We start from the raw sequence: 121,896 nt of genomic DNA on the forward strand, positions 1-121,896 counted from the left end.
GTGGTGGGGGGATGGGAAAGTCCTGACCCTACTAGGTTTCCTCTGGCAACATCTCAGCACGGACAGAAAGAGAAGCCTTGTTTAGACTGGTGGGGGTGGAGGGCCAGGCGTCACATGGTCAGAGGGGCAAGGGTACTCAAATCAAAGTCCTAGCTTCCTATTCGACCTTCTCTGACAGCATCTTGCAGGGGAGCTAAAGCACAGGTTTTTAGCCTGTCTTTGGTGGTAAGTGGGGACAGGTCACACTTTTTCTGTGGTGTTTGGCTGAAATAGAGTGGTTATTGTCTTGAAGTTTTCTGTCTTGCTAGCTGCCCCTTTTCTGCTCTTTTGGCTAATGAGAGCTAGTTTTTCTTGTGGTGTTTTGTTCCTGTTCCCACCCCCCTTCCCCCCCTTCCCCCACCCTCCCCCTCCACTCTGTTCTGTTTCTGAGTTGCCATCTTCTTCAGCTCTGAGCATGGTATATGTAAGGCAGAAGAGAAACCCCAGGAACTGACCACTATGTCATTCATTGCTTAATTTCTAAGGTCACTCTTTCTTCTCTCTACTAGGGTCATCTTCTTAATTTTTTTCTCCTACATAACATTCTGGGATTTTAGTGGAACTTATTGGTAGAAACAGGAAATACTAAATGTATGTTTTCAGAAGTGGAAGTCTAGTGACACTTATTTATAATAATTTTTTTTGCTTCTTTATTTTTACTTATAATTTTCTGAAAAGCACAGAAAACAATCAGGAAATAAGTAAACATCTCTCTTGATTCTTTCATGTTTGACACCTGATATATTTTCTTCCAGCTTTTTTCCTACATACAACATCTTCTATATTTCTGAACTTAAATTATAAATGCCTTTTCACCTTGATACATTATAAATATTTCCTCATGCTATTAAAATGTATTGTAAACATAAATTTAATGATCGAACAGTATTCCGTTTTGTAGAAGTGCCATAATTCACTCAGTCTTTCTTCCAATTGAAAGTTCTCTGCAGTGTATTTGTGAGTCTTAAACTTGTATATAAAATATTTGGAGAATTACACCTTTTCATTTCAGATTATTTCTTTAAGATCGATTCCTATAAACAATGATTGCAATTCTACACAAAAAGTTATGAACATTTTGAAGGCTGTTGATAAATTTACTAACTGCTTTGCTCAAAGTTGTTGCCACCTCAAGAATGTTCCAAACACTTTTGTTCAAGAATGCCTGGAACTGCCCTCTGGCCAGCTTTCAGTGCTTGCCAAATATCATGGCCAATTTAAGAGGCAAAAATAACACCTTGCTCTTAGATTTCCCTCCAGTCTTTTTCAAAACTATCCAAAGTTTGGTGTAATTCAGTTTTCTAAGGACTTATCTTCTGTAAGTTCTTATTCTGGATGCTAAAGTGCCATGCTGAACATAGAGGTAAAAATGGCATGTTCTTCTCACTAAGGAACTCCAACTATAGGAACGGTCTTGGCTAATATGTGCCCAACACATGCCACCTACCCGGCCTCATGTTAGCACTTTTTAGAAATTGGATCCACATCAACTCTTTCACAAAAGAAATATCATCTGTCCAAATGAAAGAGTGTCCTTTCCTTTGCTGTATCCATCAGCAGCTCCCAGATACCATTGTGATAAGGATCAATTGAAGCACTGGGAAATGTTCTGGTCCTCTGGCCCTACCTCGAGAGACTGGGGGTAGCAACCCAGGCATCTTCATTTTAACATATGTCGATGTGATCCTGATGCACAGGGTTGGTGGTGCCATTTTTAATGTCTATCTGTCTAGATATTATGACTTAGAGGTAGCAGCTGTATGACATTAAGCAAAGGCTCATTTTCTCACAGTTAGCAGAGAATTTATTATCTAGTTGTGGAAAGAGCTGTTTCAGCAGTTTCTGGTGCCTGGTTTTGGTGGGAGATTTCAACCCTTTACACTCCTTTAGTGATAAAGAGGTTACCCCTGGGGAAGCTTTGGCTGCTCTAAAGGTAAACACATGGCAATCACAGTGAGTAAGGGGTCGGACTCCACACATTTAGACCACATCTACACATCCCTGTAATTCCTCTTGATATATCCTTCAGCAGAGACCTCCACATCAGCCATCTTTTCTCAACCTTAGACAATACCCAAACTATATAAATTGAACAAATGCAATAAGGCCCTGCATACTGGATGCTGTGCAGGTTTAAAATAGATAAAGCTCTGTCCCTGCCTCAAAGATCTAACTCTCTAAGGGGGACTAGTACATTTTATTCAACTAATTGAAACACAGGTTCTAATATAAATCAGTACTATGGAAGTTCCTCAAAATACTAATAACAGAACTATCCTATGATACAGTAATCCCTCTCCTAGGTATATATCAAAAGAAAATGAGATTAATATGTCACAGAGACATCTGCACTCCCATGTTAGACTGCAGCTCCATTCACTGTAGCCAAAGAAACCGAAGCCACCAAAGTGTCCATCAACTGATAAATGGATGAAGAAAATGTGATGCATATATGTAGTGGGACATGATTTATATTATTCATGCAAAAGAATAGAATCCTGTCATTTGCTACAGTGTGGATGGAACTGGAAATAAGTGGAAAAAAATAATAAGTGAAAAAAAGCCAAGAACGTAAAGATAAATACCATGTGTTCTCACTTGGGAAAAAAATTGTTGATCTCATAGAAACTGGAGAGTAGAATGATCATTTTAAGAGACTGGGAAGAGTGGGAGGGAGGGAGGGAGGGAGGACAAAGGAAGTGGGCTTTCAGGTACAAAAAGACAGGAGGATTAAGTTCTAGTGTCCTCTAGCACAGTAAGGTGACTATAGTTAATTATAATTTATTATATCTGTTGAAATAGCTAGGCTTTTGAATATTTCCAACACAAAGAAATGATCAATGTTTGAGGTGATGGATATGCTGATTGCCCTGATCTGATCATCACACATTGTGTACTGTGTTGTTTGTCACACTGTACCCCATGACTATGTACAATTATTACACATCAATTTAGAAAACCCCACAAATTCTTTACAGGAGGCAAAGTGATTGAGGTAAATACTGTCAGCATACTTATCTAGCCCCTCCCTTCCTTCTTCTTTTGTTTATTGAACACTTGTTCTGGGCAAGTCCCTGTTTCAGGCATTAGGCAGACAAAAGCCCATATCTCAATATGTGGCAGAGAATGTGGTGCAGCAGGTTTGTGCTGTGATAACAGCACACACAGGTGCTGTGAGAACCCAGAGGAAGCTATAGCCAGCCTCTGTGTGGCTTTGGTGGAAAAGTGCCATTTGAAAAGAATCTCAAAGGATGGACAGGAGTTTACCGGCAAGCCAAGATAAGGAAAAGGATGTTCCAGGTTAAGGAGACACAGTGTCCAGGGGTACTGAGATGTAAAGGAACAAAGCACATTCCATTAGGAGAATTGAATGCAGCTTGACGGAGCTGGTGTGCAGGGTGTATGTGGTGTGTGGTGGAGTGGGACAGGGAGAACAGAGAGTTAAAGTAAAAAAAAAAATAGAATGGGAAGTTTAGATAGAACTTTACATGCATCCTAAAGGGATTTAAGAGTTCTAAGTACAGGGTCAACTTCATTTGTTTGTCCAAACTTTCCAGGAATTAGTACCAAAAACCTCCCAACCCTCAGTCTTGGAGAAGTGAGGACAATTGGTCACTGTAGCAGGGAAGTGAAAAATCAGACCTTTATTTAGAAAGCTCACATTGTAGTGGAGTGGACAACCTCAGACAGAGGTGGAGCTGGACGCAGAGGCTCTTGTAGTGATTCCAGTGAGAGGCTGAACTAGTAAGGCAGTAGTATCAGAGCTGGAGCAAGGGAATGGAATGTCAGGGCTTGAGAAATATCTGGAAGATAATCAATAGGCCTTGGACTAATTAGATGTTTGAGAAACGAGGTGGAGAATATTAATGGAAATTCCTAGATTTCTGAGTCACACAACTGAACGCATAATGATGTAGTAGTGATCCAGAGAGAGAGGGGGAAGGGTGTAGGTAATGTTTGATTTGGAACTTGTGATTAATTCTGATAGAGGAGGTGTCATGGACAAAGCTTCATCTGAATAGTACACTTAAAGATTGCTAAGAGATCTCCCCCACCCCAGGAGACAGAGCAAAAAAGTGGGGCTTGACATTTGGAAAGCAAAAACAAAACAAAACAAAACAAAAAACATTTAAAAAAATCTGCTTGAATAAAAGCAGAGAGACAGCATAGAACATCTGGAGGAATGGTGAGTAGTTATGGTGACATATTCATTTTAAGTGTAGCTTTGCCCGATTTGATTCTGATTAGACACAAAGAAATGAGAGAAAGTTATTGTGTTGCTCTAAATGCAGGTGAGGCCTGGCTATGGAACTGCAGTATCACAGATGGCCCTGGGGAGTTTGCAGGAATGTTAAGATAGTGGTCTCCTCCAGCTTCAAACAACTGTATTCATTCACCTGATCTATGCTGTGCAAATATTATCATTTTTCTATGAGTGCCATTATATGAAAAAGATCTCAAGCACTATACTAAGGAAATTCCTTCTTTTGTTTGCTTTAGATTCAAACGTAAATTGACATAAAATCACATGTAAAATTTTTATCAGAATGTAAAATAATAAAACAAAAATTAAGTTCCTTATCAACAAAAACTTTGACGACTTTTTGCCATTCTCCTGTGGGATAAATATTCACTGATCTAGAAAAATAGAGGCCTTGGAATAAAAAAAACAGATTATAAAATAGCATTTACAGTGTGATTTAATTTTGATAAAAGAAAAGCAGAGTATGAACTAAGTTGTTAATTGGGGTGATCTCTAGGTGGTGGGAATGTCAAGTTTTTTAAAGAATATTTTTCTGATCTATAAAATCTACTTGTATTGCTTCTAGAATAATGAAAGTATAGGTAATCTCTGAGATAATTATAATTATCTGACCCAGCATTTAATGTCCTGAATTACCTTGGATCAGGTGAGTAGAGAATTTTTAAAAAGCAGAAATTCTGGTCTTCTTTATGCTCCACAATTCTCCCAAGCAATTTTCCAGTCTTTTGTTTTTTGAGTACCGAGCATTGAACTCAGGGGCACTTGACTACTGAGCCACATCCCCAGACCTATTTTGTATTTTATTTGGAGACAGGGTCTCACTGAGTTGCTTAGTGCCCCACTTTTGCTGAGGCTGGCTTTGAACTCCCCACCTCCTGCCTCAGCTTTCGGAGCCATTGGGATTACAGGCACGCACCACTGCACCAAGCCACAATTTTCCATTCTTATTTATTTATTTATTTTTAAATTTTTAATTTGTTATATATGACAGCAAGATGCATTACAATTCATATTATACATATAGAGAACAATTTTTCACATCTCTGGTTGTACACAAAGTAAAGTCACACCAATTCATGTCTTCATACATGTACTTAGGGTAATGATGTCCACTTCATTCCACCATCTTTCCTACCCCCATGCCCCCTCCCTTCCCCTCCCTCCCCTTTGCTCTATCTAGAGTTGCAATTTTCCATTATTGACAAGTCATTCACTTTCTCTTTACCCATTCCAATGTCACCAGTTTCCACTTTTGTCATTTAATTTAAATTCTCCAGAAGATAAGGGGGCTTCTTTTCTACCAGTTAAAACCAGAACCATGCCTCACTCAGCTTGATGGTGCCATCCGAAGGCTTTCAAGGATCCTTCTTCATGGCTATGCTCAAGTCCAAACACAGTTAGAAAAGTGACTCAGGTCCTCTTGGCACACTGGTTTATTTTGATGTCCAGTTGACTAATATGGCATAATGGCTAGGCAGTCAAGCAGTGGCAAGCTTCTTCCCATTCCTGGGGCCCGTGGGGCTTCCTGCATGTGACATGTTCTTGTCAGAGACTTTCTGACAGTTCTCAAGCAGGTGGTCTCCATAACATGGTGAGCACCTATTTGTACAAACAGTGCAGAAGAAACCATCCTTTATTTTCCCCTAAAAGAATGCCAGAGTTTGGGCTGGGTACAATTGCACAGGCTTGTGATCCCAGAGGCTTGGGAGGCTGAGGAAGGAGGATCACAAGTTCAAAGCCAGCCTCAGCAAAAGCAAGGCACTAAGAAACTCAGTGAGAATCTGTCTCTAAATAAAATACAAAATAGAGCTGGGGATGTGACTCACTGGTCAAGTGCCCCTGAGTTCAATCCCCAGTACATAAACAAAAAATTGGAGTTTGAATGTTGAAGATCACATGGGCAGCTTTAAAATGCAGGTAGGGATCTCCTTGGAAGAGTCTTTGACCTTGGATGTACACCTATGAGAGGATTGCGGTCTATCACAGGGATGATACACAGCACATTCCTATTGCTATAAGAGCTACAAGTATCACAAAATCATATAAATTCATCCCTTTCTATTGCAGCTGGAGAAATGGGCCCCAAGGGTGGGGAGGGGGTGTTTAAAAGGATGAAAATTCACATGAAACTCTAAGATTCCCAAATCTAAGCCAGGACAGTTTTTTTCCCTGATACTAGTCATTGCAAACTTATGGACCACAACTCTTTTTTTTTTAAATTATTGCTTAATTGTACCTTTATTTTATCTTTTTATTTTTATATGGTACTGAGGATCGAACCTAGTGCTTCGCAAGCTCTCTACCACTGAGCTACAGCCCCAGCCTTGGACCACAACTCTTGATAAGTCTTAGAGTTATTGCTGTGGATGCACGGACTCACATGCCCATCAAGCATTGATATGGGCCCCATGAGCAAACATAGATTCCAGTAATTTGAGAGTATGTGGCATTTTTAAAAAGGTTATATAAAGGTGTAAAAATATGCAAAACCAATTTAATTATAAATAAAACCCCATGTGATCACTGTCTAAGTCAGAGAACAACACCACTATCATTTCAGGCTCTCCTGGGATGCTAGTTAATAATTCATGCCCATTGCTCTTCTCCAATCTGGAGACACCCTTTCACATGACTTCTGTAATTATCATTTCCTTGCCTCTCAAATGTCTTTCCCATCTACATAGGCATCCCCAAACAATATTTTTCAACTGTATATAATTGAAACCGAGCTATATTCTTTCATGTTTTGCTACTTCTGCTTTTTAAATTCTTGTGATAGGTCCTTATTATTGCATAAAATTGACTTTTTAAAAATTTTAATTATGGCAGAATATATCTCAGTAAAACCATCCTTTAAAAATTGGTTTCTTTGTTGATGGACCTTTGAATTGTATCCAGCTTTGAACGTCTCTCGTGTGTGTATCCTGGTACAAACAAGGAGGTGTTTCTGTAGAGAATATGCCCGGAATGACATTGCTGAGTCACATGGTACCTATCACTTCACTCTTACTATATGATACCAAATTGCTTTCAAAAGTGACTTATTTGTTTATTTGTTTTGAGACAGATCTTGAACTCCTGTGCTCAAGTGATCCTCCCGCTTCAGCCCTCCCAGTGTGGGGACTGTGGGCGAGAACGGTGTGCCTGACCCAAAAATACCTTTAGTAAGTTATTACTCATCAGTAATGTTAGAAAGCTCCCCCTACGTACTAAAAAGGGTAGAAGTTGTGGTCTGTGGCATGCTTTCCATTCGCTTCTTTCACAATTTTCCTTCATTTGGAAAATATATCAGGCTATCTCATCAGGAGAGCTTGGTAATGTAGTGATTTTCAAAATGACCGTATCTACATGGATCCTTGTTTAATCACAAACTTCTAATGGAAAATCCATATATTAGACAGATAGGAGCGGAATTGTTTGGGTTGACAGAGAAATGTATGTAGAGAAGGGAGGGGGCTTGGAGTCCGCCTTCTGGGCTCTAGCCTCGTGTCTGGCCCACAGCACGGTGGGTTGCTAGCAGGACTATCTGAAGATGTAGCAGGTTTCCCAGTAAGGAGTTTGCTTCACTCCAGATGTGGAAGTCAGGACAGCGTTTGTTGAAGATGTCCTAAAAAGAATGTATCATTTGATCATCTCTGAGCCTTTTCTTTCTCAGAGATTATGAGACGTTCTTCATTTTCTAAAATCATATGTTAAATGACTAATGCTACCTGGGGATACAGACAGATAGTGATAGTGATACCAGGGGGTGAGATTCAATGTCCAGACACATCCCCCACTGGTGGAAGAGCAGAAGAGTGACTTTGGAAGAAGATCATTGTTCTTCCTGTGCTTTTTTTCCCTTTGCATCCTATTATGAGACTTCTCTTAGGATCTTGGCTTTCTTTGAAAAACAATGAGTTTCATTGATACTTGCTAAGCAATCATCAGGTGCTAACAATGTATGATGATCATATTTGGCCTCTCTACTCACCAGTCTACTAATAGTCCCATCTACGTCCTTACCTTGAGATCCTTACAGTGTCATCTAAGCTGTCCATTCATTCAAAAAATATCAGGGGGTTTACTGTGTGCCAGAAACAGCTCTGCTACCTGCCCCGACTCTGTCATCAACAAGACAGACCGAAGCTCTTCGGCTCTTTGGAAATGTACATTCTAGCCATCTCTCTCTCTCTCTCTCTCTCTCTCTCTCTCTCTCACACACACACACACACACACACACACACACACTCACAAACACACACACACACACTTAAATATAAGAGAGAGAAAAGCTCCATGGGGATTTAAAAGGAGGTGTGCTAGAGTGATTGGGTCATACTGCAGCTTGTGAGGTGAGGGGACCTAAGATCTGAACCACATGAAGGGCCAATGACTTTCCAGGGGTCCCTGAGCATTTATCAGGCAGCCTTCAGTCGATTTCCTGTCAAAATATCAACTCATGTTTGAATAAAACTTTCACAATTTTTTTTTATCCCATTTCACTCTTAGGATAGTTTTGGGAGGTAAGAGTTCTTATTCTTATTTCATAGAAGGGGTAGAAACTTCCAGATGGTAAGATTCACAAGTGGCAGCTCCAGGCCTTAAGCCTCGGTCTTTAATGAGCTGTCTTTTCTTTTGCTCACTCCCCGTCTTGGTTCTTTGCACCGTGTGGTGAGTAGGCTGCCTGGATGGGGTGGCTGCACCAGATCCATTTTGTACTCTTATTGTCTCTCAAATGTTGAGCTGTTTTTTTCCTCTGGATTGTCCTGCAATTCAACCCAAAGTTGGTGCCGACTCCAGAGGTTTACAGGCTCAGTCCCCAAGACTAACCCCACTTCAGATGCCAGGCACAGTGTCAGGCAGGTCCCCAGGTTACCCATATTTTTGTCTGATTTGGGTACAAAGTGGAGTGGTTTCCATACCTTTCACCCTTTCATATTTGATGATTTGCTAATGGTGCATGAGACGTTGGAAAACATTTTCCTTACTTATTATTGGCTTATTATGAAGGATACAATGAATAGCTAGAAGAGGAGGTACATAGGGTAAGGTCTGGAAGTGTCCCTTGCTTAGAAGTTTCTGTCTCCATGAATTTGGGTATGATTCTCTCCTGGTCTGGATGTCTTCATTAGCCCTGTGGCTCTTTGATCCTGTCATATGGGGGTTTTATTGAAGTTCGATTGCAAAAGTGAAGTTGATTTTGGCCTCTATCTGCCCCAGAGGTGAGGGTGGGTAGGGCTGAAGTTCCAGCCCTCTAAGCACATGGTTGGCACCTCTGGCCACCAGCCCACATCCTAAAGCTGTTGAGGAGTCCACCAAGTGTAACCAACCTCAGGGTTTCCTGACACATATGTGTATACCTTTGTGTAAACTCAGGTCTGGCTGAAACGGGCTCAGTCCGAATAACCAAATACACTCCTGTTATTCTGGAAATCCCAAGGGTTTTGGTTGCTTTGTGCCAGGCACTGGGCACAAAACCCAAACCTGTTTCTTACCTTGCCAAGGACATGTCCAGCAAGAGCAGTTTCAATTTCAGCATCACAGGAGAGCCTAGAAATGCCTCTTGCCCAAGATCACCAGAGCGAGAGATTAGAATGCTGTCTGCAGAAACTACTGTCTGGCTGTTGGGTGGAGTTCCTCCTGCCTCTTTCTTCTCACTCTGCAGTTTGAAGCTTGTGGAAACCTGTTTAAGGGGAACCTGAGAACTTGTCTGGGCAGCACATCCATTAGCTCAAATGTGAATAATCAGCAAGTGTTCAAGAGCTGTCCCCCTCTGACACCTGCAGATGAGAATATTAGGGAGCAAGGAGGAGGGAGTATCTTCATGAGAGGCAGTCCTGTGGGGTGGGAAGAGCTTGAATTAAGAAGGATGTGGCTTTGTTACCTACCAGCTGGGTGACTCTGGGTACATTCTTAACCTCCTTGAACCTGATCTTCCTTATTCTGATCTGCAGCTCATATTACCTACTTTATAAGCTTGAGAATTAAAACCACATATAGGAAAATGTTTATTTAAAGAGATGGGAGCATAATATGAAGTTATTATTTACAGGAACTGTGAGTTTTCATGACCTTCAATCCAAGTTTGGGTGAACATTTACAGGGAAGGGTGTTACCACTTTGTCTGGTGCCAGTGATTGGGATGGGTTGCTTTTCTGCCAGCTAACTATTATGATAAGAATGAGTTTATGCTGACAGCATCCTGGGCTAAGAGAAGGAAACTCTGATTAGTCATAAAAAACTAAAGCCCCAAGCTCATCTGTCCTGCCCACTTCCATAATCAGAGTTTACCTCTTGTGAAATGCCCATAGGCAGCAACCTCTGCCCTTGACTTTTCCTGGAAATACTAACTCAGGGCAATCAAGAGAGGTCCACTTGTGGTTGTGGTGGGGAAAGATGTGGGTGTTATTTTCCAGGGTTTAGTAAGCTTTCATTTGTCTAACCATAAGATAGAGCAGTTATACATTTTAGGACCCCAGAGTCCCTTGTAAAGTTGCATTATCAAACCACATGAGACTGGGTTAACTAATGCCGTGGTGCACTGACCTCCCGAAATGTGTTAAACTTGTCCTTAGATGTACTCTGTTTCCAGACTCAGCACCATTGCTGAGGACTAGCTCCTCCACTCCAAGGCTCCCTTTCCTCCCCTCCTTTTCCAACTATTGAAATTCTACCGATTCTCTCCAAGTCAATTTCAAGTAGCAATTCTCCTGGAAGGCTTTTCTTAATTATCATCTCACTATGATCTCTTCATCATTTAAAACTAATTTTTTCCTTTGTGCTTCTCATATGGCATTAATATTTTCTGGCCTGAATTATCGTTATTTTTTTAATTCATCATCTCCTCTGTTAGTCCTTCGAGGGTGAAAAATTTATCTTTGGCAGACATACTTTACTCATAGCCTGAGCTATAGTAGATAAATTTTAATTGAATGGAAGCACAGGCTTTGTGTTGGAGGTTGTTGTGCTGGAACATGTTTATGGTGGTTTCCTGGGCACTGGGGCCTGACAGGTGTCTTCCACTGAGTCTCACAGCAATCACATGAGGTAAGGCCATTGTGGCAAGAGAAACTGGGAGTCCAGTTTTTCCATGACGAGAGAAGTGACATGCCTCATTTAGGAATGAGAGAGAAATGACGTTCCAAATTGGGAAATGCAATTGGGTTAAGTGACATTGCCACCAGGCAGAGAATAGCAGCATGGCCACTTGGTTCCTAAGGATCTCCTCACAGCCTTCTTGTGTCACCTCTCAATAGCTGTGAGCATTGTTAATGGAAAATGAGACCTAGCTGTCAAGAGGTCCTTGGAGTTTCTTGCTTTTGTTAGTAATTGTATTTTGTAAAATAATGTATGAGACTGGAAAATCAGCCCAGTTCACACAATAATGACTGTGAACACACATTTTAGGCCTGAACAGCAGCCTAAAGCAGGTGTCCAACCATTGGTTCCTTCCAGCTCAGGTCCTTGGTTGGCTCTGTTGAAAGTAGTGGTTTTGTGAAACTCAGTCTTACCTTTACCATCTTTGTGTCTCATGGAGACAGACTATAAAGAGGAAGAAACAGCAAAAATGCAAGCACTCATTCAACAAAGATGGCCTTAGATATGAGCTTGAATGTCATGAAAATGACAGGGACAACTCAACATTTCCTAATGGTCCAAGGCACAGTGCAGTATCTGGGGGTTGCTTATGTTTTCTCCCTTCCCCACCAGGAGACTGATTTTATTATTCATTTCAAGAAGAAAATCCACTTGAATCTGTTGAGCTAGGAATAAGGAAAGAATTTAATTTTTGTTTCCTCTCTCCCTGTATCTCTCCCTACATCCTTCTTCTTTTTCCTTCCCTTCTTCCTTTAGTATAGTCACTTATTTTTTTTAATTAATTCATCAAGTATTTATTGAGTGCGCACTACATGCAGATAATATCCTCGGTGGAAACAAACTTGAGTGGCTCTAATTTGACAGAACTTAAAAGTCTAGTTGCTAGTGGAGGAAGAAAGGAAGAAACACAGAAAAGCAAGCAAAAATAAATATACAAATTGCTAATTGTGACATTGCTACAAAGTATTAAAAATGGTGTATGAGATCAGGGGCTTAATGACATAGGATGATTGGCTAAGAGATCTGAGAAGCAAACATTTAAAGGGTGCTTAAAGAGGTGAGAAGTAGCCAGGGAAGATGGTAAGGTGGGCGAGGGCATGCTGGATTCAAGGAAGTGTAAATAGTCCTATGGTTGGGGCAGAGTGAGATAGAAGGAGAGTGGCCCAAGATGAGGTCAGGAAGGGAGGCAGGAAGAAGAGACCAGGTAGGCAATTGCTTCCTCTTTCAGCCCCTCAATTTGCTGATGTGCAAAATGAACTGTCAGACTGCACTGGACCACTGCTGACCTTAATGGTTGTTATTAGTCACTTTTTGTTACCATAATGAAATGCCAGAGGCAGGCCATTTATGTATTTATTAAATACACGAAAACAGTGGAATGCATTACAATCATTATTACACATACAGAGCACAATTTTTCGTATCTATGTATATAAAGTATGTTCACGCCAGTTTATGCCATTATACGTGTACTCCTTTTTTCTTTTGCGTTACGATTCTTAATACACATACATACCACAATTTTTCATATCTCTGTATATAAAAGGTATGTTGGCACCAAATTCAAATCTTCATTCAAGTATTTTGTATAATGATGACCATCACATTCCACCATCCTTGCTAATCCCCTGCCCCCTCCCTTTCCCTCCCACCGCTCTTCCCTATCTAGAATTAATCTAAACCTCCCATGCTCTCCCTTCCTACCCCACAATGAGTCATCCCCCTTTATATCAGAGAAAACATTCGGCATTTGTTTTTTCTGGATTGGCTGACTTCACTTAGCATTATCTTCTCCACCGCCATCCATTTACCTCAGAGGCAGGCTATTTATGAAGAAAAAGAGGTTTATTTAACTCACAGTTTTGGAGGCTCAAAGTCCAAATAGCATGGCACAGACCCTGGTGAGGGCCCCATGGCAGATGGCAGGAGTGTGCAAGGAGAAAGGGCTCATGAACATCTAGATACAGGAAGCCAGAGAACAACTCCAGGGTCAGACTCAGGTGTTTATAAACAAACTCCAGAACTCACTCCAGAAGACCAGTCTTCTATTCTGTGGGTGTGCCCCATTCAAAGCCCTAAGCACCTTCCACTAGCCTCTCCTCTCAAAGATCCCACCACTCCCACCACTGCCTCCTGGGGGCTGTGCTCCCTATACATGAGCACTTGATGGTGTCAAACAACACCCAAACCATAGCAGTGGGTGTTAAGCATGAGTCCTTTTTCTTTGCAGATTTCAAAATCAAAACGTCCCGAGTTCTCTGGCACTGAGGAGGCTACGGTAGGCCGCAGGACTTAGAGGTCTGCTTAGGTTAGGTGGGGAAAACCAAAATGTTTGAAGCAAGGATTTTCAACCTGGGCATTCTTTGGGGCCAGATGAGTTTTTCTTATGAGGATTGGGAGGGGGCCCTTCCCCTGCTTTGTGGAATGTGTAGTGGCATTCTTGGCCTGTACCCAACAGATGCCAGAAGCAATTTTTACCTCATTGAGAGTGACACTTCCCCCCAAAATGTTCCAGATATTGCCAAGTGTCCCCTGGGAGACAAGCTCACCTCTGGAGGGGAACCGATACCCTCCAGGGAGAGGTTGTAACTCTAATGATTGGGCTGAATGGATGAGATGAGAGATGTGCAAAGTGAATTGTCAGACTGCACTGGACCACTGCTGACCTTAGTGGCAGGGGGAGGATAAAGTGTGGGAAGGACAACAAGAATCAGGAGAGCACCTGCTCCTTACCACAGGCACCTCTTCCTCACCCCAGCTGGTTATTTTTTTCTTTTCTTCCATGACTTCAGATATTCCCAATTAGATAATCCATAATCTTGGGTCTGTGACGCACTCTGGTTATCTGTCCAGGTTATGTGGCATTAGCTTAGTTATTCCATTAGTTCTTCAGAATAATGTGACGAACCCACCACCCAGATGAAAACTGGGACCCTGAAAATAACCTGCATGTAATTGTCCGACCTGTCACACCCTTGCCTGGCCCTAGTAGAGGTGGCCATTGTCTTCTGTTGTGTCTTCTTCATATCCATACCCTTTCTGTATGGTTTATTTTATCTAACTGTATCTTTAAAAAATACTTTAAATTGAATTTGCTTTTAACTTTATGAAGTGGTCGTGATGTTATTGCAATACTTGGCACCGTGTCCACCTGCCGTTCACAGAGTCATCCACGCCCCTGGGTGCTGCTGTGGTCCACGTGCATGAAGCATGGCGTTCAATCCCTTGTGTGGATATGGATTGTGACAGCATCCTCTCACTGGGTGGAGTTCAAACTCCTTCCTGGGTTATTTGGAAGGTGTCTTTTTGTCTTCTCTGCCTGATTCTTACAGTACAAGAACATGGGGGAAATATGGCCACAATTTCTGATTTGTTTGGAAGAAAAAAACAGAAATGGCTGTTTTTGTGTGAAAATAGCTAGGGGACCAATTTAAAAATTTAAGAAATACTTAGCAGGTCAATGAGAAACCTATCTGCAGGTTATTCTTTGTGTGCCTCCAGATTTGTGGATTAGGTTGTTCAGTATGAGAATCTCAAAGTCACATTAACTTAGAAGCTTGGGAAATTCTCCTTTGTACTAAAGAGTGGCAAACAAGAAACTACTGAAGCAGAAATTTTAATAGGTATCGGAGTGGAGGTAAGCAGCAAGGTAAATCGCATTCATTTGACAGGTTTGTGTTGTAATGCATGGAAATTACAGCAAAGTATTCTTTTCACACCTAACATTTCGAAATAAGGGAAAAGAAATTATATTCAGGGAGGTCAACTTTTAAAAATGGAATCTTTTAAAACCTTCAAATATTAAACAAAGCCTGTAGAGAAATGTAAAATGTCTTCAAGAGACTAAATGGCTCCCAGGCCAACAAAATTTGACTGTAATTTGATTGAACAAATCAATGTGTTTAAAGAGGGCGCCTATCAATCAGGATGTGAGATGGTCAGAGAAGATTCCAGAGCCCATTTTAAGCACTGTGCTGACATGTAGCTCCACTGTCAGGACAGCCATGACTGTGGATGGTGCTGTTGGGGAGGGAATGTGATCATAATACAACCCCCACGTTGATCTGGTTGGTGTGATGATTTCATCTGTTCCTCCCTCTGTGTGCCCTGGTCTCTGAAATCTGCGTCTTTCCTGTGGACAATGATTCTTTCAGCAGTTTCTGGGACTAGAAGGCTGAAAACCACTCTCAGCATTTGGTAGTCCCCATGTGATGACATCACATCACAGTGGAAAGACTTCTTTGGAGACAGCCACTGACCTGTGTCCTGTTTCATTTCCATGTTCTTATGTCTACACTTCTGTATCACCAAGTGCTTACCTCATGTCAAACCCTAAATTAAAGTGCTGAGGGTAAATTCTGAAAGATTAACTAGATTCAACCTCATGAGCCCTCCAGAGCAGGGCCTTATTGGAGAACTGGGGACACCCCTGAAAATCGATGGAGAGGTGTGCATATTTTTATAAAGAGAGAGTCTATAGGTTTGGCCTCTCTGTTGACCTACTCGCTGAAGAAGTTTCAACCATTGCTTTGGGACCAAAGTTTGGCTTCCTGTGAGGAGAAGGCCTGGATAGCTGGAAGCCAAAGTTTAAGCACTTATAGATGCAAAAGACCTGAATGTCTAGGGACTGAGGAAGGAGAAGAATGTGTGGGTAAGCAAATGATGAGGACAGGCACACTGTGCTGTTCTATAATGCACACAGCCTGCCTTGAGTTTAATTATTTGTGTAATATTCTTTTGAAAATTTCTTAATGTTCTTTTTTTTTTTGGCTCACTGATATCCCCCTTTTTTTGTGGGAGGTGAGAGTAGGTGGAATGCAGGGTGGCAGGGAGAGTTCCCTCAAGCATGTTCAGGGACATGGAAGGCACTCCATGAATATAGGAAGTACATTTCTATGAGATGGTAATAGCACCATGTCAATTTTTGTAATTTTAAACCCAATATCTGTTAATAATTCCTGGAATGCAATTCACTTTGGGTCGGTACAACTCAACTCACTTCAAGAAGCAATAATTGTCCATGCCTTGTCCACATTTTTTTTCATCGTTTCTACAGAAAATTTAGTAATTTTAGTATTATGGATTACAGAGACACTAAATGGAGTGATAGTGTCCAGCAGGCTGACAGTAGGGAAGCTTCTAGAGTAGCATTGTGGTATTAGAGGGGCCGATTTGCTGGGCTTGCCAGGGACATCTTTGTCTACTCCCATCATTCCAGTGTTATTAGTAGCACCTCATTCCTAGGACAATTTATATGGTCACCTTTCTGTAAAAACCCTTTTATTGCTCTGTGTTTAATCTTTCTATTTGTGTCTTCCCTCCCCTCTAAACTAATGAGCTCCTTGAGGCTAGAGACATTGTCTCATTTATCTCTGGGTCACGCACATGCCTGCTATTTGGCAGATCCAATAAACATCAGTTAAATTAAGCTGAAATTAAAGATAGAATGTAGAAGAGCTTGAGAGTAGAAATAGCCAGCCCACATTGTCTTCCATGTGCTTCAGAGGTCTACAGTGGAGGCCCAGTTTGGAGTTACTTAGGTGCTTTGTCTCTTGGGAAACTTATTTCCTCTTTCTTAAACAGAGGATGATGTGTAAAGTACTTAGTGAAGGACTTTTAAGTGCCCAATAAATCTTAGTTGCTAGCATCTCTATCAGTAATAATTAGTTACTAATAATAACTGTTATTATAGATAGTAACTTGGAACTTGAGTTTTTTAAACTGGAGAATGAAGACAGTGATTCCTGCCTGTATTATCTTAATAATGGGCATGAAGATATTTTGAAAAGTATTGAGGACTCTTGTTGCGCAGCCCATAAATAAATGCATGTTAACTGAGAGGTTTGTGCTACAGAACAGGGTAGCTCAGGTAGATGACATGGGGGCTCAACTAACTGGCAGTATAAAAGTTTTCATATATACATATGTGTGAGTTTGTGTGTGTGTGTGTGTGTGTGTGTGTGTGTATTTTAAAGGTGATAAAATGATGAGGCTGGGGCTACAAGTTTATCAAGGACAAAGTATACAATGGAACAGCACACTGGAGATGATGGTGGAAGGATTCAGGACAGGGAGGGAAACTATGATGGTAACTTACTCCATATGGGACAAAAAGATCATTGCCAGGGATGTGATGTGGGGAGACTTTCCAGTTTTGGTACCAGGAAAGCAAAAACTGGAGCTTGGGCCAGAGGAGCATTCATGTTAAGGTAGACAGTCTACTCTGCAAATAAGTCAAAGCTTTTATTTCTGAGTTAATGCAAACATTTTATAAGAGTCAGGCCAAATGTGGAGAATACCTAAGGATGTCATTCAGTGCCTGTCTGTGCTGCCAACAGTAGGAGGGAATCTAATAATTACACTTGAAAATAGCTTTCAGCTCGGATCACAGAACCTTTCCAGATAATGTATTCTTGATCAGGTGAGACAGGAAGCGGAGGTTGCAAATTTTATTTCAGCTCTCTGGTTCCCTAGATATTATCACTACCCACATTTTATTGATAAAAAACTGAGGAGGAAAGAGATTAAATAACTTAGTGAAGTTCACATAACCAATAAGAGGCAGCGCTAGTCTCCGAACCCAAAGTGTCTTGGTCCAGAGAATGTGCTTTTAACCAGAATATTCTACTCCTTCTCAGTTTTATAACCAGTAAAAAGAATACCTATGATTTTGTGAAAAGTAGTTGTGAGACTAAGGCCATAAACTTCAAAGGGTAGTTTTCTATTCTGCTCCAGACTTTTCTTGGAAAGAATTTTGTCTAGATTAGACATGTATTAGAGGTGAATCTCTTATCTTGTTCAAATTTGTATTGTCTAGGATCTAATAACATCCTCTCATGTCTCATAATAGGTGCTCAATAACACAAGTTGATGTGAACTACAGAATCTCTATGTATTATCCCTTCTGATGTCAAATTACTTTTGTTACTTAACATGGGAGGAACATGGGGACATATGTGACCAAACTCCCAAAAGCAAGTTGGCTGTTAACTCTCTTGTGATCAGATTCTTTCACTGAATCCTGGTTCCAGACCTCACAGCCTGATTCCCGTTTCCCCGGCCTGTGAGGTTTACTGATTCTAGCCAAGGGGATCCTTGGTTCACTGTCATGGCTAACTTTCCTGCCACAAGGCTTGTGGACCTGTCTGCTGTAGCTATGAATCAAACTCAAGGCTCGCCTGCTGACAAAATTGGGTTTGAATCTTAGCAGCGGAACTGGCTGTGAGGCCTTGGACACTTTGTCCCATTTAGCCATTCTGAGCTCAGACCCATAGTTTGTGAAATGAGGGTAATATTTCAGGGACCATAGGGATATATGGGAGACTTCAACAACCCATATATCTGAATGCCTGGCATAGTGGTATAGTGCTTGGCCCAGGGGAGCTGAGGGCCCAAATTATAGAAACTGATTTTTGCATTTAGATGGTTCTTCCTTGGAGGTCTGGGATCATGTCTGAAATTTCTTTGTCAGGAATCCTGCTCCTCTGTATCTCTCCCTCTCCTTGTCTTCCCCCCCCCCCCCCCCCCCGTCAACACTCCCTCTCTGCCCCCAGTTCATTGCTAAAATCAGTATTTGTTCATTTATTGTGCTCAACCAATATTGAGAGTCATTTTGATTCCATTTCAGGAAATATTTGGCTATCGGACTCAAAGCTGCAGGAAAGTCCTCTGCCTGGCTGGATCCATCGTCTCATTTGGAATCCTCCCCTTGGTGTTTTATTGGAGACCGGCTTGGCATGTCTGGGCAAGCTGTGTCCCATGTTCCTTGCAAGAAGCAGACATTGTGCTACTGAGGACAACAGTAAGTGTCTGCCTGGTTTTGTAATTAACTGTTGACCCCTGTTCCTAGATGTCATGCTGCAGGAGGGCTGTGGAGATGAGCATGAGGCAGGTGGCAGATGAACCCTCTCGGTATGATTAGGTCTGTTCATGGCTTGGCATCTACCGGGAATTCAATAATTTGTACACGATGGGATTTGTTTAAGAAGACCTATATTGTGATGTTCTTTTAAAAATGGTGACATTTGTGAATGTTAGAGAACAATCATATTAAGAGCTAAAGATATTAGGGGTGTGAAGTGGTTAAGTCAGGTTACAGGTTACAAAACCCACACTGACTCTTATTCCCAGCCTGATGTACCCATGCCTGTTCCCTCTGTGGAGTGACTTTAGAGGAAGGGAGAGAGGAGTTGGGGAGGAGGTAAAAAGCATCACTCTGTGGGCTCCACAGGGAAGTGACTTCCTAACTTGTTAATTGCTGCTTTCCCTGTTCCTGCACGTGGTAGTGATCCCACTAACACGAGGTGGCTGAGGGGCTGACCTGGATATTCCTACAGAAGGAGTGAAAGGACAGTCTCATGGAGCACTCCCCTCTGACTGACTCACTGATTCTAACAAGGCACCAACCTAAATGACACAGAATGACAATCAAATCCCTGATAAATCAACTTCTGTTGGGAGTGTAACTTCTTTTTATATATAGCAATCTTTCTAGATGAACATTTTATTTAATGCTGTAAGAAGGAAGGACAGCAGCAAGCTTTATAATTGGCCAAAAAAGAAAATGTTGTAATCTGAAATCTAACCAAGCTTGGGCTAACTTTCCATGACGCTGGGAATCGGATGAAGGATGTCTGCTGACTTGCTGTGCTGGGACCAGCCCCGCCCCTCATTCTGGATCCTGTTCCTTTTAAGAGCTACCTGTTCTAGGTCTCAGCTTAGCTGACATGTAACCCTGATTCAGGTGACAGCTAAGGGACTGACTTGCAGGTTGAACTATAATTTAACCAGAGGTTCTTGAAGAATAAGCTTCAAGACTTCAAGAGAGCAGGATATTATTGTGGAGTACGGATGACAACTCATGTTGATGATGCTGAGAGGGAGCGGTAGCCCACAGAAGCGTCAAAGCATACTTTTTGAAGGCTCATAGAATGTGCTTGTAAGGAAAGTGCCTGGCACTCATATACAAGACTTCTTCATTGGATGGATGGGAAAGTGGGGCCTGGGGAGGTGACACAATTTACCTGAGCTCATATGTGAGTGAGGAGCCTAAGACTAAATACCATGTGTACAGTTAGTCTAGGGCTAGCCTCCTAGTCTAGGGCTGTTCCCACTGGGTTATACTTAGGCCAATGGTTCCCAAGTCTCAGCTGGCATCAGGATATTCTAGGAGGCCCATTAACACAAATAGCTGGGGCTCACTCCCTGAAGTTTCTAGTCCACTAGATTTGGACGGGGCTGGGAGTTTGCATGTTCAGTGGGCTCTCAGGTACTGCTAATGCTCTGAAAAGCCTCACACGGAGAAAACTGCTGCAAATCATCATAGCTCCTGTTTAGGAGTTGTCTTGGTCCTTGGGAGAGGAATAGAGACTTGGACATTTGATTCATGGCTCAGCCATTAGATATCTATAAAGTTTGCAGGAAAATAATCCAGATTTAGCAAAGTGTCATAAGTGGCCCTCCTAGACACAGTCTGAATTTCTTGCTTGGGCAGAGTAGAGAGAGGTTTGTTTCCTGGGGCCCAGAATGGGGTCTTAATGTTTTTTCTTTAATTTTTAAATTTGTTGTTTTTAGTTGTACATGACAGTAGAATACATTTTTGACCTATATACATGGAACATAGCTTCCCATTCTTGCACATGATGTGGAGTTACACTGGTTGTGTATTCATATATGAACATATGAAAGTTATGGCTGATTCATTCTATTGTCTTTCCTACTCCCAATCCCCCTTCCTTCCCCCCACTCCCCTCCACTCTCCAAATGGTAAACCTCCACGCGCTGCCTACTCCCCCACCCATGCCTATTGTGAGTCGGCATCCACATATCAGAGAGAACATTTGGCCCTTGTTTTTGGGGGATTGGCTTATTTCATTTAGTATGATAGTCTCCAGTTCCATCCATTTACCAGTGAATGCCATAATTTCATTCTTCTTTCTGGCTGAGTAATACAGAATGGGGACATGATGTTGATGAAAGACCAAAGTTTTGGGATCCTTTCATAGAGCTACTTCCCCATGTGAATCTAAGGACCTATCTTACTTTGTAGCATGGAATGAATTTACCTCTACCCTGCGGGTACTTCCATGAGCTCTCAACTAGTTCTCAGGAGGGCACTGCTTTTGCTGTACCAGAAGCAAAACCTCTGAATCAGAGACTCCTCAGCTCTGAGAACTACTGGTTGGCCGAGCAGAGCTCTCTGAGGCTGCTGGAGGTATCAAGGCATGGACAGGAAATGGACAAGAAAATGGGAAGGGAAGGGAGGACAATGAAAAAATGGAGAGGGAAACAGTTAAAAGGAAAATGAAGATGCAGAAAGAAGAATCCACCAAGGTTGAAAAAATTTGAAAAGTGCCAGCACACAGGCAGATAGTGCCTTCTGGAATTTGGAGTCAAATATTTTGACTTCTAGTCCTAGTGCTTTAGGTTTGTTCCTAATTCTTCAGGCTCTTGGCTACTCCACTTAAAAAATGGAGCTAGCATATATGAATATGAAACAACGAATCCCATCATTCTGTACAACTATGGTGCACCAATAAAACTGTGAAAAACTATGTACGTGTGTAGCTTAGGAAATTAAAAAAATGTCAAAAAAGTTTTAAAAATGGGGCTAGTAACGTACTTATTCTTCACTGGGCTGGTGTGAGGATGAAGTGAGATTATGTATATAAAAGCCATTTGCAAACTGTGAAATGGATTATCAAAGACTATTTTGAATGTGTGCGCGTGCGCATGCATGTATTGTTATTAATAGCTCAAGCGGTTCCAAAAGCTTTCTGTGAAGAAGAGCTTGCTGTGCTTGAGGCGTGTCCATGCCTAAAGGCCCGACTGGCTCTGATGTGTCCTCCTTTGTTGCCAGCAGGCCTGGCATGCCCTTCCAGGACCGCAGACATGGGTAAGGTGTCTTGTGACTGGGATCCCCAGCCCTCTTCTATCCCAGCCAGGTGATCTCTCCTGATTGAATGTGGTCCCTTTTGCAAATGAACATATATTAGAAATACTCCAAAAATCAAAATAAAGCAAAACCACAGAGCCTTTAGAAGCTACATCCCACTATCCTACACCTTTCTTTGCCTCTTTTTCAAGTCTATGTATTCCCTCTTGCCTTTCAATGCCCCTCGAGCGACTCAGAATAGTCTTCAACCCACTTCAATCTTGCCTTTTCCATTTGATTTCAACTTTAATTTTTAATTACCTGCGCTTGTATGTAATTTTAAATGGATTTTTTATGCCAGAGACCCTTCAAATAAATGAGGTTCTAAATTAGTCTTTATGTAATTAGACAAGAACTCAATTATTTCCAACATTCTTACTATCCAAGACTTAGACAAAAATAAGCTTCGAGTACCAATAGATTAAAAGTCTGCTTCTAGGTTATTTGCATTAAAATGACACTTTAAAATTTTTTATTTGAGTTATATTAGAATAGCTGGACTGTTACAACGTCCTACTAGAGAGGACTGGGTGACTCCTACCTGAAAATGTGCTGTTTATCTATTCTTCATGTTATTAGAAAATCAGTACTTGGTATTTATCATCAATCTCACACTGGTAAGATTGCAGATCATTATCACAGACACTGATTAGGTAGTCATTTCTTAACATTAAAAAAAAAGCATGATGTACTTACTGAAAACTTTCAATATTCAGTTTATTTTTGGTTTTCCCTTTCTTATTAAGCACCATAAAGTGCAAGATTTTTTTCGTTTTCCAAGAGTAATTACATTTTTTATTTTATAAACTTTAAGGTAGAATTTATTCATTATTCATGTATTTCTGAATTTTAACCAATATTTGTAGTGATGCCACATTTCTATGCAAATAGCCTAATTTACATTCATCGGTAGTTTGAATTAAATGCTCCTGATGATTTCTGCAGTTTCCATCTTTTTTTGCAATCACACACACGTTTTTCCCTTCACCCTCTTTGCATATCACATATTGTCAAAGACCCACGATGTGCAAAGGAGAACTCTGTGATGATTCCTTTTGAGGCCTGACTCAAGGCACTTCATTCTGAGAGCAGCATTTTTCCTTCAGTTCCAATTAAAGACGTCAGGCCTGGCGGCTTTTCATTAAAAACTTAGGAACTCTGCAAATCAGCTATGCAAATGGCATCCTGAAGTCTGACAGTCCACCAGGAGACTTGTCAGTCAGCCGTGTTCTTGTTGGGGGTGGGGGTGGGGCGGAGGTGGGGTCGGGGGGGGGACTATTGCCTCTCCTCAGTACCCCCTCAGCAGGGTAGTCGCTCACAGCCCATCTTCCACACCAGCACCATTTTTCTATGGAGGCAGCAGAGAGTCCATGCTTTTAGCCATAAACCATTTTCTACCCTCGGTCTTTTCACCAAACTTATTCATTCATTAATAAGTATTCACCAAGCATCAGGCAGGCACCAGACATTATTGAAATTGCTGGGAATATAACTGTGAACAAAACAGATGGAAATCCTTGTCCTTGCTGGGTGACACTCTTTTAAGGAGTCAACCCTCTTCCTCTCTCTCACCCACACACGTTCTCTGTAGAACAGATGCAGAACACAGGTATTTATCTCCACTTATTAAAACCTTCTCATTCCTTAGACATGCATTTATTCATTTATTTAATTTTTTACACAAATGGAGCAAAACTTTTTATTTCTCTGGTTGTATATGATATAGAGTCACACCATTTGTGCAGTCATACCCATAAATAGGGGTAATAATGTCCATCTCATTCTACCATCTTAACCCCTCAACACATACCCCCTTGACTCCCCTCTCTCCCTTCTGCTCAATCCAAAGTTTCTCCATTTTCCCCTTGCCCCTCCCCATTATGGATCAGCATCCACTTATCAGATAAAATATTTGGTCTTTGGTTTTTTGGAACTGGCTTACTTTACTTAGCATGATATTCTCTAACTCTGTCCATTTACCTGTAAATGCCATAATTTAATTCTTTAAGGCTGAGTAATATTCCGTTGTGTATATATACACAGTTTGTTTTTTAAAATTTTTAAAAATTTTAATTTGTTTTATATGATGACAGAATATATTACAATTCATCTCACACATATAGAGCACAATTTTTCATATCTCTGGTTGTACACAAATTAGAGTCACATCTTTCATGTCTTCTTACATGTACTTAGGGTAATGATGATCATCACATTCCACTAATTTTCCTAACCCTATGCCCCCTCCCTTCCCTTTTCCCCTCTGCCCTATCTAGAGTTCATTTAATCCTCCCCTCCACACACACACACACACACACACACAGCATATTATGGCTCAGCATGCTTAAATCAGAGAAATAATTCAGCAGTTGGTTTTTGGGATTGACTAATTTCACTTTTCATTATATTCTCCAGCTTCATCCATTTACCTGCAAATGCCATGAATTGATTCTCTTTTAATCCTGAAAAATACCATTATATATATCACATTTTCTTTATCCATTCATCTATTGAAGGGCATCTAGGTTGGTTCCATAGTCTAGCTATTGTGAGTTGTGCTGTTATAAACATTGATGTGGCTGTGTCCCTGTAGTATGCTGTTTTTAAGTCTTGGGTATAGACCGAGAAATGGGATAGCTGGGTCAAATGGTGGTTCTATTCCCAGTTTTCCAAGGATTCTCACAGAGTTTTTTTTTTTTTTTAATTCATCTACTGAAGGGCATCTAGGCTGTTTCCACAGTTTAGCTATTGTGAATTGAGCTGCTATAAACACTAAGGTGGCTGTATCACTTTAGTGTCGTGGTTTTAAATCCTTTGGGTATAGACTGAGGAGTGAGATAGCTGGATCAAATTGTGGTTCCATTCCAAGTTTTCGAAGGTCATTTCTTAGATGTTTATGACCTTCTCTATCATGTCTTTGTTGATTCATTCTCTGGCCCAGTCGTGGAGGTAGTTCCTCATCTCTCCTGCATTCTCTTTTAATTCTCTGTTTTCATTTCTGTGCTTTTGGCAGTCAGCCTTGTAATAAAATGCTGTTCACTTTGCAGTTTATAATATAGCCTGTCACTGATCATTTTATTTAGTTTTCATAACAACCCTGTAAAATGTCAAGATTGTGTCCATTTTACAGATGAGAATACAGAGAGAACAAGTAATTTTACCTCCTAGTAAATGTCAGAGCCAGGAGTTCCCTCCCTGTTTGTCTTTCCTTCATAAACCCGATGAGTGCAGGCTGATGCCAGTCACAGTGCTGGTTCCTGACAGGTGTATGTCTTTGTTTATTATTATAAACAAAGGGTCATGGAATTAATCAGTCCACCACATTAAAAAAAAATTATCCAACTCTTCAAAGTGTTACTTAGGAAAGGTTCATGGTTAGGGTAGGATTAGGTAACAGGGATTTAACCAAGTCAATAAAATCTGGAAAGATCTTCCTGGGTTCCAAACAGATGAGATTTAAAAGCTGATGGGAAAGGCATATGAAGAGTGGTTCAGAAGAGGAAATCATGTGGGCAAAGAGCTTGAACCTGAGTTTTCCCACCCTCCGAGTCCCAGGGCTGATTTGGCACTATACCACATTCCTTTTCATGGTTTTTTTACTCATATCAGATTATAGGCTTTTTGAAGAAAGATGAGTGGCTTACTTTTTATCCTCTCTTGGAGTTAGCACTGAGCCATGGCAGGTGCTCAATATTTATTTCATTCAATTAAATAAATTGAATTCAATGGAATCTGTAATAGTCTTACAGTTTCTATTACTGCTTTATTTCAAAGATACTAAAGTGAAATGCCATAATGGAGAAAGAAAGAGAACATGGTATTATGTATCTTTTAGGTGCACACTCCCTCTCCTGAAGCCCATCCCCTCCACCCCCACTTCTCCCTGGCTTTTTATTAAACATGGAACCAGAAATCCTGAGGTTCTCAGAACTGGTCATGGACAAATGACTCTATGTTAAGATAAGTAGTTCTGATGCTATTATTCTTCATAACACAGGGCCATTGATATTGTGATTTAATAGTTTGAAAAGTATTTACATACATGTCTCATTTGATCCTCTCCTATAGAGGCTATTTTCCCTCTAGGTTACTACTGGAGACACAGAAGAGTTAAATGAAATGCTTGTGGTGCCAGAGCTATAAGAAACAGGAGCAAAATCGCTGAGCATTGATGGAGAGTTGAACTAAAGATCTTGTGAGTCTCTGTGTAATGTCCAGATGCCACAAAGGCAATACTGAGAAGTGCCTTCAGCATAGAGGCTGGAATCCAGGTGCCTAGATATGATTCCTAGCTCTGCTCATGCCCAACCACGGGCAATGTATTTGTTTGCTGGTGCTCCCATAGCTGAATTTTATGTTTTCATAGTTCTGGAAGCTGGAAGTCCAAGATCCAGGTGTCGACAGGGTTAGTTTCTGGTGAGGATGGTCTTCCTTTTTTGCAGATGACGACCTTCTCTCTGTGACCTCACATGGCCTTTCCTCTGAACTCTTACACTCCTGGAATCTCATCTTCATTATATGTGGATATCAATTTTACTGGATTAATGTACTACCTCATGGCTTCATTTAGCTTTAATTACCTCATTAAAGAACTTATATCCAAATAGATATGAGGTTAAGACTTCAACATATGAATTTGCGGGTGATAACCCAGACTATAATAGGCAATTACCTACCCCTCTGCCTCAATTTACTCTTCCATTAAATGGGGCTGTCAATAGGGTCTACCTCTTTGGAGGAAATGCGCTGATATGTGTGAAGTGATGAGATGAGAACTGCCTGGTATGCATGCATTCACTCCATGGGCATCGATTAACTTTTTACTATACCCTTCATCTCCAGATGTTTTGCATCTCCAGATGTTCCAGATAATGAACCAACTAATCCACTATCCCCCTCTCCACTCAGAAAACAACTATAAAGCAAACAAGCACCAAACTACAATCTCTCAAAATACATATGCTGAGTTGTTCTTAGTTGTCTTTTTCTTTTTTAAGGAAAAGAACATAGATACAACCTTTTTATGTCATATGACTTCACTAATTTGCAGCACTCCTTTTATTTATTTATTTTTGATTAATATGTCCTAACAATACTCAGATAAAAATAACACTGTGTGCAATGTCTCCAATGTTTAGAGAATTCTCCATATACCTTTTAGCTAAATCTCACATTCTAGCCAATGTCAATGTTTTTCAGCTAAGCAACATTGGATAGATTAGGTCAGGGTGTAAAGAACATCAAATGAATCTGTCCAAAAAGGGGAAAGAAAAAGAGAAAAAATTGATTCGCATAGAAAGAATGATGTTTCACAAAAGTTATAGGTCTGTTAAGGTAGTGCAGTGTTAAGGTACTGCAGTGAGAAATTTAGGTTACCATTACTTTATCTCTAATATGCTAAGTACTTCACCTTAGCAGAGAGTTCATCAATCTAGCTTTGCAAGGTGCCCATCTCTAAGAGAAAGTATTCATTTTCTAGCGCCTTTTGGAATTTTGCATTAGGCTACTTCTTTTATTTATGGCAAACTCAATACAACTTTTGCTTGTAAGAGTGTGTGCTACTAAACATACAAGAGAAGTTGCAGGACTGGCCTGAATTTAAAATGACCATTATACTGCTTTTAAATTCCAAAGGTTGAACTGCTTTTAGAAAAAAGGCTGAGATAAGATAAGCAAGATAATCTAGTACATTCAAAAGTAAAATTTTGTCTGGCATTTCCAGGTTCAGAAAGTTCAAGATCACAGAAAATAAACAATGCCCAGTTTGTTCCTCTATTTGTCTTCCCAGGTCAAGCAAAGGTCCTCTGTGTACATTCAACTTTGGAAATGCACTCTTCAATTATTTTGAGACATATTCTTTTAGAGTTGAAGAATTAATCTGGTCAATTATTTTGATAAAGGGGAGGTACGTTCTGCTCAGCGAGACTTGAGTGAGTCCAGATTTGCTAGGCAAACAATTGAAATTATTTACATTATAAGCCAATTATTTAATTAAAAAGATATTATATATTTCTTCATTTAATACTTCAAACATTCATGAAATGTGACATTATTATCACTACTCTCCTGGGTAAAGGAGATTAGGTTCAGAGAGCTGCAAGGCAGTGATAAGCTGAGATCTGGGCTTTCCATAATATATAACATCAAACCAAAAACTGAGAGAAGTTGGAGATGTTGCCCCAGTTGACCATTTCATATTGGAACACTTTATTTCCATTCCTTTGCTTTTCTTTTTATCCTAAAAATAAGTTGGGCTATTTGACAAGAGTCCTCAAAAGAATAGTTAACAAGAGAGAAGTTAGTGTCACTACCCTACTCTAAGAAAAATGATTGCTTAACTGTCATAACTATTACTTTGCCTGTAGAATTCTACTTTCTGTTATACAGAGTTATTGGGCAAGAGGTAAAGGGAACAACAGGAAATGAACTTAAACACAAATATAACTGATCACATTTGGTTTAATGATATCACAAGTTATGATAAATATAGACATATAGAAGAATTTCAGTGTTTGATACTTACAAGTATCAAGACTAAGGTTTGCATTTGGTGCACTGGATAAACATTGGACTTGGGGAACTTGGGAGTTTCAATTGTCTACTTTGCTTTTCCCTTTTTAGGCATACAGTATGGAAGGCTGCTGGTTGTTGCAGAGGGTGACAGCTTGACTTTGTGAATCAGATTCTGTGCTTCCAAGAGAGCAGAAATTATAAGAAAATGAATGTGTTTTGTTATGTAGTATAGAATTCAAGGTGATTTCCCACACACAAGTCACAAACACCATGGAACAACCTGTTGAAATAAAGAGGAAGGAGTCAAGATTTGGAGTGGGAAGACCTGGAATCAGGTCCCAGTTTTACCCAACTACCAATATCAGACTGGATCAAATAATTCTTATCCCTGCTCACGGTCATCCAATAATTCTTAGCTCTGCTCATGATTTCTCATCTGCAAAATAGAGATATGGGCTTTGGGGAACTGTGAGTCTAAAATAAGATAGCAGATACAAAAAGTTTACAGAAACTGCTAAGTAATCATATGAAATGTAGTCATTGATAGTATTTTAATTCACATAAGAGGATCAAGAGTAGCTGTCTTCTCATTTGTCCTCACTTGGTAACTACAGGTCTTTAGTCTTTATGGATCTATTATAATTTATATTCTCATTTACCAACAAATTATGTGCTTTCTTATCAAGTTTTTTAGTTGAGACTTTATTCTTTGGAAGTCTCAGTTCAGGTTGAATATATAAAGTGACAACTCAAATTTTTTTAAGCAAAATTTAGAATGGAGGAAGGGGGTGACTATGAAGGAGGTCTGCAAGGGTGTGGCCGATGGTTAAATTCCTGCTCTAATACTTGCCAAGCATCTTAATTTACTCACCTATAAAGTGGAAGGATAATTGAGGTAATTATCTCATAGGGCTTTTGGGCATTAAATGAAATCTGTGCCTGTAATGTAGTGAGTGATAAATATATTTATTACTGCTGTCATTAGAAACTTGAAGTTCTTCTCATAGCAAAGCCCCTTTGATAGGGTCAAAGGCGGAGCTATGTAATACAAACTATGTCAAAGCACATTCTAGAGAGTTGGCTGCCTACTCTACCATACCTAAAAGTGTCTACCAGTTTAGTGGCTCGTTATTGCAAAGTTAGCTCTCTGCAGTCACTCTTAGGCTCTGAAAATAAATGTATGTAAATTTTATTTGGTTTGATTTAGTCATCTTTCCTCTCACACAGGGTCATAACCCATTTCATTAGTTTTTTATAAATTAATACATTAACTTTCAAATTTCTAGTTAGTTTTCCCTCCTCTCCTCTTCCCTCCCCTGTTCCTTTGCTTTGCTCCCGCCAATCCATCTCTCTGTCCATCTCTACCTCCGGGCCTGATTGCCATCTTTCTCTCTGCCTCTTAGAATCTGTGCTAGACCCGACTCGAGCACAGACAAGTGTCAGACACAGTCCCTACCTACAGCCCAAGACAAGTGACAAAGTGGACAAAAGGTAGACTGCTAAGAATCTCAAGTTATACCAGTGGTGTAGAGGAGGGATGGCTGAGGGGGATTAGGGAGGTCTTTGGGCTGAACCCCAAAGGCTATCCAGGGGGTGGCCATGTCAGCACTCAGGAAGGGAAAGAAGGAATGTATTCCAAGCTAAGAAAGAGCAGGGGCAAAGGTGCAGAGGAGGACCACTCTTGAGGAAGATGAATAGAGGAGATTTAGGACAACCATTTTGCTATCTCCTCCCTACTTTTAATACTCAGATCAAATAGTCTTCAAGGAAAACCTGAGTATGTCACCGAAATAATTCCCAGCTGTGATCTACATTCCCAGGCATTGATTTCCTGGGCTTGATTTCCTTTGTTATCTTGCTTAGCTCCTGAGGTTTATCAGACATCCAGTGGGTTTTATGTTTAGCCTTTACCCATTCAGATAATAACTACTGTCGTTATCACATTAGTATCCAAGGGACCATTGTGGTATCTGTTAATCTGGTGCTTTTCCTTCTAGCTTTAGTCTGTGATGAGTCCCTTTGTGAACTGCAAAGGGAAATGGTTTCAATTAGGGTCCTACAAGAAGGGACCTTCTTGTGCTGGCTTCAGCAGCATATATACACTAAAATTGGAATGATACAGAGAAGATTAACATGGCCCCTGGGCAAGGATGACATGCAAATTCATGAAGCGTTCCATATTTTAGGAAACTGAGACCCCACACAGTGTTCTTGAAGAAATTGGAGTGACATAACTCTCCTCCTTTGTTGATGACTTCTTATGGCATTTTACATACTATAGATGGTCACTGCCTTCATGTCCATGTTAGCTAACAGTGTAAGATGATGTCTTGTCAGTATTACTGTTTTGCTAAGCTGATTAATTCAGGCATACATTTTTTTTAAAAGGGGAACTTTGGTCAATTGAATGATAAGGGACTTAAATATCGATTAGAAATATGCATAAAGTACCTTTCTTAGATTTCTTAAATTTATAGGTCTATTTCTATTTATCATAACTGATTAGGTGCATATATGAAAATGACAATCTGTATATAAGCAATATCTATCAAACAATTTGGCAGTATACATATATTAATTACTGTATTTGACAAAGGAAGATTAAATTAGAATATGAAACCTGGTTCAATGAAACAAAAGATGAGTGCAGCATATTATTATATATGATAAAAATAAAGGGAATTGACACATCACATATCAAATGACTGAATATTTAATTGTTGAAACTTATTTATACCAAAGAACCCTATTGGACACTACATACCTTAAAATAAAGGGAATATAGATTATTTTAGGTGATTAAATTAGAATGATGTCATTTAAAAGTAGTATCGAAGCATTTGGAATGAATGGGACAAGCAACAGAGATTGCTTCATAATAGTGCATAATTTTTAAGGCCAAGGTACATTTGACCTCTGAGATGGTTTTGTGTGTATATGTATGGTCATAATCATTTGGTTACTCAGTTGGATTGTTTTTGATGCCCCAAAATGAAGCACAAATGTTAATTTACCAGTTGTTCATGACAGTTTTCTTACAGAAACATTGCTCTCTTCACAGTGTGGTGTAAAGTCCTTGTTTGAAGAATGCATGTTCCTTCTGGGGTGCTTGTTCAAGCCGACTTTATTTGCTTCCCTATTGCTTTCTTCCAGTTAGAAGTGCTGCAAACTTTACAGCAGCTTCCTTTCTTTGCCGAGCACTACCTAGTTATCAGAAGTTGTATAAAAATCTTAAAGAGGCACCTTTCATTTAGCAGTGAGAGTCGCAGTTAAATGGCATTAGGTGGCTCTATTTTTTTTAAAGCTTATATAATTGTTCAGCATCACTTTTATACAAACTTACACAAATCTAAACATGTCTTCATGATTTACACTTTCACCTGTATATCCTGGGCTGGATTAAGCTTTGTTGTCATTGTGACCAACATGTAGGCCATGCAAACACTGTCCTATCCCCTCGCCAATTAGCTGAAATAAATGTTCAACATTTAAAAAATAAAAAAGGTGGGGGGACCTTCTTGGATCCTGGCTGTGCTAACATCTCCACAGTTACCTCTGGGCACGTTCATTCAGGCAGCCAGTCTTTTTTATTTGTTCATTTTACTCTCATGAAGCTGGTCTCTGGGCTCCACACTGAGGGGGAGATAAAAAACAATAAAACATGGTTCCACTTTCAAGGTGATCTGGAAGGACTATAGAGAATATAAGCAGAAAATAATTAGGAGCACCAGAGAGGGATGGTTAAAGTCTTTTGGAGTTGGCATAGTGACTTTTTTCTTTCCTCCTGGTGGGATTGTAATCAAGAGATCCTCCTGAAAGAGGTAGACTTTCAGACAAGCCTAGAAAGATGGGGATGATTTAATTGATTTGGTTTTCTCACCTTCAGAGATCCACAGAAACCTATGGAATGCTTGTTTTTCTTCCTGTGAAATTCTGCATGTGGCTGAAGCCCTGTGGACAGGAAGGCAATGGAGGAAAGTAGCCCTTAGCTGATCATGTGCCTCCCAACTCCAGATTCCTTAATAAGATGGCAACCCTGGGTGGGGTTGTGACTCAGAGGTAGAGCACCTGCCTAGCATGTGCGGGGTCCTGGGTTCGATCCTCAGCACCACATATGAATAGATAAAATAAAGGTATCGTGTTTAACTACAACTAAATAAATAAATAAATCTTTTTTAAAAGATGGCAAACCTTTCTCCCCTCCTGATTCTATGCCTACCATCTTTCAAAGGCATATCATTTTGTCAAAAATATTCACTAACTCCATAAACTTACAGAACTATATTAAAACGATGTTTTTCAGATTGAATTTTAGCCTGAGGGCTTCTCTTAACATCACTGGGGTTTTGATGTCTGTTTCCGCAGGATGAATTCCAAACTTACTCTTCGAAAAAGGTAGTGTGGATCCACCTGTCGACATTAAGCAGCACATTTGGTCTTACCCCTGATCACCCTCTCATTACAGATGAGGAGTTTATAATAAATAGAGCCATCAGAAAGCCAGACCTAAAGGTAAGTAAAGTTATGGCTATGGCTGATGCCAGAGAAATTTAACCTTCCCCCTTCCCATATATAAGGTTAGGTCCATCACTGTACTAATTCTCAATCAACAGGATAGGACCTTGTAAAGGACATGCACCTGAAACCACACAGAGCTCAGTTCAAATCTGAGCTTCAGCTTCTAAGCAATGCAATCTTGTATAAATTTCTTAACTCTGTTGAACCTCAGGTTTCCTAATTATAAAACAGTAATGATGCCTATCTCTAATATTAATTGATAAAATTTAACAAAGATCAATATAATGCCGGGTACATAGTGGGTGCTCAACACATGTCAGCTCTGAAAAGCACTGGTCCCTGTTTGATCATGTGTATAACAGAGTTAATCTTACAGTAAAGGTAATTATCCAGGAGTTGGAATCTGCAAAATGACCTTATTCTTAATTGTGTCATTCAAATGGACAGGGGTTACTCCCTTTTTGCTTGAGTTGTGACTAGCTAACATTCATATTTAAAATGTATTTTATAAGCATCTTTTATATTCCTATACACTTAGCTGTTTAGTTTTATGAGCTCAAGTGTAATTTTTTTAAAAAATAATAAAAAATCAATTGCTGAGGAGTTTCTCTGTTGCCAATTGTTCCCACTCAGTTGTGTTGACTGCCAAACTAAGCAAAACCAAGAGGTCAGGCACCCACAAGGGACAGATTGCCTCACCTCAGGTGGCCATTCACCTGGAGAAGTCCTGGGCCTCCAAAAACATGTCCTCAGAGCTTTGTTGCCTGAAATTCTAGCCTGTTTAGTTGTATTAATAAATAATTAAAAAGACAAATGGAGACACTCTCAAATAAACAATGTGAGCAAGGACAGAGGTCTTGAAATGAAGTTTAGATACGGCAGCATGAAGTCTTCATTTATCAGCTTAGCACGGGGGGAGTTTGGCTGGTTACTGCCTCCCTGAGGCTTGAGTTTCTTATTTATAAAATGAGAGTCAAAATCCCTTCTCTGCCTGTTTCTCAGGGCTGTTCGTGAGCCTAAATGTGAAAATGGATATTAAGGTGATCTCTGAATTACAACAGACTATATTCGCAGTAAAGTTTCAAACTTTCACTAAAGTCAGAGGAAATGTCATGGGCTCAGCCATGATGACACGGATGGGAATGATAATTAAAACAGCGATCCCAATATGACAACCGTTTATGGGAGTGTGGAAACTTTAATGGGGTGTGTGGAGACTGCAGTAAAGAACTATGTCAGGTTTTCAAATGCAGGTTAAGAGGAGACTGTAAGGACCATTTTGTAGGACTGCATGTAAAACTGAAATCCAGTGCTTCACCTGATAGGGGTACGCTGTTACATATTCCAACAAGAAATGAAGAGTGAGAATTGTGGGAAGAGGACATTTTACAGATTACTGAGCAGAAAAGTGAAATTCACCCCACAAGAGATACTTGATCTCCTAGTTACTGTTTTCTAGTTTGAAGTTTTGGGAAATGGGCAAATAAATTTACCCTTTGCACATGTTATACTTCACATCCATTACTAGTTTCCAGAAGCTCTGAGGGTGATGGTGGAAGCAGATAAACTCTAGGCAGAAATACTTCCTGCTAGGGGGAATCTCAGAGGCGCTTACAAGGTCTACAATGGAGTAGTTTTTCTTACTCTCTGAGGAGTGACTGCAGAAATGGTCAGAAGAAAATGGAATCTATTTTCTCACTTGAGGTAAAACTCACCAGGAACCTCTGTTCCTCATTGTTGCTGTCTTCATCTGTAGAAGTTTTGTGTCTATTATGTTTTATAAATTTCTCAGTCTGTGGCTTCACAGCCTCTTGGTGCAGGTTCTCTAACTGAGGTAGGGGACCTCACCTTCCACCAGTGTGTCCTTTAACATTTTTCTAACACAATTTTCAAATATATGAAATTTAAAAAGTAGGCAACTCTTAATCTATACATCTTGAACCCCAAACTTGAGGGATTTTTAGATTTTATTTTGAGACTAACTTGAGTCTTCTATCCTTTACAAGACTGAGTTTTGAAGCCACGTGGGCTGGAGCTAAGATTCCAGCCTTGTGAGTGACATAATCACAGTGAACATTAGGCACAAAGCAAAAATGAAATTAGTGTCTGCCTTATCACAAGATGATAAGCTCTAAATGCTCAGAAATTAGTAATTAGTAATTCTATTTGCAAAATTGCAGGGAATACCAAAAAGGAAACCAAGTTATGAGACAAGAAACCTGAGGGTCCAACATGGACCATGGTAGCTAACATGCCTCAGGCTGATCACTTTTCAAATACTATTTTTCCCTTTCAATTTGCAGTGTATGAGAAAAGTATCATCCCCAATGACAGTAGGGTATGTTCTGAAATAATTCATTTTGCAACCAGTCTCATTGAAGTACATTCATTCTGTAAAATTTAAAAATATGGCATCTAACACTCTTGGTAACTATCAAATATGTGTGTGTTTGAACTTACTGAGTAGGATTACCATTCATGTGAGGTAACCTAGGTCTTAGACCTTAGAGATTTAAACTCTAGTTCTAGTTGAGATGTGGTTTAACAAAGCATTCATTTGCTCATTTAATAAAAAAATGTATTGAACATTTATTATGTACCAGCTATATGATCTTTTCAGTCTTTAACTACTCTGAAGAATCACCTCAGAAATTGTTAGAAGAAAATGGAATCCATCCATACATACAGAATTTAGAGAAAGAAACTGAAAAAGAACTTAGGGAAATTTAGTAGAAGTTCTCAAGGACACAAATATCAGAGTTGCCACAAAAGAAAGTCTTGAATACTGTTCTTCAACCTTGGCTGTACATTGGAATTACCTGCCCCAGGTACACTGCAGACAAACTAAATTAGAATCTCTTGTTATGGGTCCCAGACAGCAGCAATTTTTCAAGTTCCTCAGAAACTTCAAACAAGGAACCTGAGGTTATAACTACATCATATCAATCATATGGCTTCACATCAATATGGAAGTTCCACTGTTTTCTCTCTGTGATTGGCGAGCTCACCAGTTCATGGGAATTCAGATTCATATCTAAAGTTTCTTACACAAATCTAAAGTATGAAAGAACAATAGTGATAAGCATTAATACTCCTTTTTTTCCATTATTAACACCCTCCAAGCCTCATTTTCTGGAGCATATTTTCTTTCAATAACTTCCTCTTTCCCCTTTAGTATCTGCTGCCAGCCTAATCTTCTTTAGTGCCACTTCTTTAGGTTACTGCACAAATCTATTGCCTGTGAGAGAAGGTTCCAGATACTTCATCCTAGCCTTGAAGGCTGCTCTTAATGTAGTCTTTATTCTGCAGTTGAATAGTGCTACCCTCTTGCCTCCTCCCACTCAACTATTTGTGCACAATTTCTTTGAAATTCTCTCTTCACTTCTCATCTGAGCAAAACCTTTCCAACCCTTCACTGCTGCAGTTCAGATGTCATCTCTTCCATGGGCCCTCTGTCATCTGCCCTCTCTATATTTCTGCAACATTTTAAGAATATTTTTAAACTTAAAATATTTTCATTTCTTTGACATACACATACTAGACTATATGGCATAGTTTTCTTTTGGGAAATGTATTTTTTTCCTTATTAGGATATAAGGTAATGGAATGTAAAGACTGAGATTTTGTTATTCATATATTTATCTGTATAGTAGGCCTGTGATACATGTTGATTGATGATTTCTAATAAAAATGACATTTGTGGCGCAGGAAAGAATAGGATAAGTTTTAGAAAAGAAAATCTTAGTTCTAAGTATTTAAGTTCTATCTTTGCTTCTTTATAAATGCTTCTTTAGACACTGAATTGCTGCATATTCACCCAATCTACAAACTGGAGATTTTCTTAATACATTTTTCTTGCAGGTGAGATGCATAAAGGTGCAGAAAATGAGATATGTTTGGAATAACTTAGAAGGACAGTTCCAAAAAGTCGGGTAAGTTGTTTTGGTAAGTGCATTGAAAGAAGAAAAATGTTATCTCAAAAATGTTATTGCTAAATGCATCCTTCTCATTATTATTTTAGCTCGTTGGAAGACTGGCTCAGTTCTGCCAAGATACATCTAAAATTTGGATCAGGTCTAACAAGAGAAGAACAGGAGATTAGGTATCATGCATATTATTGTCTATTTTAGCTCAAAAGAACAGTTGGTCAAAAAAAAAAAAAGAGCTCAGTAAGTAGTTACCCTAATTGATTAATATCAGAAAAATCTGCAATGCTCTATTTAGCATTATTAAATTAAATGCTTTCACATACCTTATCTCATGCATCTTCAGAGCAACCGTGTGAGGGAGAACAGACCTCATCATCATCCCCACATAATAGATGTGAAATCTGAGGCCCAGAGAGGTTTTGATGTCCTGAAGGAGGTCGCACAGATGGGAAGAGAGAGAGAAAAAACTGAGTCCATACTTTCAACTGTAGGTTTAGCACTCTTTTCTGTTCTACATAATGCTTCTCAAGGTTACAAAAATAATAGAGTTGAGCCTATTTTGATTGTAATCAGGAAATACATATAATATCATGATAGTACAATTACACAGCAATTATGAAGCATCAGAAAAATGACATGCAAGATGTGTAGCTCTGCTGCTCCAAATCAATTACTAGGCAGAGAAGCAAGGTTTAGGAAGGGCACTGAAATGTCAAGAGTCTGTGGCTTTGAGCAAGTATTTTCTCTCTGGGCTCTAGTTTCCGAAGGATGAAAGTAGGAAAAGGATTCTATAAAGGTCTCACTGGTTCTAAATTTCTATGTATCTTACACTGCCTCCTGCCCCCTTTCTAGTACTTTCAAGATACCTAAAGACTTGCAGCATCAACATCACCTGGGAGTTTGTTAGAGATGCAGAGTCTCAGAACACATCTTGCTACTATTGAACAAGAATCTGCATTTTAATGAGATCATACAAATTATCTGTGTCTATATTAAAGTTTGAGGAGCACTACTGTAATACATTCAGCAAAGCTATTTAATCCCAGTGTCTATATGGAAGGCACAGAGAGAGTAGTTAGTGTTTTCAACAGCAAAATAACTCACAAAGTTCCATTGCTCTGCGTGATCAAAGAAGTGCATCTCAGGGTCTTCAATTGGAGGACACAGAATTTTGTGTCGAGCTATTTTTGAGAGTCCAGAACCTTCCTACTCACATTAAAACATGATACAGAATCTCAGGAACTTTTGACTAAGAGGAATAAAATAAGGAAAGCATTTCCTTACCACTAAAACTATTCTGTCTTAGTGATCTCCCTCTTCTACTTTCATGGGAAGAGACAGAGTTGAAAAGATGCTAATCGTGAAACTAACTTGAACCAGATAATGGGTGTTAGGAAATACACAAATTTCCACTTGTGGAAATATTTAGACGTTGGGGAGATAGTAGTTCAATAGAAGCAAGATGATTATGTTTATTATTTTTGCACTTGGGAGCCTTCTGTTATTTTGAGCTGGGTGGGAGAGTTACAGAATAAGATAGGCTTATGTTGATGCCAGAAGTGAGAAAGGGGTCATAAAATAGGCCTTTTTTGAATGGGCAGGGAATGAGCTTCCTTTTCCTTATTAGTGACTGGCCGACCTGTGATCTCTCCCTGTAGGAGGCTAATATGTGGGCCTAATACTATTGATGTTGAAATCACACCTATTTGGAAACTGCTCATCAAGGAGGTAATTTCTCCAGGATTTTCTCTTTGCATTAGACAGGAAACAAAGAGGTAATATTCTGGTCAAGCAATCAGGAGTGCTGCTTGTTAATAAGTAGCCATAAGTGGGAGATATTTTTTAAACATCAGGCATAGTTTCTTCAGATCTCTCATCTACCCTTTTCTTTAAGTTCCTCTTTTGCACATTGCCTGGTATAATATTAGGCTGTGATGCTTGTTCGTCTACTTATTATTTGATGACTGGATAAATATGGTTTTCTTTTCTTTTTTTCTTTCTTAATTCAATGCTGCCTAGCCTGTTTCAACTTTGTGAAACTAAAATTATATGTATTATGTACATATAAAATATACAAATTCTATATAAATAAATATGTTTATGTAGCACATATTTAGAAAAACCAATCATTTTCTTAGGCAACGTATACAATTTCCTCAATGTCCAAAATTATAGGGAGAAAGAAAGCATCTGTTCAGTTCTACTGATCTCAATGTATATGTAAGAGACAAAGAAGAACTTGACCTTCATTTGCCACGTTTAATTTTTTTCTCTTGAATCCTATCTGGGCTTATCATTTTTCAAACCATAACCATATAGTAGTACTGTGGGTCTTACCCTGTACTCCACCTCCAATTATCCTTGCCTTAAAAAAATAGGTTACTAAATTCAGCTGGATATTTTCAGTGAAGTTTTGAGCATGAAAGAAAGCAAAACAAACTGGTAGGAAAAGTTCTATGTGTTTCATCCCCAACCTGAAGCAAGGATTACCATTCTTGTTTTAGACAGATGCAAAACAACCAGAGGGAATTTGAGGAAGGGTTCCAAATGCTTTTAACCAAAGCAGGATCACAGCTATTGGGGATTATATCTATTCTCTCTGCGTGTTTTAGATGCTCAGTTGTAGCTTACTACTTTCAGCTCAGCTCTGTACATATGGGAAAACGTGGTCTTCAACTCATCCACGAATGTAAACTCTTCAATGGCTTCAAATATGGCCACTGTGATGTCCTAGAGAAGAACAGTAGACTAGAAGGTGTTTTAATTGTGCCAACCTGAATGAATCCTTCCCCTTTCTGAAGGCCAGTAAATGTAAATGGGAGATGGTGATACCTCCTCTTTACACAACTAATGTGATGGTCAGTTTGATGATACAAGAGGAACTAGTTTGTAAATTGTAAAGTGTGGCAGTGAGTAAAAGCAAGTACTCTCGGGTTAGATTGTGTGGGTTTCAGTTTTGACAGCCACAGCTGTGTGACCTTGGGCAAGTTTCTCAATACTTCAGGCTCAGTGTCTTTATCTTTGCAATGGCAATAAGTCATGACTTCTGGTTAATAAGGTAATTATGGAAATAAAAGGAGCAAATTCAGACAAAGTTGCTTAGTGCAGTGTCTGGGATATGACTACTGACTAAATATAATAAGGAAAATGACATATGATGTGGGGTGATTTATGTCATAGAGATGATTATGAAAACGGGTCAGTGAATAGCTATGTGTGAGGCCTAAATATCTCCCTTGTCTTCGTGTTTTATGTCTGCCAACAGGTTCTCAATCCATTTTACATATTTCAACTCTTCAGTGTCTGTCTGTGGTTTAGTGAAGACTATAAAGAATATGCTTTTGCCATCATAATCATGTCCGTCATTTCCATAGCTCTGACAGTGTATGACCTCAGAGAGGTGAGTTTTCCCAGTAAGCCCGTAGTCTCAGAAAGGGAGCATTAGTGCTTCATTAAAATTTTCTTGGAAAGGAGAATCATGAAATAGTCATTGCTCAGTTCATATTTGGAATTATATAATGGCCAATGCTCAACAAGTTAGTTCTTTCTCTTCCCTCACGTCCCAATCCCTAGTCTTTCAGGTTATATTTTTCCCAGTGGAAGGTGGAGAAGTCTGTTTAATATGAACTTAATTTGAATATGCCCTTTATGTTTGGTTAGTACTCATTTGTCAAAGCTCCAACTCAATCCTTAGCTTCTTCATGCCTGAAACAGGGGATCTAGGGGCTGTTGGAAGAAAAATCACATAGAACAGATTGATTAGTCACACTACAAACCCATGAGAGCCAAGCTTATCTGGGAAAGCTTTCTATACATGTCTGATCAAGGTACTCTGCCATTCTCTGAAATTGAGTTTTCAAATCCAGTCTCTCTTCAGGTTTCTGGAATGTCCATTTTCCCCATATTCCACTTTTCCTTTCATTCAGCAGATAATCTCTCATCAATCTCACATCACAAGACGATGAAAGCCTAAAATAGGAATTTGCTCAATTCCCCACTCTGCAACTATCAGATGAGCCATCTCTCCAGCTCCTGCTCTCTCTGTCCTCTCAGTGCAATGGAGGAAGTGCCCTCAGCCCCACAGTTGAGATACTGTCCTCTTCGAACTTCCTGGTGCTTATGCAGCCCATGATGACTCATTTTTTTCTGTCTCCATAAGAGTCTTCCCATCACTGCTTAGCACTCCCAAGCTTCTTCGAACTGAAAAATAAAGTTCAACCCAAACAATTCTTTATTCCTTCAGGGGCTGCTATGTCTCATCTTCTTTTACTGTAAAATTTCTTGAGTCTCTGTGCCTGCTGTCGCCATTATTCACCCTCCTCCCTCTTTTCACTCATGCTGAACTGGTTTCCTCTCACAACTCCACTTAAACAACACTGTTTAAGGTTGACACTATTAACCTAAAGCCCATAGATGGTTTTAATTTTTTTAAGTGTATTTTTGTATGTGGGAATTTTATTGCTGAGTGCTTTCAACAATGTTAATCAAAGAATGAGTGAGGAAAACAGGAGAGAGGGAAGAAGGAAGAGAAATGGAAGAAAAATTGAACAGCAATGCAATTGCAACAAAGGCCTTAGCTAATTCCAGTTCTGGGAACCAGAATCTTTCTTCAGAATCATCCTGAATCAAAGTCAGAGTGCCAGGTCATCTGTCATATACCACATTGAGGAATTATGCGATGCAACTCCCCCTAGAGACAGGTTGTGACCTCGGTGAGACAGCTTCCTAATGTCAAGAGCAACCTATGAAAGGCTTTACCAATATTCCCAGCAGCTGGGGGAATAACTGCCTCAGACCTGGAAGGGGTATCTGGGAAGCACACCATAGTAGTAGTAATTTTTAAAGAAATCTTTTAAATTAACTAGTTATTTTCCTTAATAGAAGGAGGCCATGATCCATGTGGCCATGATAAACAAAATAGTGTGAATGAAAATTAAGGACCCTTCCCATTGGAGGAACTTCCTGGAGTCCAACTCTCCTCTCAAGAGTGATCTACTAGGATCAGGTGTTCTGTATACTTTTCTCAACATTAAATGCACCCCATTAATTTGTTTTTCAAAATGGAAGTACGCTATGTACACTGTTCTGCACTTGCATTTTTTAACCTAATATATCTTGATTATCTTTTTGTATCCTCACAAGTATATTTTCTCTAGATCAACCACGGTCTTTAATGTGGTCTAATAGCTACTTAGGATAGGTACTTAGGCTGTTTCTAATCTTTTGCTACTAAACAGAGCTGCAATGAGAATCCTTGCACACATACCTTTTCTTACCTCTACATCTATATGTATATATGTACATCTCTACATATCCATATTACATATATAAATTACAAACATGTAATTTGTATTACATATAAACATGTATATAGTATATATATGCTTATATATCTATATTGATATGGAGATATAAAATTTCTGCAATTGGAATTAGTCTTGTGACAAGCTGGGTGCATTATTTTAATATATGTTGTCAAAATGCCTCTTAAAAAGCAATATCAATTTATACTCCTTTCAATTGTAGAGGAATGTTTCTTTTCCTTATCTTTGTCAATATAAATGAAATAGAATTTCATAACATTAATAGCATGTTTTTCACCATGAGTTGAGAATTTCCTCATGCTTTAAACCAATTGTGTATTTTCTACTGTGAAATATCTGTGTCCTTTGGTAACTTCTGTTGGACTGTTGTTTTGCTTTCTGATGTTATAATCCCCAGAAGGAATCTTGAAAGGAATAAAACAAAAACAAAAACATATGTTTGGATTTACATTTTTTGCCTAAAAGTTTTATCAAAAGAATATATCAGATACTAATGAGAATAGTTGGTTAGTGGAGGGGAATAAGATGGTGGAACCTTTATACTATCTGCATTTTCACATACGATTTATTTTGAGGCACACATGTTTTTTTAAAGGTCAGATAGAGGACGATCAGTCATAAAACAGAACCAAGGCCTGGGGTTTTGGCATAATGGTAGAGCGCTTGCCTAGCTTATGTGAGGCACTGGGTTTGAGTCTCAGCACCACAAATAAATAAGATAAAGGTACACTGACAACTAAATATATATATACCAGTAGTCTTAGCTACCTACTGGGAGGCTGAGGAAGGCCTTGAACTTTTGGCTCAAGTGATCCTTGCTCTTTTTTATGCAAGTGGTAGCATAATTATCTTGCTTTGTACCTTGCTAGTTTGAAAAATTATTAGTGCTGTGTCTTCAGGCTGTTGTCATGTGAGCACATGAGAGATTCTTCATTGTTTTTATAGCTGCCTATACCAACGACTTCTAAAGGAACCTGCTAAGGACTTTCAAATCTTTTTTTTTTTTTTGATGATTTGAGCAGCAGAAATTTATTTATTACATAATTTTGTAGGCTGGGAAGTCTGAGATTGAAGTCGTCCATTTATGTACACAGCAGACACTAGGCCCTTAGTTATTCAAGGACAAAGGTTATGTCTATTCAAAATGTTTTGTATGAAATGGACATTCAAATCTTTATATAATTCAATTCCAAATACTACTTTTGAGTTCCAGAATCATATACCCCACAAGCTATTTGTCATCCTTACCTTGATATCCAAAACTTACTTTAAATCCAGCACATCTGGTGAGGTACCTCACTGACCATTCAGTTGCACAAGCCAGAAATATGTTTTTTTTTCCCCCTCTCAATCATATGGCAGGTTCTACTGATTTTCCCTTATAAATGTCTCTTGGAATCATTCACTTTTCTCATCCCACCCCTATTGTGGTTCAACTTAACCATTGTTGCACATCTGGCAATATCCCCCCATCTACTATCCACCCATCCATCCTTGCTTTCCCCTAAACCACTCTCCATGTAGTAGGCTAGCTGTGGTTTAAGATGCCAAAGAGAACATGACCAGTCCCACGCTCTCAACACCAAAATGCTTCAAAGTATTTCCTTTGCTCCTCTTAGGATAAACATCTAAACCTTATTCTGGCCCTTAACGCTCTGCCTCAGAAGTACTCAAAATTCTTAGTCTCCAGAATCCTTTGTATTCTCCCCCCCACCCCTTTCCATTTTGCTTTATTTTATTTCTCTTTCCACGTTTTTTATTGGTGCATTATAGTTGTACGTAATGACGGGATTTGTAGTCACATATTCAGACATGCACACAATATAACAATATAATTTGGCCAATATCACTCCCCAGCTCTTCTCCCCTCCCTCCCTTCCACTTACCCCAGGGTCATGTTCTTCTGCTGATCTCCCTTGATCTTTATGAGACACCTCCTGTCCCACCTTTCATTTCCTTTTCCCTCTCTGGTTTCCACAAATGAGAGAAAAATAACACTCTTGACCTTCTGAGTCTGACTTATTTCACGAAACATAATGGTCTTAAGTTCTATTCTTTTTCCTACAAATGACATACTTTCATTTTTCTTTGTGGCTAAGTAAAACTCCATTGTGTATATACACCACATTTTCTTTATCTATTCATTCATCAACAGATACCTATGTTGGTTCCATAGTTTGACTGTTGTGAATTATGCTGCTATAAATACAGGTATGCATATACCACTATAGTATGATGATTTTAATTCTTTAAAATAAATACCAAGGAGTGATATGGCTGAGTCATGTGGTCATTCCACAGCTAGACTTTTGAGGAAACTCCATATTGATTTCCACAGTGGTTGTACTAATTTACAATCCCATCAGCAGTGTTAAAAAGTGCTTCTTTTTCTCCATATCCTCTCTAGCATTTATTGTTGTTTTTATTCTTGATGGCTGCCAATCTGACAGGTGTGAGATGAAATCTTAGTGTAGTTTTGATTTGCATTTCTCTAATTGCTAATGATGTTGAACACTTTTTTTAATGTTGGCCATTTGTGTTTCTTCTTTTGAGAAGTGTCTGCTTCATTCATTTACCTATTTATTAATTGAGTTATTAGGGGTTTTTTGGTGTTAAGGTTTTTGAGTTCTTTATATTTCTAGATATTAATCCTCTTTCAGAAGAGTGGCTAGTAAAGATTTTTCTCCCATTCCATAGGTTCTCTGTTCACATTCCTAATTTTTTCTTCTGCTGTGCAGAAACTTTTTAATTTGATGTTGTCCCATTTATTAACTCATGTCATTATTTCCTAAGCTTTAGGGTCCTATCAAGAAAGTCACTGACTGTTTTATATTCTTAAGAATCACTGAGGACCTCAAGGAGTTTTTATTTTTGTAGCTTGTATCTACAAATATTTATCATATTAGAAATTAAAACTCAATATTTATTAACTCATTTAAAATAGCAATATTATCTCATATTAACATAAAGGCTTTATTTTTAGAGAAAATAAGCTTATTTTCTGAAGTAGAAATAATTTAGTGATAAGAATGTTGTTCTTTCACATTTTTCCAAATCTCTTAAATGCTATAGAAGATATCTAGATTTTTATAACTGCTTTTGTGTTTAAGCTGCTGTCATATTACACATCATTCAGCCTCTAGAAAACTCCACTGTACATATGTGAAAGAATGAAATTTTAAAAGGCAATTGATATCACAGTATTATTATGAAAATAGTTGTAACTTTTCGGTCCCTGTGAGTTCTTGAAAACCGAGAGGCAGTCCCAAGTGACTCTCTGAGAACCACAGCTCCTCCTATACTTGTGACTGATGCACTTGTGTGTTTGCCTTGTCCTGATGGTTTGTATCTGCTCTTAATTCACTTCTGCCTCAATTCACCCAGCCTCTCCCTGGCTTCCTGCCTTCTAGCCCCACGAGTCTGTTCCCTGAAGCATGTTATTTTTTCTACCCACAGAACACTTGGACATGTCACCTGGATTTGTCCTTTCTTTTCATCCTCATGATTGCCCTCATTCCCCTGACTAAACAACTCCTACTCATGTCTTAGCTTCAGCATCACTTCTTTTTTGCAGTCAAGATTCTCCTTGATTCCCTTTGCCATGCATTCTCCAAAAGCACCTTATTTTTCCTTATTACTAATTATAATTATATACTTATGTATGTGATGACTTGATTAAAATGTATTTCTCTCAGTAGGTTATAAATTCCCTGATGGTTATGTTCCATTCTGTCTCATTTCTTAGCAACAGACCTGGCATTTAAAGGCTGTGCAATACATGTTTGTTAAGTGAATGCACAAATGAACAAGAGAATAAGCTAGTAGCAGAACATTCTTTGACTTGGTCCTATTCTGTTAACCATCCTTTTTTTAAAAAATATTGTTTTAGTTGTAGATGGACACTGTATCTTTATTCTATTTTTTTTATTTATTTGGTGCCAAGTATCAAAACCAATGCCTCACACATGCAAGGCAAGTGCTCAATTCCTGAGCTAAAACCCCAGCCTCCTGTTAACTATTCTTAAGCTGTATTTATCAGATTTGTAAATAATTTGAAACTTGGAGATTTAGGTACAAAATCATGATTAGAAAAGGAACCTGGTAAGTGATTGGGAACTTTAAACCCTCAGAATCAGGTGGAGGTCTTTCACACAACAATTAACAATTGTTAATTCAATATAATTAACAATATAGTTAACAATCCTTAATTCAATATAATTATATAATATTTTTCTTTTTTCTCTTTTTGTTGATTCACTCTCAGTGTCCCATACATTTCATATGTTAGAACAACAAATACTACAAGGAAATAGCAGGAACCACTCCACTCTTTATGAAGTTATAGATGAGGAACTCTGATATGGAGTTCCAAAAGCCCCAAAGCAGAAATAATGCTTAGCAACAGACCTGGCATTTAAAGGCTGCTCAATATACGTTTGTATTTACCCACTTAAGGAACTGTATATATATTTATAGTTTTGAAAAACTCTTCTGGGTGAAGAAAAGCATGTTGGGAAATTCCTTTCTGCTAAAGAACACATACTTCTTATTGCTGAAGATTCTTTTCAGGTGATTCCTTAGCTGCTCAGTCTTTTATAGTCCTTTATATTCAGCTGGCAATAAGATAGCACTCCCTTTTTGCAGAGGTTAGCACCTTTCTGTGTAATACCTGGGTCCTGTACTCAAACAAATAATCCTTTTTCTGTTTTCCCTTCCTTTGCAGCAATCTGTAAAACTCCACCATCTAGTTGAATCACATAATAGCATTACAGTCTCTGTGTGTGGGAAAAATGGTAAGTTTCATTATTTTAGATCTATGTGCTATCCATGTAGAATCAGAAAAATACTTGAATTTGTGTTTCTGGTTGTTCCTATTACTCCCATATTCATATGCATCTTTCTTGTATATTTGCTTATAGGGAGGAGGAACTTGAGGTCTTTTTGCTTTAGGAAAAAAAATCCTTGCTGATGGAAATAGAATTAACAAACTCAAAAATTGAACATCTTTATAGTGGACATTTGACAAATGTTGACATATGTATACACTGTGAAAACACGACCAACATGAGGATAATAACCCCTTCCCATAAACAGGCACTTTTCTGCTTTCTGTAATTATAGATTAACTTCCATTTAGGAAGTTAATATACAACATACAGTGTTGTATGACTTGCAGTTTTACCTTTTATAATACATTTTGGACTACTTTGGGGGGATTAATGCTCATAATTGTTTTGAGATTCATCTATTTATTAAGTGTATCAATAGTTCATTTTATTCTTGAGAGTATCCCAGCGTAAAGATATGGCAATTCATCCATCTGTATATCTGCTAGTGGACATTTAGGTTGTTGGTAGTTGGGGCAGTTACAAATGATGCTACTATGAACATTTGAGTATAGATCTTTGTATGGGCACCCGTTTTTATTTTTTGTGGGAAAATACCTACCCATGTAATGTCTAGATATGTGGTAAATAGATATTTAACATTTAAGAAGTTGCTAATTTTTTTTTCCAAAATGGTTGTGCCATTTGATGTTCTCACCAGTTCTGAATGAGAGTTTCAGTTACTCCACATTGTTGTCAAAACTTGATATGGTCAGTTTTTAAAATCTTAGCCACTTTCATGTGTGGAAGTATCTCATTGTTGTTTAGTTTGAATTTCCTTACTGACTAATGACCTGGGACATCTTTTCTATTGTTTATTTGACACTTGTATCTTTTTTGGTCAAGCATCTGTTCAAATATTTTATTATATATCAGACATATGATTCACAAATATTTTCTCTAAATCTATGACATCTTTTTATTCTCCTCACAGTATCTCTCATGGGGAGATGTTTTAATTTTTAATTGTCTACTTCATCAAATTTTTTTCTTTTGTGGATCCTACTCTTGATATCTTATCTAAGACATCTTTGCCTAATTCAGGGTCACCAATATTTTCCATAATATCTTCTAGAGTTTTATAGGTTTAGGTTTTCCATTAATTATAAAATTTGTTTTTGTTTTGGATTAAAGTTTTTGTTTTTTTTTTTTTGCAAGAGGTAGCTCCATACTTCATGCCATGTGTTGAAAAGAGTATCTTTCTCTAGTAAATTACCTTTGCACACTTGTCACTAATCAGTTGTCCATGTATGGGAGGGTCTATTTCTGGATATATATCCTAGCTTTTGTATCTGTTTGCTTGTCTGTATACCAGTGCCACATATGCCCTTTATAATAAATTTTGAAATAGGGTGATATTTCACATCTAGTTTGTTTTTTTTTTTAAGAGTTCTTTTGATGTTTTGGACCCATATCCTTTTCATATAACTTCTATAGTCAACATATTAATTTCTTTAAAATAAATGAGATTTTGATTAGAATTGTGTCTATTCCACAGATCAATTTGTCTAAAAGTATTGATTAACAAAATTGGATCTTTTGCCTTCTAAATGTGATATATTTCTCCTTTTATTTAGGTCTTTGGTTACACTCAGCAGTGTTTTGCAGTTTTCAGTACATACCTTATTTCTCAGATTTATTCTTAAGTAGCTCATATTTTTATATTATTGTGAATGTTAATGTAAATATTTAATTGTTCATTGTCTAGCCATTCCCTCATATGCACCTGCTGATCAGAAGGGGTTATTATCTTCATATTTACATACTGAAGAAGGAGCCTCTGCAGGTTTTTGCAGCTCTCCTAGGGTAGTGCTCTCTCCGATGTAGAAAATCCTGCAAACTTCTTCATCTCCATAGAATCTCCTCTGTGCTCCTACCTCAGGGAGTCCTCTGAACTGTGAGCTCCCCTTCCCTGCAAAGGGAACTGTAAACTCTTTAATAACAGTAAACTAGGCAAATGCAGACCACCTTCATTCGTTTCCCAGCTTTGTTGTTTGATGTTCACTGCCTCCAAACCGTTGTTTCATATATTTTGTATGGTTTTTGGTTGTTTCCAATGGGAAGATAAATCTTATTGTTTTTATTCCATCCTGCTTGGAAATGAATTTTCACATTTAAAAAATATTCTGATCATTTTTTTTGGTTCTAACTTATAATGATAAAATACTTTGAGCATATACAACAGTAAGAGAATATAACCATGAAGCCCCCGTACCTATCACCTAGATTAAATAATTACCAACTTGTTGAATCTTTTTTTAAAGCTGTATTACTAATTCTTTTACCCTAGATTATTCTGTAACTATTTCAAATATCATTTCATTTGAAACAGCATGCAGCTTTAGTATATAAAGACCTCTTTTTAATTCCCTTATTATTTAAAAACCCCTTCAATGTTCAAATCTGTCAGTTATATAGGCAGTGTTCAGGTTTCTTCAACTGAATCAGTGTGTATCTATACATTAATGATAGAATTTCTAACTATATTATATTATTTTGTGTACATATAAGATAATTGTAAATATGCAAAAAATATATATGTTTTAATATAAAAATATTATATATACATTTTCCAAATCAGGATTCCCATATCCTGCAATTGATTATATCTTAAGTGTATTTTAATCCACAGGTTCCCTCCTCCATATCTTATTTTTGCCTTGCAAATTTTTTGTTGAAGAAAATAAGTGATTATATATTACTTGTTAGACCTAGAGGCTTGATTATTGGCAAGAATAGTCTATGATTGGCATTGTATACTGAAAGCACATAACATCTAATTGTCATATTTTTGTAGTGTTAGCAGACATAAATGCTCATGTCTTAGGTTTATTATTTCATTAGGAGCTGCAATATATTAGGTGGAATTTTTCTGTTCTGTAAGAAAAACCACTCCCCTTAAGTATTTCAACACTCTGAGATTCAGTTTAAGCTTTCAAAATAATGGGCTGATCATCTAACATCTCCCAAAGGCTTTTAATTTTTCAGTACTATAATGTTAGACCTGGTTAGTACATTTCCATCCATTACAGTTCTTGTTCCTGTTCGCTCAAATTATTCCATTTTTAGCCATTGAGAACCTCTTCAGATTGGCTCTTGAGTTCTTTTGACATGACCTCAATAGTCATTGAGACAATCTGTTAAACTCATTTGGACAATTCGTGACCAAACCTTGACAGGTTCACTTTTCCTGGAAGTCTGTAGATACGGTGCTTAGAGACTCAATCAGTGTTAGGAGTGTCCATTTTTATGGGGTGAGTCACTGTTGGTGGACCTTTTCAGAAGACATTTTTAGTAAGTGATTTTTTAAGAATAAAATGCAAGTTAAATAAAATATGAGTTCACACTGACATTTTCAATTCTAGTTTAGAACTATAGAATTTTTTTTAAATTTTTTATTGATTGTATTCATGTTTCCCCTTCTTCTATATTAAAAGTGTTTATTCTCAGTGACGGGAACAAATTGGTCATTTGCTTTGTCCTATTATATACAATAATCTTAGAAAAACAAACCAAAACACTCAACATCAATATGATTCCTAAAACAACTTAAGATACTTACAGATTCTTTCTCACTGCTTTTGTGATATTTCATTAGAAATGTACAAATTATATATTTTTTTAAAAAATTATGGTTTAAATCACTCAAAATAGTTCTTGGTATGTGTATTTAGGCTAACAATTTGATAGAATCATTTAAAAAATATTTTTAGTTGTATATGGACGCAATATCTTTATTTTATTTATTTATTTTTATGTGGTGCTGAGGATCAAACCCAGTGTCTCACACATGCTATGCAAGCATTCTACCACTAAGCCAAAACCACAGCCCTGAAAGGATCATTTTGCTCATTTTACTTTAGTGTTGACTTTTCAAATTTATTTTTGTATTATCATGTATAAATAATATGCAAAATATCCTCAGGGTTAGAAAGTCAAATCCATAAGAAAGATGATATTCAAGGGAGTCTAGCTTCTTCCCCTATTCTCTCTGCCTTGTGTCTTCATTCTCTATAATAATTGATAAGTTGATAAATAATTTGATAAATTATTATTCTCTGTAATAATTGATATGATAAATACCATATTTCTGTTTGTTTTCTACTTATTCTTATATCTAAAAATAGTCAAATTGCATATGAAAATATTAGTTGATATAATACATACAAAACAAGATATATAAATTTATATTGCCATTATTTTAGGTAAACAAAGGAAGAGAAAACATACTTAACCATTTTTCCTGTTGGTACTTTACATGTTTAACTGTTCCCAGGTCTTTTAATAGCAATGTATGTACGTATTCTTCATTTGTTATTTCAGCATTGCACTCTTTTGTGTGGAGGAACTGATAATTCAGTTGGTGCTGTGTTGAAGAACTTTTAGCCTTTTACTATTATAAATGTTGCTGAAATAAAAATACTAATGCATATATTGTTTTATATTTTTTTTACTATATCTTTGGTATACATTAAAGAACAAATGCATGTGTAATTTGGCTAGACCTATATTGCCAGATTGCATTTACACCAGAAATGTGTGAGTGCCTGTTTCCTCATAGCCTTGCCAACAGAACATCCTGGAAAGTTTCTATATTTTTCTACTCGAGTAGATGAGCCATGTTATCTTTTGTATATTTTCTCTACTTTTTAAAGAAATAATTTAAAACTTACAGCAAAGTTTCAAGGACAGTTCAAATAACTTTTTTTCCAGACAGTTTAAGAATAAATTGCTCATATGTGATGACTAGGATGCTAACATTGGTTAGTGTATTGTTCTTAAAGACAAGGACATTCTTCTATGTAAACAACAGTACAAACAAGAAGCTAATATTGACGCATTACTTCCAACTAACCGTCATATCCTATTCATGTTTTGCCAGCTCTTGGACAGGGATCCAAGGTCGCTGAATGCCTTTGTTTGTCATGTCTTTCTAAGATATTTCAATCTTGGCTTTTATGACCTTGATGCTTTGAATTCTGATAATTTTGTAGAATAGACTTGTCTGATGTTTCCTCCTAGTTAAATTCAGGTTATACACTTTTGTCTGGCAAATCACAGACACAAAATTGTGTTTTCACTTCTTCCTCTAAGGTGGTACATAATTTCAATTTGTTCTATTGCTGATGATGTTAACTTGGATTACTTAATTAAATGGTGTCTGCCAGGTTTCTTCTTTGTAAATATGCTCCTTTACCCTTTGTAATTAATGGTTATTTTGTTGAGAGATATTTTGAGACTACATAAATAGACCATCTTCATCAAATTTTCACCCACTAGTTTTAGTATCCATTGATATTTCTTGACTAAATTAATTACTTTGATACTTGCCAAATAGCGATTTTCTAATTTTATCTTCCTTTCCTAATTATTTAATTGCCATTTTGCTGCAAGGAAAAACTATCTTTTTCTCATTTATTTATCCATTTACTCATGTCATTATGGATTTACAAATCCCTATTTTATTTGACGGCTGTAGTTTTTTATTTTCATTGTTTGCTTGGATGTTAAAATTGTTACAGATTTAGGCAAAAGGGCTCTTTAAATTGGCTTTTTTATAATGCATCTCAGTCATTCTTTGACCATTCCCTACTTAATGGCACAGAAAATGTTCTAGATTATATGATACTTTTTTGGCCCACCCTTGTAATCACACCTCTCTCTAAGGAAACTTCATTCTTTTCAGGGGGAATTTAGAATACAAAATTTGCACACTAGGTGTTCTCTTAATATTGGGGTTTCACTGTACTTAGATGCTCTCAGAGGAAAGAACTAGAGAATATATATATAAATGAGTAGATCAGCAAATACACTGTATAAGATAGGTAGATGGACGGATAAATGTTTTTTTTTTTTTTTAAGAGAGAGGAGAGGGAGAGAGAGAGAGAGAGAGAGAGAGAGAGAGAGAGAGAGAGAGAGAGAATTTATTTATTTATTTTAGTTCTCGGCGGACACAACATCTTTGTTGGTATGTGGTGCTGAGGATCGAACCCGGGCCGCACGCATGCCAGGCGAGCGCGCTACCTCTTGAGCCACATCCCCAGCCCCGGACGGATAAATGTTTGCATATATTTATATATCCTTGCTCATTTACCCCTATATTATTTTTTTTTATTACACTGAGGTATACAATTCTTTTGTTGTTGTTCTTTTTAGTTATGCATGACAATAGAATGTATTTTGACATACATACATGGAGCATAATTCCCATTCTTGTGGTTGAACATGATGTGGAGTTACACTGGTCGTGTATTGATACAGGAACATGGGAAAGTTATGACATCTCCAATTCTAAGCCACAGGGTTCAGTGCAGTTTTCTCTCTTTCTATATTTGTAATTTCCTTCCTCAAGTGAGGAACCGCGTGCTCATTAACCTCAGCGGGTCTACTCATTTTATCAATCCTGCCTGATTGTGACAAATCTCCTGTCATTGATGATATTCACATTGCCCCTCCCCTGACTCCTATGGGGACATGTTTCCATCCTGATGACTCCAGCATCCCACAGTAGGACCCTGCTAGGCTCTGCTCTGTCAGAGTCAAGGCTCCAATACCCCATAGTGGCTGCTGCCCCACCCCATCCAGACCACTGCACGCTTACCTCCATAATGACTTTGGGATTGAATTAGGAAAGAAAGAAGTAAAGATACTCAGTCAGGCAATCAGGAAAGAAGGAAAGAAGAAGAAATGTTCACTTCTCTCATTATGACTAAAATTGAGCACCTTTTTAGACATTTAATACACCATTTGTGTTGTGTTTTATGTGTGTGAGAGAGATCTATTAATATCTAGCAATTTGTTACACACTTAATTCCTACACATCTATTTTGGCAGGGGTACTAGAGATTGAACTCAGGGGTACCCTGCCACTGAGCCACATCCCCAGCCCTATTTTATATTTTATTTAGAGATAAGGTTTCACTGAGTTGCTTAGTGACCCACTTTTGCTGAGGCTGGCTTTGAACTTGCAATCCTCTTGCCTCAGCCTCCCAAGCCATTGGTACACATCTTTTTTAGAGACACGGTCTCACTAAGTTGCTTCAGGCCTTGCTAAATTGCTGAGGCTGGCTTCAAACTCATGATCCTCTTGCCTCAGCCTCCTGAGCCGCTGGTGTTATAGGCATGTGCCACTGCACCCAGCAAAATATTAATCTGAATCCATCATTTCTTTATCTTGGCCTATTTATGTATTTTTGCCACACGAAGGTTTTGATTTTGTGTAGTTTATAAATTTTTTGGCTTTTGTTTTCACATTTTAAACCCAGGTTGAAGAATAGCCTCCATTTCAAAATGCCTTGACTGCTTTTCCATTGATCTCCAACTTAAGAGATGCGGGTTGTGTTTTTTTGTGGGAGAATAATCTGACTCGACTCTATCTCCTCACACTTTCAGCTGGAGTCCAAGAGCTGGAATCACGCTTCCTGGTGCCTGGAGATTTATTAATTTTGACAGGGAACAAGGTGCAAATGCCATGTGATGCCATTCTGATTGATGGCAGCTGTGTGGTAGATGAAGGCATGCTGACAGGTACAGTTGCATCTGCGCAGCCCTAGCCTCTGTGGGCTGTCCCAGGCTCTGCGCTACCATGGTCCCTCCTCTTCCTGTAGCTGAATAGCAATGACTCTCTGCTAAGCGCAGGCTGCTATGCTGCTTCCGAGTTCCACATGCCATGCTGAGTCCTGTTGAGGATGGATCTGGGAGTTCAAATTAAAGGAGCTCTCTATGTGCTAAGTGCAATCATTACTTTATGCATGTTATACATTTCCTTCTGGAATAAGGATTTTTACAATCCTCTCATTTTACCTTTGAAGATTGTTAGGTAAAAAGACCTATCATTAGGTCTTTCAGAATTGCCTGACTTTTAAGTTTAGTACTTTTATGTGACATATGTCTTGAGATGAACATGGAGGGTCTGAAAACCATCACTGACATCTTGAAACCCACAGGGTCAAATCTGGCCTTGACTGAATATGTTAAGAAAAGCTCATGCAGGAGCATTCAGCAAATGTACTACTTCAGAAATACACACCGAGTATTTTGGACTGACTGCATTTCAGTTTTAAATAGCATGCTAAACAGGGAGGAAACTTAGAGGTCCTTTCACCTCACAGACAAAACAACTGAGGTCCAGAGAGAAGTGACTTGCTCCAGTGGGCACTGCTTTGATTTCTCACCGTGTAACATAATAATGACATGTTGTGCTGACATTTCTGTAAGATAAAAAAGAACCATAAAGTCTTTCTCAGAGATGAAATAGGGGTCAGGGAAAGCTCATGACATATTGTAGTTCCTATTAAAGGTCATATCAAATCCATTGCTCCCACGGAGGACAGAAAGGCATGAGATGGCAACAAGAACACATCTCCCCCTCCTTTGTGAACTTACAAATAAAGGATCTGCCAAATCATGGCAGGTCAGGGTTTGTTTGTTTGTTTTTCCCCTCAAGAATCTATAATTCATAAAAAAAATCCTTAAGTGCAGGGACTTTTGCAATGCCAGGTACTGTTTTCCTATGAAAGCCATCCTTGCATATGAGAACGTAACTCTGACTTGATTCTGCTCACTCTGCTAAGACCAGCAGAAGACGTTCCGAGCTCGTTCCTCGGAATAGTCACGGTTGCTGTCACATCTTCATTCCTCATCTCAGCCCACTGTAGTCGGCTCCTCTCACCACATTGGGACTTCTTGACAATATCTCATTGACAAATCCAACGAATTCTTTCAAGTTTCCCCTCTTACTGACCTCTCCATTGCAGTTGACTCTTCTGACCATCTCTGCTTCTAAAAACTCTCTTCTCCCCAACTTTCGAAGGCACTGCTCTCTCTCCAGATTCTTCTACCATCAACCGCACCTGCTCAGCTGCTTCTCTTCCTCTGTCTCAAGTGTTGGTGTTGCTCATAAATGAGTCCTGGTCCTTCCTCTTCTCACTCTACGCTTGACTCTTAAGTAATCTTGTCTCTTTTTGTGCTTTCATTTGTATACCTATGAGCTCTGACTAAATACCTCTAGACAAGACCTCCCATCAGAACTTCAGATCCAAATAAATATCTAACTGCACACACAACATCTCAACAGGGTTATTTTTTACAGGTAGTTCCAACTCATGGTGGACCAAAGGCAATTCTTCCTCTTCTTCTGCAATCCCTACTTTGATGAATAATGCTGCCCTCTGCTCATCTCCAAAGTCAGGAATCAGGAGGCTGTTTTAAAGTCCTCTGTCCTTGTGGCCTGCCTATGTAAAAAATTCCTTCAATGTTTGTAGCTTCTTTCTTACTTCCTGACTTCTTGAACCCAGTTCTACCTTTCTATTCCCACTGCCAACTGCCATGGTTCAGAACTCATCTGCTGCAGCCGGCACTCCTGTGATTATTTCCTAGCTGGATGTCCAGCCCCGAGGTGCACCAGACTTCAACTCCTCCCCCATACTGTAGACTCCTACAGAAAACAAGAGTATGCTCTCTTAGGGTACTACTCTCCACAGTTCATCATCTCTCCATCCTCCTTCACCCACTAGTGCCTCCAGAAAAATGTTTGGGCACTTAACTATGTTACCTTTGGGATCCTGTTTAGCTCCTATGTGGCCTTCATGGCCTCTTTATCCCCGTACTCTGCACTCTAGATTGCCCAGCGTGCTTTTCCCTAATCAGGTATTTCTAGACTATTATACCATCCATGTTTGATTGGCAATGCCAATACTATTTATGTTAGGACACAAATCTTATTTGTTTACATGTCTGTCTCCTACTCTAAACTAGAGATGTCTTAATAAGTACTAAGTTTTTCTCATGTCTCCAATACCTGGGGTTGTGTCTGCCACCGGTTGGCTCACAGCAAGTGTGTGTGGGGTGATAAGTGACTGCAGGTATGATTTACGTGGGTGAAGATGTCCCACCTCACTATGAGACGCTTGTTTTCTGTAGGAGAAAGTATCCCGGTCACCAAAACTCCATTGCTCAAGACAGACAGCTTGGTGCCCTGGAAATTGCAAAGTGAAGCGGATTACAAACGGCACATCCTCTTCTGTGGAACAGAGGTCATCCAGGCCAAAGCAGCGTGCTCGACTTCAGGGACTGTGAGAGCAGTGGTGCTGCAGACTGGTTAGCATCCCTACTCCATGTTTTTTTTCCCCCAGGACTGGGGATTGAACCCAGGGGTGCTGTTACCACTGAGTCATACATCCCTGACCTTTTTGATTTTGAGACAAGGTCTTACTAATTGGCTGAGGCAACCTTGAACTTGAAATTCTCTTGCCTCAGCCTCTCAAATTGCTGGTGTTACCAGTGCACGCCATTGAGCCTGGCTTGTGTTCTTAATTTTAATGAAATATTTCTATTCAGTTTGTCTAATGCCTTAAATTTGCGAGGTGAGGATCAATTTTTAGATAACATACCCAGTATATGTAAATCTATGTATTTTAAATGCCAATTTGCTAATTTAACTATGGCATTTGCATTTTAGTAATAACAATAATACTGATGACAGTAATCACTATGCACTTTGCAGTTTATAAACTATTTTCACACCTCAAAGAGCAGAGTAGCTGCTTACTGCTCCCCCCGCACCACCACACTTTGTGCATGAACATTCTGAGGCTACACAATTCAAGGAACTTTGAAAAAAATAACACAGCCAGAAACTGACAGAGCTGGTCTTGAAATTCAGGTCTTCTAAACCAAATCTCAAGTTTATGTAAGGTTAAAAACTGAAAGCTTAACACTGAAAATTATTAGAAAAGGGAGTTAATCAGTATTTATTGGACCATTTAATTTTAATTCAAGTGAAGGGTGTGTATATATGCATGTGTGTGTGTGTATGTATATATACACACACACTCATGAGGCATTCCTTAAAATAAAATTGTATTTGGAAAAACTGTGCTCTGCCCCCCCAGTATGTGGCTTCTTGGGTTTGGAATGCATTGACATTGGAAATAGAGGGAAGGAAGGCCAGAGAGAGAACTGGGCTCTGAGACAGGTAACATATTTCCATTTTAGCAATTATGTGTTTCCCCAATTACCATTCCACTACCATTGGATTTAAGCACTATCTAAATGTCTCTAGAGGAAAAATAAAGGCCATGTTGAGGTTTGGAAGAGCATCAGCAGTTGGATGTGTCCTCCCCAAAAAAGTGAGATGTGTGTTTGCCATTTCAGGATTCAACACTGCAAAGGGGGACCTCGTGAGATCCATTCTTTACCCCAAGCCAATGAATTTTAAGCTCTACAGGGATGCCATCAGATTTCTACTGTGCCTTGTAGGGACGGCCACTATTGGCATGATCTATACTCTGTGTGTCTATGTGCTCAGTGGGGTAAGCTCTTTGCTCTTTTGTTAGAGATACACATTCACTCTTTTCTGTGTGTTTTATGTTCTACATGTTGACCTTATTCAAGGTTGTAGTTTACAAGCCTGGGAAGCAAAGCCACACTCTGAAACATGCTTACAGGCCCCCAGTTCCCCAGTGGAAACAATTGATCACTAAGTTCCATGATAATAGTTGGGTCCTGTGGGATTGTGTGATAAAACAATTTACTTATTGAAACACCAACATGCTTCTACTCTTGCACACTTTTCCTTCTTTTCTTTACACCATTTTTTTTTCATTTTCAACATATTCATTTCAATAAAGTAGTAGTTTGTAGCTATTAAATGAGGGATTTTCAATAAAATCAGCTTCCCAGTGTTGGTGAGGTCATAGTAAACTGGCGCATTGCTGTTAGCAGCATGAATTATTATGAACTTTTTCACTTCACTTTGGAAAAAGATATTAAGAACCATAAACATGTCATGTCCTTTGACCCACTGATACCATTTCTCAGAATTCCACCTAAAGAAGTAAAAATAATAAACAAGGGCAAAAGTCATTTGCACCAAGTTGTTCATTACTGAATTGTCCCTAGTAGCTAAAGAATGGCTATCTATCTTCCAGGAGTCTCCTGAGGAGGTGGTCAAGAAAGCTCTTGACGTGGTCACCATCGCAGTCCCTCCTGCCCTGCCTGCTGCCCTGACCACGGGCATTATCTATGGCCAGAGGAGGCTGAAGAAGAGAGGTATCTTCTGCATTAGCCCGCAGAGGATCAATGTGTGTGGACAGTTGAACCTTGTCTGCTTTGACAAGGTACGTGCCCCCTCCTCTCCCTTATCACTGTTTTTATCTTCATGGTCATCAAGGAGAGGGGCTTCTACTCTTTTCTGAGGCAGGAAACACAGGCTATGGGTACCTGACTTCATTTTACCTCTGGATGGGTATATGACCTGGAAAAGGTCACATACGTCTCTTGGAGCGTTCAGATTCTGGCGTTTAGGGAGAGGGGAGTCGGTACTGAACAGATGAGTCTTTTGGGTCCTTACAGCTTCATTATTTTATGAAAAAAAAAATGAACTAAAATAGGATTATTTCCCTTGGGGTCAAAATCTTCATATAAAAATCCAAAATTTAAGCCCTTTTCTGTGACTACTGCTTTATCTCTAATGCTTAGAACATTGCCCGGCAATATAGTCAATGTTCAAGAAATATTTATTCAATTAATGAATGAATAAAAAAGAAAGAGCTTATTTAAATGTGTTTTACTATAAGGCTTGATTACAATAAAGCCCTATGGCAAACCCTAATTTTGTGCTCTTCTCTGTAGTTTATTGCTTAAATTTTTTCTTGGTTATTTGCCAGTTATTTCCAATCAGCCTCTTATCCCACCTCCTCTTGAGGGCTTAGTTTATTTGCATAGTTTATACACACATAAGCTGGGGAGGGGGAGATGGATTGAAGACAAGATGGAAATGAAGGGTATCATAGACCCGTGAATACAGGTCAAGGCATGGCAGTAGGACTGCAAGAGGGTATGACAGGACATAGTTACTGGAAGAGACTGTGGACCACGTACCTAAGACATTTTTACATGGTCTTTTGCAGCATGGAGCCATTGAAGGCCTTCCTTACTGCCATTGACTTCTTTCCTTTTAATTTATTTCTTTTATTGTGCTATAAGAAACAGAATATAAATGGTTATCACATTAACCATTATGAGTGTATCATCCACTGGCAGCAAGCATACTGTTCTGAAACCATCATCATCATCCATCTTGAGAAATTTCTTCATCTTCCCAACCTCAAACTCTGCAACCACTAAACAGGACATTGAAGAATTAATGGGATTGGAGCTGTATTTTACAGTTAGTGGAATCACCAAGATATGTCCAAATGAAAGGTTGACATGGCTTCTGCCACCATTCAATATCATTTGGTGGATCAAACTAACATTGTGAGGTGAAACATTCTTTTAAGAGGTCATATCAGTGTACTTGGAAAAAGTCACAGGAGTAGGAGAGATAATGGTGACCTGGATTTGAATAAAAAGGGCAATAATTGTAAGTCATTGTCATCCTTATTAGCTCTACCTACAGTGCTATGTATTAAATTAAGTACTTCATATAATCTCATTTAATCTTTATAAGGCTTTGTGCTGCTGATCATGTTACAGATAAGAGCTCTGATATTTAGAGCTATTAAGTAGTATTCCCTGTCCTGTAGATGGAATTTGGACTTAGTCTGAACTCTTAGACATTATACTGTACTGAGAAAAATAGCAACACAAACTTTTTTACCTACTAGGTGTCAAACAGCAAACCATTTCTTCAGAGTAATTTTACAAACATTGCCCTATAGGTAAAAAATTCTACTTCATCACTTATTTCTGGTGTCATACTTTTACTTCTACTATAAAAGCTGAGAGTTATCTTAGAGCTCTTACAGTCTTCCCAAGGACTTGCCCTCCATTCAGTCTACCATTAGATCTTCAAAATAGCCCTCTGAGGAATGTAAGGGACATGCAGTTTTCTTCCTTTTACCATGGAGGATACAAAAGTTCACAGGGATCAAGTGCCAGCTTGTCATAACTTATTTGAGTCCACCGAAGCTTTTGCCCAAGACTTCAGATACTCACTTTATCATGGCACTCTGCAATAATGTGCTTGAGGCATGTATTTCTCCATTAAAGAAAACCTGACCTGCCTTCACTGGGGGCTGGCGGGATCTCAGAGTAATCCAAGTATTCGTTTCTGTTTAGACAGGCACCTTAACAAGGGATGGCTTGGATCTCTGGGGAGTGGTACCCTGTGATAGGAATGGGTGAGTACCTTCAACTAGTGCATTACAATTTCTCTTTTTCCAGAATTGCATGTTTACTCTTGAAACTCCTAATGGAGGAATTTGGGTTGCAGCTTCGGTCAACAGTGGTTGCCATCTGTTCATTTAATTCCTCCTCTTGGGTTCTTTCAGGCCTTCCTAAAACATGCATATTTTCCCCTACTTCCTCCCCAAGACCATACCCTCACAAACCCTGGAGAGAACACGGAGGTCTGGATACCACATGCAAATCCTTGCTGATATATAGTTGTTTTCACCATATTTGTTAGAGGCCTGACCTTGGTTGGCCAGTATAAGTAATCTGGATGGTACCAGGACACTGTCCTGCAAAGAGGTGGCATTCTTTGTATAAACTGCAGCCTTTTAATGTGCTGGGTGGGAGGAGCACACACACTGACTTTTGTGCCCTGAATTTCAGGAAGAGGAGCATCTGTGGGTCCCTACCTAGTACCTATTTTTCTTAGTATTGTGATTCCAGGAACTCTACCTTCTGGGTTCTAGAAACTCCTAAGCCCTTTCCCCACTTTTTGTTTTTTCAAGGAAAGACTCCTTTTGGCACTTTTGGACTCTGTGTATGAAAGATTTGCACAACCCCCTCCTTCAGTCCTCTTATGACCACTATGAGTTTTCCTTTCCGCCTGCCATTTCACCCCAGGACTCTCCGATGTGGTCGGAACAGGAGACATGAAATGCATTTGACATTTATGAAAGTGGAAGCATTTTTCCTCTAACATAATCTAAATCATAAACCATTTTATACATAAACAGCAGGTTGTGGTTCTTTTGCATGAGGCAGACAACATGTTATCCATGAAATATTTTAAATTACGCATGCTTAATACATCATCATATTTAAATACCATTTGTAGTCAAGTCTGTTTTCTCACTTAAAAAATTATTCTGGTGCTTCTCACCACTTTAGTCTACAGAAGAAACCTTTACTGGTGTTAAACTTTCTAAAGAACTTTTCATTTTATCTAGAGGATGCATTTGAATATATACTGGGGTTCCTTATTCAAAGTGTTTTTACAAAAATGTTACATTTGTTCAAATATGTGCACATCTTGAGAGCAATCTATTTCTCATTTATATTTGTATCCCCAACGTCGCAGCAGTGAATCAAGTGCACATAGTAGGTGAACAGGAAATGTTTATTCAAAGGAGCCAAACATTTTCTGGTTTTCGAATGTCCTATTTGTGAATTGACATCATTTTATTTCCCAAACTTAAGAAATCTCAATTTCTAAAAGTAACCTACTACATTTAAATAAAAATAATTGATATAAAGTTTAAAGTTACCACTTGATCAATTAAACCTGCCTCCCTCATTCCCTCCCTTCATTCTTTCCTCCCTGCCAAAAGGTCAAATTTGGCTACAAATGAGAAAAACAGCAATCTAAAATAAAAAACATAAAATGACAAATTTAGTTAATGAAATTTAGTTAAGAAAGAGTTTTTTTTAATTTGAAGTGGTGATTTCATTATTTTAAAGTAGGTTTTCCTTTAAAAGTTCCATATAATGCAAACAGAAAACACGGTTATCAGAAAAAAGACCCTCCCCCACAAAATCACAGAAATCACCTACATCGTCTATTCTCCCTATGCATTTTCTTTTTTAATTTTTTAATTAATTTTTAAAATTTATATATGATGGTGGAATACATTACCATTCATATTACACATATAGAGCACAATTTTTCAAATCTCTGCTTATATACAAAATATATTCACACCAATTTGTGTCTTCATACAAGGAAAGAGATTGAAATTTTAGGTAAGAAGTCAGTCCCTGACTCATAGGTTATCAGACATCTTCTTGTTAAAGATCAGTTCATCTCTGTTCAATCTCATCTTTTCCAAAAAGGGTGGGACCCATGTGCCAGATACATCAAGTCATTGAAGGGTACCTGGGCTTGATAAATTATCAATACTCAAATAAAAATATCAGAACAGGAATGATAGAGAGTTCTACATAATTGGTGTGCTAACCAGAACCTGGCCTGATTGCTGGCACTCAGAATTTTATCCTCAGAATTGCAGACTGATAATGAGAGTATGTGCCACTATAAAACCAAGATCTTCTTTTTCAGATCTGTACTTTTCAGTGTGAGCTTAAGCTTCTGTGTCAACAATATTGCTCGTGATGTCTTCCTTTTTGATATTTACTAAAATACCACGGGGCATGTTGTAAACCACTGAGATAACTTGTTCTTTCGACACATATTAATGGATTGGACCCAAAGAGTCAATAATAAGCCAAGAAGTGTTTGAACTTTAGTGTGACAAAGGAAGCAGGAAATTCAGTGTCCCTATTATTCAAAATAATAGGCTTATTCTAGAGCCCACATTTTAAGATGAACTATAACAAATAAAACTTTTCTAAGGAAGCTCTATAAAGGTGAGAGGTCTGGTAAAACTGGCATTGGAGGAAGAGCTAGAGGTTTCTCTGTAACTCCAGAGGAAGGCTGGATTAGGGGAAAGGATAGCAGAACTGATCCACAAATTTGAAAGAAGTTGTCATGGGGAGGAGGGACAGCAAGTAAATTCCAACTGGCTCCAAGAAGCAGAATTTGCCTCTATGTAGGAAAAAACTCCTGCCCTTCAAATACCCTGTGGATCTGAAATACTGCTTTGCAAACCAATTATCCTGCTGCACATGAAAGCAGAGGCTGATCAACAAGGTTGCAGAGGATACCCTCCTCGAGGGCCTAAGACTGAATCCAATAGCTCACATGCTGAATTAGTGAAAGAATTCTGCACATGGCATTTGAGTTGTATTTCCCTGATTTCACATGAGGCCCCTTTCCATAGGAAATACTGGGGAGAATGGAGTAATAGGAACATTAAATGCCAGTGTTGAAAAGAATGTGGGATCTTTTAAAAAATGTTTTTAGGGTTCATTTCTTCACCATTATAACCTTAAAGATTTCCAGGAACCAACTCATTCATTTCCTAACTGTCTACTGGGGGGTCAAACATTCTGTACATTGACAGAGAGAGAGATGGAAGACACAACCCTGCTCTGAAAGATCGATTGTTCTGTCCTCAAGGTTAGAAAAGAAGTGATCTGGTGGTTAGGGTGGGAGTGAGGGGCAGCACTTCTAGTTCTTACTACACCTCTTCAATTAAATCAGTCCAAAAGGAACAAGAAAGAGAAAGAAAAACAGGGTTGCAAGACCCTCAGAAAACTTTCTCCTGTTCAGCAAACTCACCTAAGGATGATGGTTGAATGAAGCACTATTAATCTGGGGAGATTAGAGAGTGGGTATGGGATGCAACAAAGCTTATGAAATTTTTTTTTCTGACAGATGTTAATCTCTAGAAAGCTCCATTTTTTGGCTTGGGGACAGGACTGCAGCCCTTTCTCTTTTCTCCTAGCTTCCAGGAAGTCCACAGCTTTGCCTCGGGCAAGGCTTTGCCATGGGGCCCTCTGTGTGCAGCCATGGCCAGCTGCCACTCTCTGATCCTTCTCAATGGGACCATCCAGGGAGACCCTCTGGACCTCAAAATGTTTGAGGCCACCACCTGGGTAAGCCTCTGACCTTCCGAGAATCTAAGCTTCTTCAGTTGCCAGCGCAACACAGTCTGTGTCACAGCCACCTAATATTTACAAATAGTGGGGTTTCCAGTATGGAGTAAAGGGAAAACTAGTGTAAGGCTAGTCATCTCATCTGTACAGTACAACTAATAATTGTATCTACGTTGTAAAATTACTGTGAGGACTAAATGAGATGGTATATTAAAAAGTACTTGGCACAGTTTCCTGGCAAATAATAGAAGTTCCATGGTATTACAATATAATTGTAATTCATACATAATTCCCAACTCATTGTGCTGTTCTATGTGCAATGTCTGTTTTCAATGTTTTCTAGAATTGATTTGGTGAAGTGATAGACATGTTAGTTAGTTTCATTGACCCCTTCTACAACATGCATAGGTCGAGGCATCATGTTGCACCCCATAAATATTCACAATTATCATTTATCAATTTAAATATATAAAAGAAAAAAAATCTCAGAACATGAGAATTAGGAGGCACTGCTATCCACAGTGCTTGGGATAACTCACGGTCACCAAGAGTTTTATGGCCATTAATTTGGTATCAATTCTGTTTCTAAGACAGGAGATGACAGAAAGGAAAACTACTGTAGACCTTCCATTGAGACACTGAATTGGCTGTAAGAGTAGATGCTACAGTTCAGGAATCTGACTCTACTGGCTCTGGCTTTTGCTCTGCTATAATTAACTCCTTGGTCCTGTAAAGTTCTCACCCATGTTGGGGCCTTGATTTCCATGACCGTAAAAAGAGGGGATTGAATGAGACCAATGTTGTTACATAGTATAAGACAAAAAAGCTGGAATCTAGGCAGGCATGGTGGCACATGCCTGTAATTCCAGTGGCTCAGTAGGCTGAGATACAAGAATCACAAGTTCAAAGCCAGCCTCAGCAAAAGTGAGGTGCTAAGCAACTCAGTGAGACCCTGTCTCTAAATACAATACAAAATAGGGCTGGGGATGTGGCTTAGTGGTTGAGTGCCCCTGAGTTCAATCCCTGGTATCCTCCAACCCCCCAAAAGTTGGAATCTTTTCTTTAAAGGAACCCTTACTAAGAAACCTTCTTTTAAGACCAAATATTTGGAGGTTTTCTGGCTCAGATAAAGGTGGAGGTAAAGGAGGAGATTAAGAAAAACACATCCACAACTGCTTGCTGCTCCAGGCCCTGTGAGTACCCCTGAAAGAAACAATCTTTAGCTTCTTTTGAACTCTAGTAGAGCATGATTCTGTAGCAGTCTGATGTAACTTTGCCAATCCTTCATCCTTTCTGGATTACTGTTTCCATATCTTTTTCAGCCACTAAATGAGATGATTACAAAGCACTTTGATATCTTCAGGTAAAAAAGTTCCTTTGATTATAACTTAGAGTCATTATTATGGCAATTACTGAACATTAACCACATCCATCACAGTCCCTGCCCTGTTCTGCCCTGCCTGGAGGACCATCAGTCCATATTAGACAGAGGGGGGACAGCAGAGTCCATCATGCACTCCAGGAAAAGCAAGACAACAAGGAGCCTGCTTCACACAGAATAAGCCTGGCTATTAGTGCTCACTATTTTCAAGTTAAGCTCTTCCGAAATAAAGAATGAGCCTTTATATGGCATACTCCAACAGAGAAAGCAGGATAAATTGCATGAATAATTCAGAACGTCTGCCCTTCAAGTTCAGTAGCATTTCCAATGCAGTATTTTTTTTTTTTTTTTTTTTGCTGTGGTGGAATAGGTCTGTTTTGTCTCCATCTAGCAGAGGGAGGAGACACAGTGAACACTGAGGTGGTCTGAAGATTTGCTCAAGAGAAGGGTTTGAACATAGTACCAGTGGATGAACAATGTATACATAAATCTCTACAATGAAATATCTTGTTTGTGAAATAGGAAATGGCTGTTTCTGGGGATGATTTCCACATCAAGGGAGTGCCGGCATATGCCATGGTAGTTAAGCCCTGCAAAACAGCCAGCCAGGTAAGCCTTGCGTGTTGTTCACCCTACAACACCCAAATTCCTAGGGAAACTCCCTTTTGGCCCACAATTGTTGAAAGCTCACAGATGCGTCTTTGAATTTCAGGTGTGAAAAGTGGGACATTTCCTCTTTGCTAAAATGAGGATTGAGGGAGAAGTAGCTGATTCCCAGTAGTTAGATGTCCCTCTTTTCCCCATTCCTCCACCAGGTCCCAGTGGAAGGAATTGCAATTCTCCATCAGTTCCCCTTCTCATCAACACTGCAGAGGATGACAGTCATTGTCCAAGAGATGGGAGGTGACCGACTGGCGTTCATGAAAGGTGCACCAGAGAGGGTGGCAGGCTTTTGCCAACCTGAGACAGGTTAGTAATAGACTTGGATTATAGCAGGCAAGTCTGTCTTTCCAGCCAAGTATGCCCCAAACACGTGATCTGTAATACAATTGCCTGTCATTGGTCAGCACCAATTGGCTGACTCATTGGCACTCCGAATTCAACGACAAAATCAAACTTGTATCTCTTACTTCTTATATTTCCCAGTTTTCCATTTTAGGTAATGGTATCACCCATCAACCCCTATTTAGGAGTCATTTCTCTCCCTCCCTCTCCCTCAGGGTCTCAATCTTGTCTGTTGCTAATCCACAGTCTCATCAGTATATCCTTTCAGACCCGCTTTATCCCTCATTTGTTCAATAGTTGGTGAATTTTTGTCCCCTGCCTCCAGTCTCCCTTTCTCTGACTCACCTATCACCACTGTGTGGCCACTATATATATTGTCATTTGGCGGCTTCTCACGATTTTACTATATCCTTAAATTCCTTTAGGATCATATATAAGACCTTCATGATCTGACACTGTTGAACTTTCCAGATACACTCATTCCTCTCCTCACATCCTGTGCTTCTTCTGAGATGAACCAACTACACAAGGCTTGCAGTCTCATGCTTCCTGCTCAGGGCACATGGTGCTCCCTCAAAAGCAAAAAAGTGCTTTCCTTCCTGCATTGCCCACATCCGCCCAGTCAGGCATATGCACCACTAAGTGTGCGTGTAACATGCTGGGCTCACTAGGATCGCAGCAAGGATCTCCTATGGTTATACTGCTAGTATACTAGCTTTTACCCGATTCGACAGAAGTCCTTAGAGCAGAACTTGCATTGTAATCTCTACATAGCCAATTCCAGGCACATAGCAGACTCTCAAAAAATATTTATTGATTAAAACTGGAGAGAGAAAAAATTCTACCCATTCTCTATCCTTTTTCAAATGCTTCCACTCCATTTCTGCTTCACTGGATGCTGCAAAGTCAGTCGTGGCACTAGAGTTATATTTATGATTTTCACTGACTTGTTTGTATGACATTTTAGAATTGTGTTTTCTTGGGTAAGAGCTGTCAAGAATTTCCCTACTTGTAGCAGCTAAGTAAATATTGCATACTAATCCTGTGTTGTTTTCTGAACAGTCCCACCTAGTTTTGTTAGTGAACTTCAGATTTACACGACACAGGGGTTCCGGGTCATAGCACTGGCCTACAAGAAGCTGGAAACTGACCACCACACAACCTCCTTGACAAGGTAAAGGGGAAAGATTTTGATAAAGAAGGACAGTTTTGTGGGAAGATGCACCAGCCTGAGATGGGACTGAGGGGTTCTGGGTGGTGGATGCAGCAACATAGCTTGCTCCATCTTTGTGCTTGAAGTGTCTCTGGCAAACAGGTGTATGGTCACCCTGTTTTGCTGAAATCACAAAGCGGATATGAACACTGACTGGAATAATTTGTGAGAAATAGCCGTATAAAATGTGAAAGATAATGCGATTTTATGGCTTTGTGAAACCACATATGAATATAACCAGCCTTTCAGGTTTGAAATTGTGGTCATGCTCCTGTTGTTGAAATTATAATCAGTGGATTGGTTGGATGTAATGAAACATAACATTTGCCTGAAAAAAAAATTCTTAATAAGGAACACACAGCTTAATGAAACAAATAAATATAACATAGACTTACATAATCCAGGAAATGTTTGCAGAAAAACAAAACAAAATGTTTCCAGTGGGGTCATACTAAAGAAAGTTATGATTTTGCATACATTAAAATAAAGATACTCAGTAGCTAAAATGGATTGAGTATTTATAATTTCAACTTTATTTGTTACGATTTTATTTTCCACTGTTTTTATGCTATGGTTTTTAACTTCAAAACCAGTTCCAATAGTATATATCAGCCACTACTAGCTATACCAGTATGGAGATGATCAAAGCTCATTTGGTTATTTAGGATTTTAAATTCGAAAGGTTTTACATATTCATTTTCAGTATTATCATACCCAAGTCTTTCTAGTTTACCTCAAAACTTTTCCTTTAATATGCTAAAATAAAATTTATATGTAACATTATTTGTACATATTCTTTGTATAAGCATAATACCCTCCTATAGAGTTAAAAATAAAAGCAAAAATAATGTACCACAAAACGGAATGGTTCAGTAAATGCTAAACTGACCCTGCTAAAACAACACAAAGAAGTTGCTTGCATCTGTGTACAGAATTCTTGAGATTTCAAGAGCTTTAAATGCAGACGGACACAGGCCTGGTACATGGTATAGTCTGAATACCTCAGTCTTGCTGTCAGTGAGGTGATTCTGTGATTTGTCAAATAACACTTGATAAAACTTCTAAAAGATAATATAATCTCCCCATTTATATAGTTGTTACACTTCCACAAAATTCAATAGGGCACAAACATATTTTTTTTGTTTATATGTAAACCATAGCTAGGGGAAGTATAATAAAAATTATGATTGTCAAATAGAGGAACATTATCTATCAATAATAGTATAGTATGCTATACAGTAATACAGTAGTATAATAAACAGTGTAAGTCTAAATTGACTTAGGAAAAATGAAATTTTTTTAGATGTCCATGGATATTTAGTTATCAAAGCTACTTGGGACATGGCCTAATTCTTTATGCATTGGCCATCACAAAAATATTTCAGACTTGCCAAATTTTTTTCCAAAATATCCTCTAGAGGCAGTTGTGTCCCTGCTGAGAATGACTGATGTGACCAACCTTCTAATTTTGTGAATGGGCAAAGAAGCCCAGAGGGGGAGGTGATTCATTTAAAGTTATTGAACATTGGATACCTGAGCCTATCGGGACACTCCCTGTGGAGCCAGCTTAATGTGAAACTTTGGCTATAACACCTCTAGATATTTTTGTAATCTAATCAACTCAGTTCCAGGTCTTTCAAGTCAGAGATCTAAAAGTGAACTTTGAAATTGGATGTCACATTTTGAAGAAGAGCAAACTTGGGTCCAGGAAAAGGATGTGCAGAATTAGGAATGGTACTTAGTTTCCTGAGAGTTATTTTCAGGGATATAGCAAGATTCTGGCTACCATGTTTCTGCTACTTTTGACTGTTATAATAGGTGTTTTGGTCAGCTATTTCAGTGCTTTGACTAAAGAAAAATTGGAGAGGGGGAAAATTTATTTAAGGTCTCATGGTTTCAGAGGTCTTAGTCTATGGATAGCAGGCTCCATTCCTCTGGACTCAAGGTGAGGCAGGACATCATGGCAAAAGAGTGTGACAGAGGGAAGGAGCTCACATGGTGGTCAGGAAGCAGAGAGAGAGAGAGGTCTCCACTTGCCAGATACAAATATATCCCCCAAAGCTCTGCCCTCAATTCCTACCTCCTCCAGCCACATCCTACCATTCAGTTACCACTCAGTTAATCCTTATCAGGGGATTAATTCACTGATTGGGTTAAGACTTTCACAACCCAATTATTTCTCCTCTGAACCTTCTTGCATTGTCTCACATGTGAGCTTTTGGGGGATACCTCACATCCAAACCATGACAATAAGTATTTGCATGCTCATAAGCTATAGATTCATAATTTGGAGACTGGTATAAGTACCCAGACCTCACTGGGGAACACGTGAGCAGCAAGTATTGGTTATGTCATTGACAAAAGTATTGACATTGTAAATTCTAACTTTCAAAGTCTGGTGGGGTTTATATGTGAATTTACTTATAAGATCCGATCATAGGTTGTTAACTTGTTAATTTGTCTCTCTTGTCTTAACATCATATCACCACTGTATATGCTCAAAGTTACATGAATTGGCTTATCCTTTGCTGATCCCTGATTGAGACATATTTATATGTTTGTTTATTTATTTATTTTAATTTTGCTATGTGTGTGTTTGTGGTTACTCAGGGTGATTTCAACACTATCATAATCTCTTTGAAGTTAATTGGCCCCTTTATTTATATTTCTTCCTTTAGAAGTCACATAGATTTTAAGAATGTGAAGCGTAATCATGAGGATGACAATTCTCTCTTTTTATGAAATCCATCATTCTTTGTTAGTTTTAGAAGCTTCAGATGGAGGTATGATGTCTGCGTAGGAAGCAGGAAAAGCCTGCTATTCTAAGGTGCAGAGTTTGAGACTCCTCAAGGGATTACTCCTTTTCATTTCTTGCCTCTGATTGAATCCTCAGGAAAGGAAGAATAATGGGATGTTAAGAGTTAGCAGAGACCTTGGAAATCCTGACACAAACTGGGCAGGGTGACCTACTCACGGTCACACAGGAAGGCAGTGATGAGGACTCCAGTCTCCTGGTGGTTGTGCAGTTGAGCCCTCTGAAGGGTTTATATGCCAGAGAAACTGGAAATACCAGTATTAAAGAGGGCCGTAGGCTCTGTCAGGTGTTTACCCCGGCAGCTCTTTTCTTGCCCTAATAGGGCACCTTGTGGTTGGCTTGTGTCATGTCATCTCTGAAAATATCTAAAGCCTGAGGCCTGAGGATGAGGGTCACAAGAATCAGGACTCGATTAAGTTATCCTTCAAGAACAAGCTCAAATAACACCTCTTCCAGAAGGCTCTCATCACTCCACCTATAAATGATCACACTCTGGCTCCCTGGAACTCTGATTTGTACATCTGTCACAGAGCTTTCCCTAGCTTTCCATATAAACAAGGTGGTCAGTTCTAGTTCTCCCCCCTGGTTGAGGGTGAATCTCTAGATTCTAGTCTCTACATATTTTCTCAGTCTTTCTCCTTGATCCTCCTATTACTTCACTTATTAGATGCTCAATAAATGCCAATGGGCCTAACACACTGCCTGAGATCACAGTAGGAACCTTGAAAAAGGAAACGAAGTTTCCTATGTTGCATGGCCAAACAAAGTCACAACAGGTATCAGAGCATCTTTCTATGTGGGGGCACCAAATGGGAACACTGAACACAGCATTGAATCACATGGTCTTGCCTTCAGGGAGTAGAGACAGATCAAAAGGTCAAGAATGATAATAAATGGGCAAATACAAGCCAGATAAACTGAGGAAGAAGCACAATGGCAAAATGCTTAGTGAGCAATTATTTCCACCTGAAAAAATCTTTTATTATTTTTTAAAATTTTTATTTATTTATTTATTTTTTGTTAACCAGGTGCACTTAATCACTGAGCCACATCTCCAAACATTTTTTAATTTTTTTAAATTTTGAGACAAGGTCTTGCTAACTTATCTAGGGTCTCTCTAAGCTTGATGAGGCTGGCTTTAAACTTGATAACCTCCTCCCTCAGCCTCCCAAGCCTCTGGGATTACAGGAGTGTGCCACCACTCCCAGCAATCTGGAGAAATCTTAATGAGGGAGTAGCATGTGAGTTAAGACTTAGAATATAGAAAGGGATTCAATAGAAGATCATCAGACTCTATTACTTCTTTCATGAAATAAAGAAAAACTCTAATAGTTTGCAAATGCTAGAGATAGCTAAGTACAGAGCCTACTCATGGTGAGTGGTCTAACTTGGTGGGGGAGGGTGGGAGAAGAATACAGTGACAGATAAAGCTGGAAAGATAGTTTGGAACCAGATCACATGGACACTTACATGCCAAGTTCAGAATAAGGAAGGCCATCCTTCAAAACCTGCTCTCAGGTGACTGAAACTGTGTCCATTCCCTGTTGCCCAGCGGAGGTATCAGGAGTTTTCTGCGAGCATCACTAACTCTAGGTCATGGCCCTGGCAGGTGTGAGACCCAGCACTAAGATGCAAAGGGTGGCCTCAGCAAGAGGGCTTTAGTGGGTGCTGTTTTCATCTGTATTTCAGCCAGAATTAGGCAGGGCTGGTGTCTTGTCTAAATGAATCTTAGAAGTCTTTGAATATCTAATCCTAAATACTTGGTCCTGTAGAATGTTCCTAAAATTGTCCTTGTATGGGGGATAGGAGCCTTGGAAATCTCAATTACTTGCAGACTCATATGTATGGTGTGTGTGTGTGTGTTTGTGTGTGTGTGTGTGTGTGTGTGTGTGTGTGTATCAATTTTTTTTTTCCATGCAGGGAGAAGGTAGAATCAGACTTGATATTTCTGGGATTACTGATCTTGGAGAACAGATTGAAGGAAGAGACAAAACCTGTCTTGGAAGAGCTCATCTCAGCCCGGATAAGGACGGTAATGATCACAGGTACAGGGCAAAATGTGCAGTAAAAACAAGAGACAGGGATTGACTCACTTAGCAAATGTTGTTGATGGCCCATGCTGGGCAGAGGCAGGACTGAGAGCTGCAGATGGCAACACAAAGTCAAAGCTGTGGCCCTCACCAAGTTTCCATCCTAGCAGGATGTCAGAAAATGATGACAGCATTTGCAGTCACCTAGCAAATGCTGTAACCAATGTTTTCAGGCATACAAAATAGTGCGATATGGTAAACTGTGTCTGACTGACCGCACTAGACGAGGCAGTTGAGAGTGACTTCTCTGAGTGGTGGCATTTAAAATAAGATTTCAATGGCAAGAAGATATGAGCCATGCAAAGATGAGTTTCATTGTTCAGGTTAGGAGAAGAAGAATGCTTTGTCCATGTGGTCTCTAAACTGTGTCAAAGGCCCATCAATATCAACATTAATATTCTGGAGATAAAAAGAAAATGCTGTCCTTTCTACTCCTCATCCCATTCCCAGATACCACAATCAAGGGAGCACCAAGAAATGATCGCTCAATAGAAAAGCATCAACTTTCTTAGGGAACACTTTTCGGTGGGTGCCATAATTTTTTAACGGTGAACAGCTGACTTCCTCAAGAATTTGTGTTTTTGAGAATGTGCTGTCTTCCCTTTCTCTCCTCTCCTAGTCAGATGCTTTTAATTCTTTGGCCTTTGTCATTGAGACACAATATTTCCCACCAAAGCACTTACTCCCCCCACCCAGTGTCCCTGAGCCCACAACAAAAGCTGGGGACCCTGCACTGCTGTTACTGCCCTTATATCCAGACCCATTCTAGCCCCAAGGCACTTACTTCTTGCTGTTTAGTTTTCTCCTCTTGTGGCCTCAATCCAATTTTAGGTGCTGCTGAGTTGGTTCACTACTTATGAGCCTTTCTCTGAATCCTTCTGTTTAAAAATCTTTATTTAGCACTCACGTACTTATTTTCATAATCTATTCACAGCCATTAGATGTACAAATCAGAGTGCATTACTCTCCACCCTTTCTCTTCAACTCCTTTTAACTTCACATTAAAATTTTGGCTCTGTTTCTTTCCTTCCATGTTTACAATCTTTTCCTCTTTGGATGGGATCAAGGGGTGAAATGCTCTCTGATTTCTTACATATCCTGGATAAGATTTTTGTTCCTGACAGAGGTGTGAGTCAAAGTTCTTTTTTCTTAACCATCTGTATGTAAGTACTATTTGAACTTTTTTAACTTGTTATTTTGCCTTCTGACTTTTGATATTATAAAAATACAATGCCAGTCCATTTTGCAGCCACTTTTTCTTTTCTTCATATAATCTTTTTTTCTTTAACTTTGCAATTTAGAAATGTATGCCTATGTGTGTGTGCTTGTGTGTGTGCATGCACACATACACATGCACACATACACATATATATAAATTTACATATATATTGTAATTAGTTTAATTTGGAACATAGAGATCACTTTAAATCTTTCTTTCTTCCTGTTCCATAAATATCCTTTACGGTTCATTTAATTATAGCCTTTGTTCACTGTCTTGGAATTTCTATTATTCACAAAACAGGTCTCCTGAATTTATTCTTTCAGTTTCTTTATTCTTTTGATTGCCGTATTTTAATAATTTTGCTTTATGCTCTAAGATTTTGTTGTTGTTGTTGGGGGGGCACCCAATTTTTCCAAATCATAGTACAGGTCTCAACAATGATCCTTTATCTCCTTTAAGTCACATAGTAAGTTGTCAAGAAAGATATTTTGGGTTGGATGTGGCTCTAGAAAACCTTTGTTTTGTTTTATTTCTTGGTGCTGCATTTGGCCACCCTTTGTGCTCTCATTGTTTTCATGCAGGTTTCATGATCCCCAGTGGCTGATGTTCCTCACCAGTCATGAGGTCTGGTGGTTCTGCCTGATCTTTCCTATCCAACTTCTGGGAACTCTTAGATTGTTATAAGTTCTTAGATTTCTTTGGTGACTGATGGTCAGGCCTGGGCTGTCCATCCACACAGTGGATCTCTCAGAGGTGGTGGAGGCAAAATTGGCCTGTGTTGTCAGGTGGAGGGCTGTGGTCACCCTGCTGAGGCTTCTGGCAGTGGGGAGCGGGGTGTCTTTCAGCCATCAGGACTCCACAGGACCTTCCCGTCTCAGTTACTATAGCTCCTTCCCACAAGCTCAGCTCTTTTGAGGATCCTCCTAAATACTGTGCTAGAATTATTCTTAACTCATCAGATATTATATTATTTCTTAGCAGTTGCTCTAGGAATCACAATATTCATACCTATTATTTCAAGAAGGCTTACAACCAAGAATGTCCTTGCCCCTGTTTTTGTATGGTTGTCGTAACTTTGACATACATAAAAAACATCCACTGGACAGTGTTCTAGTCTTTATCTTCCATGATAGAGAGTTAAAAAACATACATGATGAAAAAAAATAGATTTTATGTTTACTCAAACTATCATTTCTGTTGCTATGTTTTTATTTTTTAATACAAATTAACCTCTGGTGCTACTTCCTTTCAGTCTAAAGAATTTCTTGTAGACCTTCTTTTTGAATGTGTCTGCTGGCAATCAGTTATCTGAGTTTTCTTTCATCTTAGAATATTTTTATTTTTTCTTTATTGCTGAGAGATGTTTTCATTAACTGTAGGAGTCAAGTTGACATTTCCTTTTCTCAAAATACTTTAAAGATGTAATTCCACTGTCTTCCTGCCTCCATGGTTTTTGATGAGAAATCTGGGGTAGTTTGAATCATTGCTTTCTTATCTATAATGCGTTTTTTTTTTTTGTTGTTGTTGTTGTTCAACTGCTTTTTTCTTTAATGTTTAGCACTTTGAGTCTTCTGTGTCTGGATGTCGTTCTCACTGAGTTCATCCTGTTTGACTTTCACTCAACTTTTTAAATCTGTAAATCTAAGTCTTTCACCATATTTGGAAAGTTTTCTGCTATTATTTCTCCCAATATTTTTTTCTGTGCCAATCTCTTTCTCAGACTTTACTGATGTGAATAGGAGTCCTTTCCATATCCTTGAGTTTCTTCATTTTTAAAAAAACCTTTTTATCTTCTGTAGACTGTATAATTACTATGGATCTGTCTTCCAGTTCACTGACAGTTTCTCTTGTTTTCTCCATTCTGCTTTCAAGCACGTCTGGTAATTTTTTTTTTTTGTTCCAGGATGAATATATATTAAAAAAATTAGGCAAAGTATTTTTCAATCCTAATGTACCCATTTGGTCCTTTTCTTACCATTTATTTCTTGAGAACTTCTGTCTTTCCATTTGTTTTGTGAGTACTGACATTTGCCATATAAAGGAGGCTTATCATAATTCCTTAAAAATTGGTTATTTCAACATCTGAGTCATCAAGCAATTGGCAACTTTTTTTTAAAATTGATAATTGGTCAGATTTTCTGGGTTTCAGTATGTTAAGTATCCTGAATATCTTGAATATTATGTTGTGAGACTTTGAATCCTGGATCCAAAGTTCTGTCTTGCCCGTTGCAGATGATGCTTCTAACATTTGCCTAGATAGTCAATCTTTTGCTATGATGTTTGGTTCTGTCCCATTCAAGGATTGTTATGTCAAATGGGAGGATGATTTATATTATACTCCAATTCCTGAAATTTCTTTGGGTCTGCTTCACCCAGGCCCGCTCTGGGTTGAACCCCAAACTGAATTAGTCTCCCCTTTCCAGCTCTTTTCTTTCCAGAATTCTCCTCATATTCTCCAGATGACCCCTTTCCTGGCTTCTCTGACCAGAAAGACTGGGTTTCTCTTGGAGTTTTAGCTGCTTGAATTTCTCTGGGACTAGAGCCAAGGTTCAAATCAAACACATAAAAGGAAAGACAAAAAAAGCTGAGAAACTCACCCCTTCTAGATTGCTTCTTCAGTTTGATTCCCACAGTCTGCTTGCTTTCTTCCTTAGAGTCCTTGGGCAGTTACTTTTTTGGTGGAGGGAAGGTACCAAGGACTGAACCCAGGAGTGCTTAACCATTGAGCAACATCTCTAGCCTTTTGTTGTATTTTATTTAGAGACAGGGACTTGCTGAGTTGCTCAGGGCCTTGCTAAGTTGCTGAGGCTGGCTTTGAACTCACGATCCTCCTGCCTCAGCCTCTGTGGGCATTGGGTACTTTTTGGGTTGTGTTCAATGCTTTTAGTTGTAAGGAAGGGAGAGAGAGATTGTAGTGGGTTTAATTCATCCTGGCTAGAAGTGGAACCACCAGATTCAATATTCAAATGGCAGGGTTTCCCTAAATGTCTGCAAAGCCCTTAACAAATGAGAGAAATAGATTTTAATTTTGTTTATTATTTTTCCTTCCTACCCTCTGGCAAAAACACATTGGTAGGTGATGGAGTTACCTGATGAAAAAGAGCCAGAACCAGAAAAGGGGTCATGAAATTACAGGTTAGATCTAGAAGACACCTTAGAAATGTTCCACTATACCCCTAAATAAGGACTGAACTCCTCAGCCTGGCTTTCCCGGCTCTCATGAGTTGGTTCTATCTCTTCAACCTCTCTTCTTAGAACGCTCAATTTTTCTTCTAGGCGACAATCTTCAGACTGCAATAACAGTGGCCAGAAAGTCTGGGATGGTTTCTGAAAGCCAAAAAGTCATTCTCATCGAGGCAAATGAGACCACTGGGTCCTCGTCAGCATCCATATCTTGGAAATTAGTAGAAGAGAAGAAACATGTTTCATATGGGAATCAGGTATACCTCAAAACAGAGGGGCCACATTTCCTGACTTGTCTCATGATGTTGGTGATGGACAGCTCTGATGGGCAGAGTGTCAGAGTGACCTAGAGTCCACCGACATCCCCAGGTGTCTAACAAATATGCAGTTCAATGAATCCAATTATATCAGTTTTCCCCACTGTTTCTTCTGTGCTCTAAGGTATGGGCTTTCCTGAGTGCCGGAAACAATCCATCTTTTATACTTAAAAAACTTGTTGGCTTTGTATGAAAGAGCAAACAGTCAGCAGAGCTGTGAATCTAATATCTTATTTTTCCCTTTGCTTGTCTGCCACCCCATTGGGTTCAAAGGGGATTTAGTCCCTGAAAGAGACACTACTGTGTGCATTGGAAAATCAGACTACATCCTCAGGGGAGACAATACAAAATTTCATTCATTTATCTTCAGTCTTGCCAGCAATATTTCCATTGTGTCCTTGTGAAACAATATTAATTCTGTAAGGAAAAAAAATAGTAAGTGCTCACTTCAGGGAGAGATTTGTTAAGCTGCAGGGCTTTTGTATTTTACACTTGAAATGTGTGAAATGTGCTCTTCCCTGGGACTCACTGAGATCAAATCAGGATAAGAAGAGGACATGAGTAAGTGTTATTCTCCTGTTCACTGGTGGCTGTGATGTGCGAAGATGGATCTAGCAAAGAGAAAGTACTTCTCTGAGGAATCAGGACTGGAGTGTGACTTTTAAAGAGAGACCTTCATCTGTCTTCATTCCCTCTCTCTAAAGTGCTTGTGGTCCCAAGCACTCTAGCAGGTGGAAGAATGTGAAATAACTGTATCTCATTTTGCAGGACAATTACATTAACATCAGGGAAGAAGTCTCTGATAATGGCAGAGAAGGAAGTTATCATTTTGCCCTAAGTGGAAAATCCTTCCATGTTATAACTCAACATTTCAGCAGCCTACTGCCAAAGGTGGGTTCTTAGAGAGTAATACTCCATCTGCAAAGATACTGATGACCTCACATAGCATGGTCCTAAACCACTTTAAACTTCAAAATAGGTAAGATATATATACCTAGTTACTTTTACATATCATAAGAGAGAGATATTTCTGCAAAGGTTACTGTGGTCTTGTTTCTTATTATATTTAAAATAAATAAACTTGATAAGTAGGTTTTCCTCCTACTTATCAAGTTTATCTATAGGATTGAAGTGTGAGTGATATTTTAAATCATAAGAACTGATTTTAGGTTGCTGTCATTATATTGCCTCGATATGTGTGTGTGGCGGGGGAGGGCATCTCACAGTATGGAGGAAATCCTGCAATTGTACTATAAAGCAGACCAAGAATAAAAGAACTCCATTAGGCTTTTGATAGAGGGCCTATATGCTAAAGTTGATTAACCTCAAGTTTTTCTTATGAAGAATGTGCTTATAATAAGGGCAGATAACTTACCTGCCAAAGAATAAAGATCTTGAGGGAAGTTGAGTTGAGCTTACTGCAGAGAAGAACAAGAAACACATAGATCTAACACAGAAGAATTTAGACTTTGTGGAAAGAAACTTAAGTGGGCAGAGCTGGTACATACAGGTTTTTATGCCCTCAACGGTTCATAATCCATAGCTCAAATTAGGTTTGGGATAACAGCTGAGTTTCATAATTGGTAAAGTCCAGGCAGCATGATTAAATCCAAGACCACAAATAATCACCATTTCATCATCAGTTTCTTCTCTGCCTGTTCTGACCAATTTTCTGAGAAGCAGTTGCTTCTTTTTCTTCTCCTGGAGTCCTGACCTTTTGCTAAGCTGCAATTTCTCAGATTTTGCTTGTTCAAGGTTTCAGCAAGTTCAAGATTTTTCAGGACCTCATTTTTCATGGCAGCTGGGTTGAATTCTTATAAGTCATTATTTTCATAAAATATCTTATTAAGCTACCATCTTTACTGATATTTTGTCTCCATTGTCATTTACCAGATGACAAAAAATCTCAATGTCTGTATTAAAATTCCAAAACCTTGGAAACAAACATCACTCAATGTTCTGAGTGGTATCATGTATTTCATGTATGACCAGCCAACATGATAAAACTTTTCCCTTTCGGATTCCTTATAGATACTGATCAATGGGACCATCTTTGCAAGAATGTCTCCTGGGCAGAAATCCAGTCTGGTGGAAGAATTTCAGAAACTGGAGTAGGTTCTTTGCCTATTCAGGTGGCATGAACTACATGGAGGCTTTAGAGTAAGGGCAGGGGGGAGTGTGAGAGGTCCAGGGAGCTGCTCAGTTTTGCTAGGACAATGGTTTTTATCCTGGCTGCACATGACAGTCATTGGCTGAGGGAGCTTTGAAAAAATAGCAACACCAGGACCACACGGTCCAGAGATTCGGGTGTAGTTGCTTACACAGGGTTTGGACATTTGTATTTTTTCAAAACTCATGGGAGTCGATTTTTGTACCCAAAGTTGAGAACCACTGTACTAGAATATCAGGAGCATGAAAAGGTATGGAGAGAAATAAGACTGAAAGACTGACTTAAGCTCAACTCCTGACAGTACAATGGGAATTTAGACTTTATTTTTATAAGCTATTGTTATGATCTAGGGAGATTTGTATGATCAGGGATTCACATAACCCACCCCCAGCATTAAAATATTCTTATGCTAAAGCATCCTTTCCATCCCAAATCAGAAAAAAACACAAAGACTCTCCATTTCTAGTCAGAATAAAAAGTTCACATAGAGTGCCCATCATCCGGGACCCTGTATTTCCTGTTCATGGACCTCATGGAGTAGCCACGCTAGACCACATCCTACTCACCTGATTCAGTCCTTAGGAAAACTACTCAATTTACAAAGCCCTATCTTCCTTACATGGTTAAACCCAGAGGTATCTAGTACTTACAGGAAGGCAAGAGAAAAGTGCAGCTACTTTGTGAAAGCTCTTGTAGTACTTGTCATTTAAGAAGCTGACTCTCCATAATCTTTTTCAACACTTCCAGAGAGAAGTGTTTGTCCAACCTCAAAAAGCCATCCTGAACTGGGGACGTGCTTTCTTTCTTCCACTTTTGGGTCTGGCACATCATGTTTTAGTGAGTGACTGAGGACAGGATGGATTTAGCATGAGCAGCGCAGCAGCTCACCTGCTTATCACTTGGGAGCTCATCAGGCACTTTCCCGACAGCACTTTATTTCACACTCAGAACACTTTGCAGAGGAGAGAAATGAGGATGCAGGATGGTAGGATGCCCAGGCCCAACTCTAGATCTTCTGGTTTGGAATCTTGTGCCCGCCCCACCACATTCTGACATCTCATCATGGGATCATGTACACCCCCAGTTTTCAGCCAGGAAGGCTGCTCCCCAAGCAGTGAAGTACAGTGTCTCCATGAAACACGTGGAGTCAGGAATGATGCGTTGGATTTCACCATCCATTATGTAAACTACTCAGTTACATTTCACTTCTAACAGACCCTTCGGGAAACTCCCTTAGAATAAATGATAAGGTTAAGCCCTAAGTAATCATGGACACTTTGTTTTTCTTAATTAGAGAAATTAGCTGGTAAGATAGCTTTGATCTTCTTCCACCATTTCACATGATTCCCTTTTAGTTATTTTGTAGGTATGTGCGGAGATGGAGCCAATGACTGCGGGGTAAGTAGCTGCCAGTGGGTGGCCATAATTTCTCAATAATACGCACCTGGAGCTCTTTAGAGACGGTACGTGCTGGGATATATATATACCCTTTGCATTTCTCATGATGGATAAACTGCTGGTGAGGATCTTAACCAGAGCCAGCCACACCATGACTCAGAAGTCGGTATAGGATAAACAAGGCACAATTTGGTTCTGAAGGTGCCACATCTTTGGCAAGGAGCCTCAATGCCATCTCTTTCTTATATGCTGGCTGGGTAAAGTCTGGTCGACTTCGAATTAGGGCTGAGACCCAAGTTACCTTGTGGTGGGCTTGACTGGCCTTTTCTTCTGTGTCATCAGGAGAAGTGTGTGTGTGTGTCCTCACAGGTCATAAGCTGACTCTTTGTTTTCAGGCCTTGAAAATGGCTCATGTGGGCATCTCTCTGTCAGAGCAGGAGGCATCTGTGGCCTCACCTTTCACTTCCAAGACTCCAAACATTGAGTGTGTCCCTCACCTTATCAAGTAAGTGGGCATCTATGTTATCTTCTCTCCCTTGAATTTGAGTACAGATAACATTGTTCTGCCTGGGAAAGGCCAGCATCCCTATGTGTGGAGAGGGTCACACAAAAGTGCAAACATAGCCTCTGCCTAACAGACTGAGCAGAAGTTACGAATAACAATGGAAGAAAAACACCATTTCCAATGGAAGATGTTGACTGTATTATTTTCAAAGTGTTGAAATCTGGAACTTGTAACTGCTTTGAAAATGTATTAATTAGCCTTTCTTAATCTATCTATCTATCTATCTATCTATCTATCTATTATTGGGGATTGAACCCAATGGTACTTTACCACTGACTACACCCCAGTTCCTTTTTCATTTTTTTTTAAATTTTGAGACAGGGTATCCCAAATTTGCCCAGGCTGGCCTCAAACTTGCGATCCTCCTACCTCAGCCTCCTGAGTGCTGGGACTACAGTGTGCCACTGTGTCTGGCCCTCTTATTTTTAATATGTATCTTCTTAGATGCTTTATACTGGGAAGTTAAAGACATACACTTAACTTCCTTCCCTTTTGCATCATTATGCTGCTTTGGGTACCTTTTCCATTCTTGCCTTTCAAAATCTATACTTATCTTTGCTTCCACTAAAATCTGCCTTGTTGTTTTATTTTTCTTTTCCCAGAATATGTAATTCTGTGGCATTTTGTTTGAATGGTAGCAATAGCAGTGTAGACGCTCTTGATGATTATAACTAGTTTAAAAGGGGCTTCAGCACCCACATTATCTTATACATCACACACCCTGGAGATATAGGAATGGCAATTATTTCTTTTACAAAGGAAGAACTTGAGGCTCAGAGAACCTGGACATAACTGATATGCTCAAGATTGCATAGCCATATAGAGTCAGATTGTTTTAGAATTGAATTTATTTAAATGGGTTCTTTTTATCTGCAAATATTATACTTTTACCATATTAAATTAATTATCTGACCAGCTTCTTCCATTTAAAAATTAAATTTATTCACTTATTGGGCAAATATTCATTGAGTGGATACCTAGCACCAGGATCTCAGATAATACTTAACCGATTTTGATAAATAGTGTCAAGGAAACAAAAAGAACGGTGTGAAAGGTCAGAAGGTGATTGGGGAGGAGAAATGGACAGTTCCAGACGGTGGCTTGGCAAAACTTTTCCAAGGAGGTGAGGAATGAGAAGAAACTACCTTTGGGGCAGAGAAAAAGACAGTAGAAAAATCCTGATACATTAAAAAACAAACAAACAAACAAAACTGTTTTGAGAGTCAAGTCTTAGCATCCCAAGAAATGATTCTGATCATAAGTAAATTAAAACCTTATTCTTCCTCCCAAATGAAACAGAAATGGCATTTCATGAGTCATTTATTTCATGCTTTAACTATGTAGTGTTTACTCAGTCAACAATAACACAAAGAAGTCTGCTCATTGCGTCTACTCTGTTTAAATTTGACATATGAGTAATTTGAGTGTGCATATTGTTTTAGAAAAACTTAAGACTGCCAAAATGAAATTTGAATCAAATGTTTGCCAACCTCCTGAAGGTCCTGCATGAAAATGGATCCCAAACCTGAAATTTTATTTCTGTCTCTTCCCAGAGGAAGAAACTGAGACAAGGGAAATCACCTTCCAAATCAGATCACATTAGTGCATAGTATTTTGAGTATTTATTAACTTTGTTTTTAGTATAATGTATTTAGTGGTACATTTATATAATTCAAGTATTTTTTTATTGATTATGTTTAACAACTTGCTTATAACATTCCTGAAAATTTAACAATTGACTTTCAAGAGTTAGTATAAACCAGCAAAATACCTCTGGTTCCACGAACATAGGACTTTGAAAATTGGAATATCATACAAAGATACAAATATCTTGTATGAGGTGTGAGACTAGCTCCCAGATCCCCTGATTCTGAGGTCAGGAGCTTAGCCACTGCCTGCAGAAGGAACAAGACTAGATATAAGTCTGGGCCCCATTGCCAGGTCAAGGCCTCCAGACATCAGCCTGGAATTAGGCTTTCCTCAACATCTCGTCATGCAGTGTCCTGAGCCAGGTCCCTCAGTCTCAAGGCTGACTTACTCTGTCAGACACAAAATGGTAAAATCAGATGTCTGATTTTTTTTTCTCCTGAGCTTAGCTGAACAGCACAGAATAACTGACCTAATTTCTTCCTAACTTCATTTTCTTCCTCTTTCATTGTTTTCCTTACACAGGGAAGGACGAGCAGCTCTTGTGACCTCGTTTTGCATGTTTAAGTACATGGCTCTGTACAGCATGATTCAGTATGTTGGTGTTCTCCTGCTCTACTGGGTATGACTTGGGACCCAGCCTCTTGGTTGATGAGAACCAAAACAAGGGGTGGTGCACTCTCCATTTGCAATGCCCCTTCAAGAAAGAGTGCGAACAGGACATCAGAGCATCAAGAGCCCCTCTAAAAATATCATCAAGGTTTCTTAAAATACATCAGATATAGACATAGGTGCACAGGAGGAGTTGTTGGTATCAATTCTTTGGCTCTGAGATAGAAACTGTTTTATCTAGTCGAAGATAAACATCAGGACTGAATATATCACTTTCAGTCTCGTGTTACTGTCACCTGCTTAGACCAGATTTTTATCTTCTTGATTCCTGTGTGGCTCTACTCTGATGTGCCATTCATTCAGGAGACTATTTTCTTCTTTGGTGTAGTGCTTACTCACTGGCTTATCCTGACTATTAAAATTTGCCAATTTCAGTGGTTCAGGTACTACTCCCCATAGCCAGTTTTGATATCCCTAGTGTGGAATGGGCAAGAAAGCACAGGACACATGCTTCCTTTTGGGGAGGGTCTCACAGACTTGGCTCCAAGCACTTCCCACACCAGTGCTCACTAACCCACTCAGACCCCAGCCTCACCATCTCCTTGGTAATCTCCCTGAAAAATCCTGTGTTGTAGTGAGAAAATTATCTCAGCTCATGCCAGACTTCATCCAAAAGGTCACAACTTTTTAAGTTGGCTTTTCTTTTCATTTTCAGGAGACAAACAGCCTGTCAAACTACCAGTTTCTATTCCAAGATTTGGCCATTACAACTCTGATTGGTGTAACAAGTAAGAGATACTTTAAAACTTCCTTCCCAGTATAGCAGTGATGTGTGACATATTCCCAAAGATGGGGGATTCAGGGACAGAGTGGGGGGGGGGCAGGGACAGAGAGACAGAGGGCCGGGGGAGAACATACTATCCTCATTTTCATATTGAAAAAGTGTTGCAAAGGAAAAGCTGGTTATTTTAGTTTTCTGCAAAATATGGAGTTTCCATAAATGGTCAGTAAACATTTAAAAATAAAAGAAGCACCTTGAGAATTGGGAACACTGACATCAGTGAGCTTTTAGGTGCAGTTATAATTGGAATGTGCCCAACAGATGGATGCTAAATGGCTTTTTATATTTCTGATCTCCAAATCTTAGCCTTTCAGCATTTATAATGGAGCTTCAAAGTAATCTTGCCAGTATACTATGCCTGCCTCCCACCTTCTGATGAATATATGAATTGTCTCCCCAGTTTCCCTGCATAGGGAAATTAAAAAAAATTTATGACTTTATTTTTACTAGAGCTATTTTAGGTTCACAGAAAAATTAAGAGGAAGGGACAGAGATTTCTCACTCATCCCCTGCCCCTGTGCATGCATAGCTTCTCCTATTATCAACATGCCCCCTACCTCAGAGTGATACAGTTATTGCAACTGATAGACCTGCATTGACCATCTTATTCACCCCAAGCCCTTAGTTTACATTGGGGTTCATTCTTGGTCTTGTACATTCTGTGAGTTTGAAAATATGTAAAATAATGTGTATGAATCATTTGTGATAATATTCAAAGTGATATCATACAGATTTTGCACTGTCCTGAAATCCTGTATGCTCAGCCTGTTTATCTTCCTCCCCTCCCTCAAACCCTCCATAACTACTGTGATCATTTTCCTTTCTGCATAGTCATACCTTTTTCAGAATGGCATATAGTTCGAACTACGCCTTTTTAGACTAGCTTCTTTCACTTGGTAATGTGCATGTGAGTTTCCTCCATGTCTTTTCATAGCTTGACAGCTCATCTCTTTGAGGGACTGAATAATATTCCATTATTTGTATGCCACAGTTTACTTATCTACTCACCTACTGAATGACATCTTGACTGCTTTAAGTTTGGGCAATTATGAATAAAGCTAGTATGAATATTTGTGTGCAGGTTTTAGTGTGAACATAAGTTTTCGGCTCTGTTGTCTACACACCCAGGAGTGTAGCAGAATCAAATGGTAAGAGCATGTCAGTTTTGTAGGAGACCCCCACATTGTCTTCCACAATAACTATGCCCTATTGCCTTTCCATCAGCAGCGGGTGGAAGTTCCTATTGCTCCACTTCTTCACTGGCATTCAGTGTTGATGATGTTTGGGGATTGGGACCTTATTAATAAGTGATAGTGGCTCCACATAGGCTTTCAATCTTATTTCTTTCTACCTTCTCAAGGGTTTGATAGTAATCCTGTAATAATCTCTTTTTCCATTGTCATCACCATTTCTCTGATCTACTGCATTATTCATGTTAGCATATAAACATGATCTTATTCCTCCTCCTCCTCCTTCTTACTCTTCTTTAGCATTAAACCTATCAATAATTGCTGCCGTCTTTATTCTTAAATATCCCAAACAGTTGTGTTTACTCCTTTTCTTCATTTCCATTCCAAATTTTATTGCCATTCCATTTCCATCCGCCAGATTCTAATATCCAAAGGCATGAATTTGAATTCTGGGTTGTGGTGTTTTTTGGTGGAAGGCAGTGGTCCCTGAGCCACATCCCCACTGCCCACCCGCCTGCCCCACCCCTTTCTTTCTTTCTATCCCCCCACCCTTTTCTCATCTCTTTTTCTATTTTTCTCTCTCCCCAGCCCTCTCCCTCTCTGAAGTTATTTAAGATGGAATTTTTTCCTAATTTCTTTTGGAATTTTTCATTGGAGATGTATAGAGGCACAACTGCTTTTTATGTACTGATTTTATACCCAAAAACATTGCTAAAATTCTTTTATTTACTCTAGTAGTTTCCATGTATATTTTTTTTTGAATTTTCAATATATAGGATTTGTCATTTGCAAATATAGTTTTGTTTCCTTTCAATTTAGATGATCTCATTCATTTATTTATTTTTGTCTAATTTCTCTGAGTTGAACTTTCAGTACATTGTTGGATAGCAGTGTTGGAAGTGGACATCCTTGTCTTGTTTGTGATCTTAGGGAAGAAGTTTTCAGTGTATCATCTTTGACTATCATGCTAGATGTAGGTTTTTTCATTACATGATATACAACCATGGAGATTATATGTAACATCCTAAATTTATGATAATCTAGTTTGAATTAGTTGCTTAACATACAAAATCTCTGCCTTTTTCTAGCTGTCTTCCTCTTTTATGTTGTTCATGTTACAAATTACATCTTTATCTGTTATAACAGATATATAATCACTTTTATCCATGTCTTTTAAATAACGTAGGAATACAAAGTGGAATATAATCCAATATTAGAGCAATATCCATTTTTATAATGCTGTTATGTTTACCTTTGCTGGAGATGGCTATTTTTTCATACACTTTTGAGTTACTGTCTAAAGTCTCTTCATTTCAATTTGAGCCCATTAGCATTTCTTTCTAGGTAAGTTTAGTAATAAGAAACCAATTTAGTTTTTGTTTATCTGAGAATATATTAATTTCTCCCTCTTTTTTGAAAGATAAGTTTTCCAGATATGGAATTCTTGGTCAACAGGGATTTTTTTCTTTCATCATTAAATATGATATTCTGTTGACTTCTGGCCTAAATGCTTTCTAATGAGAAACTAGTAATTCATCTTACTAAAGATCCTTTGTGAATGATGAGAAATTCTTTCCTTATCTTTGACTTTTTACAGTTTAATTTTAAGTTTTAGTGTGACTCTTTGGGTCTAACCTATTATAATTCTTTGAGCTTATAGAAAGTGCAGATTGATGGCTTATCAAATCTTTCAAGTATTCTGCATTATTTCTTCAAATATTCTTTCTGCCTCTATCTTCTCCTTCAGAGACTTCCACAGTGTGTGCTATGTTAGTCTAGTTGACCTTGATCTACATGTTTTTTGGACTCTGTTCACTTCTTCTTTATTCTTTTTTCTTTTCTGTCCTCCAAACAGAAACAATTCAACTGCTCTGTCTTCAAGTTCACTAATTTTTCTCTTCTGCCTGCCCAAATTGGCCATTGAACCCATGAAATTAATTTTTCACTAATTGTACTTTTCAACTCTAGGAATTCTTTTGGCTCCTTTTAATAATTTCTGTATCTTTATTAATAGACATTCTCATTTTATTTACATATAGTTTTCCTGATTTTATTTATTTTTTTCTCAATCATTGCCTTTTGTTCTTTTTTTTTCAGATTTCTTTCTTTTTTTTTTTTATTGGTCGTTCATAACATTACATAGTTCTTAATACATCATATTACACGGTTTGATTCACGTGGATTATGAACTCCCCCTTTTACCCCGTATACAAATTGCTGTATCACATCAGTTTCCCTTCCATTGATTGACATATTGCCTTTCTAGTGTCTGATGTATTCTGATGTCTGTCCTATTCTCTACTATCCCCCCTCCCCTCCCCTCCCCTCCCCTCCCCTCCCCTTTTCTCTCTCTACCCCTTCTACTGTAAATCATTTCTTCCATTTGTATTATCTTGTCTTACCCCTCCTTTCCTCTTGTATGACATTTTGTATATCCCTGAGGATCGCCTTCCATTTCCATGCAATTTCCCTTCTCACTCCCTTTCCCTCCCACCTCTCATCCCTGTTTAATGTAAATCTTCTTCTCAAGCTCTTCGTCCCTACCCTGTCCTTGTTTACTCCCCTTATATCAAAGGAGTCATTTGGTATTTGTTTTTTAAAGATTGACTAGCTTCACTTAGCATAATCTGCTCTAATGCCATCCATTTCCCTCCAAATTCTATGATTTTGTCATTTTTTAATGCAGAATAATACTCCATAGTATATAAATGCCACATTTTTTTTATCCATTCATCTATTGAAGGGCATCTAGGCTGGTTCCACAGTCTTGCTATCGTGAATTGAGCTGCTATGAACATCGATGTAGCAGTGTCCCTGTAGCATGCTCTTGTTAGGGCTTTAGGGAATAGACCGAGAAGGGGAATAGCTGGGTCGAATGGTGGTTCCATTCCCAGCTTTCCAAGAAATCTCCATACTGCTTTCCAAATTGGCTGCACCAATTTGCAGTCCCACCAGCAATGAACAAGAGTGCCCTTTTCCCCGCATCCTCTCCAGCACTTATTGTTGTTTGACTTCCTAATGGCTGCCAGTCTTACTGGAGTGAGATGGTATCTTAGGGTAGTTTTGATTTGCATTTCTCTGACTGCTAGCGATGGTGAGCATTTTTTCATGTACGTGTTGATTGATTGTATGTCCTCCTCTGAGAAGTGTCTGTTCAGGTCCTTGGCCCATTTATTGATTGGGTTATTTGTTATCTTATTGTCTAATTTTTTGAGTTCTTTGTATATTCTGGTTATTAAGGCTCTATCTGAAGTGTGTGGAGTAAAGATTTGTTCCCAGGATGTAGGCTCCCTGTTTATCTCTCTTATTGTTTCTTTTGCTGAGAAAAAACTTTTTAGTTTGAGTAAGTCCCATTTGTTGATTCTATTTGTTAACTCTAGCGCTATGGGTGTCCTATTGAGGAATTTGGAGCCCAATCCCACAGCGTGTAGATCATAACCAACTTTTTCTTCTATCAGATGCCATGTCTCTGATTTAATATCAAGCTCCTTGATCCATTTTGAGTTAACTTTTGTGCACGGCGAGAGATAGGGATTCAGATTCATTTTGGTGCAAATGGATTTCCAGTTTTCCCAGCACCATTTGTTGAAGATGCTAATCTTCCTCCATTGCATGCTTTTAGCCCCTTTATCAAAAATAAGATAGTTGTAGTTTTGTGTATTGGTTTCTGTGTCCTCTATTCTGTACCATTGGTCCACCCGCCTGTTTTGGTACCAGTACCATGCTGTTTTTGTTACTATTGCTCTGTAGTATAGTTTGAAGTCTGGTATCGCTATACCGCCTGATTCACACTTCCTGCTTAGTATTGTTTTTGCTATTCTGGGTCTTTTATTATTCCATATGAATTTCATGATTCTTTTATCTATTTCTATAAGATATGCTGTTGGGATTTTGATTGGCATTGCATTGAACTTATATAGGACTTTTGGTAATATCGCCATTTTGATGATGTTAGTTCTGCCTATCCATGAGCAGGGTATATTTTTCCATCTTCTAAGGTCTTCTTCTATGTCTTTCTTTAGGGTTCTGTAATTTTCATTGTATAAATCTTTCACCTCTTTTGTTAGGTTGATTCCCAAGTATTTTATTTTTTGGGGGGATATTGTGAATGGAGTAGTTGTCCTCATTTCCGTTTCAGAGGATTTGTCGCTGATATACAGGAATGCCTTTGATTTATGCGTGTTGATCTTATATCCTGCCACTTTGCTGAATTCATTTATTAGCTCTAATAGCTTCTTTGTGGACCCTTTTGGGTCTGCTAGGTATAGAATCATATCATCTGCAAATAGTGATAATTTAAGTTCTTCTTTTCCTATTTTTATGCCTTTAATTTCTTTCGTCTGCCTAATTGCTCTGGCCAGTGTTTCGAGGACTATGTTGAACAGAAGTGGCGAGAGAGGGCATCCCTGTCTTGTACCAGATCTTAGAGGGAATGCCTTCAATTTTTCTCCATTCAGAATGATGCTGGCCTGTGGCTTATCATAGATTGCTTTTACAATGTTGAGGTATGATCCAGTTATCCCTAATTTTTCTAGAGTTTTGAACATAAAGGGATGCTGTACTTTGTCGAAAGCTTTTTCTGCATCTATCGAGATGATCATATGGTTCTTGTTTTTAAGTCTATTGATGTGGTGGATAACATTTATTGATTTCCGTATATTGAACCAACCTTGCATACCAGGGATGAATCCTACTTGATCATGGTGTATAATTTTTTTGATATGTATTTGAATCCGATTCGCCAGAATTTTATTGAGGATTTTTGCATCAAGGTTCATTAGAGATATTGGTCTGTAGTTTTCTTTCTTTGAAGTGTCTTTGTCTGGTTTCGGAATCAGGGTGATGTTGGCCTCGTAGAATGAATTTGGAAGTTCTCCCTCTTTTTCTATTTCCTGAAATAGCTTGAAAAGTATTGGTGTTAGTTCCTCTTTAAAGGTTTTGTAAAACTCTGCTGTATACCCATCCGGTCCTGGGCTTTTCTTAGTTGGTAGTCTTTTGATGGTTTCTTCTATTTCCTCTATTGTTATTGGTCTGTTTAGGTTGTCTATATCCTCCTGGCTCAATCTGGGCAGATCATAAGACTCAAGGAATTTATCTATGCCTTCACTATCTTCTATTTTATTGGAGTATAAGGATTCAAAGTACTTTCTTATTATCTTCTGTATTTCTGAAGTGTCTGTTGTGATATTGCCATTTTCATCCCGTATGCTAGTAATTTGGGTTCTCTCTCTTCTTCTCTTCGTTAGCATGGCTAAGGGTCTGTCAATTTTATTTATTTTTTCAAAGAACCAGCTTTTAGTTTTGTCAATTTTTTCAATTGTTTCTTTTGTTTCAATTTCATTAATTTCAGCTCTGATTTTAATTATTTCTTGCCTTCTACTTCTTTTGCTGTTGTTTTGCTCTTCTTTTTCTAGGATTTTGAGATGAAGTATGAGATCATTTATTTGTTGGTTTTTTCTTTTTTTGAGGAATGAACTCCAAGCAATGAATTTTCCTCTTAGAACTGCTTTCAATGTGTCCCATAGATTCCGATATGTTGTGTCTGTGTTTTCATTTAACTCTAGGAATTTTTTAATTTCCTCCTTGATGTCTTCTAAAACCCTTTGATCACTCAGCAACCTATTGTTCATTCTCCAGGTGATGCTTGATTTTTCCTTTCTTCTTTTATCATTGATTTTCAGTTTCATTCCATTATGATCAGACAAGATGCATGGTATTATCTCTACCTCTTTGTATTGTCTAAGAGTTGCCCTGTGACATAGTATATGGTCTATTTTTGAGACGGTTCCATGTGCTGCTGAGAAAAAAGTGTAGCAACTTGATGTTGGGTGGTATAGTCTATATATGTCAATTAAGTCTAGGTTGTTAATTGTGTTATTGAGTTCTATAGTTTCCTTATTTAACTTTTGTTTGGAAGATCTGTCCAGTGGTGAGAGAGGTGTGTTGAAGTCTCCCATGATTATTGTATGGTGGTCTATTAGACTCTTGAACTTGAGAAGAGTTTGCTTGATGAACACAGCTGCACCATTATTTGGGGCATATATATTTATGATTGTTATGTCTTGTTGGTGTATGGTTCCCTTGAGCAGTATGAAGTGTCCTTCTTTATCCCTTTTGATTAGCTTTGGCTTGAAATCTATTTTATTAGATATGAGTATGGACACTCCTGCTTGTTTCCATGGTCCATATGAGTGATATGATTTTTCCCAGCCTTTCACCTTCAGTCTATGTACATCTTTTCCTATCAAATGCGTCTCCTGTAGACAGCATATTGTTGGGTCTTGTTTTGTGATCCATTCTACTAGCCTGTGTCTCTTAATTGGTGAGTTTAAGCCATTAACATTTAGGGTTATTATTGAGATATGGTTTGTTCTTCTATCCATATTTGTTTATTGATGTTACTAAACCTGATTTGTTATCCTCTCTGACTACTTTCCCCCCTTTACTGTCCTACCTCCCATTGTTGGTTATCAATGTTATTTTCCATTTCCTCTTCCTGTAATGTTTTGCCAAGGATTTTTTGAAGAGATGGTTTTCTAGCTGCAAATTCTTTTAACTTTTGTTTATCGTGGAAGGTTTTAATTTCATCTTCTAATCTGAAGCTTAATTTCGCCGGATACACGATTCTTGGTTGGAATCCATTTTCTTTAAGCGTTTGAAATATGTTATTCCAGGATCTTCTAGCTTTTAGAGTCTGTGTTGAGAGATCAGCTGTTATCCTGATTGGTTTACCCCTAAATGTAATCTGCTTCCTTTCCCTTGTAGCTTTTAAAATTCTCTCCTTATTCTATATGTTGGACATCTTCATTATAATGTGTCTAGGTGTGGATCTCTTATGATTTTGCACATTCGGCGTCCTGTAGGCTTCTAGGATTTGGGATTCTGTCTCATTCTTCAAGTCTGGGAAGTTTTCTTGTATTATTTCACTGAATAGATTGCTTAATCCTTTGGTTTGGAGCTCTGTGCCTTCCTGTATCCCAATGACTCTTAAGTTTGGTCTTTTGATATTATCCCATAGCTCTTGAATGTTCTGCTCATGGTTTCTTAGTAGACTTGCTGAGCTATCTATGTTCTTTTCAAGTTGAAATACTCTGTCTTCATTGTCTGATGTTCTATCTTCTAAGTGATCAACTCTGCTGGTAGTATTCTCAATTGAGTTTTTAAGTTGGTTTATTGTTTCCTGCATCTCTAGTATTTCTATTTGTTTGTTTTTTATTACCTCTATCTCCCTGTGAAATTGATCTTTTACTTCCTGGATTTGTTTGTCAATATGATCTTTCATTGTCTGATTTTGCTGTCTCATGTCTTCCTTGAGACTCCAGATCATCTGAAGCATGTATGTCCTGAGCTCTCTATCTGACATTCCATCTGTTGCAGCTATTACCTCTTCTAAAGTTGAGTTGACCTGCATTGCCTGTGGTCCTTTCTTTCCTTGTCGTTTCATACTGCTGGCGTTTCTTTCTGCTTGGTGAAATTGTTGTGTCTTTGATATTTTCCCCCTCTATTTAATTATATTGCTCTTGTATAGTTGAAAAATCACCCTTTCAGGGCAGGTAGTGGCTGTGATCCTCCTCCAATTAGTGTGATACTGGGGAGGAGAGATATTAGAAGGGGAGGGAAGAAGTCACTAAAGAGAATGAGTGTAGGCAGGTAGAATTCAAGGAAGGTGGAATAGGAAAATTGAAAGAAGTGAGAAGACAAAAGAAAAAAAAAAGAAAAAATTTTATAATGATAGTAAAAAAATGGAAATTAAAGTTTAAAAAATAATAGTAATACTAATAAAATAAAAAGAATTTAAAAAATTGAAACCATTAATAGGAACGTTAAAGAACAACAACTACATCAACAACAAAAATGAAAATAAAAAAAAATACTAATAATAATCATTAAAAAATAATAATAATAATAATAAATGCAGTCATCTAGCTCGATTAACTTCTCATCCAGTTGGTGGAGCTATGCCCACTGGGCCAGGCTTTTCTTCTTGATAGGTGGGAACCAATCACTGTGCCTCAGCTCTTCTTCCCAGACTGTGTGGGTCTCTAATCCTGAGTGCCTAGGGCCTTCTCTTGTGGTTCCTCAAGCCAGGCCCCGCTCACCTGTGACACTCACCACAATACTGACTACACGCCAGGTCTGCTGCTCCTGGGAGCCCTGTTTTCATGGGTGCCTGGGCACACCCTTTCTGTTTGCCTCCCTCAGACCCTAAGTTTGTAGGGCTTGGGGCTGAGGGCCCCCAGCGAATTTGTTTGCCCTCAGGTAGCAGCAACTCCCCTGATAGCTGGTGCAAGGGACCTGTTGTCAGCACTGGTGATAGCAATAGCTGGGATTTCTGCACAGCTAGTCCTGAGTCACTCCTGATTCCCTGGGTCTGGCTGTGGTGCTCAGTTGGCTTTTACCTCTTTGAGTTCAGGCAGGCCGACTAGTTATTTCAGCGGGATCATTAGTGCTGAGGCACATGAAGCAGGCGAACCTGAGCTAGAATGCAGCCAATTCGGGCTCGGTGTGTTCTGAGAAGGCTAGACCGTTCGCCCGGGGTCCACTTCAGCTCAACCGTGCCTAGTGGTCCTGAGCGAACAGTATTTTGACAGTTTACTTCTCCCTATGCCCGTGCAGCTGAAGGGGTTAGAGACTTGATCTCTCCGCGTCCGCCGCCATGTTGGATCATTTAGATTTTAAATTGTCACTCATCTTATCAGCTGTTCCATTTTACTCGGCAGCTCACTCTCGCGGTTAAGAGTCTGTTCTAAGGTGCTCCGCGGAAAGCGGTGGCGGCAGCGGCGGTGGCTGCAGCGGCGGCGGCGGCAAAGCTGTGGCCTTGGGGACCCCCGTGGAGGGGGTGCGGGCTGGGGGAGGGGAGGCAGCGCCTCGGGGCCCGCGCGGGCCGGGTACTGGGCACGCGAGAGAGCGGGTGGGGTGGGGGAAAGAGATTGAGATCTAGATTTAGGGAGTGAGCGTGGGAGGAGAGATGGCGGGGGAGAAGCGAAGCGGAGAGGCGGAGAGGGGAGTGAGAAGGGGCCCAGGGAGCCCGGCAGCTCGGGGGCTGCAGCCTTACTGCTCGAGCTGAAGTCGTGGCGGATTCACTCCATCTAGGCCCTTTTCTTGACACGGAGCTGAATCCTTGTCGACAGATCTCCTTTAATGATCTTTACTTCTTCTTTTAAGAAGCTGCAACATACGCTGAGGTGGCGGTGGCGCGGAGCACAGAGCGGCTCACTCATTCCCCGCCGCCATCTTGGAGTATAACTCGCCTTTTGTTCTTTGAGACATATTTAAGACAGTTGTAATAATGTGTTTGTCTAAGCTGGGTGGTAGTATATGCCTATAATCCCAGCAACTTGGAAGGCTGAGGCTGGAGGATGGCAAGTTCGAAGTCAGCATCAGCAACTCTGCAAAGCCCTAAGCAACTTAGCAAGACCCTATCTCAAAGTGAAAAAGGGTTGGGGATGTAGCTCAGTGGTAAAGCACCCCTGGATTCAATCCCCAGTACCTAATAATAATAAAGTTTTTGCCTCATAAGTCTAATATATGTCTTTCTTCACATACATTGAGGGATGATTTCCCTCAACCTATTTTGTTCTTTGAATAATATTAGAAAGCAGATTTTCCTCACTCCCTAGGGTTTGATATTTTTTGTTTTTGCTATCTGTTGAAAGTTGTAATAGTCCATTTATTTAGTGACTTTCCTAGACTATTTCTGTGAAGACAATATCAGGTGTCATGTGTAGCCACTGAAATCTTTGTTCCTTTAGCTTTTGTTTAGCTAGTATTTTGATAGATTTTTCCTTGACCTCTAGGAGTTAAAAAAAATAAACAAACAAAAACACATTTCCTGGCTTTTTCATATTGGTTTTGTGCTGGCGTGCTTATTCATCATGTAGCCAGGTTTGCACTGCGTCCAGAGATCATGAAGAGCTGAACGTCTAATGTCTTCTCTGAGCATGCCCCCTATCCATGATACGTGGCTTTCTATATTTTGTGATACATTCAAATACTTTTGGGGGGCACTTATAAATACCCTGGTTTCTCAAAGAAAGTTTTCTTAGCCCTTCCTTCCTGTTTTAAGTGAGCATTGTATATTTCAACTGTAATCTTTTGCTCCAGGCAACTCTGGATTGTTAGTGTATAGTGTTTACAAACAATGTATCCTTCTTTTTGCCTGAGTGAGTTCCTCACTAGATGAAATGGAGGTGAGTGCCTTGCATCAATCTATTCTTCAGGTAGCTTCCAGACAGGTAGGACAGACATACATAAGAATTTGGGAAGAAGTCTGCTGTGCCCCCTCTGTAACCAGGGACCAGAGAACCACATTGAGGACCCAGGGTTAGTTAGTATCTTCAGATGGCCCCTGAGCTGATAAGGGAATGAGGCACATGCAAGAAAAAAAATGCCACAAAATTGCCTCACTATTTTAAAGTTGCCTTTTTCTTAATTCATTAGTGTTTTCCTTATTGCTATAAATTTATTGCTTTTCAGAGTTCTGGCAAAGTTGGTTCTGAAAGTTTCTAAGTTAATATTTTGTTTTTCTGGAAAGATGGGAGCTTGGAGCTGCCTACTCCAACATTTTGCTGGTGTCATTCCTCATTTGTTACTAAATATTTTAGAACATTACTTATAGTCACTGTGTGTTGCTCCATTGTATAGATGTACCACAATTTACTGTAGATGATACTGTGATGAGCCTCTTTCCACATTTTTTAAAAATTATTTTCTTTTAACGTAGAATGAATTTCCAGAAGTGGAGTCACTATGTTAAAAGTCATGAACATTTTCCTATCTTTTCTTATTTATTGCCAAATGGCTCTGCAAAACTTTGGCATCAATTTGTGTTCCCACAAGCACTTCCTGAGAAGGTGTACTTCATCCCTCCCTTACCTATAATTTAATAAATAGCCTTTGCCTACTTAATAGGCAAAACAATGTCATCTTGCTCTTTTAAGAATTTCTCGTCTGACTTGAATTTGAATCTATTCATTGCTTTGTTCCCTCAGTTTGTGAGGGAACACACACTTGTCGTTCAGTTTGTTCATTTACTCACCTGTGTGGGCCAAAGAAGTCACTCCATCCTTCTCATCAAGAATACAGCATTCTCCTGCGCTCATAAGTATAAAACTTGGCTTTATTTTGTAGTGAATCTGAATGGTGCCTACCCCAAGCTGGTGCCCTTCAGACCTGCAGGACGGCTGATCTCCCCACCTCTGCTGCTTTCTGTCATTCTCAACATTCTTCTCAGCCTGGCCATGCATATTGTTGGCTTCATCCTGGTTCAGAAACAGCCTTGGTATTCTATGGAATTGCACAGGTATGATCACAGCCTCAATTCCAGCTTCTCACATTCTAATTTCTGTCAAACATAATCTGAATGAGTTTTCAACCTACCAATGATCTTGCCTCCCTTAAGTACTTTGGGTAAATTTCTAGCAGTTGTTTCTTCTCTGTAGCAAAGTTTGATGGTATCATTCATTGTCTCTTCTCTATACTGTGTGATAATACAAATATTACCATCTGAATGGCCATAGAGCATAGTTTGCTCAGTCTGCCTCCATTTAAGCTGCCCACCGTTACTTCATGTCACAGTGAAATTATTAAAATTTTTGCTTTCAAAACTTTCCCTGTTCAATGATAAATTATATGGTCAACTGACTTATAAATGATCAGAGATCTTAAGCCACTCAATAGAAGAATCATGACTTTCTCATCTCTTTCCTGTGTACTTTTAATCTACACAGTGGGTGCACAATTTGATGAATAAATAGCCAGTTGAATCTATCATCTATTGATCGATCAATCTATCTAACCATCCATCCATCAATCAATCCATCCTTCCAACATGTAGGTCTATCATTGTGAGTTTATTTCTTCTAATTATTTAACCAAGCATAAACAATTATAGAAGTGCTGAGTGCCTGCTCTGGACATTGTCTGTCATGGAGTTTCATGGATTACAAGTGCTCCCTAGGGCTTGTCACCTTACTTCATTATCTGTTTTTGTTCTCTTTCAGTGCCTGCACAGTGCAAAATCAAAGCATCTCCAAGTTAAACATTTCTCCAACAGCTCCTGAAAAAGTTGGAAGTAATAGTGCCTTTACAAGTTTTGAGAATACTACTATATGGTTCTTGGGAACAATCAACTGTATCATTGTGGCTTTTATATTCTCTAAAGGAAAACCATTCAGGCAGCCCACCTATACAAACTGTGAGTAAAGTTGTATGGGATCAGAGGTGAAGGGTCATAAGAGAGAATAGAAATGCTCAGGCCACACAAGAAACAGCTAAGTGGACTCACCTTATGTCTCTTAAATCCCACTCTAGAGCTCTGTAAAGCACCGTGTGCAGCCTTACCCCTGGGGTTCTTGCTCCTTACTTTAAAGCTGCATTAGATTGGAGGCTTCCCTCCCCATCTTTTTCCTTCACCTGATGTTTTTAGGTGTCTTTTTGGGGGATCACTCCAAATTGGGGAAGATTGATTTATTTCCTTACTTGTCAGAATTCATTCTGGTAGGTGGGAAGAGGGGTCAGTTGGAACCAGTCTTCTGTCATGAAGATAGTGGTCAGAACGCTATTATGTGGCATTGGGTTGGAGAAACCTGTAAAGAGGATTGAGGAGGCTCTCTGCTGAAATACCTCTTGTCTTCTTACATTTGAGTAGAGGAGGTATGTCAGGAGGGGCAGTGGGTTACTATTTAGTCTCTGGGTCATTAATATGTATATAAGCCCTTCCCCTCCAACTGGGGAGATTGAGAAGCACAAGTTGAAGAATCAGTATCCTTATAAAAATATATTTATTCAAGGAAAATTATTTTGTCTTTCTCTTTCTTAGGCTGAAGAATCAGTGAATGCTGACCTCTATATAATTGCAATTTAAAAATATTTTTATTTACAGCCCTCCTTTCCTTTCCAGAAAAAAATCAAGACAGATGAGTTGTATTATAGAGAGCCAGATACTTGAATGTCTTCACAGCATTTATTGAAAATGTATTCTGTCAATGTTCTGTCTCTAGATATTTACCATTTTTATTAATTGAAACTTATAATATGCATGTGGAAATTACCACTTGCCTCAAGGACATGCTTGAAAATTACAGATGTGAGTCCCATTGCATAGAAATGAGTGCTTGCCATCTATTATGCTGTGTTTGATGTAGAAATCAAGTAAATTTAATGCTAATCTAGAGTATGTCTGTCAATAAATGTGACACTTCATACTCTGATTTCTCAAAATGATAGCTTGTGTTCTTATTTCCTCAGATATATTTGTCCTTGTGCTGATTATACAGCTGTGCGTGTGTATATTCATTCTATTTGCTGATATTCCAGAATTGTATAGGAGTTTGGATGTAAGTCTTATCTCTGGGGATATGATGATGTTTTATAGTTTTGTTACACCCTGACTTTAAAAATCAGGTCGCAATTGCAATTGACATGGATTTTTGTTTTATTTGTCTTTCTTAGACATTCATGACAATAGAGTGTATTATACATACATGGAGTGTAACTTATTTTATTAGGATCTTATTCTTGCGGTTGCACATGATTGACATGGATTCTTAACACCAATTATATAATTTTGGAATGGCAGAGTTTTAAAATGCTGAATTTAAACCTACTTTTAAATTTAAGCTGATCAGGAAAAAATAATTCTATCTAGTCTGGATTTCCTGAGAATAAAGGCAGCCTTTGAAAAGTTTTGAGAATTTTTCTTTTAAAAGATCCCCTGTAAGAATAGAATAAATCTATTTATACATTTTCTCTCAAATATGAAGAGAATTTTCTTCTAAGTGCTTCTGTTTTAAAGCTGTTTAAAACAGTTTGCCTGCAACAATTTTTAGATTGATTCTCAAATCTGTATTTACATTTTCCCCCCTTTAAAAACACATTTTTCTGTATGTTCACACTTAGTGTATGAAAACTTACTCAAAGAGCTCAATTCTATCTCATGCACTCTCTTACATTTTATAATATTGGGACACCTTTGAAACCCTAAGATAAACCACAGTTTTACCTACTCAAACAAGGAAAAAGCAAGTATTTTGATTCCTCCAGTCTATTCCACTTTTGAATTCAGATGTAATCATTGCTAAATGTTCTTTACATCAGTAAATACACTCAGAAGTGCTGGATAAAGGAACTGAGCTTTTTAAACATAGTGTGGTGTATATTTTAACCTAGTGCTTTGCTTGCCTCTCTGTGTTGAAGATTAGTTTTAACAGGGCCAATATCATATCCTCTTAGTTATTGTATTACCAGTGCCTTATTCAGCAAAAAGCACAAAATGACGAAGGAATGACTAACTGATCAGCATATATTAGGTTGCTAAATTCAGACAAGCACTTTGGACATACAGTGCATGCAAAACCAGCACACCTTCATGAGCTCATGGTGACTTTGACATACTAACAAAATGTCTATCTTAGTTTCTTCATCTTTAAAATTGTGTTATTTTGGTTAGCAGTGTTACCATTGTCAAATGTCTTCATTAACTAGAATAACGACTTGTAGAAATACATAGACTTTATCCATAAGCTAACCTTCCTAATCCTGCAGAAGTTAAGGCTTAGCCATGTTGGTTTAAGCACACTCTTAAGTATAGGAAGACACCCAGAAAGACTGGACACCTGCTGTAACAAAGCCGGGAACCTATTTGGTTGGAGGGAACCTATGTGGAGTCATCGCCAGGCTGACCAGAGGATCCCTCCAAGAATTATTGTTCACTCTGAAAATAATTGTGTTTCTTTTTATTTCATAAACATATGAGTTAATTAAAGAAGATTTAGAATATGCAGACAAGGAGAATTATAATATTATTCACTATATCCTTCTATCCTTCAAAATTCATGTATTATAAATGTGCATTGACTAATTTATGAAATTTATTTTATCTTAAATGGAATCATACTGTTTTGCAACCTAGATACTTCTCTTTTTTAAAAAATAATTATTTTAAATAGGGAGTACATTCACATGGTTTAAAATTCGAAAATTATAATATAGTGAAATCTCTCTCCCATCCTACCTCCCCTCTGGTGGCAACCAATGACCAGTTTATGTTATATAACTTCACACTTATTTTATACATATGTACAGAAGTATATGTATATATTTCTTATGTGTGTATCATCTACGTTTTTACATAAATAGTAGCAAACTATTATATTTATTCATTATTCTGAGATGTAGATATCAAGGTGGGGGCAGTGATAATTGTAAGAGATTTATTTATTGGAGGAGCTGCCTGTGGGGGAAAGAGTAGGAAGCCAGGGGAGGTGGGGAGAGGCATCACTCTGCTCTGTGGGCCTGACCCTGTGAAGGAGAGATGGAAGGATGGAGGCTGCCTGAGCAGACTGAGCCTGCAGTGCAGTCCCAAGGAAGTGGAGCCAAAATAGCCTGTCAGGAGTATCTGGAATCTCACAGGATCAAGTCTCATGAGGATCTATGTCATCCACATTTATGGGCCATGAGCAGCCCATGAGAAATATGGCTTTCAGGTGGATGTAGTGTTGCATTCTGAGCATACTAGTTGGGGCATCCATTATTCATTTTTCTAACTGCAGGAGATCTGAACAGAACATCTTCATAGCTGCTATAACTTACACCTCACTTCTTTCATGCCACTGTGTATTTTGGTAATTGTTTCGTACCAGGACATAAATCCTCATTACATTTACTGAAAACATAATATTATTTTATAAACATACACACACACACACACACACACACACACACACACACACACACATATATATATATATATATATATATATATATATATACTGTATTTTATTATATGGCACATGTTAGACATATACCATAATTTATATGTAGTCCCCTATTAATCGACATTTAGATGATTTCCAATTTTACACTATTACAAACAAAGATACAATAACATAACATTGCACATATATAATTTCACCCATTGTACAAAGATATCTCTGGGATAAATTCCTAGAAATGTATTTTAATTTTTAATTCTGAGAGCTCTGTTCTCTATAGAGCTGCATCAGCTTTTACCCCCACCAGTGTCTGAGGCAAGGTTCAGGACTGCTGGGTATTCTTCATCCTTCCACCCACTCATCCATCCATTTATCAGTTAGTTCATTCATTCAGCACACATCCATATATGTCAGACACAGTGTGGGAAGGAGTTAGGGAAGACACTGAAGAAGTGTGTAAAGAGACAGGTAGTGATAATCTTGACTTCAGCTCCAATTGCTCCTTTGTCAAGTTCCCTTTGAGGACACAGCCCATGCAGCTGCAGGCACAGGTCTTTAGGCTGAAGCCCCAACCCAGTGCTCAAAAGCAGGATTTGACTAAGGACAGATGGCACCAGAGGGAAGAGGATAATGCTGTCCAAAGTGGAGGTGTGACATAAGTACCCGCTGCTTGTACAGCCTTGTTCCTGTGTTTCCTCTTAAAACAAAGCAGGCAGAAAAAAGTTTTGATTATTATCTATTTTTATTGCCATCTGAGCAAAGTTATTTTAGGTAATTTATACATTACAGAGAAAAGAAAGAAGAATAAAACAATAATAATCATCATCAAATTGTTGGAATCATTGAATACAAGCCTTCCACACTTTTTCTATGTATATATGCACAGAAATTCTTTATATGTGTGTATGTAATACTCATTCCTACATACATTCATAAATTGGTATATACATATTACTTATGTGGTTTGTAACCTGTGAAAATATACATGGTGAATTTGAAGACTTTTCAGGTGAAAATGTATTTGTTCTTAGACTAACTGTGCTTCATCACCCCCTCCCAGCTGCTCTGCACACCTGTCCTGTGGAGGGTCTACATCCTCATCATGCTCAGCTCCAATTTTTTTGTGTCCCTTATTGTGGAGGTAAGTGCCCTCATGGCCTGATAATCACTGTGTGTGTGTGTGTGTGTGTGTGTATGTGTGTGCGTGCACGCATGTGCAAACACGTGTGCACTCTTCATTTCCCCACTCACCTCTTTTGTCCCCCCTGGCAACCACTAATCTCCGTTTTGTCTCTATGGGTTTGTCTGTTCTGGACATTTCACATAAATGACATCATCCAGTATGCTGCTTTTTGTATCTGGCTTCTTTCACTTAATGGCTTGTATCAGTTTTACTTTACAGATAGGAAATGAGATGCATAGTCAGCTTTTCCAGCTTTTATTCTGCAGCTTTCATTTGCCCCTTGTCCTCATTGAAATGAACTGAGGATCCCCTTTTTATTTCTACATAGTTCAGTATCTCTTCCTTTAGGGCTGTTAGATAGAACTCACTTCTTTAAAGCTTGCTGTTGGACAGGGGGTGCCTCCTAAAATGTCTCCACGAAGAAGTGAGATAAAGGATTCCACCTGTCTCTATTCATTCTCCAAATTATAAAACTAGATTGTCCCAACAAATCAGGTATTCATCATTATGAACACCTTTCAGCCTGACTTCCCTGGGGTGTTGTAAAGGTAGGAGCTCAATAAACCTTCCTTAGCATGCAAAGTCTGCAGAGTGGCTGGTGGCAGAATAGGGCATTGAATCAGAGCATCAGAGCTTCTCCCTATATGCTAAGACAGAGTTTCTCAAACTTGAGTGTGCACCCAGAACACCTGGAAGGCTTGGCAAACCCCCAGGCTGTCTGATTCAGTAGGTCTAGAGTAGGCGTAAACATTAGTGCTTGCATTTCTGACAGGCTGCCAGGTGCTTCTGATGTGGCCTGACCACAGTTTAAGAAGCATTATGCTAAACCCTGTAGTCTCCAAAGCAACCAAATTAAGATGAGAGAACAAACCCCATGGGTATCCTCAAACTGAGTTATAGAAGGATGGTCCTCCCCTTTAAAGGAAAATCTTGTGTGTATATCTTGTCCTTATCCATGCTCACAGGGTTTCCTCCGTCTGGTATATGTTTCCCCAAGTTTGCACACTGAAGCTCTATTTCATGCTCTATGATACAACTGAAGTACCGCCCTCCTCATGAATCTTTCCTGATCTCTTAATCTGTTAGAAAAACAATAAAATTCAAATAGTGGTAGCTTGAACAGTAAAGATATTTATTGACTTAACCAGAAGGGTGGAGGTAGGTGGCTCCAGGACTTGGTATGGTTAGGGATCTGCATTCTTTGATCTTTCTCTCCTACAACCTTGGATGTCACTGCCCATAGAGCTCCCACAGAGTTGTATGATGTATCTGTTTTCATCATGGAAGGAGAGGCACCAGCAAGCTTTTTATCACTCAAATCCAAATTTTTAAAATCAGTCAATAAAAGTTTTCTGCAGCCCATCAGTGGACTTCATGTGGGCGTCATTGGTTAAAGTGCATCATTGTCCTGACTAGAAAAGGATTCTGGGAAAGGTACTCTGTGCCAAAAAATTAGACAGATTGCCTCAGACCTTTTATTTTCTTTCTTTCTTTCTTTCTTTCTTTCTTTCTTTCTTTCTTTCTTTCTTTCTTTCTTTCTTTCTTTCTTTCTCTTTCTTTCTTTCTTTCTTTCTTTCTTTCTTTCTTTCTTTCTTTCTTTCTTTCTTTCTTTCTTCCTTCCTTCCTTTTCTCCTTCTTCTTCTTCTTCTTCTTCTTCTTCTTCTTCTTCTTCTTCTTCTTCTTCTTCTTCTTCTTCTTCTTCTCCTTCTCCTTCTCCTTCTCCTTCTCCTTCTCCTTCTCCTTCTCCTTCTCCTTCTCCTTCTCCTTCTTCTTCTTCTTCTTCTTCATTGAACTTAGGGCACTCTGCCACTGAGCCTGAGCCACATCCCCATCCCTGTTTTGTATTTTATTTAGAGACAGGGTCTCATCCAGTTGCTCACCTCACTTTTGCTGAAGCTGGCTTTGAACTCACCACCCTCCTTCCTGAGCAGCTGGGATTACAGGTGTGCACCACTGTGCCCAGCCAGACTGATTTTTGGACAGTTTTTGTTTGTTTGTTTCAGGTGGGCAGGGAAGAGCTGGGAGGGAGTGGGCCATAGGATGGTCAAGTGTCAACATCTCCCCTAATCTGCCAGGAAACCCTTCTCCTGTCAGCATACCTGTAGTGAACAGCTGCTCAGGGTAGTCTACTTCCCAGATGAATTCTGCCTCCCAGACTTTCTTGCTGTCTGACTTGGGGCAATTTACTCCACTTCTTCACATTTGTTTCCCCTCTATAAAATGGAGCCAATAATAACACCTTACCTCATAGGGTACCGAAGCCTGAAATGTGAATGGTGAAAAGCACATAGTAGGGGTTTGAAAATATAAGCCATAATTATTACCTTATCTCTTATGCACTTACCATTTCTTACTTTGTATCTACCAATCCTTTAATCATTCCTTTCATCTTTCAATTCTTCTCACGAGTATTTGCTGATTGTGTGCCAATGTCCTCCGGCACTATGCCACACCATCTGCTAGGAGAAAGAGGTCTAGTGCTATAATTATCTGCACGTTCATTTCTTCTCTCACCTGCCCTTAGACTCTGCTGGCAAGGACTCCTGTTCGTAGCTACTGCACCCAAAACTCTGCTTTATTCCACTAGGGGCTAAATTAAAGTTTATTCAATTATTAAATTTAAGAAGCTCCCCATACCCCTAGCAAATAGAAAGGGTAAAAGTTTGATGCTCATGAAAGGTAAAGTTTCTTCTTTGTTTCTCATGTTGAGTGAGAAATACAGATGTGTACATGAATATTTAGTTCGCAGTAGCTGCTAAATTGAAAAGCAACATCGAAGGGTAGTAGATCCCAATCCAGGTGCCTCCACTCCATCTCCAGATGCTCAGAGTTGCCTGATTTCCTTGAGGTCAGCAGGTACTCAGGGATAACCAAAACCACTTGGGACTTTGGTGAAGACAGTTGCAACTGAGAATTATGGATACTAAGTTTTCCTGCCTTGTGTAGGTAAATGGCTCTGGGTATTGTGTGTCAGAGATGCTAAGGATTCCTGGGATGAGCTGTACCCACCACATACTGCCTGGTCAGTCTGTAGCACTGATGTTCCAGAGAGAATTTTTAAGGGGCAGGCATGAAAGATGGCTGGCCTCCTTTTACACACCCTCAGTATTGCTTGCTTTGCTGAGGTCTAGCTCCAACCCCAATCCTAACCCTTGTTGTAACCCTAATCTTAGAGCAGTTCAGAAAACAAACAGGTTTCAACAGGACCTTACTATTTCCCTTTCCTCCTGCTGAGAAGATGTAAGAGCTAATACGGACAGCATTAGTCATCTCCACTTTTTAAATTAGGTGTGTGTATTTGTGTGTAAATATATAGCACATGGATTACATTGTAGCCAGTCTGAAAAGCTCATGTGGTGAAGTTTATTTATTTATTTATATTATTATTATTACTTTTTGTGGCGGGTGGATACCAGGGATTGAACTCAGGGGCACTCAACTACTGAGCCTCATCCCCAGCCCTATTTTGTATTTTATTTAGAGACAGGGTCTCACTGAGTTGCTTAGTGCCTCGCTTTTGCTGAGGGTGGCTTTGTGTTTTTTTTTGTTTTTTTTTTTTTTTAAGAAACAGTGTCTTAGAGCAGATTATGCTAAGTGAAGCTAGCCAAGCCCTAAAAAACAAATGTCAAATGTCTTCTTTGATATAAAGAGAGCCACTAAGAACAGAACAGGAAGGAAGAGCATGAGGAAAAGACTAACAGTAAACAAAGACGAATGGGGGGAGAGAAAGGGAGAGAGAAGGGAAAGCATATGGAAATGGTAGGAGACCTTCAATGGTACACACAATTATAAGAGGTTATGAGGGGCAAGGGGGAGGGGGGAAAAGGGAGAGAATTGAACAACAGCAGAGGAGGCAGAGAGGAAGATTGGAGGGGAGGGGAGGGGGGATAGTAGGGGATAGGAAAGGTAGCAGAATACAACAGTCACTAATATGCCATTATGTAAAAATGTGAGTATGTAACAGAAGTGAGTCTGCAATTTGTATTTGGGGAGTTCAAAACCCAATTAAGTCAAATGTATGAAAGATGATATATCATGAGCTCTGTAATGTTTTGAACAATCAATAAAAAAATGAAAATTAAAAAAAAAGAAAAAAAAGAAACAGTGTCTTATTCAGACTTTCCTTTTTTTTTTTCTAGCTGTGCATTTAATTTATAATGTAGAGTGACAGGCCAGATAAGCTTGCAGTGCTTCAGTGTCCCTTTCCAGAGCAGCAAGGTGACAGAGGTCATCGCACTTTTAGAACTGAGGAAAGCTCCAGGGAAAATGGAGAGCACTAAAGTTTCTCCATCTCTCTCTCTCTCTCTCTGTCTCTCTCTCTGTTTTTCTCCTGTGTGTGTGTGTGTGTGTGTGTGTGTGTGTGTGTGTGTGTGGTTTAATTTGAAATCCTGCTAAGTTTTCTTGGAGTTAAATTAGACTTAAAAGCTGCGAGTTGATGCTCATGTTCCTGCCTTATCCCAGCTCTACCGAGAACTATAGTTCTCTTGTTAAATGAGGACAAAACCCTGCTGTGGACAGTAGAATAACAAGTCTTGCTGGCTGAGCCCTGAGGTTTGCACGAAGCAGATGAAGGCTACGTGGGTCTTCCATAGCCTCCAGAAGATGATCTCTTTTAGAGGAAAGAGATGAGTGCCCATCTATTCTTCATTGGGTAATAAGACTTAAAACAGCAAAGATGGGTGAATTTTAGGAAAATCACTGTCTTTGGCAAAGTTCCTTGTAGAATCCCATACAGTTAATTCTTTCAATTTAGCAAAGATACATGGTGGACATAAAAATCATGTCTAATTTTATGGGACAACTTGGGTTCTCATATTTTCTCACTTCTTTCATGGTAACATCTACGATGCTCAACTTTTGTGACCAAATATGATAAAAGTGGAAAATTAATACACTAACCTATTATGCACTCAACATTATAAGTTATACTGTGGTCTCTGTTCAAGGCTCAGTCTCTCATGAAATAAGATATCATTAGACCACAAGCTTCTAGAGAGGCATGTGTAGACAGGGCCACAGTGCACAGCCATTTGTTAAAGGAGTAGTTAAGAAGGGTGGGGACAGGGTGGGAGGTATGCCATGCTTGGCCCTGCATTGTAAGGAGAATTATGTATCCTAAAATCAACATAAGCAGGGGATTATTACTTCTAACCACTGAGACTTGGATAGGGTAATTAATTTGCCCACAGAAATTGTTAGAGCTGGGACCTGAATCCAGATCTGTCCAACTTCAAGACTGAGGCTTGTATTCTAATTTCAACAACCTCTATTCATGACGAGGCATGATATGCCAGGCTGTACCAGAGAAATATAGATAGCACATTGAGTAATTTGAAATTTAATTTAGATGTGAGACTCAAAATAAGTCTATCTTTCAGGCAGGTCACTTTGGGCTTGGTTTCCAGGTTCTAGAAAGTATATGTTCTTTCTTCCCAGAAAAATTACTTAAGTAGTAAAGTTTGAGAAACCAAGACTATTCTCATGAAACCTCCTTACGTTTGTTAGGCTCAAGTTCTTTGTTAAGTTGAATCTGAGCAGCAGTAACAACAATGCCTTATTATGGTCTGTGACGTGCTTTAGCCTCAGAGACCCTGACCTCTGATTGTAAACAGAAACTTTTATTTTGCAGGAGGCCATTATTGAAAACCCAGCTCTGTGGATGGCAATCAAAAAATGTGTTGGCTATCAATCAAAAAGCCAGTATCGAATATGGCAGAGGAACTTGGCGAATGATTCCAGCTGGCCCCCGCTAAACCAAATCTCCTACTCTGATATGCCTGGGCGTGGCAGGGGGGTGTCCTACAGCAATCCTGTGTTTGAAAGCAATGAGGAACAGCTCTGAAGGGAATGTGATAGCCAAGTGATATCACAGAGAAACAATGACAAAGTGACCTGTCTCAGTGATGTTAAAGCAGTGCGACTCTTATAATATCAACTGGAGTTTTGGGGATACCAAAATCAATATCAAATTATGGTGACAAATTAAAGTCTGTCTGAGAAAGTACTTTCTACAGAGAAGAATACCACCCCGTAGAAGAGTACGTTCCTCTTGGCTTTTGAAAGTATTGGAGGCATCCGGTGGATCATGGATGGGCCAAGGATTGAAGTTGGTCAAGAGATTGGCAAGCTGAGGAAAATACAGAATCTTTCTTCTTAGGATAAGTCTTCCTTTTTTCCTTTTTTTAAAAAAAATGAGTTGAAGGGAAGTCATACTATGTATAGTTATAGAGTCGTAACAAGCTACAGGTCAGTTCTGAACTTTTACTTCATTGATGGAAAAACTAATCCATGGGAATCATCATGGCAGTCTTGATTATCTGATTTCCTTTCCTGTGCAGTAATTTTCAGGTTTGAAGCTTCTCCCTCTGCTTCTGGGTTTCCCCTACATATTGTTCAGGATATGTTCAGCCAACGCTCCAATAACAACCCCCACATCTCAGTGCCTTCATATGCTGGAGCTTCTTTCTTACTCCAGGTGACTCTAGGACAGCTGTACTGACAGTGCCGACTGATGAACTGATGGATCCCCCTGGGCTCCCTGCTTCTAGTGGCAGGGGAAGGAAGATACTGGAGACCACATGGGGTGCTTCACAGTCTCATCTCAAAGTCTGTTCTGCTCTCCTTTCATTAGCCAGGGATTTGGCCACAGAGCTGGAAAGTGTGGTCTCTTGTGTCTGGGGACTCTTCATAGTTCTGTGAGTGTGTGTATGTGTGTGTGTGTGTGTGTGTGTGTGTGTGTGTGTGTGTTTTACTGAGGATTGCACCCAGGGCTTCATGTATGCTAAACAAGCACTCTGCCATGGAGTTACACCTCCAGGCCTTAGGGAGTCTTCATAGACATGTGGCCTGTGACCACACAGGTTCCCCTGCTTCCAAGGGCCTCTTGCTTGGTTTAATGCTCTGCTATTTCTATGGTATAACTTTTTAAACAAAGTTGCCTTATTTTCATTTTTTGCACTGGGCCTCACAAATGATGTAGCTCTCTGACTCACATTCTAGGGGAAGCAAGGAAAGTAGCATCTCAAAGAGCATGAGTATTAAACACTGAACTCTTCTTCTCCCAACCCTGTGAATGTCTCTGTTTTAGGAACTCCTAATCTCATGTGCTCAACTCCAAGAGTTTCTACTTCTCTGCTTCTTATTTTTGAGATATTTTAGTCTCATGCATTTTGCAAAATATATATCATCATTATATAAGTCACCTCATAACCTTTGCATTTTCTAAGTTTAAGCCTTCAGTTTCTGGAAAACAAAAAAATTTTCTCTTATTTTATCACTATTACCACTTGTTCCTATTGTATTAATTCAGCATAGAAAACACCCAGTTTTTTGTTAAGTCACTAGATGATATTGAATTCTAGGAGAACACACAGTATTTCAAAGCAAAAGTAAAATTTCATCATGAACATGAAATCCTAAATGAATGCTTTGAGCAGGACATGAGTGTTCTGGTCCTGGTGGGCTTTGCTATCTATGAACAGCGCCTGCGAGTGTCCCTTTCCCCAGCTGAGCTCTTGAGGATAGTTGGTAGCTCTTGGACTGTGACTACAGCTGCTTCTGGGAAAATCAGTGTCTCATAGCCATGAGGGTACCTTGTGCTTCTGCTGCTGATTTTAAAGTAGGGTATGAGGAGGTCCATGTCCCAAGGCTGCATAATCATTGTCTCCTTTGGTACAGAAGGAAATGTTTCCATCTGCAAAGACAGCCTCACCACTGATATGGTGGCTCAAAACTCTTTTTCTAAAACAGATAGATTTTTTTCATTTTCCAAAAGTGGACAGTTATGGCAGGGGCATAGAGGTAGCTCACAACCTCGTCATGACTAAGAACAGTGTGCACAGTTAGTACTTTAAAAATCCCCTCACCAAGTGCTTTCCCTCTACTAACTCATTGGAATTGCACAATTCTCCAGTGACTACACAAGGAAGGGCTTATCTTCCCTATGGGACAGATGAGAAAATGGAGATTTAGGTTGGTAAGAGCAGACTCAGACCTCAAACACAGATCTTCTGAGCAAGCTCTATATTGCTTCCAAATAGTTCCTAATTAGAAAGTTCTAGTAGGGCATGTGTTCAGAATGATCTCACAGTTAAGCAAAGAATGGATTTCTTATTTGCCAGGTGGAAGGAGGTTACCCTTTGCTAATAACAGGGCCTCTGTTCAAATGAATGCAGGCATCCTGCCAGGCCTGGGCTAAAGGTGTGCTAAAAACCAAACCAAACCAAAAAAAAATGAGTATCTGTTTGTCTTTCTGAGGCTGTGAGTTGCTCTTGCCTTGGTTCTCATGTATTCCAATCTCAGCAACTGTCAATGGCTGGCAGGAAGCAGGGGTGGAGGACTCTTGTCCTCCACTAGCCACCAACCCTAAATCTTTGCCAGAGGGATTCTTCTTAAAGACTGCCTTCTTGGGACTAACTGCATCTTAGAAGCAGTAAGTGATACTGGGTGAGCGGGGAAGGAGCTGGGGAACTGCGAGAGCAGCACTCAAATACTTGATAGGTGGTGACGGAAAAGAAGGTGCTTGAGGCGGCAGAACAGGGATGAGGGGCAAAGAGCAGGTGGAAAGGCCCACAGCTAATGTGAAGACCTCAGCTGGGCTCCAGCAGCCAGCTCTGAGGGAAGTGAAAACTGGGGAGCACGGGCTGTGTACCCCATAATATCGCAGGTTTTAGTGGCTAGTCCAAGACCAATTAGAGAGGGGATTCAAGTATCAGATGGAACTCGATTACCTGCAAAACCCCTTCCCCACTTGAGACACCCAGTGTCTGAGTCTTCCACCATAATGTGAATCATTTGTTACAATTGTCCACACAGAATATCACATGGATACACTTGGCAGATGGGCTGGTGTGGACATACCAATTTGACAGCTCTGTGCCTTGGATGGGGACTTCTGATGGGGATAAGAGCCTAGAAAAGAGGCAGAGTGAGGGCTCCTCACTGCCTAATCAACAGCTCCAGGAATATTTTCGCTGTGTGTATTTTCTTGAAAAGAGGTATGGGAAAACTTTGAGTAAAAGATCCTGGGAGAGGGCCCCAAATATGAGTATAGAGTTACCTGCCCCAATACACTTTCCTGAGCAAGATTCAGAGAAGAAAAGAATATCATCAATGATTCAGATAATCAGAGGGGTCTCCCATGTGTTCATTCCAAGGTATCCAACGCTTGTCTGACGAGAAACACCCTGACTTGTGCCCTCCCCACTCCACATGCGAAAGTCCGAGAGTGGAAATATGTCTTGTCCTCAGTGTTCTCATGTGCTCACAGAAATGTGCATGTACAGTAGCCGATGTGGTGATGGGAAAGTGATTATTTATTCAGAAACTTGTATTTAGTTTATGCGATAATAAATTATTCTGTACAAAAGAGACAAGTAAATCTACAATCCTGTTGTCCTAAAACTTCTCTCTTTCTGTCTCTGTCTCTCTTTCTGCCTCTCTCTCTCTCTCCAGGGAAGTCTTTCATTCTGGCTCACAAAATCGGGATGTTCTCTTCCAGCAATGTGACTCAAAGTCACATCTTCACAAAGTTCCAGGCACTTCCTCACTCCACACAAGCTGTTATTCCTGCATTATTCACAGGGCTTTACAGTTTGCAGAATGTTTCCATACTTTTTCTCTCATTTAGACCTCATAGCAATCTTAGAAGGAAAGCCAGGCAAGATCTGCTCTTCCCCTACTTCTAATGAGATTCCAGATTTTCCAAGAGGCTCAGTAATGGCCAAGGACATGCAGCTAGTTGCAGAGGAGCTGAATGCAGACACAGATCCTCTATCAGCAAATTCCCTGCTGTGTCATTCTTTAATGTTGTTTTCTTCGAAATGAAAAGTTTGTAGCATTGAAAAACACGCTGGCAACAAGGCGACTATCCAATGCAATTGCCACCACGAGTATAATTTCCTTCAAAAAGAGATTTTAGTTTCTCATAGAAGTTCTCCTCAACCTGACCGTCAATCACGGGAAAGGTCACCTCCCAAGACTCAGAGTGTAACATCAAAAAACCAGTGCCCTGTGAGCCTGCTCCACATGATCAGATAAAGCTCCCTTTCTGATTGCAGCCTCCTGAAGCAGAAGCCTAAAGCCTCGCTGGAAAGGCATTCAGCCCCTGCTTTGCACAGGATGGTATAGTCTTTTGGCTTTGAACTATGTTCATTTCTGTATGCATAATTAATTTAAAAGCTGCTGCCACATAGCATTCTATCTGCCCTTTGGTTTCCATTAGATTTGTTAAAAAGACCTTCTAAAGTTGAACAATAAAATGTTTTGTTGTTGTTGTTTTTTTCCAAAATTGAACAAACATGCAAATAACAACAACAGAACAAACTCTGCTGGAGTTGCTGAGAGGGCCCAGGAGTGAGCCCCCTGACATTCCCAGACACGCCAGGCCCATTGCTCCCCTGCTTGGCCTGCTCTCTGCCTTGCAGGCTCTGGATCTGCTCCCCTCCTGCCCAGGACTGGGGCTCCTCTTCAGATTTCAGCTCAATTGCCATTTCTTTCTAGTAACCTTCCCTGAGCACTTCATCTAATGTCACCAAGCCTTTAGATTGGTTTGTTTTCTCGTCATGCTTGTGCAACCATTCAGGTGGCTGAGGTTGAAAGGGAACTACTTGTTCAAGATCACATTCTTAGAAAATTGGTGATCTGAGTCTATTGACTTCTAAATCAAGGTTCTTCATAATCCTCGTCTCTAGCCAGATGCTGATTCAATTAGCTAATCCACTGAGAAAAAGAATGCAGGACATTGTAGAGTCCTGTGTGCATTGAATGCAAAGCACTCGGCTCTGGTCCCTTGCAGTCTCCTCTCTCCTGGCTCCCTCTCCTGACTGCCAACTCCATGAAAAGTCTGGTGAATCACTGCCTGTGATAAAGGCTGTCCACGTGTTGACTATGGAGACTCCATTGAGCCTGAAGTCGTGGATAAGGATGGCCAAACCGCAGAAAGGGCTCCATGTGTGTATTAAGCACTGCATTCGTATTAATATGCAAACCCTGAGTGGTGGCTCTGTGTGACATCAGGGAAGCTATGTGGTTAAATGACGGCCCTGACTTTCGCAACCACAAACAGGTATGAAATGAAGAGTGCAAACTGTCCCTCCTCCACTCAGTTCCTAAGTTGTTGGACTCTTTCTTGGCGATGTCCCTCATGCAGAACCTCCTCTCCTCTAGCCTCTTGATCACCATCTGACTGCTTAAAGGAGCCTCTTAACTGGTCTCCTTGGCTGAGGTCTCGCGTATCTTTCCTTCTCAAGTCTCTACAACTTCTGTTGACCAAATCTGATGATGTCATGTCCATGGTCAGAAACCTTTAACAATGTAAATTATCTACCATACAAAGTACACATTATTTAGTAAGGAATTTAGAGCTGTTCCCTGGCCACATCTGGTCTCCTTTCAGAATGAAACTTTCCAGTAATCAGTACTCATATTTTCCAACTCAGAACTTTTGCTCATATGTTCTTTCTATGGGGTGTCAGTAATTCTTACTCGTATTTCCACAATCCAAAGCCTGCCTATTTCTCAACATCCAAATAGAAAGCCACCCAGTCTGTCAAGCCAGGAGGGAGTATCCTTGCATCGGCACACCCAAGTCCTTTGGGTTTTACCTGCCATATTCAACCCTTATATTCTGGTTCTATAGTGTCTCAACTTCCTCTGCCTCCCACCCAACTTCACTTTGACTAGGAAGTACATTCTTTGAGGCAGGGGATCAAGCCTGGGTCACCTCATTGTCCTGCCTGCACCTAGCACCGAGTCATGCTTAGGGGCTCAGCAAGCAGCTGTGGCATGATGGAATAAAAAGTATAATCACTGGGATATTTCGTTAAATTTGTTTGTCCTCCTTTGTTGCTGAACATCTGTTTTTCATCCAGTACAAAGAAGCTTAACTCAAACAATAGTATTGTGAATAAAAACAACCAGAAGTACAAAGTATGGTGATTACAGTGTTGTGCTTAATAAGTTTGCCTGTCCATTTATCTAGTGAGAGTATGGGAGCATGGTGTGGAATCAGAAGAGGGAGGTATGTGCCACAAAGACCATCTCAACATGCACGAGACACATACTTATTTGCATGAGGGTGTGAGTAGTCTCACAAGAAAATGTTCAACCAAGGGAAGAGAGTTGAGGCAAACACACACACACACACACACATACACACACACACACACACACACACACACACACTTCTTTAAAAACCAGGCACTGGCTATAAGGGAATAGGGGCAAAGTTTGAGTGTAACAGGGAATGACATTTATAATTTTTTCTCATTTCACTCTACTTTTTTTGGGGGGGTGGACCAGGGATTGAATTTATGGGTACTCAGCCACTGAGTCACACCCCCAGCCCTATTTTGTATTTTTATTGGGTCTCACTGAATTGCTTAGTGCCTCACCATTGCTAAAGCTGGCTTTGAACTTGAGATCTTCTTGCCTCAGCCTCCCGAGCCGCTCGGATTACAGGCGTGTGCCTCTATATCCGGCTGTTTCACACTACTTTTAGGAACTTTTTCAGGGCCCACAGAAGAGAAAGCTATGATGAAAAGAGAGATAGATACGAGAAACGAGAGAGGAGAGAGAATGAGTAGGTAAAGAACACATTGGAACAACTTTAGCTAAGACAAAGACTACTGCCCTAACAGCCAGCACTGAGGCAAATGGATGCTGGTGACAGAGAGGGGGCGGGGAAGATCTCCTCTGTGCTCTGTGATCTGTGGGCCAGAGTGTAATAACAGCAGGGTCAAGGGCTACCTGATATCCCTGCCACCTGGAAATGATGTGAATGTGGGAACACAAGTGTAAGACACATGTCTCCGTGGCTGGTGATATGGCACAGATACATAGGTGACGTAAAGAGTCTGGCTAGATGAGAAAGGAAATGGCTAGTGGAGATGAAGAATGGCTGAGCATGACACATGACACAAGGTGGCCATGCACATCCTACAGTTCTGAGGTCCCCAGCAACCAATCTCAGGGTTAGGCAAAGCCAGAGCGGCCTTAACATAGAAGCTACAGGAATCACCTCACAGTGGTGACCCCGTGGCCCACACAGCTAACACAGCCTGTGGGGAAGGAACATGTCATGACCAGGGCTCTGCAGGCTATGTTACACATGGGGATTTCTGTGACCATCTCAGTGACTCACGAGGGTCTACAGAGCAGTGAGGCTTCTACGGTCCTGATTTTGACTACCATCCCAGATTTATGTGGCCAAGGGAATGTAGGTTTTAAAGATAGGGAAAAAAAAAAAGAAAACCTTCCCACGGGTTAATGCCAATTTGGTGCAAGTCCACAGAGGAACACTTAGGGCGAGAATCCTCTGAGAAAGCACCTTAGAGCCCCAAGGCCACCCTGTTCCTGGTCTACTCAGGAACTGAACAAAGTACAAGGTTATGTGACTCCTCAGCTGGCTGGACACTCTTTCCTGAAAGCTGAGCCAGTTTTCTCTTGACCCACCCCAAGGTTAGCCTGAGAATTGGTTACAGGCTTTACCTAAGGAATTCAACCATGGCATATGGCCAATTGGAGACTGGTTTGATGCGGGGATAATTTTGTAGGTTTGAATCCTCCCTTGATGGATCCTAGAATCTAATTTGGTTTAGCTACCAAAAGCCATAGTTGAGAAAGTTCAGATCTTTGTATTTTCCCACATCTTACCCTAGCACTGTGGTCAGAGAAGTTCACAGGTGTCCTGGGGCATATGGGTGGCTCAGGGCACCAGGAATTGAAAGGCACTGCCCCTGCGCCAGGGCAGAACTACTCCATGGCATAGGGGCAGCCATGCCAGCTGAAGTCCTCCAGGACCCATGTCTCACTGCATCCCTGGGACTTTCTCTGAAGAGTCTCTTTTGGGAAGTGGCATGTGGCAATTATGAGTACAAGCTTAGGAGTTGGAAAGGTCTGACTTCTACTCAGACTTTTCTGATTTGTAAGTGGCTATTCACATGGGAATACTATTTATTCCCTCATTTATAACTGCAAAAATCAGAGAATTAAATGTGACACACAATCTCTTTTTTTTCACCTTTCAAGTTATATGGGGAATTCTTAAGTCTTGGATTTGCACATAGTATAGCTATTTCATATGTTGTGTAAATGAGTAAAAAGAGTAAATAAAAGAATAAATAAATAAGGAATGAATGGATTGATAAACACACCAATAATTTTCAGAAATTGAATGCATATAATTCTACTTTAATTAAAACAGAATTATCCAAATTTTATTAGTTGTTTTAAACTTATTTTAAAGGAAACATAAAAGTTGAATATATAATGGGGTACCATGTAATGTTTGGTACATGAATACATTGTATAATATTCAGATCAGGTTACATCCTTAACTCCAAACCTTTACACCATTTCTTAGTAGTGAACACATTCAAATTCTTCTAGCTTTTTGAAGTATGCAGTACATTATTGTTATCTGTAGTGGATTTCTTTCCACGTTTTAGTGTCGCCTTCAGTTTTTTCATATTTATGTTTTATTAATGTTTATAATTTGCATTGTAAATATCTTTTATCTATTTGGTTAAATTTATTCCTTAGTGTTTTTTATAGTATGATGAGATTGCTTTCTTGATTTCTATTTCTATAATTAGTGATTGATATAATAGCAATGCTACTGAATTTTGTATGTTGCCTTTATACTTAGCAACTTTGCTGAACTCGTTTATCAGTTCTAACAGGTTTGTTTTTTTTTAATCTTTGGTGGAGTTTTGGGGGTTTTCTATATATAATATCTTGTCATCTGCAACCAGTAACAATTTGACTTCTTTTTAATTTGAATGCCCTTTATTTATTTCTGTTAGCTTATTACTCTGGCTATGACTATCAGCACTATATTGAATAAAGTAGTGAAAGTGGTCATTCTTGTCTTATTCCAGATCTTATAAAGCTTTCAACTTTTCCCCTTTCAGTATGATGTTAGCTGTTGGCTTATTATTAGTGGCCATTGTAATGTTGAGGTACATTTCTTGTATGCCTGTTCAGCACTCTTATCCTGAAGGAATGTGAACTGTCCTTCCTTCCCTGGGATGAATTCCATTTGATCATGATGAATAGCTTTTTAAAATGTGCTGTTGGGTTTGGATTGAGGATTCCTGCATCTATGTAAATCAAGGTTATTGGACTTTCATTTTTCTTTCTCTTTTTTTTTTTTTTTTTTGTTTTGTGTTGTGTCCTTGCCTGGTTTTGGTATCAGGGTAATGCTGATCTCTTAGAATATGTTTGTAAGAATTCCTTTCTCTTTTCTTTCTTTTTTTTTTTTTTTTTTGTTTTTTTGGAACTACTTAAGGAGATATTGTATTAGTTCTTTAAATGTTTGGTAGAACTCAGCAGTGAAGCCATCTGGTCCTGGGATTTCCTCTGATGGGGATCTTTTTATTACTGATTCAGTGTCATTAGTCTACTCAGATTTTTCTATTTTTTCTTGATTCAATCTTAGTAAGGCGCATGTGAATAAGAATTTGTCCTCTTCCAGTTAAATTACATTTTCCCTCCAAATATTTAAAATTTCATTTTGAATTTTTGAAATCCCATTTTATATCTTTCTATATTATCTATCACTTAACATTCTAATGTAGTTATTATTTTTAGTTGTTTTTTGTGTGTTTATACTACAGATATAGTTTCCATACCACTCCTACAATATTAGAGAATTCTGAGTTTATTTATATAATTATTCTGACCAGCGAATTTTACATCTTCCTGTGTTTTCTTCTTACTCATTTATGTCTCTTTCTTTTAGTTTGAAAAACTTTCTTTAGCATTTTTTTGTAGAACAGGTCTAGGGGAGGTACATTCTCTTAGCTTTTGTCTTGGAATGTCTTTATCCCTTCTTCATTTCTAAAGAACACCTTTGCTGGTACAGTTATTCTCAGCTGACAGATTTTTTTTCCTTTTGTCCTGTGAAAATCTTATGTCACTCTTTCCTGGCCTATAACGTTTCTGATGAGGTGAACTGTCAGGAAAATTGGGAAACCCTTATATGTTATTTGTTTCTTTTTCTCTTGTATCCTTGAGAATCTTCTCTTTATCTTTTATTTGTAAGAGTTTGACTATAACATGTCTTTGGGTAGACTAGGTTGAGTTAATTTTAACTGGTCCCATTTGACCTTCCTAGGTCAGGATATTTGTATTCTTCTCTCAGCTTGGGAAGTTTTCTGCCATGGCTCTTTGAATCAGCTTTCTGTATCTTTTGTATTCTCAAGTCCTTCTTGAACTCTTTATTTGCTCTTTCAGTGCTGTCCCAAGTTCCCATGTGCTTTCTTCATTTCTTTTTTTTTTCTTTTGTCTCCTCCAACTGTGTATTTTCAAAAAGCTTATAGCTGAATTCATTAATTCTTTCTTCTGTTTAATCTATCCTGTTTTTTTTATAGTGTTTTTAAGTTTTTATTCTCTGGGAGACCTCCCAGAGTGTTTACTGCTTGGTCAGTTTCTGGCACCTTATGTTGATTATTAGGTGAAGACACAGTTTTTTTGAAAACTTTTGATACTTTTTGGCATGCAGCATCAATTGGGCATTGAAGACGAGGTATTTATTCCAGTCTTCCTTAACTGGCTTTGTTTGCACCTGTTCTTCTAGAAATTCTAAGCAAACTGCTTATTTTCTCTAAGTTTATAGTCACTTCCACTACTTCAGTACTGGAGGGAACCCAAATCCATAACTGCCAGGAGTCTGCTGTTGGCATGTTTTCAATGTGTCAGTACTAGAGGTCACTCCAAGCCCAGTTTTGCCCCAGATAGCTGTTGGTGTATTGTTGTTCAGAAAGGAACAGGAGAGTACCTAAAAAAGAGTAGTCTGTCCCCACAAGCTTCTCCCTGGTCCCAGGTTAGGACCCGATGCCTTGTCTGCAGTTACTGGTCTACGGTCAGACACTACAGGATTCTGCATGACTCTGGGTAGTATCACTGTAGATGGACCAGTCCAAGGCTCTGCGTCTGTCTTGTCGGCACCAATGTTGTGAAGTTTGAGCCCAAACCTACAAAGACCAGCACAACACTGAGTTAAAACAAGGCCCACGTTGCTATGGACTGCCTGTTGTTGAGGTGAACTCATGGCCCAAGATGGCAGCACCCAGTCACAGATGATATTAGCTGTCATAGAAGTCTAACTGATTGGAGCTGTGTTGTCTTTTCCAGGCACTGGAGCTGTTCCAGAGGCTCTGAGTGCTAGCAGCCGTGGGAATGGGATCAGTTAGGGTCTTCCCAGTGTTAGGTTTCACCAGCCCAGCACTAAGTTCCTGGGCAAAACCCTGTGCTTACTACCTACCCTGTCTTATCCCAGCAAATGGGGCCATGCATCATGATATGCTGCCCAAAGTTGGTGAGGGGAGTCCCTCTGCCACCTAGGCTGATGTTGAGTCAAGTCTGCCTGATTCTCGAAGTCACAAGTACCTGCAGAGTCTCAGGGATGCACTAGGGCCCACACTGCAACTGGTGGCAATGTAGGTCAAAGGACAAGACTATCCCATAAGGGCACAAGGCTCTGCTTGGTGCCAGAGTTTCTAAAGCCCCATCTGTGAGTGCTGGCCTGATGATAGCCATGTTGCTCAAGGCTGGGGGATGGGTGGAAGAGACAGCCCCTCAGCCAACCAAAGCTGGTGCTAAGCTGGGTTGCATCTGAGTCTCATAGCTGTAGGGGCCTGCACAGTCTCAGGAGGAAGGTGAGCATACCCAATCCTACTCCAAACAGGAACTGACACAGCCAAAACTCATTTGTTCCACCATTGTACAGGTCTCTTCCTGGTGCCAGAGCCAGACTAGGGGCTCTGTCTGCAAAGTCTAACCTGCATATAAGGTCTTTAGTTTCTACTGGGCACTTGATCTTACTGTTATAGGGCCTGGCACTGGGCTCAGCATCAAAGTCTTGACATAGCTATCATGCTTTGCTCCCCAGCAATTCTGCTCCCCATTCTGCAGCCTGAGGTTGGAGGAGGAGTGGTAAAGGAATCTGGTGCCTGAACTAACAGATATCCAGAGCTCAGTCGATGGTATTGGCTTAGCATCAGGGATCATGAGACTTTGCCCAGCACCATGGCAAGCCTAGTACTGGGTTTTAAGTCTAAGGGCTGGACTTATTTATTTCTCCCTCCCCAAGCACAAGATATCTCTCTCCATGCTAACTGCTTGGAGTTGGGGGAGGGTCAACTCAAGCCATTTTTGCTTCCTACTTTTTTTTTTTTTTTTAGAGAGAGA

General features: G+C 39.3%; 1 protein-coding gene and 1 non-coding gene across 2 annotated transcripts; both read left to right on the top strand.

Annotated features, from left to right (window-relative positions):
- Positions 1-13,592: 13,592 nt before the first annotated feature.
- Positions 13,593-109,546, top strand: Atp13a4 (ATPase 13A4). The gene is made up of 30 exons (XM_077795541.1): positions 13,593-13,661; positions 19,011-19,184; positions 33,195-33,341; positions 37,209-37,279; positions 37,369-37,449; positions 38,935-39,004; positions 40,542-40,676; positions 47,324-47,393; positions 54,879-55,013; positions 57,408-57,584; positions 58,641-58,798; positions 59,417-59,605; positions 61,551-61,612; positions 65,009-65,159; positions 67,063-67,149; positions 67,356-67,509; positions 68,608-68,719; positions 73,494-73,618; positions 78,162-78,325; positions 79,154-79,276; positions 80,417-80,496; positions 81,911-81,953; positions 82,349-82,458; positions 84,691-84,787; positions 85,493-85,565; positions 97,939-98,110; positions 98,811-99,004; positions 100,057-100,145; positions 103,582-103,662; positions 109,334-109,546. Exons 1-30 carry the CDS (start codon positions 13,593-13,595, stop codon positions 109,544-109,546), a joined length of 3,606 nt encoding a protein of 1,201 aa, XP_077651667.1.
- On the top strand, positions 30,906-31,014 carry LOC113190802 (U6 spliceosomal RNA). The gene has a single exon (XR_003301828.1). It is a non-coding gene; the product is annotated as a U6 spliceosomal RNA (small nuclear RNA).
- Positions 109,547-121,896: the final 12,350 nt, after the last annotated feature.

The sequence above is a fragment of the Urocitellus parryii genome, chromosome 2 (assembly GCF_045843805.1).
Source record: "Urocitellus parryii isolate mUroPar1 chromosome 2, mUroPar1.hap1, whole genome shotgun sequence".
Taxonomy (NCBI): domain Eukaryota; kingdom Metazoa; phylum Chordata; class Mammalia; order Rodentia; family Sciuridae; genus Urocitellus; species Urocitellus parryii.

Bases quoted from the DNA above. Each gene is read 5' to 3' on its own strand.
- Atp13a4 (XM_077795541.1), top strand. From the start codon at position 13,593: ATGAGTCCTTTTTCTTTGCAGATTTCAAAATCAAAACGTCCCGAGTTC. The intron at 40,677-47,323 runs GTGAGTTTTCCC...CTTCCTTTGCAG, and splicing joins CAGTGTATGACCTCAGAGAG to CAATCTGTAAAACTCCACCA. The intron at 78,326-79,153 runs GTATACCTCAAA...CTCATTTTGCAG, and splicing joins ATGTTTCATATGGGAATCAG to GACAATTACATTAACATCAG.